This window comes from Pithys albifrons, chromosome 12 (assembly GCF_047495875.1).
Source record: "Pithys albifrons albifrons isolate INPA30051 chromosome 12, PitAlb_v1, whole genome shotgun sequence".
In the NCBI taxonomy this organism is placed as follows: domain Eukaryota; kingdom Metazoa; phylum Chordata; class Aves; order Passeriformes; family Thamnophilidae; genus Pithys; species Pithys albifrons.
Window position 1 is genome coordinate 12,531,932 of NC_092469.1, and position 138,533 is coordinate 12,670,464.

At 39.8% G+C, this 138,533-nt stretch overlaps 2 protein-coding genes across 8 annotated transcripts; one reads left to right on the forward strand and one right to left on the reverse strand.

Annotated features, from left to right (window-relative positions):
• Nucleotides 1-613: 613 nt before the first annotated feature.
• Nucleotides 614-65,013, forward strand: NFATC3 (nuclear factor of activated T cells 3). Of its 2 annotated transcripts, XM_071567249.1 has the most exons (11): nucleotides 614-989; nucleotides 16,251-17,382; nucleotides 27,013-27,175; nucleotides 40,277-40,476; nucleotides 41,142-41,314; nucleotides 42,062-42,202; nucleotides 43,232-43,287; nucleotides 43,902-44,028; nucleotides 45,107-46,159; nucleotides 54,169-54,270; nucleotides 61,609-65,013. In XM_071567249.1, exons 1-11 carry the CDS (start codon nucleotides 890-892, stop codon nucleotides 61,731-61,733), a joined length of 3,372 nt encoding a protein of 1,123 aa, XP_071423350.1. In that variant the 5' UTR covers nucleotides 614-889; the 3' UTR covers nucleotides 61,734-65,013. The 2 variants fall into 2 exon arrangements, with proteins under 2 accessions (XP_071423350.1, XP_071423351.1); XM_071567250.1 differs by lacking the exon at nucleotides 54,169-54,270.
• A 19,519-nt stretch (nucleotides 65,014-84,532) lies between these two features.
• Nucleotides 84,533-124,183, reverse strand: ESRP2 (epithelial splicing regulatory protein 2). 6 transcript variants are annotated; one of them, XM_071567862.1, is made up of 17 exons: nucleotides 124,030-124,183; nucleotides 123,653-123,805; nucleotides 122,621-122,749; nucleotides 105,459-105,572; nucleotides 103,614-103,728; nucleotides 102,788-102,886; nucleotides 102,621-102,675; nucleotides 101,702-101,812; nucleotides 100,747-100,879; nucleotides 100,486-100,528; nucleotides 99,712-100,013; nucleotides 98,745-98,966; nucleotides 97,323-97,509; nucleotides 95,886-96,081; nucleotides 94,693-94,870; nucleotides 87,490-87,601; nucleotides 84,533-84,621 (listed from the first exon to the last, which is right to left on the reverse strand). In XM_071567862.1, the coding sequence occupies exons 2-16, from the start codon at nucleotides 123,785-123,787 to the stop codon at nucleotides 87,512-87,514; spliced, it is 2,109 nt and encodes a 702-aa protein (XP_071423963.1). In that variant the 5' UTR covers nucleotides 123,788-123,805; nucleotides 124,030-124,183; the 3' UTR covers nucleotides 84,533-84,621; nucleotides 87,490-87,511. The 6 variants fall into 6 exon arrangements, 4 of the variants coding, with proteins under 4 accessions (XP_071423963.1, XP_071423962.1, XP_071423961.1 ...); XM_071567861.1 differs by having other exon boundaries at nucleotides 97,311-97,509; nucleotides 102,794-102,886; nucleotides 124,030-124,182; XM_071567860.1 differs by having other exon boundaries at nucleotides 97,311-97,509; nucleotides 124,030-124,182.
• Between the last annotated feature and the right edge of the window lie 14,350 nt (nucleotides 124,184-138,533).

The window sequence follows — 138,533 nt, forward strand, 5'->3', positions numbered from 1 at the left end:
GCCACTGTTCCCACTGAGCCGGAAGGTGAGTAGCTGTCAGAGTCCTGCACTCAGCGCTTGTTACCCGAGCGACATTCCTCTGCTTACGCCAACCTGCCTAATTACTCGAGCCATTAATTGGTGTCGAGAGCACCAGCAATTCACATGCGAGGTTTTAGAGTATAACGTGAAAGCCGCACTCAGGGAGGGATTCTGCTCCTCTGCCCTTACAGGAGGCCGTTTGAGCTTTGCAGGACAGTTCACACAGGGACTCCTCAGCGCCCGGCTCCCCGGGACCGGGACCAGGACCAGGATCGGGAATAGGACCGGGACCGGGACCGGAAACAGGACCAGGACCGGGCACAGGACCAGGATACGGAACAGGACCGGAATCAGGATCAGCACCGGGCCCGGCGGGACCGACACGTGGCACCGCGCCCCGCGCTCGGCCCCGCCCCCTGCGCGCCGTTGGCCGCTCGGGATTGGGCGGTGGCAGCGACTACAACTCCCGGCAGCCTTCGCGCGCCACCCGCGCCACGTGACCGGCGGCGGGGCCCCTCGCTCCGCGGCCCCGGCGGTCACGGGGCGCTGTCGGTGCCGCGACGTCACGGCGGGCGGGGCGGGCCCGGCGGGGCGGGCCGGGTCGGGGGCGCTGCCCGGGGCGCGGCGCGGGGGCGGGACCAGCGGCGGGCCGGAGTCGGCGCCCGCCCCCCCGAGTGACAGAAGCGCCCGGGCACCGGAGCTCGCGCCGGGGCCGGAGCTGCCGCTCGCGCCGCCGCCCCCGCCCCGCCCGCCGGCCCCTCCGCCGCCCGTTGTTATGCGGCGGCCCTGAGGGGCGAGCGCAGCCCGGCAAGACCCGGCGCGGCCCTGAGGGGCGACAGGGGCTCGCTGCGCCTCGTCGGCCAAACCCATGACTACGGCAAACTGCGGCGCCACCGACGAGTTCGACTTCAGGCTGATCTTCGGCGAGGACGGGCAGCCCGGCCCCGGGCCGCCGCTGGGGCCCGCAGGTGCGCCCCGGGGCCGGGGGGGCTCGGTCGGGTTCCTGTTTTGCTCCGAGCGAGGCGGGGAGGGCAGCGGGGGCTGCGCGGGGCGGGAGCCCCGGACCCTCCGGCCGCCGGCCCTGCTTCCCTCCCTCCCTGCCTCCTTCAGGCCGCGGCCGCTCGGGGGGCGATGGGCCGGGCCGGTCGGGCCTCTCGCCGCCGTCACAACTTTCTTTAGGAAAAGGAACCCAAGAACTCAAGTCGTGCGGGAGGAGCCGCCCCGGGAGAAAAAGGGGAAAGGCCCCGGCTGAGTCGGGTGGCCCCGCACGCCCCGAGCGCGGGGGGTCCCCGGACCAGCAAAGTGTTAACGGGGCCGCACCAGAGGCGTTTTCGGGCTCCTACGACGGAAAGTTTCAGCCGAAGTCTGTAGAACATCACAGTTACTCCAGTGTGTTCCTGCAGACTTTGTATACGTGTGGATGGGCAAAGCCCCGCGTGTCGGGATGCGGTGGCTCCTTTAGGTCTCTGGGTACAGAGACGCGCACGCCTAGGAGTGATTCCATTTTAGTCGGTTTTGTAGTGTTTGAGCCAGAAAATCCTGTTTCAAATCCCCTCGTATTTCTTTAAACGGCAGAAAGTAAAGTACTCCCTGTGAATTATGGTGTGAAGAATCAGTAAGGGCCAGCTGTGCAGTGTGTGGCTGTACCAGAGTTGGTGGCTGCGTGCTTTATTTTCTAACCTACCTGAAATAAGTATTATTTGGTAAAGGCCTGTCTTATGTCTAAGTGGTGTTAGATGATCAGATAGCTCTGAAACATGACTGTGTCTGGGCTAAATGATGCAGCCATGTTGTTCAGTTCTCTGACTCGGTCCTCCGTCTAAGTTAATTAGAAAAAAAATTGTGTGATACAGTCTGTGTGTGAACACTCAGCATTAACTTCTTGCAAAATCCCAAACTTTCTGGATGCTCAGATTTAGTTGGCAGGTTCGTTCAGGTAAGGGAAGCTTTGCCTATTTTCCATCTTAGTGGAATAGCAGATGTCTTTTTGGGAAGGGGGCCTGAATTCTACTAGCCAGATAAACGCGTTACAGTACCATGTGAAAACAATGTTAACAACACGTTAATGAATTACAATAAAAATAATGATGACATCCCCATTTCTATTTCTTTGTCAGAAATGGTAGTTCCTTTGTCAGTGATAGATGAGAATGAGAGAAAATGTTGCTCAGAAAACTGGAAAAACTGGTGTAGTATCAATTCGGTCTTACGGTATTTGTATTTTGGTAGCATTTCTTAACAAGCAGTTCAAATATTACTTTGAATACAGAGAGTTTTTCATTCTTAACAAGTTACAACTCTTTTTACATCAAATTTGAAAATGCCATATATGGACCATGAATTAATTTGTTTGCTGTAGCTTTCAGTAAGAAATTCTGCCTCTAAATCTGAAATTCAAGTAATTTTACTGTTTTGTAGAATCCTGGAGATGATCTCGCTTGCTGTGCACAGATATGGCCTTTGGGGGAAAGGCTTAGAGTAACTCTCTGCCTTCATGTGTCCTATTAAAAGTATTGCCAGAGTTCCTCTGTTAATTCTGCACATGTATTTTACTTTTTTTCAGATGAATGCTGGTAATAAAAACATGTACATGACAGGGAAAGTTGCTTGATTTGAAATAAATACTGTTGAACTTACTAAGTCTTCCATGATCACGGAGAACACCTGAAAACACCTTCTGATGCTCCGTGCTGTATCTCTAGAAGTTTGAGACTGGCATTTTGATGAAAGAGGTGTCTGGTACCAAGTTCTTTCATACATAATGTGGAAATCTCTATTAATGCTTTCTTTTATGCTGAGACTACTATAGTGTTGTGAGGACTTTGGTCCTTTATATATGGACATGTTTAAGTATTTATAGTTACATGTTTTATATTTAACTGTATTTTTAGTCAAAAGCAAGAACTGGTGAGCTCTTCTTTCATTTCCTTTAAATACTTTTGATTTCTGAACTACTAAGAAAGTGCTAGTCCCAGGTGGTAGATTATCCTCTTTAAGACATTAAAAGAAAAGTAAGAGAAATCAACTGGGATTGAGTTATTACACAATAATTTCAGAGGGTTGCAGTAGTAGGACTAACATATGTAGTTTTGTGCGAAGTGTCAGGAATTGAGCCTTCTGTTCTGCAGTTTGCTTGCTCTGAAAGTTGTAGTTCTTGCTGCAGAGCAGAATGTCTGAAAGATGTACTGCAATTTTTGCAGCATACTTGGCTTGAAATCAAAGGGGTAGCCCATTTCATATGGCTTGGGAGCAGAGGTGAAAATTTGCTCAGGTGATGGCAAACTAAGAGATTCTCAAAAGCTCTTCAGCTGCTTTTAAGTGGATGTCAGGTACTGAGCACCTCCTGAAAAATCTTGCTCTCTGTTTCTCTGATAGTTTAGTGTCCTTGTCCCAAAGAATAAAGAAATTGACCCTTTGGTTTCGTAGTGGTTTGGCACTCAAAACAGGTGGTACAGTTTTAGGTACTAACGAGCTTCATCTTTTTCTGACCAAAAAATTGAAGCCTTCAGTGCCCCAGGGTCCTGCTGTGGAGCACTCTGGGGTGAACCCCATCTCTTTGGTGCTCTCTGGTGCAGAACTGTTGGTGCAGCTGCAGCAGCGTCTGATCACATCGTGCTCCTTGGATCGGTTGCGTTTGAAATGTCCGTGTCACATGTGAGTTACAGGATGGTTCGGGGGCTGCCAGCCCAGATTGTCCTGCAGCACTCTCTGTTACAGGGTTTGAGGTGCCACTTGGTTTGCTCTTCTTGGTGAAGAGATTTTTGAGATGTGTAGTCTGTGATACTTGAATAGTTGAATTGACTTGAATGCTTTTCTAATGATGCCCCCCCATCCCCTTCAACACCACTCCCTCCTCTCACCCCCCAACAATTTTGCAATACTATTCAGTATTATTTTGGGAAGTTTGCCTTGAATTTGTTAAGCAACTAAGCTGCATTGAGGTTTTCACACTACTGAGGATGTGTTATACTGTTTAAGTGCCAAACTCTGCAAAAGGGAAGCCAATATGGCTTGCTATGATAGTTTCTTTAGGTGAAGTTTTGTTTTAAGGGTTCATCTTCTCTTGTAAAGAATGAGTTTTTACAAGGTAAGAGCAGCACTTGGGGTAGGTAGTGCTAAGCTGGGAATTCTGGATCTTACAAGGTTCTAAATAATACAAAATCTTTTCATGTTGGTACATGAAATCAGGTCTAACTTAAAATAAGAAGCTGCAAACTGTTCAATATTCAGAAAATGACTAATTATATAGGAAATTCTGACAGATGAGTTATTGATGCAGCTGTTTAGAATCCTGTCTCAGATGTTCCTGTTATTTCTGATGAAGTATTGTAAGAGCAAAAGAGAGGCTAATGTTTTGTTACTCAGTGAAACAGAGTAATGCATGAATTTCACACAAACTTCCACCTTTTGTTCTTGGTTATGAAGTAGAGGAGGAGAAATTAATATTTCAGTGTAAGTAATCAGCATTGGTTAATTTTGTTTATTTGCTTTCCTATAATATAAGTCCTTTAAAAGAACTGATAAGAGTACTGTCCTTGGACTTCATGTTCACAGTATTTATTTTCATGAAAACCATGACACAGACTGAAAAGAGGTTCTCTATATTTCCTGTGACTTAACATTTGGTTAAGTAATACTCTTTAGTAATATTGTTACAAGTGAATCTCACAATCTATTTTACTTTTCTTCTGAAAAATAGGAAAAATATCCCACTTCTGTGATGCATTTAGTGACATTTCAAAACATCTTTGCAATCTGGAGTCTCACTCTGCCTATGGACAATATTTAGATCTTCCTTTGATTTGAAAACTTCTGTGCTTATTGTCCTTTGAGATTTTTTTCCTCTAGCTTAGATCTCTAAGGCTATTGCTTTGTTATTTTATGTCATGATTGAAATACACATTTTGCTGTAGTGACTGTCAGAGAAATACCTGATCTTTTCTTCTGAAGGTTTTTGTGTCAGACCTTCCTCTGTGAGCTGCTTGGGCTGTTCACAGTTGCCTCCTGCCTGTGTTTAGTGCTCTCAAGCGTTGATGGGTGCTGAGTTTTGCCCCAGCCAGCCAGAGTTCTCTGTAGCAAAAACTGGTACTAAATATGTGTTTTTAAATTTAGATATGTAGTAAAAGTCTTAAACCCACAGATTGGTAGTGAACACCACCACAATGCTAGTCATTATAGCTTTGCCTTGATCTTTAATATTATTTTTCTTTGCTTCTTAAATGTGTATTTGTGACTGGTGTTGCTGTCAGAGGTTGTTGGTAAAGAGTAGAAAACAGCCAAAGCTGTTTCCAGAAGTTTGCAGCCTGCTTCTACTTTTTGTTCTTTTCCCCAAGATGGTGATTAAGGTAAACAGTACTAAGAAAGCCAAGTTGTGGTAGAAAAGAGAGTAGATTTGTAATTAGACTAGGTGGCAAATTAAGGTCTGGATGGAGGCAACAGATGTGAACTTGAGGTGTGAGCTGACTGAGGATTGCTCTTGGTGAAAATAATTTTTGTGTTCATGTACTTCTGATCCAGAACTGCTGCAAAGTTTGCTTTCCTTAGCTGAGTAAGAGGAACTTGTGAGATATCTCTTGACATCTTTTTACTTGGCTGTCTTGCACACCTGTAGAGTTCACTTTAAGTGAACTTTTTAAGAAATATTTTAATTCTGCTTGGATTTGGTCACCTATATAAGTGGATGGGAGAGAAAGTCTTTGCATGAGATGGTAACTGTGGTTAATATGTATAATTTGATCCATCCGTGTAAATTACAGCTGTCTCTACTGCTCTGCTCACATTTGCTGTACAAAAGAGTGTTGGTGTGGGTTAAGAGCGGGATCAACTGGTGCAGCTTTAGGAAGGAATTAATGGATAAATTGCTTGAATCTCTTCCTTTATTTCTTCCTTAAGCATAAGTGACATCTTTTAATAGAAATATTTGTTTATTTAGATACTGTCTAATAAATCTATTGTGATAGAAACCACCACTTAAGGGAAAATTAGTTACTGTCATTTTATTTTACAAGCTAATGGGTGCTGGTATCTGCATGTAAAAGATTGACATGTAGGAACACAATGCAAATCAGTCATAGGCTGTGGTTATATAATCTGCTGATAGGGGGGAGGAGGGAAAACCAAACAGCTGCATCTGACCAAAAATAGAGGGTCTGTGGCAGGAACCTTGTGACTTCAAGATAACTTAGAGAAACACTGAGGAAGAACCAAAGGAAAATATGTATTGAAGGGGTATCCAGGGAGTCAAGATTTGCCTGGCAGTTAATAGGACGAGATTAGGATGGTTATCCTCAGAAGCTGCCATGTTTGAATATGTTGTGTTTTTTCATGGTATTCTGGCTAAATGAAGCCTTACCTGTTTGGATGAAGCTTGACCAGGGTGAGACCACTCAGGGAAAATACCAAACACTTTTGTGTGGTATTGCAAAGCGGTTGTAGTTGCAGCTAAAAAAATGTCATAGCTTTTCTTTTTTGGCAATGTGAGTCTTCAATCACTACACAGTGCATTGAGAATCACTTTGTTATGAGTCACTGTGTAGTGCAGGGATTTGAAAAAGATCCCCAGTTTGACAAAATGTCGTGTGTTTTATATGTGAATTCATAGTCACACCTCACTCCCTGTCCTCTTCCCTCCCATCTGCAGAGTGGGCACAGTGCAAATGAAAACAAATCCTGAGAGCTGGGATGTGGGAGATGGGCAGGGTGCAAAAGCATTTGGGCTACTGCTATTGTCTTATATATTCCTGAAAATTAGAAATGTCTTTCTTCAAAGTCAAAAGTAACCCTCTGCTTAAAACATGACAATCCCTTTCCTTTAGTTTGTGTTGCACAATTGCAAGCAGTTTGTCATATCCCACCTGAAGTGCAGCCAAATCAGTGATGTTGGTGTGAATGAGTGAAATAAATGAGAGTAGATGGGCCTGGGTCAATAGTAAGCAGCAGTTTGGCTGTTCACAGCAATAACGTAAATACGGGAGTTGTTGCCTCAAGCTGCCCTAGTGGGCCAGGGAAGTACGTGGAGCAGACTTGGCAGGAAGCCCAGCCAGTAGAACAACATCCAAGTCCTTGCATTTGTCCAGGCATGCCATGTGGGGTTCGAATGACACTGGAATTTAAGATGAGTGAAATGATCAGGAAGGCCAAGTAAAACTGCAAGGCAGGAGCAAGCTCACTGGCAAACCCACCTTCTCTTCTACCTTTAGTACACTCATCTGAGAGTATTCTTGTGAAATAGAACAGATAGAACAAAAAATTGTATAACTGGTCATTCAAGGAAGATTAGTTTAAATCTGAAGCACTGCAGGTCTGGTTGAGGAGCAGTTTTGGGACTGTGGTGTGGCCTGCACATCTCCTGAGTTAATGCAACAGCTGAACTTCATCTCTGTGGCTCTTCTGCTGGAATGTCAGTGGCACTGAGAGTTGATGGTCACTCTTGAGACAAAGAGTGATAGGTGTGATAAAATAGAAGATACTTCTGTCAGTTTTCTTTGGGAGACCCAGTTTTCATTTTCATGTTCGTGGGCTAAGGAGAGAAGAACCAGCTTTTTTTGGAATCTAGCCACAAACCCATGGTCTTCCAACAGTAAATTCATGAACAGAGAACTCTGCGTGTGGTTTGAGTTAGTGCCGTGTGGTGATCTTGGTGGGGTGTTAGAGCAAAACCAAAAACTGCATTTGAGGCTGCACAAAAGATGTTTGTAGGTAAAAACATGAGCTGGTACTTACAGCTAATTAATTAATACCAGAAATGCAGGATCGTGTTATTAGTATTTAAATTAATAGGACTTGCTTGCCTTATAAATGGTTTCTCAAGGCCGCACTTTGGAGACGAGTCATCACTTTTAAAAACGAGAAATATTTTTTATATACCTAAAATTTCATGTATGTAGTTGGATATTTCTGGTGGGTTTTGTTTGATTGATTGTTTTGGGTTTTGTTTTTCCATCAGCTTGGTGGAGAGGGTTAATGAGAGACCTCATGTTTTATTGGCTGCTAACTTTGCTATTTTGGAAACAAATGCTGTGAAAAATGTTTTGTTTTGTTTTAATCCCAGATTTTATTTTTTAATGATTTTGGAAAAAATGAAAAGACCATTTAAACGTAATTCAGTGTGTAGCAGCATTTGTACTATGCTGGGGATGGAACAGAATTGTGACTGTGCTTGAGCCAGAGCATAAACTGCTACCTTCTAACTGAAGTTGTTTTACAGAGTAACCCTTTGAATCTTCATACCCAATACGAGAGCGTGACAGAATGACGAACTGCTAACACAGTTGTGTTGCGTTTGTGAACTGTTGGTGACAATGATTCACTGGGTTTGATGGCTGCATGATGGGCTGTAATAATATCTACTGTGATTTGCGTGTATCCCTAGATGCTCGCTGGAAGTTGTTCCCCAATCAAGGACACAAAGGAGATGAGGAGAGAGAGTAACTATGATTACAAACGGCTTTAATGGCGTCTTTTGGGATAACTGTACTTAAATGACAAGACCCATGAGGGAATATATAGTTTAATACAAAGAACCACTAAGAAAATCTGTAAAAAAAATTTGTATTTTGTGTAGCTTCTTTAAATTAGGTCAAAGTCTGTATTTCATCAGTGTAGTTTGTCAGTTTTAGGCTTTTGAGAGCTAATGGTGCTGTCTTCCAAACTGCTGAGGTTTCTGGGGTGGGGGCAGCAGTTTAGGCTGGTGAGGTAGAGTACGTGGTAAAACCTCCACTCCTGCAGGAATAATTTCACAAGCTATTTAGGGCTCCGCAAAGAGATGCAAAGTTTCAGGTCAGAGTTACATGTGACACGGTCATGAGCCGTGCTAATACGATCATCCGTGTATTCGTGGGGATCATTCTGAAACTTGCTGAAAAAAATCGTATGCATGCTCAGCGTCAGCCTCTGCTTTCTCATTTGACTGATTCCTGTACCCTCCTGTTACTGTATCAATGCAGCAAAGTGAGTTCAAGGTGTTTCTGATTCCGTGTTCATGGGAGCAGTTGGGAAAACAAGACAGTTCCAGACTGTCATTCTGGCTCATTACAGCCTGATGGACAGAGCCTTTGAATTTCATGCACCTGAAGTCTACATTTTAGCAGTATTATAAAATATCAGTGAAAAGCTGTAATAATTAATGTTCTGAAATACCAAGTTAACGATATGGTAGGAGTGCCTGCTGTGGAGTGGTTTGCCCTCTGTCATGTAGGACAGCTGCAGAAGTGCAGTGTAATTTGGCTGAGGTGTGAAGAGGTCCCACAGTAGTTTATTCAGATACACTCAGTACCTGTTCTCTATCTCTGTGTCATGCTCTGTTTGATAATCACAAAGGGACATGCCCCCATTTCAGTCTCCCCTCCTCTTAATGTGTAATTGCTCCCCACTCGACCATCTTGTCCTGACATACTGCTTTTCTTTTCTACCAGTTTCCATAAAGATCCTGGTCTGGGTCTCCATACTTTCCTATATGCTAAAATCTACATTTTCTTGCACACTCCTGTCCAATTTGATATGGCCCAAGTTACACATTCTGATCTTGGAATCCTGGGTTCCCCAGTGCTTGGTTCAGTTCTGGAGCAGGCTGTAAACCCGGCAGTGTCTGTACCGAGCAGCAGGTGCCGTCAGCAGCTCATTGGTGGCAGAAGTCGGTTGGTGGTAAAGGTACCCGTGTAGGTGATTTGGGGAGGATTTCAGTTCTTTCCATTGGAATAACTGAAGAGCCTTTTTATGGAGTGCATTACTTTTGCCCTGCAAAGGAGGAGTTGTGCATGATAAGTTGGCCTGCAATACCAGGAAACTGGGCAATCCTTCGACTGGCAGCTACAGCTCATAATTCCCTTATTCCTTTCAGGCAATATTGGCCTGATCTTCTCACCTTTACGTTAGTCTTCTTCCAGGGGGTCAGGCACAATGCACCAGTTTTGGAGTGATCAGCCTTGTCTCAGCTCCCATGTCTAAGCATATGAGATGCTCTGGGATTGCAGGGCTGCAGACCTTTACAGACTCTGGCTGATCATATAGAATAATATACTTCATCTCCAAAACAGCAGTGACCAAAAGGCTGTTAATGCTGTGTGTTACTAACTGCTGTGCTGATGTGTTGTTTTAAGAATCTTCCAAAAGTGTACTTTGTAATATCTCTGAACTGCAGGGTCATGTTAAGCTGACTTTTGATCTGACATTGAATCACAAATGAGGCTTCATCAAACTGGAGGGCAGCAGCTTCCACTTTGTCTGCAAGGGTATTTTGCAGTGAAATACTCTGTTTTATTGAATGATGTAGCCACAGAGGTAAAAAGGAAGCAAAGAGGAGCCCAGAGAACTTAGATATTTAAAGCAAAAAGTAGATTGTTTTTAACCTGTTATGAGTATTAATGAATAACCCATAAATACTGAGCTACAAGCTTTATAAAATTATCATTAAAAGACATGCTTCATAATCATCCAGTAATAGCAGGAGCCCTGGAGAAGTCACAGGTATAAACACTGCCTTGCACTTCCGGGTGCTATTTTCTGGTTTGTAACTGAGCTTAGAATGACTAATTCTTGTTGAACCTTCCAGTTACAAGTTGAATTCTTCATCTGCTTTATACTTCACTTTTTAGCAATGTATCTCAAAGCTGTTCTTTCCCCATTTGAAAGAGAATTCCATTACTCCTGGATGGAGCTGGATGTGCACTAAGACAGCCATTCTAGTTTAACCCCGGGCTGTGGCCTAAGGGTTTAGTTGCCTGTTAAGGTTTTGTTTGATAGTGAACACCTGCAGTTCCTGCCCTGGTTGCTGATTTCTCCCCGTGTCCCAAAGTCACTCTGTCAGTTGTGTATACACAGGTGTTTGTTAGTGCCCTGTAAATCTGATTGGCAACATCATACGTGCTCAAAGTACCTCACTTCTCATTTCCCTCCCCCGGTGTGTGTCAGGGTGTGTGGGAGGGCAGTTGCTGCTGAAAAAAACTTCATGTGTAGTTACACCCTGAGAGCCAGTGTGTTCTTATTTTAGTCAGTGTCAGTTGTAAACATTTGATATGCTGTATTATTCTCTTGCTAAGCTGCTTAACTAGTGCAGCTTCTTTATTCTTCTGTGTTTCTACCAAGGGTAATGAATTCTTATGCAGACTGGAATTTGGAAAAGACTCATTGATAAGCTCCCATGGTTGAGAAGATGTTTTTTCTTTCTACTTTTCCAGTATTCTTGCCCAACACCATAAAGCGAGTGAAATTGTGACTGGCATGACAGAGCTGCTTTGTCGTATGTGATTGACAGGAGTGGCATTTATTTTTATCCTTTTTTGAGTAATCTGGTATGACCATGGAACAGAACACAAAATCATTGAAGAGGAAGAACTGCTTCATAAAATGACAGTTGTTGTAGATCATCCCTTTCTGAAAGCTTAAACTTTCACTACTGTTTCATGTGTTGCTAAATTTGGTTAGAAGGATGTGTTTCCCCCTGCTCCACCTTGCTCCCTTAACTGTTTTCACAATTTTTCTTTTTCAGTACCATATTTGGCTTACTAGTCAGTTATACTTCATATAAACTAATACATTGCTATAGTTTTTAGTGGATTTTTTGGATTGTGGTTTTTTCAAGTTGACATTTAAGCTTGTAGGAAGTGTCTCTGGAGAACTTATAGCTTGTAATGGAAAACTGGAGTTAAATATCCAGTTATAGAGCTTTAGTGCAGTAGTGTACCAACAAAAACTCTGATCAATTGCCTTTTTAAATGCACACAAGGAAAACTATGATTATTGGGTATTTTGTGTTCTTTGTGAAGATTAAGATTCTTCTTTCATCCCAAGAAATATATAAACTGCTGCATATCTACAGATTAATGAAATAAAAAAATGAAGCTGCATATGCTGTTTGTACTTATTTACAGATATTTTTGTAACATTTTTTATAATACCGTTGTGTTCAGAAAGATATAATAGTAACTGTCATGACAGAACTGGAAAACAGAAGAGGTGGTTATTCTTTTTTAAGTTTGGAAGTCAGACAGATTATATGACTTGCCTGAGAATACACATGATGTTTGTGGCAATGCCCGGGTCTTTCCTCGTGCTATTTAAAGGACTTGATTACTGAACCTGTTTTCACAGTAGTATTTTTGTAGGCCCTAAGTCTTGTTGCCCTTTCTTAGTACCTTATTGTAACTCTTATTGTCTGAACCTGTTTGTTTATGGGCTTGCAAACTTCGAATAATGAAGTAGTTTGGATAATTTTGGCACAGGCCTTGTATTCAGACATTTGATAGTCATTGACTTTCCTTCTCTGGAGAAATCTGGTGCCTGCACAGCTGCACTTGTGGAGTGAACAGCTGCTGGGCAGGCATTGCTAGTCCTGAATGTGCACTCTGATACAGCAAGTAGTGAGCAAAAGGTACTTCAGAAGCAGTTGTTGTGGACATTATTTAATTGTAGTCCCCAGTTAGACAGCTTATGTTGAAGTGCAGTTTGCAGCTCAGTAAGGGATGAGCCAGTGCTGGTTTAATACTGAACAGGAGCTCCTGTACACTGGGCTGTTTCCAGACAGTAGCAAATGTACATTCAGAAAGAGAGACCTGGTTCTCATTGGTACTGGATGGCCCTGACACCCAATGTAGGACAACAATGGACGTGCACAGCTTTATGTGGCTTACACACTGTGAATATAAAGCATCTGCTCCCTTCTGGGGTCCCTCAGTACTGAAGGAGTGGGGAAGAAGAAACCTTCCCTACATTTCTGAAGACTCCGTGGCCTCTCTGTGCATGGTAGTGTTAAAAGTCTTGGTAAGTAAAAACCAAGCTGAGTTTCTTTCTATGCCATCTGTCCAGAAGTTCTCCTTTGATCATTGCACAAGATTTATTTGACATGGTTTGTTCTTAGCAAGCAGAGACCTGTTTTGTTTCTCTGTATCCTTTAAAATTCTTACTGGAACAAGTGAACTATTAATACTACTTCTAAAACTGGAATTATTGGGTCATAATTCTTCAGTATTTTTTAACCTTTGATTTAGTCCAGTTCTCTTTAGTCTTATTGCTGTTGTCTTTGTTAGCAATTTACTCAGTTGACTTGAGTAAAGAAAAAGCATTTAACACACCTGCCTTTTCAGGGTCATGAGCTCTTGATGTGAGTGGCACTGCTTCTCTTTTATTTTGCTGTGTCTATCCTATGCAGCATCTTGCCTCCATGTGCTTGTGATAGTTTTTATGCTCTACCTTGGTAATCTCTCCTAGTTTCTGTGTCTTGGATGCTTTCTTATGTTCTATGGTCAGTGAAGGCCTCGTGACTTGGCCAACTTTACTTCTTTGCTGTCTTTTCTCCTCCAGTAGGATTGTTTGGATATAATAGCTCTCCTATTAAGTAACCAGATTTCCATAACTCCATTTTTTCCCCTTGGGTTTCTCCATAACTCATTTTTGTCCTGTACTTGCCTATTTTGAGTCTTCCCTTTGTTTACCCTCTGCTTCTTGAAGCCCTGGGTTGGATTCGCTTTGAGCTGTTCTCACTCCTTTCCTTCTTAAGGGTTATCACCTGAAGTTTTTTCATTTCCTTTTTTGCCCCATTTCTTTCCCCCAAGTTGTGTTTGTGTTTGTGTTTGTATGTTTACTGGTCCCTGACGATAGTTTAGAAGGCTCTTCCAGATTGGAATCTCTGCACAGTCTTAAATAGGACAAAAATAATTATTGGTACACAATTTAGTGGAATTAATGACATGATTTGTAAAGGTCTTAGTGTTGTCCTTTTGTATAAGCAGCTAACAGGTTATTTTAACACATGAACTACAAGGGAGAAGATCTGTGCTTGCAGACTGAAATAAATTACCTGTTTATTGTTTGTGTCTCAAAATTATTTGAGTGATTTAGACTTCAAACTCTATTGTGTTCACAGTCTCAAGCGTGCTGTTGGGATTTGGTGTTCATTGGGTTTCTGGCTTCCTGTTTTTGAGTGTGCTGAGTGGGGAGGGGCAGTGGGAGAGCCCAGAGACAAACCCCTTGGGGCTGTTTGGCAGGAGGGACCCAAGGGGTGCTCTTCTGGCAGCTCCGTCTCCTCCCCAGCTCTTCCCAGCTGGCGTTGGGAATTCTGTGCTAGTCACATCTCTCCACCTCAGCTTCATGAAACTTACCTTTTGAATGTGCATGTGCTTTTTGTAAATCCCAGTGACACTGAAATACAGAAACTGTCTTAAATATTTTAATATTTCTTGAGTATTGGTGCAGGAGAGGTAAGGCTCTTTGCAATAGAGAGTTTTAGTGCAAACAATGTGCTGCCACTGTCCATAAAACTGTCAATTACAGTAAAAGGTTGCACAGAGGGCTTGAAGTTTTCCAAAAACATTTTTATTATTATTTCAAAAATTCTGTAGCTGTAACTTTTATTTCTAAGTTTTGAGAAGCTGGAAAATAGCTTTTATTAGGATTGCCTTTTTCCTCTCTGCTTTTAATGTTAATAGTGAGTTAGGAAACAACATCTATGATCTTTCACATTAATATACCAATAGATGTGGAAAACCTGTAACTAATTACTGTCTGTATTTCATGTGTGGTGATGAGAAACACCAAAAACAAAAATAAAAGACCCCCAATTAATGTTTTAAAAAATGTTGCCCTAGTGAAAGGATAGGGAAATGCACTTCTGGTAGTGCTCAGTGTAGTGAGTTTGTGTTGTTTGTGTGGTACATAAAATAGACCTTCCTGAGGATCCTGACCCTTTGTGTGTGCATATTTAGAAATTAATCTATACTTATTTTTGTGCTCTTATAATAGTGGTTAATGATACAATTATATAATATGGCTAATTGTCATACATGGCTATTATATATATAAATCACACTGTGCTTATGAAATTGCCAGGTGCTCCTCTTAAATGGAGTTTGTGCCTCCTTTAATACATTTCTTACAAAGCTGTTCCCTGCCCATGAACATTCTGAGGGACGTGGTCTGTTCATTGGTAACAATAGACTTTCTCTCCATTTGAAGATGCTGCCTTGTCTCTGAGGAGCTGTAGTTCTGTTTTGTTTCTGTTTTAGTTAATTTTAAGATGATTGCTATTAGTGAAATTGATAATAGAAGGACTTCATTAACAAACTCATTTTTTCATCATGGAAAGGCCAAAAATACATATCTTCCTGTCTGGATATTTTATCTGATTGTGAGAGAGATGAGATTTTTTTTTCAGACAAATATTAATATTTTGCTGATACTCAGGATAAAAATAATTTTAAAAAAGAGCAAATACCCAGAGATGCAATTAATATCATCCAGCCTGGATTTATGGAAAATTGTAGAGTGAAGCCTCTATTTTACAAGAGGAAACAAACAAGAGTGGAATCATAATGGTTATAAAATAAGAAAGAGTTGTGTTTTCTACTTTTGTTTCAGACAAATGTCTCATATTGGCAGTTAATGCAATATTGAGAAGTGGAGCAAGAAAATCTGCTTCAGTTCTGTGAGACAAAGCTTCTGGTTTTGTTAATGAAACTTGCACTCCCTCTCAATTGCTTGTTTTTCTTTGGAATATTTCCTGTGTTTTGGATAAGTTAGTGAGATCTGAGAGTATTTTGTTTTGCCTTATTTTGCTGAACAACTTGTGCTCAAACTTCATGAGATTGCACTTTAAAAATGCTATTTTATGAGATGGGCACTTAAGAGTTTTCTAAGCAACAAAAAAGATCTTTGTAATGCAATTCTTCATAAGGTCTTTAATAATATTCTTTGTTAGGCCTCTTGTGATTGAATGTTTTTAGTGGTTCATAATCTTTATTCAAGTTGGAGTCACCGATGAGATGCTTTCTAGTGTTAAAGTTGATAGATATTATGTATGTGATATTCCAGTGCTTGTAAGTATTGACTGGGCTTGCAGAAAGTACCATAGTCCTATTTGTGTCAAAAAGATAAATTTTTAATGATTTATGATTAAAAATGTTATGAAAGTTTGAATTGATACTTTAAGCTTAGATCTTTTCAGGATTTAAACCCATTTTTCTGCTTGTATTCTGTTTTCAACCCCTGACGATGTGTACAAACTGTGGAATCTTGTTGAAAACAGGATTTCTGATAGTAAACCATGCTGTAGTCATATTTAGCTGTAAATATGACTGGGCAAAATTCAAGAATTAGCTTTATTTTGTGTAGTTAGTGTAATGGGGAGTGTCAGGGATGTTGATAACAGTCCATATCTGGGAAACAAAGGATTTTCTTTATGGCATTTTCCCAAGTATAGCATTCTGACTCTTCCCTTTTTTTTTTAATTTTGTTTCCAGATCTTGAGTCTGATGACTGTGCATCCATATACATCTTTAATGTAGACCAACCATCCTCCTCTGTGAATCAGCCCATTTGTATTCCTCGCCACGGGCTGCAGTCTCACTCCTCTCCTCTGACCCCTCCTACAAGACTTCAGAGTCATAAGAACTATGAAGGCACTTGTGAGGTACCAGAATCCAAATACAGTCCACTAGGTGGACCCAAACCCTTTGAGTGCCCCAGTATTCAAATTACATCGATTTCACCCAACTGTCATCAGGGGATCGAAGCCAGTGAAGATGAATTACACACAAATGGCACAGAAAATGACTATATGGAAAGGCCTTCACGGGACCATCTCTATCTTCCTCTTGAGCCATCATATAGGGAGTCATCCCTTAGTCCAAGCCCTGCCAGCAGCATTTCATCCAGAAGTTGGTTTTCAGATGCTTCCTCTTGTGAATCCATTTCTCATGTCTATGACGATGTAGACTCGGAGCTAAATGAAGCAGCTGCTCGATTTACCCTTGGCTCTCCCTTGGCATCACCTGGTGGTTCTCCGAGGGGTCCCAGTGATGAATCATGGCAGCAGCCCTATGGATTTGGGCATGCCTTGTCACCTAGACAGTCTCCCTGTCATTCTCCTAGAACTAGTATTACAGATGAAAATTGGCTAAGCCCTAGGCCAACATCAAGGCCCTCATCGAGACCTACATCCCCCTGTGGGAAACGGCGACACTCCAGTGCTGAGGTTTGCTATGCTGGGTCTCTCTCTCCCCACCATTCTCCAACTCCATCACCTGGCCATTCTCCCAGAGGAAGCATAACAGAAGACACATGGCTAAACACTTCCATCCATAACGTACAAGGCCTTAATTCTGGCCTTTCACCATTTCAGTGTTGTACAGAGACTGATATTCCTCTGAAAACAAGAAAGACCTCAGAGGATCAGACTGCCACTTTATCTGGAAAAATAGATGTCTGTCCTGAAGAGCAGAGTAACTTGTCATCGTCCCTCGAAACTGCAGTAGATGATTGCTCTGGATCTCAGCACACCTTGAAAAAAGACTTGACTGGAGACCAATTTCTTTCTGTTCCTTCGCACTTTACTTGGAACAAACCAAAGCCCGGTCATACTCCTATATTTCGGTAAGTGATTAGGAAGTCTTTCCCTCCTGTTTTTTCCCCTCCTATGCATCTTTAATTAGACATTGTTCTTGTATTTCAGGGATTCATTAAGACTTAAGTAAAACTTCTTGTAGCAGGTAGTTGTTATAACTAGGAACTAGAAGTTGATGTACCAAATATGTGTCTTTTTCTTCTTTCAGAAGGACAGTAGATGCATTGTAATATAGGATTAGTTTGTTTGCATACTTGCACAGAGCCCAGCTGAATTAAATATCTGCAGATTTTGTGCACACTTTGTAGTTCCATCTGTTCTGAGTAGTTGATATTTTAATATAGCCAGAGAAACCTGACTTACCTGATTTCATGGAACTGTGAGACCACAAAAGACGTGGGGAGAGGTTATTTGCTTTTGTTTCTACTTGCCTCTTCAGGCTCACAGAATCCTAGAAATAGAATGAAGAAAAAAATTTGTATGCCATGATGAAAATCATACAGGAAGAATAGATGTCTGGGCTGTCATTCCAAGATATTTCCACCATGCACCATAGAGTTAAATAGCTCTTTTCCTTTTGTTGCCCTGTCATGCTGGCAGGATGATTCAAGGAGGGTGAGAAGAGGGAACTGATTTGATTGGGGAAATCAAACCTTCCTATTCTGTTACTTTTTAGATGGATCAGTTCTATGATCTTTCCAGTCAGGCAGCTGTTGGAGTCACTTTGCGAGTGCAGTGGGTAGAATAGAAACAAGAGCTCCTTAAGCAGCATTGCTGCTGGATGGACAGATACTGTAATTACTCTGCTGAAATTATCCATGTGGTTCCTGAGCCTTTTCCTTGCTCTACTAGATTTTAAAAATAAGGAGTAGGGAGGTACTGAGAAGCAGAACCATTAGATAAATACCTGTAAAACACCATTATCCATATAAAAGCCATATTGTAGATTTAAATGTCAGCGCTTCCATTCTACTCTGTATTGATTTTACAATAACTTTGGTTAAAATAGTATCATGCTGTCCACAGGCAATGCTTAATATTTGCTCCTCAAGGATTTAGTGGATGGAGCAATTCCTGGGTTTGGGGTGAGGAGGGGAGATGGACAGGGTAGGATTCTCCACGTGTATGCTGTATTTCAAAAAAAAGCAAAGCTTAAATCCTAACAGTTAATGATAAAACCGTGTTCACAGAATCACAGACTATTCTGAGTTGGAAGGGACCCACAAGGATCGTCGAGTCCAACTCCTAAGTCAATGGCCCACACAGGGGATTGAACCCATGACCTTGGCATTATTACAACGAAGTTTTAACCAACTGAGCGAATCTCGGGGTGATTGTTGCAAAAATTTGTATAAATTCTTTAGGAGTTGTCAACTAGCTTGGCTTTTAATAGCTAAATATATTTAAACAATGCTTATGTAGCTGTTTTGGATTTTTTTGCCTAACTGTATAACTGCAGATTTTAATTTCTTTTCTCAGAATTGTATTGATTTTAGTACATAGAAGGGATTTTTTTTTAATTCTTTTAATGTCCTTCCATGTAACTGTTTATGGATGTGAAATTTAACAGTAAAGATGCAAAGCTGCTGGCTGGAAAAATCTGTTTTACCAGATCTGAAACTGCTGTGTTGACAGATACATTAACTGTCTGGAAGTTTAGGGGTTTTTAAAATTCTGTTATGTCTGTTAATAATAGGTGTTCTAATCTGTTACCAGAGTCTTTCCACTCAAGTTAAAACAATAACAACTGTTTTTCCTTAATTGCGTATTTTGGAATTGTATTACATTTATGTAGAATACTTAGCAGTCCTAACTTGACATTTTGGTTAGCTCGCAGGCTGACATAGCTCCTAAAAGGTGAGCATTGCTGAGGAGTTAAAGGTCATGAACACAGAGGTGTGTGGAAAGATGGGGTGTGGATCTGTGGTTCTTTTGTGGGATGACCAAAGTAGTCTGAAAAATGGATAACTCAGTTAAACCTCTTTCTTCTTGTGGTGGGAAGAACTGAGAACTGAATAAAAAGCAATTTTAATGTTTTCATTAAAAAGTAAAAATATTTTTTTGAATGTCAGAATTTATTTAGAAGCTGGTACTGAAGAATTTCAGTAAATATAAGATGGGCAAACAGGCAGAAGACAACGAAGACTACACCTGTGCACAACTAAATAAATCTATTCAGCTGTATACATTTGGTGCCCAAATGTCGCCTGACTATTGAATTAGTGGAAGTGGCTGCACTGGCAGCTCTATCCTCAGGGAAATGTTGAAGTGCTTAACAACTGTAGCCTGTTCCACAGATGATGTGACAGTGTGCATCTTCAGCATGTAAAACTTCCATTCTGTCATATAACATTTTATAATTTCGGTTCTTATAAAGCAGGGTAGCTACATTGACCCTTATGTTTTATGAATAAAAATGAGGATCCACTGTTTCTTAAATAGTTTGTGTTAGTGACCAAAAGTGAGTATCTTAGTTGTCATAAAGAATTATGTAATTACTATTTATACATTTATTTTGTATTATATGTACAGTTGTATTGATTGCAGTATAAATTACAAGATGTATTAAAAATAATAATGCTTTTTTAATGTCTTGATTGTATTGTCAAGTACAAAGTAGTGCATGAAGTGAACTGAGTACAGATTCCAAGCAGATGAAGTGGCTGAGCAGTGTTTGCAGCACCCAGTGGCAATTGCTGACCCTGGTACAAGGGGGGATAATTTCTCACACGTGATCTGGTGTGAAATGTGCAGGTATCCTCTTCTCTGAGTGCTGCCTAAAGTTTTGTTTATCCGTTATCTGGTTTATCTGTCAATTCTGATCATGTTTTCATTCTTTTGTCTGTGTTCACAAAGCGAACAATACTTAACAAAATATAAAAGTGTGTAACATGCTTTTGAGCTTTTTATCATACTTTGGATGCCGTCCAAACTGTTCTATTATTGACAGCTGGTTACCTGGTCACAGAAACCCATAATCTGCCATATGTGGCATATGAGAAATGTCTGTGTATTGTCTGCCCTGAGTGACAGTTCTGCCTCCTTGTCAAAGATAAGTGTGGGCAGGAGACAGTGGGGACAGATCCAGTGCAACAATTACCGCCTAACAGATGAAAGAACCAGGCAGTGGCTGCTGCACCTGGGGACAGTGGAGGTGTCTGTTCATTATGTCACTCCCCTAGTACAATGGCAGATTAAATTGGTTATTTTACAGAATATTCAGTAATGAAGTTATTTGCTAATTTTATTTATTACATTATTTATTACATTGTTACTTTTTAAGATGCTTCTTTCTTGCACCCCCCAGTCTCCCCACATGGTGATGGACAAGAAATGGCTTTGTCTGTTGAACAAGGGGAATAAAAAAGAGCTTAGGGATGAGCTAGAAATCTCTACTGTGCGAGTAATACAATATCTTTGGTCAGGAGTTGTCACTAAAAGTACAGTTCACAAGAGATCAGCTGCATGGATGGTGCTAAAGGTGGTTCTGGTGTTCTGAACTTAAGGACCATCACAGACAAGGCCAACACTGGTGTGAGTTAACACAGGGCTTTTTTTTATAAGAGTGGTCACTTATGACACAATTGAAAATTGTGGAAGTTCTGTTATTTTTGCTTTAGTTTTGATTTTTTGTTATCTTTTGTATTAAACTTACAATTTTAATATGAATGGCTAGTGTGACAGTAAGTTTTAGGTTATGTAAAGTGGATCTTGAGTATCCGATTTGTGTCTCAAGAAAATAGGCACTTTACAGGGTAGCAAACTTAATTAGTAATTCATTTTTCTTTTCTTTCTTTAACCCCACAGTATTTGATGGCAATAAATGGTGTGTCTGGAAGATAACCAGGCAATATTCATTAATGGTAAAAAACATCTTAAAATGAAACCTAGTTTCTTTTACTTCCCATATGGAATTCTTAGAGACTTATACATTGGTTTAAAAACTACTGGATAAATTGTGTTTGTCTTCAGACTGCTGTGTCATGAATTTAACCTGAACCTCTGAGAAGTGCTGGAACATCAAGTAATTTCTTTGTTCCAGTGGTGATGAACAAACAGGCTTTCCCAGGTGTATTTACAGCTTAGGAATCTTTTTAGTGATGAGCATGTAATGGCAACTTGAGAGTATTTTACTGCTAGAAACTGGGATTGCTGGCAATGTCACTTACTCTTTCAGAAAAAAAAATATTTTAAATATTGGGGTGGAATACTTGGAAAAGTTGCTTCTCTTGTCTGAATCCTTCTCTTGAAAGTCTAGAGAGTAGAGAGTAGCAGAATTATGTCCTATTTTTACCATAACTATTGGTACTTTGGTCTTAATTTTAAGAAGGAGAAATCTTTCTAGGTGAGTGGACTATAGACAAAGTTAGACTGCTAAGTATTTATCACCTTATTTTGATAAACAGAAATAACACCAGCTATGCTATGTTAGCAAAACTTGGAAGTGAAAATATTTGCAAATCGCTGACTTTGAAGATAAGGACCCACTTAAGTGAGGCAAGCAAGAGAACTTTGAACCTCTTAGATTTTTAATAAGCAAGGCTATTGCTGTAATGTTTACACACCATTAATGAATCCAGAGAAATCGAGGTAGTGTTTAATACGGGACCTTTGTGCTGTACATGTTATCTGGCTCTCCATTTGTTCTGAGATGACAGAGTATAGATTTTTAGTTGGTGATACACTGTATCAATGCTCTGAAAGCATCATTAACTGGGGGTCTGCAAGTAATAGGACAGTGGTATTTTGAATATAAACAGTATTAATAAAGTATTGATAAGCCACTGTGGCATCTGGGATGGCTTCAAAAATCTTGACTCTAGAATTCCTCCACCAGGGAGAATATTGCTTTGTTTTAGACAGTGAAGAGCAACCACAGCAGTATTTTGGCTCTACAGGCATTCTTGAAAACCACAGTATTGGATCATAGTTACAATTTGAGATTCTCAGGGGGTTGCTGTGTTGCAACATTGACTTGTCACAGGATACTCTGTGGGTTCATCTCTGCGAAAACTTGGGATGAGGAAAAGATGTGGAGTATCCACTGTACAGTCAGTGAGCTTTTTCCTTCTTTATGTGTTGGGAGGACTTGTAAGTGGAAAATATTATTTTTGCTGCAACTAAGAATTAATAAAAGAATCACTCTGGGAGATCTGGGAATCTCAACTGGCGAAGGAAATAAGAACTTTTCACAAGTATCTGGAAATACTAGTGGGAATCTTTCAAAGGTTAGTACCAGAATTGGTGACTGGAAAGAGGGAGGAACATTTTCATACAGAGTAGCTAAAATGAGTTCTTATATCAGGTCCACCTGTGTTCAGAAGCTTCCTAAGCAAGGAGTCCAGGAGGGCATTAGACTAAAACTGAGCTAATGGCACTCGTGCTTCAGCTCAGGTACCAGCACTGGCAGTTTGTCTGCAGGGAGCTCAGCTGTTTGTCCTATGAGTTACCAGGACCAGAGCTGCAAGGGGAAGGTAACTCTTCAGAGTTTTTAACTGGCTTATTTTTGATGGCTCTCATAGGCTTTGCTCTTCCTTCTGTCCCACATTTACTGCTGTGGGGCCACAGCCAAATGCAAACAGGCAGACTTGGTTCTGGCCTCAGGTTTTTTCCTATGTGAGAAGGGCATGGCCAACCCAAGAGCTGGGCCCTGACTTCTACAGCCCTGAATGCTGAAGTCCTTATGGACACACCTGGCTGTTCTTATACTGAACATCAGTTGTTTCCTCATCAATTTGTGATGAATCGGTTCTGTTTTGGAGATAGTGGTTGCAGAGGAAGAAGGTATCTGTTAAATTAATATTGATGAAATTGTCACTGAAGTGATAACTTTAAGTGCTGTTGCTTCTGCTGAGAAGGCAATTGAAGGGTTCCTTCTTTACTACTTGGTTCCCTTTAACAGCTGCTGTTCTCTGGAGCCTTTAGTCTTGATGTGATAAGAGTATGAGCTTTTGGAGTCTTGCATTAATCAGATTATAGAACTCCCTTGGTATTACCAGAAGAACATTTGTAGGTTTACAGATTGGTGCTGTTTCAACAGCATGCTAAGATTTGATTTAATGAAAGTATTAGAATGACTGTCACTCATTATTTCCTGACATGTGATTTGGTGCTTTACTAGTAGATTACTGCATTGTTAATAAGGGTTTTACTCACTTACAGGTAAAAAATTTAGAGAAAGTTCTGTAAAAGACTCGCAAGTTGTTGTAACAGTAATTTGAAACTGAACCAGGTAGAACTTAGTAATGAAATGTGGGAATATCTACAAATGTGTTCCTCCTCATCAAGACTGAAAAGTGAAGGGTTTAAAAAACACCGGTTCTTAGTTTTTTTAATCTTTTCTTCTAAAATAATTTGGAAAAAACCTCATGGTGAGCAGCTAATCTGGGTTCTGAATGTGAACTTGGATGGGTTTATCAATAACACGAACACTGCCATGCTGTGTCAGCTGAGGGGACACAGGAATCTCATTGTAACACTAAATGCTTTTTTATTTCTGAAGCAGCTGAGCTGTTTATTCTTAAACATGGTCCAGGTATTTTAAGAGTAATGCACCACTTAGGCAAGCTCTGTGTTCTCAGAGATCACTGAAGTCCAATGCACAGTTTGCAACTGATAACTGTGATGAGTTAAATAGGTTTTGCTGCTCATCCTCAGCTAACAGTGTAGACTGGGTAATATTTTCTTGTGAACAGATCGTTAAACGCAGTAAAGCTACAGCTTCAGACTTTCCCATATTCAGCACCTGGTACAAAACCAGCATTGCTTCATATCCAAAGTTGTTCAGAACACATGTAGACGTGTGGCACCTTGCCTGCCAAAGGCTAACATGGTTTGGCTCATTTGATATGGAGTTCGTAGAATAAGAAAAACCACCAAGGGTTTGTAGACTGTATTCTGTTGGGTTTTTAAAATGTATTTTGTTTCCAAGCTTGTTGGTTCATACCACTTTCAGAAGGTGATAGTGCTGCCTAGGAAGTTCCCACTCTCCCTCCCCATAGTTCTGTTTGAAGGTGTACAGACAACTAGGACTCCAGTAAATTAATAGGATTAAAAAATTTACCTTTCAAAATGCACTAAAGTTACATCACTGTTTCAGTTCAATGTGTATCTCTCTGGTATTTGTCTCAAAAATTTGTAAGAGTGTAAACTGATATAAAACTGATATCCCTACAGGGCAGAAAGGTGCTTGATGGAGTACTCTAAAACTTTTAAGAATCTGCTGCTGCTGAGAAGTTGGGGGTGACAGAGACAGCAAGAAAAATATTCAGAAAGAAACAAGAGTTTGTATATTCAACATCAAACTCAAAAGGGAAGCAACTGTAACTCTCTAGCCAGCTGCATGTAGAAAACATCTGTTTGATGCAGTACAGCCTCGAAGGCTGTGTCATTTATTGGGAGATGTGTGTTTTGAAAGTTCTGTAATTTTTTGATGTTTTAGGCATCTGCACATGCATAGTGTGCTTGCTTGCTCTCCCATGCTGTTATTTTCTATTTGTTTTCAAAGAATGACAAAATCTTGAGACTTGGTTATTTTCCTGTCTCCATGTTTGTTCTAGTATGCTAAATATTTTTTCAGGAGATAACGTTAGTCTGATACAGGTTGTGCCATACTTTTATTAGGTAATTGCAGGAGGAGTAACTCTCCCCAAGAGACTGTATGGAAAGTGTTCACAAGCAACAGATACTTTATTCTTGACTGAGTTTATCATTCAACTTTCAGTAAAAGCTCCCAGTAATTGGTAGATAGCCTGTGTGGCATAAACAGAGTTCTTTCAGGTACCACATCTGCTCACAGTGTATACCAACCATTTTGACATAGAATATTTGGCTATATGGGGGATAGAAAGGTTTCTAGAAATACTATATAAAAATAACATACTACATTGCTTTTTGTACACTTCTTAGTATCTTCTTCCTGATGTTTTCTTCCGTTTTCAGACTGAAGACTCAAGTCTTTCTCCTTCAGTAGCTATAAAAGTGAACACAAAGGTCTAGTTGGTAGCCAGTAGTAGCATTTAGGCAGTACATCTTGGCCAGGGTAAGTATCTGGAAGGATTGGGCTTATACTGCATTGCTGACAGTTTCGTCTTTTATTGCTGACATCACCAGTCCTCTCCTACCCAGTAAATACAATTGCTGTGGGAGGACCAATCACCAGATCTCCTTATGGGGAGGAAGAAGCCTTTTTGCTGTACACTGGATGCTTGTGGAGATTATGTATTTCTTGCATTTCTGCCTTTCAGTAAAAAGAAAGGGAAATACTCATATTCTTCTTCCCATTACTCTCAAAAAGGTGCTTCAGGAGCAAACATTGTTATAACACCAACTCTCCTGAAGTGGACAGTGCAGGTATCCATGAAAAAGCAGCTCAACAAGCATGGGGGTTGTTCTGCAGGAGGAGGCCAGCAAGCGGTGCTGGTTCTTCTCCCTCTTTTCCATTCTTAGTGACAAGCTTTCTGTGGTAAAAGGTAGGTGTGTGGTGCTGCAGGCTGAGCCCAAGTCCCTCCAGATACTTGCTAAAGACAGAGATTTATTTTTTTGTTTTGTCCAGTCCAAACAAGTATCTTCTTTCTCAGCTGTGGATATACTTTTATATGTCTTAGCTAAATTCTCCGTAAGGTATCATTTATCTTTTATGGACCTGTGGCTATTCATGTTTGTGGAAATTTGCATGGATTGGTGATGGGGTTTTACCTGACTTCCTGTAAAGTGGAAAGAAATGGAATTGAGCTTTCCCAGATGACAGTACAAACCAGTATTTGTCCATTGCTTTAAAACCTAATTTGCTTTCCCTGTTGGTCAGAGTAAGGTAGTACAAAACTGTGTTAATAGAAGCTTATTTTTATTGTAAATGTTCTTGTTTTATAAACAATGCTATAAATGCTCACTTTTAAATGTTCATAATTTAACTTACTTCACCAGGTAATTGCTGACTTGAATCTGACTATTCATCTTATTAGAATCTTAAGTCTATAAATCTGCACAGGTAAAAGTGTAGATATGAAAACTTTGGTTTGAGGTTCTTCCATGTTACTTCTATTACTGTAATTTGTTCTTCGGTGGAGTGACTTTGCTACTGTGTCTAAGGGACATGGATGAGCTGAACATGTACTTTAGGTGTCTGTGTTGCATGTTGCAGTGAGTCTTTATGCTTAGAACAACCAGCTTTGAATGATCATACAGTGTTCATTTTAGTGATAGATAACAAAGTGCAGTCCTTGCCAAATGTAGAAAAGCCAAAACAAGTTGAAAGGTAATAATGCAGAGAGTTTAAACTTAATGACTGGCAGACTGAATTTATAGTGTTCTCTCTAAACCATGTTTGAACTTGCTTACTGATTTGCTTGAGGACAAATTTAATATAAAGGCATTATAGAGCAACACTGGTAATGTGGGGCTGAGGGTCATACAGTACCTTCCTTTTAATCAGGTGTTGGAAAGAAGAAATTCCATTCTAACAATGCCAAAATAAATGAGGGTTAATTGAAGATTTTAATGTACTAGCAAAATGTTGGAATTTCCACATAACAGTTTTAGACTAGTAGCTATTCTTTGGTTATCATTTGTTAGGACTGTGTGTTACAGTGAAGGTTTTGTGTGTGCTGTGGCCGGATGGCACCGTTCTTGTAGTCATCGTGTGCTCCTCTTGATTGCAGCACATCTTCATTGCCACCTCTTGACTGGCCTCTACCAAATCATTACGGGCAGTGTGAACTGAAAATAGAAGTTCAGCCTAAAACTCATCACAGAGCTCACTATGAAACAGAAGGAAGCAGAGGAGCAGTGAAAGCATCTACTGGAGGACACCCTGTAGTGAAGGTAGGAAGTCTGACTTTCTAGAATAAAAGGTAATTTTTTAACTACACTTACTGGTATTTACAATGCTGTGAATTGTTCCCTTGTGTGAAGATTACAGTCTTTCCTGGGCAAGATTTTTCTCCCTTAAATGAAACTAGTTCAGTACACAAGTTAGTTTTGGATGTCAGTATGATTTTATACTGTGTGCATTTTTATGCCTGTGAATGGGTTCACAGTGCAATAGTGTAGTAGTATTTAATGTGAACTTTAAGGAGGAAGAGGTGTGTATGGGGACAGGTAAGAGAAGTCACAGTAGTAGACTAGTTGGAGCTATACTGAAATGTAGTAAAGCTTTATTTGAATCAAATCTTTCTTTTGGTGTTGAAACAGCTTCTGAATACTATAAATACCTCCTGTTTTTACTAGGTTATTTTTGTGAAGTGGTACCAATAAATTCCTTTTACTTTCATTTAAATGTTTGTAGTAAATTAAACTTGACCTTGGTATTTCTTCAGCATGAACCAAAGGTTCTTACTCACATTGTATTGTTGGTTATCTCCTTGAAAAGTAAGGCATCACCTCGTTTCATTAGATTGGGACTGCCTATCCGCAGGGGCAAGTAAAACTTCCTTGCCTTTCTTTTTTTGACATGGTTTCTGTTGTCTTAACAGAATCATTCAAGATTTATTGTCTTTTAGAACAGTTTTGATCAGCTTCAAGGAAGTGCAGTAGTGCAGGCAGCAGTCCTTATCTCCTCACAGAGCACAGTGATGCACAGACTGTTTCCATAACTGGAGCTTGCCATTAACAGTTGCTTTAGCTGGGTTTTTATAGCTCATGCCATATATTCCAAATGCTAATGGCATCTACAGTCTATTATTTAAATAGTTTGCAAGCACTGTCTTGTTATTGCTGAGCTCAGAATTAGATGTAAGATCCTGGTAAATTAGCCTTGGCTTTCAAGAGAAAGCTTTGACATCATATTCTCCTTGAAGAGAAAGATGTGTGGGAATAAGCTGGGATGTGCTTCTCTCTGAGCATTCAGGTCTGTGCACAAACATCTTGCTCTATGCTGGGGAGACTTCTGGATTGGTTAGGGATAGTTCCTGATTTTTCCTTTAATATCCATGGTGTCAACTGGCTCATGCAGCTTGGAAGGAAACCCATCCTGATCCACTGAACATGGGGAAGATGGTGCTGAGGAATTGTGGGACTGCTTAAGATGCCTTGGTTTTGTTTGCCACATCCTTGGGTGAAAGCAACATCTCTGCTTATTCACCTCAATATTGCTTAAGAGTCATTCTCTTAGTGCCAAGCCAGGGTAAGACAGAATTTATCTATTTGTTTATTAGGCGAATCAGACAACAGTTACAAAATCTTTATAAAACAAAGAGGGGGAAAAATCTGATTACAGCAGGATTTGTCTTTTCCTCCAAGTCAAGGATATTTCCTTTTGCAGTAAAATTACAGTCAGGCTTCAGTCCTAAATCTTCTGCTGTAGCAGTCTATACATTAAAAATGTATTTGGTATATTTAATGTCTTCCAGTGACTCATCACTGTTGGACGCCAGATGCAAAGTGCTAATAAGATTGGCATAACCAGTCCCTGTCCTTTCTCCTACTCATACTACAGAACTGTAGTCTGTGACTCACACCAATGATTTTAAATGCTATTTATTTGCATTGGAGTAGTGAAATAGCTGCTACACAGGAATGCCATCTCAAAAATGACTATAGAGTGTAAGTATCTGACAGTCATGTGCCTAAAGACAGGCATTGTGCTACGCCTCTCTAAATTAAAATGAGAGCAAATGCAAATCAATATTATACTTTGCAATTTGGTCTCTTCCAGCTGGATTGGGAATTATTGTTGTGTTTGATAGGAGAGAGGAAGTTGTTATGAAACAAAGCATTGATTTGTATTACCTGTTTACTCACTGCTGGGAAAAACAGTATGCAAAGGGTCAAGTTTGGTAAAGGTAAATACAAAATATCTGTAAGCAGACAAATATTACTTTACTTAAATACAAACTGAAATATTTTCCAGTACTTCTGGATGCTTAGTACACAAACCCAATTCATTACCAGTGCATTACAACTTATTTCTGACTTTCCTTCTTAGCTTTAAACTAGTCGCTTTCATGAGTGTGATCATTTCAATAAAGGACTCAGCATTTTCCTGTGTAAAATAACTGTGTGTTAACCAGTGTCAGAGGTGAGAAAGGATATGGGTAAATAGAATAGAATATTTCAATTGGAACAGACCTACAGTGGTTGTCAAGTCCAACTGCCACATCTTTGGGTACCTGAAGGCCTATGTGCTTTTGCTTCTTAGACAATTCATTTTGCTTTTGAAAAAAAACCAGTTTTTATGGAAAGCTAGTCTGTTTAATTTCCCAACTGTGAAACCTCTGTTGTTCTGCATGTGCAGTTGATGTATTATTTAAAATACAGATTTTTAAGATAGTACGTAGCTTCAAGCCATTAATCTATTAGTGCATGTCATTAATCTATTACTAATACTGTACCATACCTGTTGCTAGGACACTAAGCTTCTGACAAATTTGGCATCATCTGTTGTGAGTACATTTAATCAGCTTATTTCCAAATGGGAGGAAATGAAATAAGTGGAGCATCTTGCTTTGCTTTGTGTATCTCTTAACTTTAAGAAAGCAAATTCTGTAATGATGTTCTTGTTTTCTAATGCAAAATGTTCTAAGTAGCAGATACCTTTCATTTTAGTCTCTTCTTTCTTGGGAGTGTGTTCCAGCTAATTAATATCATCATGTCATCTACCTTGGTAGAGACTCCACATGATAATGCTGTCAGTTTTCACAGGGAAGGAATAAATAATTTAGCAGAATGATTTGCAAGGAGAAGGGTGGCATGTTGAACTTTTTTCATCCAAATTATGTGGAAATTTTGTATTCCATTGCCAAGAGACATAGAAAGGCTCTGAGCACTATCTACATTTACCATTCTAATTCATAGGTTAGAGTAGGAACTTCACCCATCTAAAGAAGTAGCTGTCACATTTCATCTGGCTCTAAATGAACAATCATCATTGCTTGAATTTCCCACCTTTCCCACAGGTCAAATTGTACATAAAATAATGTTTACACTTAAATTTGCTAGAATGAGCTTTTACTTATACCTAAACTGGTTATGGTTCTTCATGAGACTTCTTTTGGAAAATGCCTATGATTAAAAACAGAAAAGCCTTTTAGAGCAGGTGGCACATGATAAAGATCTCTCAGGGATAGTTTGGGGTTTTTTACTTTTTTATCTTAGCTTTCTGAACTGAAATGAATTTTTCTTCTGAAAACAGGCAAGCCTGTTTTATATATTGTTCCTGCTACTCATGTGAATTTCTGCAGTTTTTTGAGCTAAAGTATTTTGAATTTAATGTTATATTTTGGTAGTAAATTCTATAAGTTGTGCTGTTCACAAAAAGAAGTGTTTTGTCCTGTTGCCAGGGAAAGAAGGTGATCTACATGATAAGTCATCTTGCTGACCACACAATGTGATGTACTCAGGGGCTGTGAGCTCACAGCTACTTGTTAGCACCATTTTGTGTGCAAGGAGTGTCTGTCCTGTGGCCATTCAACTCTGTGGGAATCAGTTATGGGTGTGAACTGTGGTAGGGATAATTTGTTCTGAATTCCATGATGTGTCTGCAACAGACACTGTATAGAATCCACTTACACCCCATGTGTGCAAAATGAAATTGGAGCAGTGTTAGCTATTAAGAATTTGCCTGTACCAGAAGTGTCTTTGTGCTCTGCTATGAAGGGTCAGAATCATTCATCAGTTCCTCTGCATAAGCAAGATGATTTCTGTAGTTGATTCACAGTAACAGAGGAGGGGGGAAGCATTGTGTAATCCATATGGACGACCCAGCAGTGTTACAGCTGAGGAAAGGTGGAAGATCAAAAATTAAAGAAATACTAAATAAAAGCTCCTTTGTTTAGATGGCTGTGCACTGCTAGTCACTGACAAGGAAACAGTCAGCCCTTGTGTGAGGTTTAATGGAGACCCGACTCAATGTCAGCTCTGTTTAAAGTGATTGCAAAGCTTGAAGTCATGACTGAAGAGCCACAGTGGAAGAAAAAGTAAACTAACTGAGATAAAGTAAATTAAATTTTGAATGACTTTGAAAATTCTGAAACAGGAATGTGCTCTCAAAAAGCCTGTCAAACTCTGCCTGAGTTCTGGTGGAAGAAACTATAAGCAACAAAAGAGGATCCAACTGAGCAATGTCAGAGATCATCTGATAACAATAAATTATCAAAAGGGCTGTCTAAAATGACTGTATGTTTTCTGGCATGTAATTAATTCTATGACTGTCACCTTTTCCCAGGTGTTCTGTGTGTCCAGTGCATGTAACTACTAAAGAATCGGGTGTAATATCAAAATTCTCCCTTAAATAGAGAACAAACAGTACACTTCTCAGTGTTTTCTGACCCTTCCCATTCTTGCTGCCGTTTTAATTTGTATTCTTGTCTTGAATTTTTCCTATTTTGTGCATAATCAGGAGGCAGACTCTATCCCAGCTGTAATTGCCTGCTATTGTTTGGTGAAGTAACCTGCCAATAAATCTCCAAGGCAGAAGATAAGTCTCAGTCCTGTGTGAACTATGTAATGGGCTGTATTGGGAAAAACACTGACCTTTGGATGAGATTCTAAAAATACAAATTATTCAAGAACAATTTGATGTCTATTTAGGCATCTTCTGCTTTCAGAGTCCCCAAAATAGATGGCAAAAGCCATATTGATGTGTCTACTCTATGTTTAAATACTCAGTCTGGAAAGTGCAGTAATTGGTACGAAAAACAGTAAAAATGGGACACTGGATGACAGACACCTTTTTGTATCATACGTTTACTAAATTTCTTTTTTTTCTAAAGTAAAATCAATTTATGAGGTTTTCTTCTACAGGTTTTGTGGGAATAATCTATTTCTATTCCAGAAATGCTTGTCCAAAAATTGTTCTTAGAATAATTAATCTGAAGTTGGTATTTCAGGAATATCACTCTTTTTTGGTTGATTGGTTGAATAGGTTTTTTTGGTTTGTTTTTGGGTTTTTTCAAGAGTGTAGTAGAGCAAAGTGCAGAGGGACAGTGTGATGGCTGGTTACATGTGACTGGCAATTCTGCACTGTGTGAAGTTGAACAATTAATCTAACACTATTTTAGCTATTAAATTATATCCCTTTTTGTATATCATAGAAAGGGACTGAGCTAAAATACTCTTTAAAAATACCTGAAGTCAGTATTTAAAACACTTTCAATCCTGTCTGCAAGCAGTGAGTGTATAAAAGGGCGAGATTTCAGAAATAGAAATTCAAGTTTTTTATACCTTGAAGAATGCTCTGTGCATTGTGTAAGCACATGGTGGTACCATGACCAATAATGCACTGATATTTGCAATTATGTGTTTGCTTTAGTCCTTTGCAGGACCTGTTTGTTTTTGTGATGACCTTTAAAATGTTTGTAGTTGGACTTGTGCCCCTACCTAAGAGTTTATTAAAGTCTGTTCCTTTTATCTCTCACTATTTTTTGCACAGTCATGAAGGTCTGTACTATTTTAAAGTCTTCAAGTCAGTCTACTTGATAAGTTTATTTAGCAAAAGACTAAGATACATTTTTTGATGTGCTTGCTTTTCCTTCTCAGTTGATGGAAAGGTACATCAAGTAATCATGTGTTTCGGGAAGGGGAAGTAGATGTTTTGACTTAACACATTTGACATTAAAATCAGACACTTAACTTTTTGTAACATTATAACCTTTGCAGAATCAGAATGAAAAAAATAAATTCCCATGGGCTCTTAAGACTTTTCTGAGCCAGTGTTTGAGATATTGCCTATTAGATCTGAATGGTGTTTTCTTCCATGACTTTCTGCAGTCTCTCTGAGACAGTCCATTCAAGATTATGGTCTGCACTCATTGCCCCCTGCAAGGCTACAGAGGTGACTGTAGTCAGTCTGACTTTCAATAGCTGCCCTGAACTCTGGTTTCTTTGTTCTGTGTGTAGGGTTTGCATCAAGTTTTTCAAAACGCATTTGTTGATAAATTCATGATAAATGATACCACTGGTGTTAGTCATTGTGTCTTTTGTTTCAAACTATGTTCGTCTTCATGCCCTTGGATCTTTGTCATCCCTTGCTTTTATTCCCGAGTCATTGTTGATGGATGTGCTGTCAGCTTGGCAGGCAGCCCTTCAGCTTTTAAACACAACAATCTTCACAGTTCTTTAGGGAAGTCACTGCACGCCACGCAAAAGTGAAATTCCTGTGGAGAAATGTCTGTGGAAAAAGGTTTGGTTCTTCAAAGCTCTGCGGCCTGTCTGGTATCACTGTCCAGAACACTCCAGGCTTGTGGGTCACATCTCCCTTGTCTCAGGAGGCAAAACATTTAGAAAGCAGGGTTTGCTTTTTTCCTTGAAATTGTAAAAAGAAATAAAATAGTGTTTGACTTTCAAAGTGGACTGAAATTCAAACAGTGAAGTTTCTTTTCCATCAGGATTATTTAGGTTTCATGGTGAATTATGCCTTCTCTTTGCTCAGTCTTTTAAGCAAAAGGAAAAAGCACCTAATTCAAGAGAACAGCTTTATCTTTCTTTTCACCCTCTAGAACGGGCCCCTGTTCTTCTCTTTTGCCCTCCTTACCTTGTTACTTTGAGGGTTGTTCTGAGGAACACAGAAGTCTCTGAAATGCACCCAGCTGCTGTGAGACTATCGAGGAGGAAATAATTAGTTACAACATGCTTTTCACATCAAAGTGAAATCTCCATCTGAAGTAAATGTTTAGTAAGTGCTTGTAGTTCTTTACACAGCTCAGTGTTCCTTCCCCATTCCTCATGTCTAAACTGAGGATTTTTATATAGATCCTGGTGCATTTGGTGAAGATAGATTTGTAACTTCAGTGAACCAAAGACTTGATTATCCCAAACTTTGCCCCTGACATGTCTTGTATTTCAAGACTGTGCCCTATTTTTAGGGAGGCCTATTTGTATGTAAAAGCTTTCTTTCTAATCAGCCTACTTTAGCAATCCAGTAATGCCATAAGCACTGAATTAATTGGGCAAAGGCAAAGGAGCACTAAAGTGTTGATCGAATCTTCAATTAGCAAGCAAGAAAAGGCACATAAAAGATGAAACTTGAGTATTAAGTCCCAGTGAAAGTTTGATTAAGCATGGCAATTTTTTAATAAATGCTGGAAAGTTGCAGGAAAATTGCTTTAAAATACAATCAAATAGGTTTTGACACCATCTGAATGTTATTGGTATCACAGTATTGCTTGATTGTTGAGCATCAAACCTAGCTAAGGAAATTATTTTTCCCCTACCACCACCCCTCCATCCCAAGTTCCACATTTTTCCTAAAACTCTAAGACTGAAAGTGTAGGCATATCAAATGCTGACATGAATTCTGGATTCAGTGACACTATTAAGTGTTTGGCTTTTTGTAAATAAACTGAGGATGCTTTGGGTCAGAAAAAGAGACTATTTCCAAATATACAAGTGCTGTCTGATAATTACCTGATTACTGTGAAATGTGTATTTTCTGTGGGATATTTTACTCAGGTCTTAAGAAATAACATCTTGTGGATAAATAACTTTTACACTTGAACAGAGGTTGGTGGTACTTGACCTGAAACAGTAAATGGAAAACATGGACAGAATCTTCTTAATTTAAAAAAAAAGGTGGCATGAGGAGGGAAAATTTTTAAGTATTGGAGCCCAAAAAAGTCTTCTCGTAGGTTTTTCAAGTGTTGCAAGGTTTCCTTTGGATCAGAGCGTGGAACCAATGACATGTGAGCCAGATATGGCCCCACTATAATCTGTATGTAATCTGGAAAAAGGCTAATTTATTTTTCCCAGATTGATGCCTCGTAATTAATGTGATCTCTTTGCATCCCTCAGCAAGGAAAAGGTTCTCATGTCTGCCCTAAAATTCCAAGTTTAAATACTGCTGTCTTCAGTGCTTGAATCAATGTATGCACTATCTAGTGTTACACATACTTAAAGGATTTTCCAGGTGTGCATTAAGAACACAGAAATGTTTTTGATATAAAATGCAACTTTGGGATGATCCAAAAATTCTCTCATGAACTGGCTGTCTTTGTAGTTCCTTGGTAAGAGCTGTAAGCTCAGTGCAGCCACGCAGGAGCTTCCTGTGGGCAGTGTAGTAATGCGGCTGGAAGTGCTTTGGCGCAGAGCCCTTCTGGCTTATCCTGTGGTGACCTTCAGTCTTTAGCCTTCCAGCTTTAGTTTAACTTACGCAGGCACTGACCTTTGCTATGGAAACGATATAGAAACACAAAAACAACTTGGCTGAGTTTCCTCAGCAGAAGCAGTGGGTGGTGTATCAGGATTCTGTTACAGAGGAGGGTTTCTAGAGGTCAGTAGTGACACTGTGCAGTAACTTACTAGTTGTCTACAGCACCCTGTTTGCTGCTCCTGGGCAAGGGGTGTATCTTTTTTTAAAGTAAAATTAGTATCTTTTGTTCGTAGTGAGCACCTCTAGGACTGCACATTAATGGAGTAAGTGCTGGAAGGTGTACCTGAAAGTCTGCTGAGCGCTCAAGCAGCAGTTCAGGTTACTCTCTGTCTGTAAGTGACCCATGACTGAGTCCTGGGCATGCTGATATTGTAGTGACTTACTGTAACACATCTTCATGGTGGTGATTCTGCAGCACTTGCCAGTAGGTTGTAAAATGTTGTTTAGTTAAATACCTATGGTCTGTACAAAGACACTGTGTTCTTATCTGTGTGCATTGTGTGTTCTTTACTAAGGTGAAATAAAGGTTCAGATAGCACATCTTCATTATGTATTTGAACAAAATGTAGAGTATGTTCTTTCAAGTAAGTTATGTAGGTGTTTTCATTGAAAACCAATTAGCTTTTTTTTTTTAACTGACTTAAATGTTTGGGTTGTTCAACATGCAGAATTGTGCATAAAACAAACAAGGTAATAACCCTGTTGTCAATGAAACTAAGAAAAATCAACATCTTTTTGAATGAGAACAAAATTGTATTTAAAAGGAATTAATTTTAAATTCCAAAATACATCATTTTTCCTAATTTAAAGTTGATTTGGGGTAATTAAGTATCCTTCATCATTCACAAGACAGGTATTGCATCAGTAATGTCAATTCAGGCTCCAAACACCATCTTTGTTTTGGGGAGAGATGACACCATTCCTGAGAGACAGAAGGTAGTTCAGATCCTATGATAATTAAATCTCCAGCTGAGACCAATGTAGTGGGCTTACTCTATACAGGTTTTGCACAGGGAGAGGCATCCAAGGCAGGATTAGCCATGGGACGGATTTCAGAACACTGATACCCTTCAGCTGAATGCACCTCAGTTAAAGAGGTGGAACTTCCAGGTGCATTAACAGAGTAATCCAGCGTTGTCCTCTGTTGTAAGGAATGGTGTGACATGGGCTGTCTTTAATTCTATGGTGCTTTGCAAGTGTGTTGGTTTCACTGTGACCTGAGAGTGATTATGTAATAGAAACTACATGGAATGTGCAGGGCATCCTCTTCACAAGCTGTTGGATCATTTTCTCCTGAAACTTTGTCTCACTGGCCCCCACAGACTCTTATCTTTGATTACAGACACTGTAAATTTTTTATTTACTTTTGCAGAATCTGTGTCATGCCTGGAGTTGTCAGCTTGCTTATTACACAAGATTTAAGGGGGAAATGTTAATTCTAAAGCACTAATTTGTATAATAAAGGTTGATGTGATTGTCACATGTTTCTGACAATCTCTGCAGCTCCCTGAGTTTCAGTGGCACATCAGACTGGCTGTCTCAGTAGCATCCACAGCCTATTGACTTACTGGCTTTTTGCTGTAAATAGGGCTGTGGGAACATGAGGACACTGTGCAGTCTGTTCATTGCTTGCTTAAGGCTGGGATATGTTTCCTTTTAATGCAGCCCCGTTACTGTGATCAAGCCCTGAATTACACTGTGGGAGGTTGGGGTTATTCTCTTCTTCCCCACCCTGGAGCTTATTTAGTTGCCACATGTATTGCATACAGTGGTAATATTTATGGCTTTATATTGTTTTTTCTCTTTTTATTTTAAACCTTGAATAAATCCAATAAACTATCTGCAGTGCAAAATATGCATTTTTGAAGTCTCTGCTACATTGCCAATTGCTAACCATATTTAGGTAAATTCCAGTACCTTTAAGAGGACATCATTGTAGATCCTTTACAACAATTTTTTTGAGACAAAGCTATAATGGAAGCATTTGTTTGACAAACAAATGTTCAGGGGAGGCCTTGTTGTCTTTCTGTTTGTTTTGGGACTGGTTTGCACTGTTGTGGCTTTTAAGTATATTTGAAATTGTCAGGGATTTGTCCTGATGTTATTACAGATAATTTTGGGGGTGACTTATTCATATGTTTCTGAATTACAACATGCGTTGATTTCTTCTAAATTTCTATAGAGGTGTGTTCTGTTGCGTTGTGGTATTTTCCTTGTAGTTTTCTTAGGGCATCTCATTCGTTTTTGTTTAATTTAATATGTAAAGCTGAAGAAAATTAACTGAAGGTGATACCACTCTGTGGGTCTTGTGGGGTTTTTACTTATTCTGGAGCTGTAGGAACATAGTTTCAAATCTTCCTTGGATCCACTGGAGTTCTGCAGGGATGTGGGGCTCAAGCTGGTGTCACAAGCACATCCTACAGCAAATGCACTTGGTAACCTGTTGATACATAACTAATCTGCAGTGGGGTGGGCATTTTGTGTCAGCCTTGCCCTTCCCACAACATGCTTTGCATAAACCAAGCCCTCTAGTCCGTAATGGAATTTTAGGGTGAGCACAGAGGGTGAGCTTTGCTCAAGAATCACTCAGGCAGAGCTGGTGTTAGACCTGGCTTTGAGCAGTTCAAAGTCCATAGCCATGGAGTCTGTGGGCAGTGCAGGTGCAACTGCTGACATGGGAAATGCTTTACATCCCTAAATTAAACTGCTGCTCGGTGTTGGCCTCTCTAGATGATGGTTTCTCCTTGAACTGTAGACAGACCAGCTTGGTTTTACAAGTATCCCCAGCACCCCTCCTTATCTCTCATCACCAGCATCTCTGGAGCTGCTGTGTGCAGTCCATTGTTTGGGAAGGGGAAGATAGCCTTAATTGGGAATTAGCCTTGTCACAGTGACCGCATTTGGAACTCAGTCAAATTTGTGAATAGGTCTGGCTTGTAATTTTTATAATTCCCAGTATTAGAGTGAACACATTTAACTAACGTCACATCTAGGCTGGATTCCATTGTGTTCGGATTTAATTTTAACTCTGAGAAAATGGATGGTGGAGTTGCAGTGTTGAGAACTTGTGACAAGATGGCTGCTATAAATGGTACACTAATACATGTCCTTTAAACTCCTAAAGTAATTCAACTAATAGAAAATATTAATTTGGTATTTAACAAAAGAAATATCTTTTGGAAAGACATTGGAGTCCTGCATCAACTATAAACAGGAACTTGTGTATGTATTTAATTGATGTAACAGTCCCTGTGTTCCACTGTCATCACAACACTGAGCAAAGTTGCTTGTGGTTCAGTTGTGCTCCTGTAGTTTACAGCTGACTTATGCCAGACGGACAGACAGAAACCTGTCAGCACCCTGATGGTCACAGGAGGGTCTTTATATCTACTCTAACATTTCAAGTGCTTGTTTTTTCACATTTATTAACATGGGATACAACTCTAATAATCTAGACTGTCTCCACTCAGTGTCTGAAGGGTTATTTTAGTTTGGTTTGTTGGGTGTTTTTCAGCCGGATTTAGCTCTGTTTGAACTGAGAACTCCAGGAAGAACCAAAAGATGTTACATATTTGACAAAACAAAGACTTTCTAGACCTCGGTTAGAAACCAGATTTCTATTCTCAATTGAGAAAGCTCTAATAAAAGTGATAGGTGTGACAGGTGCTGTTGTAGCCATAACCTGAATATAGAAACCAGTTCATTTAGTACTTAAAACTTCCTGCCACAAGTAGTGCACCAACAGTGGGGCTTCTGATGCTGCTGTGGGCGTGCTCTGGGCTCTTGTGCTGCTGACCACTGGCATTAAATTACTCTTCTAAGTAGGTTAAATTGACATGTTTTGTTTGGTTTTTAAGTGTTAGTTCTGTAAAGACCTTGGATAATATTGTTGTGTGACCAAATAACTCTCCCTAGAGACAAAAATATTGACGTGACAAAACCACGTTTGAAGAATGACTGTCTGGCCCTCCCTCCAGTTTGAACATAAGTTGATGTCAAAGTCAATGAAATGTAAATTTGCTCCAGTGCAGTTTAGAAATTATATAACTTGAGCGTGCATCAATCTGCCAATTGCAGGAAGGTGAAGTAAAATGGATTTATAAGAAATAGTTTATAGGCTTCAGAGTTAAAATTGCAGTGTCTGAAGGAAATTTTGGTGTTACTGTTGGCTACATTTGTTTCCTTAAATTTTCTGGATAATATTACTAATATACTGTCGTAAAAGAAGCTTTTTCTTTTAGAGTCAATTTTTTATTTTTTTTGATGTTTCAATGTGTTGTGCCTTGAATTACTGCTGTTAGATGGTTTTATGACAACTGAATGCATTGGTGGTTAGATGTGCATTTAAAAAGAGGAAAGATTTATGAATTAACATCTGGAAAATTTTGTTTTTTAAAATATTTCCTTTGCCAATAATAAACCACACATGATTTTCTAGCTATAAATTAATTTTTTTCTGTCCTAACATGATACATTTGCATTCACAAAACCTCTTTATGTTTAATAAAAGTCACTATATTCCATTTAATAGTAGAAAAACTGTAGAACCTAGGTGCATCTTATAAAATTGGTAATTATGCTTTGATTAAAAACTGTATCAGAAACCAACCTGCAACATAGCATAGCTTTGTTACAGAAATTCTGTAGATAGAACAATTCTCTTTGAAAGATTAAAAATAGTAACAACAGTATTTTGATATCCATTTGTTCTGGTAATTGTTGCCAGTACTTGTTTTTGGGGACAGATACCTGTACTCAGTTTTCTGATTGCTGAGGAATTGCACACACCAATGCAGTAAAAGTCAACTCATGTGTTGCCATTCCACCTCCTTCTCCATCAGCTCCTGGGCTACAGCGAAAAGCCGGTGAACCTGCAGATGTTCATCGGCACAGCAGACGATCGGTACCTGCGGCCTCACGCCTTCTACCAGGTGCACCGAATCACCGGGAAAACAGTGGCCACAGCCAGTCAGGAGATAATCATTGCCAGCACAAAAGTCTTGGAAATTCCACTTCTTCCTGAAAACAATATGTCAGCCAGGTACATCACTCCATAAATCAGCTGTTTAGTTGCTATGTGTGGTTTGGGTTTTTTCTTCATTTGTGCAAAGGTGAAAGTCTTGCAGAATAGCGTATTTTCCACACATAAGGGTCATGATTAAGATAGACACATCTCTCAAAACATGCCAGTGTTTAGTGAAAACATGCCAGTGTTTAGGTAGTGAGAAGTAAAGGAGTGGAGAGGCAGGGAAGCTTATGCGAATATGTTACTTGATTGAGATGTTTGTGTCTCTTGAATAACTGACCGCTGTACAGAATGGGAGCTGGGATTTGATGGATACATTTTGTCATTCTTTAGTCCTTCCTAGGGCAGAACTAAATATAGGTTGCTTGCTCTTTGTAAATGATGTTTACTATGTTAAATAACTTACTTGAAAGGTTAGCCAATGTGCAATAACAAATAATCTTTTAAAGATTCCAAAAACCACCAGGTAGATGTTTACCAGACAAAATGTTTCGAGTACTTGCTGCTGTTTTCACATTAACAGTTCTTTTAATCTCAGACATTTAAATAACACTTAAAATAGTGTAACATGGGGAAAAATAGAACATGCTTCATTCTTTAACAAAAGAAAGGCTCACAGAGTATACTTTGGCAATAGTTTGATTCCTTTTCTGCCATTTCTTTCCTGGTCCATTCCCCAGTATCGACTGTGCGGGTATTTTGAAACTTCGCAACTCAGATATAGAGCTCCGTAAAGGAGAGACAGACATTGGGAGGAAGAACACCCGAGTGCGCCTCGTGTTCCGTGTGCACATCCCACAGCCCAGTGGGAAGGTCCTGTCTCTGCAGACTGCTTCCATACCTGTTGAATGCTGTAAGATTGCTTTAACTGTACATCATTTATACTCGTGTTTTCTGCATGTGTCAGTAGTATTGTCATTCTGACAATGTTTATTGCCAGAATTATATACAAGTGTGTAAAAAGCATTGTGTGTAAAGAGCTCAACCACCAAACATTAATGTATCTTTAAAAAAAAGATGGTACTTGCCGAGTGGTAACCTGAAGGTCTAGAGGAAAAACACCTCATAGTGCAGTCACACAGCAGGTTCAGTAGTTCCTGTGTGTTAACAGGGGCAGCAGATACATCTCAGTGAAAATATTAATTCCAGGTAGAACTAATACCATTTAATACACAAGAGTCTGTTCCATCACTTGTCTTCACGCAGCATTACCTGGTGAACAGCTGAACTGCTGGAGAGTTCATTTGTTAAATGCTGGCACTGAGGAATCAAGACATGATTTAAACAATCTCAATTTCTCCTAGAATTAATTTTGCCTAGAAAATACTAAAATAATTTTTAACCAGTATTCCTAAACTAAAAGTTTCATTTGCTGTAACAGAGACTATTGGGATTCATGACTTCTTGGGGTTTCTTTTCTGTAATTATGTAATTTCAACATAATTGTAAAAACAAAGATAAATCATACACAGATATTAATTGTGCATGTAAATAGATGGTCATTTTAGTTTCAGCCCTGATTCTTGGAGTTAGAATCATAAAATAAGTGTTACTGTGAAAAAATTGTGAATAATAATTTTTTCCTTAATATTTTTTAAAGCTCAGCGATCTGCTCAAGAGCTTCCCCAGATTGAGAAGTACAGCATCAATAGTTGCTCAGTAAATGGAGGCCATGAAATGGTGGTGACGGGATCCAATTTTCTTCCAGAATCCAAAATTATATTTTTTGAAAAAGGACAAGGTAAAAACTGTCTTGATGTTTTTTCTTGAAACCAAAACCACTATCTGATCTTGATTTTTAAGAAGTAAGGATGTTTTAAAAAGAACATGTATGATTGTCTTGGTACATAAGAGTTCCTCTTCTTCCCTATTTGTCCCTTGAATATAGAGAACATAAGATCTAAATAGTTTAAATTATCATTGCTGTGATTGAAGTGTCTAATTTGAACTTTTGTGAAAAGAGTAGCAAAAGAAGTGATTAAATGTTTGCAAACTAAGTGCAGTTCTTCTACATCTTATTATTTCCTGACATATTTAAATGAGAGTTTATATTGCTTTTATTAGCAAACACAGCCTAAGTGGGAGGGTTATGTAATGATGTGTTTTGACACACAACTTGAACACCTTTGATAGAAGCTCTGCTGCTGCTGGACCTGATAACCTGTACAAAACCCAGGGACAGGGAGAGCCAAGTGCTCAGTTAAGGATATGGGTTATGCCAGGTCAGAGCAGAAAGCGGCTCAGCAGGTGATTTACTTCCTCACAACACAGACAGTTTGTCAATAGTTGAACTACTGGGTCTGTGGATTCAGGGGAGGGTGTTTGGGGTATGTGTGTATAACCTGTGGGCTGGTGCACAAAGGTGTGGATTGTGTTATCTCACATGGTGACTTCACCCCTAAGTCATCAGCATGTTTAACAAGTGTTAGTAGAAATTTAACTACCTTTCAACAATGGTTTCAGAAAAATGGGGAAAAATCCCTCTTAACAGTCCCCACCGCCTCCTTTGGAATTCAACCTATGTTTGAACTCAGCACACTGGGTTAAAATTCAGATTCCTCCACAACAGTCAGCTTACAGTGTCTGTCGTGTTGAAACTCCTGAAGCACCTCTCTACGCTTTGTTTGCAGTATATGTCTGTAGCTTAAATGGCCTCTTTATGACTGAAAATAAATCCAGTTTTATAATAAGTATCTTAGTATTTTTAAGATTATTTAAGTGTATTAGAAAATTGTTTTTCCTTGATTTATATGTACATTTCTCTCAACAGATGGACGACCTCAGTGGGAGGTAGAAGGGAAAATAATTAGGGAAAAGTGTCAAGGGGTGAGAACAACTTTTCTTACTTTAGAAAGCTTATTTTTTAAAAATTACAAAATAGACATTTTCATTGTTCTGAAATTTAGGCTTCATTTAGTAAAGTAGATCACTGGCTAATTCAGACAGACAATTGGAGACTTCTGAATTGGCTTAACACTGTAAAGTAACCATTAAGATGATGCTTTGAAGGAGCTGGAAGTTGCATGCTTCTTATGGAAGCAATGGAAAAGGAATTTGAAAATCGTAAAAAGGAAACTTAACATAATTTTGCAAAGATGACAAATTATTTCTAGTGCATTAAAACTTTTCTTAAAAGCTTAATGATCCAGAATGCAATTCTTTAACTGCTAAAGTTTTTGATGCTCTAGCAGATAAACAAAACATCCTTTAGATGCTTAATTAAAGTATTATCTTTAGAGCACTTGTGTTTCAAAGAAAAAAGTCTCCAAAAGTTTGCTTATAGTATTGTTTTACTATGTAATGTGCATAACTTGAAGTTTGACAATTTCAAAATACTAGGGTGCTTTACTTCTGCAGTAAGTGTTTTAGTTTTTCTGTAATTAGCAGCAGTTTCATTTACATTTGAGATGTCATACTTTTTTGTTTCAACTTTCCTGTAGGCAAACATCATACTTGAAGTTCCTCCTTACCATAACAAAACCATTACAGCTGCAGTTCAGGTGCAGTTTTATCTCTGCAATGGCAAGAGGAAAAAAAGCCAGTCTCAACGTTTTACTTACACACCAGGTATTAACAAAAAATACAAAAGTTGTATTGTATTTTGCTTTTAAAGTAGACATTTGAAAGTAACTCAGACAGTCTTGGCCCTTTGACAGATACACATAAGATTAACTTTGAATTGGTTATAAAACAGCTTCTAAAGCTTGTCTAATTAAAAAACTGAAATACAGAGTAATAAACTTCAGCACTAAGATTACAGCCAGGTACTCCTTTGTTACACTTTCTAGAGAATAATTTTTGCATTCTACTTTTCTTTGAGAATGATGATGAATCTCAGAAGCTCCTCTTAAAGGCTGGTGATGACACGGAGAATAGTGAGATCATAGAAAAACAGTTTTATGCTTTTTTTCCCTCTCATATTTCAAAAACAAACCCCAGCTTTAGATCAAAATATTTTTTGCTCCACCCTGCACACATTGCAGCTTACTGAGAGAAAATAGTTTGTAACTTTGCCAGAAGTAAAAATGGGACACGTTAACTGTAAGTATAGTTAAAACATCCTAATTCCTCCTATTTGGATGAGGAAGCAGTTACTGAGACATGAAATGTCAGCTCCTTTCCCTGCCATTTACTTTCTTTTCCTGGGAGAACTGCACACCCATTTTAGAGCAGTCAGAACTCCCAGAGTACCAGCAATGGTGGGGAACCCTTTGGCACTGCTTGGAGTCTAAGGAAAGCTTGAAGCTTGCTAAAAATTTCCTTCATGTTTCCCCAGTGCTTGATACTGAACTCACATCTGCCTATTTGCAGTGGCCCCTTGCCCTCTGGTGATGAATACATCCTTTAGATATACTGGACTTTCTCTGGCTGGGTTGCAGATGTCTTTAAAAACATACAGTGCATAGGAAGGAGGGTGTGTTAGAAGAGAAGATAACTGCCTTTGAATGCATGCTAGGAGAGTTGTTCTGGTTTTTCTGAGTTAATATAGCAGGCATAAAGTCAAAGAAGATGAAAGCAGAGCAAAAGAAGGGAAATTATAGCAACAACACTAACTGTGCTGTTGTGGGTGTTAAACAGCAATTGGTGTGTATTTGTCACAGGATACAAATGGGTTGGAATTGTAAAACTGTTTTACTTTTTCTAGTTATAATGAAGCAAGAGCACAGAGATGAGGTGGATTTGTCTGCTGTTCCGTCCTTGGCCCTGCCACACACAAGCAATGTCCAGGGTCTGCATTCCATCCACACTCAGCTGCCTTCACCAGAGCAAGGGCACCCACATGACAATTTACTGTCTTCGTCACCCAGGAGCCTTGTGTGTCCCGTTCAGCCTCCATACACAGCAATGGTGACCTCGGCGGTGTCCCACCTGCCACACATGCAAGGTAGAAACCTCAGTCCAAGTGAAGAGTGTCATGTTTTGCCTCCTGCTGTGGTTCAGTCTTTTCAGGTAACATCAGCACCTCCTGTGAGGCCTTCTTACCAGCCTATGCAGTCTAATGATGTGTACAATGGACAGTCTGGTCTTCCTATGAACTCTGCCTCCAGCCAAGGATTTGATGCTATTTCGTTTCCACAAGACACAGCTGTACCTCATTTGATAAATCTTACCTGCCAAGCTCTACCACCAATGCAGTTTCACTCTTCAAATCCAGGTTCTGTGTCAGCATCAAGTACAGCAGGGCACCCATTGGCACATCCAGCTCATTCAGGACAGTCGTCTGCTCACTTGCCATCGATGGGGTACCACTGCCCGAGTGCTGGGCAGGGCTCCCTCCCTTCTGCCCTGGGACGCTCCCTCGGCCAGGCTTCTCCGCAGCTGCAGCAAGTCCCGTACCATTCGACAAACCCAGCGGCCGCTTCGTCCCCCTCCCCGACAGCTTCCCACCCGCTGGTCCACTCGCCACTGTCTGGCCCTTCCTCCCCCCAGCTCCAGCCTCTGCCTTACCAATCTCCAAGCTCAGGACCCGCCTCGTCCCCCCCTCCCGCAGCTGCCACTCACTCGGGCCAGCACTCCCCACAGGCGCCCAGCCCTGCCCTGGGTGCTCTGGGCACCGTGTCACCCCTCGGGCACCACTCCGTGTGCGACTCCTCTCCCTTTGCACCCGATGGGGCAGCTGTTAACATTAAACCAGAACCTGAAGATCGAGAGCTGAACTTTCAAACCATAGGACTACAAGACATCACACTAGATGATGGTAAGTGCCTATAGTATTTTAATACTGTGATATAATCCATCTTAAACTGCAAAGTGTATGTGTGGGAGGGTTGTTTGGTTTAGAACACGCTCCTCTTCATGAAAGGAAATTTGTATCATCAAAATGGAGTCATATTTTTGTGTCCAAAGCAACAACTTATTTAAAACTAATTCTATCAGCTGTAAATTTGTAGTTACACAAGTCAAGTATTTTAGTCTAATTTGCCCATAGATTTTATTTTAAAACAAGGGTTGAGGATTAACTCCTGCACATTGACATCTTATATTCAAGGAATTAATTTGAAGTCTCTTCTGATTGTCTCATTAGTATGTTTCAGTGAAAGTCATAATAAGATACATACATTGCAAAGATGTAGTTTGGAGTCTTGTTTCTTGGAGTTGTCCCTGTTTGGAAGGGCAAGGTAGTGTTTTGAAAATCTATCACATGCATTTTGGCGCTGTCCTAATCTCCTCACAGACATTCTGTAGATACCTTGTCATCATCATTCAGCACCTCTGCTCACAGTGGCTGTTTTGCTTTCTCCACTCTGGCTACCTTTTTGAGAAATTCACTTGTTTAATACAAATGGAAAAGGACATTCCAGTGCAAAGGCCCGGCTATAAAGGTCTGTACTTTAAATACTTGGACAGTATAATTTACAAAACTTGTCCAACCAAGTGAAAGAAGAAGAAATATCACACCCTAAATATCAGACTATTTGAGGCAAAGATGCAAAGCAATTTTAAAAACAGATCACACTAATAAGTCTGGAAGAACAGAAGGCCTGGCCTTAAAAGGCATGTTAAATGTGTTTGGTATTGATGAAGGGAGTCTCGCTGGTGCCTCTCTTCTCCAATAGCCTCAACTGTTGTGGTTTGGGGTTTTTTTTAACCATCCCTAGTAATTACTTAATTGCATGAGCAGTAGTATAAAGACTTAAGTGTAGGCCATCTGTTAAATATCCATGTCAGCCCTTGCTCCTTGTCTAAATGGAGCTTTGCTATTGTTACCTCCAGAAAGCAGTAATAAAATTTAGTAAGAAATGCCTTTAAAGACACGGCATAGTAGGAAGAAAATGAGAAAAAACCAATATAGTTGGGCTTTCAGTTCAATGGCCACCTTAATTAAACAAAGCTCTCTTTTTAGAAACACTGTTTATCAATCAACTTAACTTTATTTAGAAAGGAAGGAAGGGACTGCTTCTGTCAAGGGCTTGCTGAGGGGAGAAGAGCAGGGCTTTATAAAACATGTAGCAAAAAAAAATAGCATTTTCTACTGTCTAGAGAACTGAGAAAGAAATCTAATGTTTCAAGACTTGTCAGGTTAGAACCTACTTTTTTCTCATCCTTCTTCCCTCCACACCGACAAACAAAAGATGTAAAAATAACTAAAATACAAGTAAAGGTGGTAGTTGGACTGTTGACAGTGTAAGCAGAAGCGTTCAGCATTTGTGAGCTCTTTGCAGTTTGTTTATGCTTGTTCAGGTATTAAAATGGATGTACAGTGAAAAGAAACCCTGTTTTTTCCATACATCACAAAAATTAGTTGATTTCAGAAACTGTTTCTTTTGCTTAACACCCTGAAATTACTGAATTGTTTCTGTGCTGACAAAAGACGTCGAATCACAGGAAAAGCTGTAATAGCTGAGAGCATGGCCACTTGCTAATAGTTTAGAGAAGTGTGATCAATATATGTGTGAGTCAAATGGCCACAGCTTTATTGATTAGTTTTTTAAAATAATGATTGCTATAGAAATTTAAAGTTCTGATAACTGGTGATTAAACAAGCCTCTTCCTATATGGAAGACTGAACATGGATTTAAATACTAAACCAACGCTTGGCATCAGCAATAGGTTTGCAAGCAGAGAGATTCCCTGCCTTTTCCTTCCAAGTTCCTGCCATGTGATGTTTGCCTGGGGGTTGGGTTTGGGGCTTTTTTTCATTTCCAATCAGCAAATACAAATCAGATGTCAAGTCTGAAACCTGCTGTTCCAAAAGTCTTAAAGAGCTGCTCAGCTCTCAACATGAGTGAATACTTCCTCTGCTTAATCAGCTTTAAGTAAAAAAAAAGAGCATATTTAGACAAGAACACTTTTTTATTAATATATCCAACATATTACTCTGGTTTAAAAAATAATTTCAAAATTTTTCTTTTGTGTATAATTGAATTTTAGTTTCCATACAAATAGAGCCAGACACAAATAGCAAAGACGTTATTCTACAATAATGTTATAACAATTAAGGAAAGACATACAAACATAATTACATACATAAATGAATGTTGATACAGTATTTTCTCCCAGCTAATACATCAAACATGATGAAAGCTGTCCTTAGCCAGAAAATAGGTTTATAAGGCTTACCAATTAAAACAAATAAACCTTTCAAAATGAAACACTAAGGCAAAGCCAATTGAAAATTCTTTAAATCACAACTGGCTTACTGACTTAAATATTTTAATCTGTAGTCTTAAAGTAAACAAAAAACACAAAAAAACCCTCTGAGGGCATAAACTACCTTATTTCTTTTAAGGAACATGCAGTATTTCAAAATTAAAATAATAATTTTCTTTGCCAAGAAAATAATTCAAGAAGTATTTAACAAAATTTCAGTGTAGTATGGAAGTTCTACCTCATGACAACGTCCTGGAATTCCTGTGTAGCTTGATATCATGATAACATGATACCATTTAAAATTCTTGAAAAACAAGAACATGAGCAAAAAACCCACCACAAAACTGGAAAAAACAAACAAACAAAGCCACCACCACTCCACCTCCAGAAGTGTCAGTCTGGGGAGTAGTTACATAAACTCCTTTAAGCAAGACTCCTAAAAGTGAATCTTGCTGCCTCTTCAGCCAACATTTTGGTGTTTTCTTCAAAACACACCAAAACCCCTCCCAATCCACTAATACAGAACTACAAAGCTGCTTCACCCATCAGTGCTCAAGCCAAGAGCATCAGGATTAGTCTTGATCTAGCAGCTCCTGGAAGGTGTAACACATCTGGAGTCATTTACAGCTTCTCTGCAAAGTCCAAATGTTTGCGAGTGACCAAATGGAGTATCTTTCTATATTTTATTGTTTCCATTGCCCTTTACCAGGCAGAGCAACCTGGGCTCTGTTCAGAGTACAAGTGAACATTTCAAGGCAGGTCCTACACCTGTGTCTGCATAAAGAACACTTTTTTCCTTTATTTTTCCTGTCCTGAAGTTTGTGTGATTCTTCACTATCTTGTTTTTCAACAGGATCTTGTTGATGCCTTTAGACTTCCCTAAACTCCACCTTGAATTTGCTGTCTTGTTTTGTTTCCCATCTTCCCATCCTGCTTCCTACAGGAAACATTTTCTAATTCAGTTGACAAAACAAGGGATCAAAATGCATGAGGATACCTAGATATGAAACTCAAATTAAATTACAGAAAACATTTGAAACAACACAATTTCAAAGTAATATTTATTGTATATTACTACTTTGAATGTGTTCTGGAAAACTACTCTTTTCTATTTAGGTTTTTGCAATAGTCAGGCTGCACAGGCTGGTAAACTTTGAGACTGGAACTGTATAAAAGCAGCTTCTTGCACTTTATTTGTCCCCTCCACTTCTTCTCTCCCCTGTTGTGTTGTTGGACCTTTTTCCCTCTATGTCTTCCAGCAGGTCAGCCCTCTGTCCAACAGCCCAGGTTACATTTGCCCGGACAGACAGTGGAGTGTTTAGGGCTGCAGTTGGGTGTAAACAGGGAGCTGAAGTGACAGGAGACAGACAGTTGGTGATTCCTGTCCTTTCCCAGACCAGCTATTCGCACTGTGCTCTGCTCTGCTGCGGGTTCATCTAATAGAGGTCCCATTTCTTCCCCACTATTATATGATGAGGCCTTATTAATTTCCCCCCCTCTGTTTTCAAACAGTGCTCCTGGTGTGGTAGTTTACCTATCCCACTGTCAAGTTTTAGATTTAGATCTATTCTGATACTGTTGATCCAAAATGTAATCTCTTGTGGTTTGCAGTTTAGGAGAGAGTTTACCTTGAATTTCATTACTTTCTACAGTGATGAGATTTCTCACATGTACAATTGTATTTAACCATTTCTAAAGTATTATGGTAGGCTGTGTTCAGCAAATCAGGATGACCTTCTACTAATCCTCTTATATTTTGTTGCTCATTGCATCTCCATTACATAAAGCTGGAGATTAGAAAATCCAGTATGTGGATTTATTATAAATCATAACTAGAAATCCCCTAATGGTTTTGTGTATATAAAGCAATAAGTCTGCTTTGTCAGCCACATTCCATGTGGAATTCTAAGCCATTAGCATTCATTCATTTTAGTAGTTCTGTGATAATTCCCTAGCTGATAAATTCTCTTGCTGAGAAGCTCACATTATTCTGATCTTGGCTAGAAAATTTGTACACCTTGAGAGGTAGCTTATTACTGTAGCTTAAGCTTTATTTCTGGAGAATCAAAGTAGTAGCTAATGAGTATTGGAGAATGTCTGAATTTTGTATTTCTGTGTATATTTAAAACTTGGGCAATAACAGGTCATTCTTAATTAAGGCAGTGTCCTGCCAAACAGAGCATTGAAGGACGACAGAAACACAATAAATACTGAATGTAAGAGTCTAGCTTAGTATGGAGGAGAGTGGCTCAAAACCTGTTGTCTTGCTGGTGCAGCTCAAACTTGAGATGTACATCTCAAATCCAAGTGTTTTTGCTGTCTCATAGGCGCAGACCAAAATGTTGCACCTTGCAGCATGCCCAGCATGGGTGAGAACTCTGGCCTGCATTGTCCATGGAACTCTCAGAACAATCTCATTGATAAAAGGCATTCCAAAAATTACCCTGGTGTAAATGGCTGAGTAAAGTTGTGTTCAAACTCCTGCTTTCTTAATAATCTGATTGTTAAATTTTTATTGTCAAGCAGGATGGAGACAGCAATGAAAAGCTGTTCTGTAGTGAGATGTTTCCTATGGTGCTAAGGGGTAAACATGACTTAGATGAGTTGGCTTTGCCAGGGTAGAGAAATGCAGAGTGTGACCAAGATCACGACCAAGATGTAAAGGGAACATTTGTTCCTGCACCACAGAAGTGCAGGGCTTGTGCTGTGGCCCTGCAGCCTCTACGCAGCTGTGAACAGTGTGCACAGGAAAGCTGTACTCATCCAACTTCTCACACTGATTATTTTATCAGTTAGTTAAAAAAAACCCCCACAGTACGTCTTACTAAAGTTGGCATTAAACCTGACATTACTAAAAGCCAGCCTGTGGCTGGGAATGGTGACCTGTAAGGCAGCCCACCATGTCCTTGGTGGTTTGATAGCAGACACAGCCTGGCATATGACTGGTTTGGTGTCAAACCAGCAGAATCAGCTGTGGCTGCCCCACAACAGAGGACTGAGGGTTAATTATAGCCTGGCAGCTTCTTTTTTGTTGTTAGAGAAAGTTGACACTGTATTACTTGCTGGTCATGTGGAGTCAAAACCAGGCTAAATATACTGCACTAAGCAATGTGACGTAGGTGCAGGGATTCTTCACATAAACACAGCTGATAGAGTTCTGTCTGGAGATGACAACAGAAGGCCTGTGCCTGAGGAAATGTGGGTGCAGTGTGTCCATAGTGCTGTCTCAGGTTTACTGAGCCTCTGTCAGTAAAGCGAGTCACTTACCCCTCCTCTAAACACACAAATACAATTATATCAGTTACTTTTTGTGGAGCACATTAAAAAACTCTACTCTGTTACTGACTGTAGCAACACTGCAAAAAATCATGTGTTCTAAAACATTTCTGGAGAGCTACTTTTCTAAAACCAGTACATCTGGGTTAAGTCCCATTGCCCACATATCCTGCTCTAGTTCAGTAGCAATAAGAGATGCATACAAGCTAAACTTTTAATTAGATAGTGCCACAAAAATGGAAGCTACTTGACTGGTGTAGGAAGAGGTCCTGAAAATTATATGGTATAACTCCAGTAGCTTTTTGGTCTGTTTGTATCCATAACAGAACTCTTAATTTTAAGTTGACTTCCTGCTTTGACCCAAATCTGGTCCAGATAAAGGATTTAAAGCTTTTCTTAACCTTTTTTTACTTAAGTGGTCATTCATAAAAGGATGAATTTTTGATCAGTTAAACAGAGCTACGGGGTGTCAGCTTTCTTGATTTTTTTGTTTCAATTTAATAGTTTTAACTTTGGTTTTATAGTTTTGGGGTTCAGAACACATTTTAATAGTGCTTAAGAAAGTAAAAAACTTTCTCAAATGTTTATGAAATTTTGAGGTAGAAACATATCTTTATGTGGTACCTCAAGCTGTATGTAACTTTTATGTGTTGAACCAAACCCTTCTGCCATGTAACACACTTGAAAAGGCCACTGCTTTATTTCCCCCTTCCCACGTTTCACAGACAAGTAGTGTGTGCCCAGGGCAAGTGCATGCTTTGTTCAGAAGGTGCTGGCTGGAGACACGTTGTGTGTGCTGTGCATGACAGTTTCTCAGGGATTGATAAAAGCAAACACTCCACACTTGGCAGCTTTGTTGGGGTACATGAGAACCTCAGAATCCCTCTCAGTATGAAATTAAGTAGAAAAACTGCTCGGGATCACATTTCTCTGCTGGAGTGACAGATAACCCTGACTGTATAAGCTGTGCTGTCTTTACGGTGCAGAGCCTGTTGTTTGTTGAGCTAATGAGCTGCACTGTTCTCTCTGGAGGTTTTTTGTCAGTGTTTGTTGTCTGCTCTGTGAAGGCTTTGCCTTTAAAGAGGGCTGCTGGCAAAGTTAATTTGTTTCATCTCGAAGCAGTTTCCTGCCCATCTCCCTGTATTCATTAGATCTTTATTTAAATGTCACTTTCTTGCTCTTTCTACCATAATTGGTGGGGGGAAATGTTCTTTTCTTAATTTCCTATTATTTGACAAGAATTTATCCATAATCCCACTTGGTTTTTCACAATGGCAGTGGACATTTCCATCAAAGCTTTCCACTTCCCATTTAAATACATGCATGTAACTTTACACTTTGAACCATTAAGCATAAGAAGTCACCTAAAGAAGTCATTTGAGCTGCTTGAATTTCAGAAGGAAATAAGAGTAGACTCTTCATTTTCCCAGGAGTCACTCGTAAGCAGGGCTGGCAAAACAAGTATGTGCCTCTATCCAGAAGGCACAAATTAGCCAGGGTCCAGAGTAATTTTGTTAATTGTGTTAAAGCCTAATTTACTAAACTTGCTGCTCTGTCTTGCACAGGAAAAAAAAAAACAAATCCAACCCTGTACAGTGTTGTAAGTTCTTCATAGCCACCAATCACAACTGAACAAACACACACTTGTTGGTTAAAGCCAGGAATACACTATTTGACATTGATTTTTCCTCCAGGAAAAGCAGTTCAGTGAATCAAAGCTCTCCACTTCCTCTGGGGTTTCTCACATGGTGCTGGTCTGAGAGAGCCACCTGTGCCAAGAAAATAACTTGGTTTTCTGGCCCTTGGATCTGTGTGTGGCCTGACTGCAGAGCAGGACCTTAAGCGCAGTGTGACAAGTAAGGAGGAAGCCAACAGCTGTGTACAGGGACAGGGAAAATAGCAATAAAGGTTTTATTTACTAGTACTCTTTTGCCTGCCTTGTTCAGTGGAGTTGCTGTCAAGGGGTACGAGCACTTTTTCATTTGACCACTGTAAGTAAAGCAGATGAATGTTCTAAACTAACACAAATACTAAAATTTAAGTAGTATAAAATTCATGATGATACAACTAGGCAAACATCCAGAAATATTAACCTTTACCTTTATAGCTGCAAACTGAAAAGTAACTAAGTATACAAGATAAGTTATCCTGTTTTTAATAAGCACTCTGATAACTTATACATAGTGATTTATGTGGACATGTGCAGTAGCTGTGAATGAAGCTGGGTATTTAAATTTAGTGCTATTAAAAGAAAAATGACAATCACTTCCTGGTTGAGTGAACTGTAACTTCTTGGTTTAGTCCAGTCAGTAGTTATGTCTGTCTTCTTCTCTGACACAGACAGTTTTATCTCTGACCTGGAATACCAGCCATCAGGTTCAACAGAGAAATGGACTCAACATTCAGCACTCATGTCCAACTCCTATGTGGAAAATCTAGAGGGTGAGTCTGCTTACTGAAATGCTTCAATGTTTGAAATTGGAGCACAAAGGCAAGGGGAGAGTGTTTTAATAGTCTTAAGGGCTACAAGTGAAAACTGCTGTGTAATACTGCAATATTGCTATAATTGGACACCTGTGTATTCTGAAATAATTGGAAATTCAGCAGTTGTGAACCAGGTGTACACTCAGTCAGTAAAAACCTCCACTCACAGTATATGTAGCTGCCACAGAACTTCCTGAGTGCTGTAGGATCCAGTAAAACAACAGAGGAAGATATGAAAATCCTAAGCCAAATATGGGCAAGACTGAAGAGTGTCCAGATGAGTTACCTGAGAAATTTGCAATGTTTCTCTTTTTTAAAAAGATGAAGCGATGTCAGTTTAAATAGATGGAATAGAGTTGTGTGCACCACCAATCTAAGTATTAGGAATACAGATTTATAACTAGATGTCAAGTTGAATGTGCACTATAATTGGGAAAGAACAGCTGGCTTTATTATTGCAGCTTCTTTATTTCACATATAAACAAGATAATTATGCACTATGACTCTTCTAAATACTAATGATAGAAATTGATGCATGGTATATTGGTCTTGTTTGTGTTTATATTTAAGTGTTTTTCACTTTATTACAAACATGCCTGAAATGCCAAATAACTATAGTGTCCCTTTTTTTCAATATATATACATACATTTTATAAACACATATAATAGGTTTTACTTTCCCCATAGTTTTTTAAAAGGTAATACCTGTAAGTGTACACTAGATTTGGGATTATTAACAGTAAAGTAATCAATGTCTTAATAAAACCATCACACAATTAGCATGTAGACTGATCTTAAGTTTGCCTGTGAAACTGAAATAAATCACACTGGTCTTTCACTGTCTTTCAAGAAACTTAGTTCTGCTTTCCTTACATATCAAAATGTTATTAGTAAGGTAAGTAGCTCCTATTCAGAATGGCAGAGCTAGGACAAGGACTCTGTACACTAAGTTGACATTCCTATATCTTGAAACAGCAAATCAATTAGTAAATTACAAATTATAGCTTAGATTATTTCAGTGTTCTAGAGTATATCCTGTGCAACTCAGACTCTGGTAGGCTCAGAGTAATTATTGAAGAGCAAGAGTTCTTGAAAAATGAAAGTTCAGTTTAATAATAATATAACCTTCAAAATACCAGTCTCATCAATTAAAGAGTAACACACAGGTTGGCAAACCCCAAACTTGGTCTTATGAAATGTACATCAACAGGTCCCTTTTAAAAAAGACACACCAAGGGCAATCCAGACCTAGAGAGAAACATGCTTACACACAGATGCTGGCATGTGAGAAATACAATGGAGAAACATGGCATTTTTTAACACTAAAATAATGGGTATTTTATGTATTTGGCATAACATAGTGTGGTACTAATACAGGAGATCATTTTCACAGGAAAGTAGAAGGGTTTGGACCTTGAAGAATGCTCAGTGTCAGGTGAGACAAGCTCACTGTATGCATTGCTAGTACAGAATTCCTGCAGAGCCAGCTTTCAGGGTTCAGTCAGGGAGAGCATAGCTTCTAAATTATTTGCTGAAGAGGAGAGCAACTGTAACTGTGGTGTGCTCGGAGATCAGAGCATCTGCAAAGGCAGGAAATAACTAATGGAATACTTGAGTCATCCTTTGTAGAATGGGTAAGTGTGATGACTGCTGTGTGGAGGACTCAGTCATGAGGAGAACCCACAAGGGGAAATATCTTTATTTGGTCCAAAGCAGCATACAGAAAGTGCTTGGAAAAAAAATCTTTGTTTTGTAGCAGTTTCAGTATTACAGGCTGTGACAAACTTGAAAAGGTGATGAACGAGAGCAACACAAACTTACTAGGATATAATAAGTGGTCAAAAGGTCGAATAGTTGCAAGCAGTCTGCAAACTATTTATGAAGGTTTATATTAACTGTATGTCTTGGATTGAGCTGGCAAAATGCCAACTGCCCAATACAAAGTGTCAACCTCCCTCCCACTGAGAAAAGGGTTATATTATAGATTGCCAACTTCCTACAAGGAATAGGAGGTTACTTGAGTTATTCCTTGAAAGGCCTTTATTTTCAGGAATTATTTATATTTTCCTTTTTGCTGCAGTACAAAATATTTGTCCCTTAGTGATTGGGGGAATTAAGTACAGAGCAATTCAGAAGCATGCTGGCATTTGGTTGGCATTTGATTAAAAAATATGATGCCTTTACTTCTGATGTTAGAACTACAAATACCTAAAAAACACCTTAAGAGAACTAGTTATTCTAATTTTTTAAAAATTTATCCAAAACAAAACATTTTGCAATTTATTATTAAGAGCACCAGCATTCATGAGGGTGTCATGCTTCATAACACAAGAGTTTTGTTCTGTTCAAATCGGGGAATATGGATCACTTTCTGGAGGTGGGAATTTCTCCTGAGGGATTAGTCAGTACTGGAACAGCTGATAAGATCAGCAGCCATAGCTCTGCACAAATGGCTGAGCTGTTCAACCTAATTTTAATTTATCTTAAAACTCTGGATTGCAAATTGCCAAGTTTTAAGAGGTCTCCAGTAGCGGTCTGGGTGTCCTGCACAAACAGCTGGAGCTGTGGCTTTGTCAGCTGTCCCAGGAAAACCTTCAGCACCTCAAAGTCCTGGGCCAGGGGCACAAGAACAGGGAAGGCCTCAGTGCTTCAGCTGCTGCCATGTGTGCAGAGAGCAGGGACTGCAAACAGAGCACGGTGGGAAAAGAGAACAGTGGGAAGAACCCAGTCAACCAGAACAAGGGGTTGCTCTTATTTTACAGCTTGACAGCAGATCCCAAAGTCAGCCCCACTTCTGCTCTGTTCCACCAATATTAAAGTTACTGTGCTGCTTAATCTTTTTGTGAGGTTACAGGGGCTCGAGCCCCAGCTGATGCTCAGTGCTCTCTCAAGGCAGTATGTTCATGCTTTTTCAATGCAGCACAGAGTGGGAAGAAGAAAGGAAAAAAAAATCACAAACCCTTTTGCAATACAACACTACAGTATCACTGGTATTGACCAGGCCAGTCTAATCTGTCTGCAACAGATTTTCTTCCCACCAAGTTCTGTTCTGCATAATCTGTTTTTAACTGTTAGTATAAATTTGCCAGCCAGCTTACATTCTAGGTAAATACTAGAGGAGGAAAAGGTGACAGCTGAAATTCTGAAATGTGGGATAACTGCCAGATATCTGGTCCAGTCATTAGTTCAGGATTAGTGGAGTATAAGCGTGGGAAACATTTGATGCTTTTGCTGTTACCCACTCAGTTGACACTGATCATCCGAAATGATTTTAGGTGATCAGTAGGTACTAAATGACTACTAAATATTAGCTAGGCCTCTGCAATTATTTAGTATGTAAGAGATTTCTGGTCCCTTGTGTCTTGACAGTAGAGGCTCAAGGTGTGGGATTAGCAGTGAGAACACCTGGTACCACAGGTACCAAACAGGCAGGGATTTCATTAGAGGGAGGCAGGGGAGGAGGCAGTGGACTGAAAGAGTTGAGGTCCTGGTCCCACAGCTGTTCACCTCCATCTGAAGTCTAATGGGACTGGCTCTCTCCAAACAGACAACAGAAGTATAAGCTACACAACACACATGAAGTTGCCAGACAGTCCACAGAGAACCTGAAAAACATTGTCAAGATCCCTATTACTGAATCCCAAACAAGCTCTGCAGCCTTCTCCTAGAAACTTATGCTGAAGAAAGCAAATGTTATGAAAACAAGGCCATGTTTAAGAAAGCCATGCCCACTGCTTTCCAGTGTCTGTTGCTAACTGGATGACTTTTAAGGTTAAGTAAAAGGGTATATGAAATGTTTCTAACTGTATTTCTAGGACAGTGTAGCCATGCAGCCCATGGTCAAAACCAGGAAAGTTGGGATAAAGTGATCTTTGGAAAGTATAGTTTTCTTTCATTGAAAAGCATCAGCAATATAGACTGAGCACTGTCCTTTCCTACAATGGCTGAAATTTACTTCCTTCCAATAGTGTTTTGCTAAACACTATTATAGAAAACCTGTTTATACTCATGAATTAAGTTTTCAGTTTTAATTACAGACAAATGGTCTGTGATTGACCCTTGGTGGAAGAAGGTGACATGTCATGCATTCAAATAGTAACCTTTGGATTTCTGTTTTAGTCTTCAATACAATGTTCTCTATCACAAATTAATGCAAGAAAAATGCTGTATGATTTCACCTTCAGCCTTGTATATTTCTGTGCAGGATTTTATCTCTTTTTACTGACTATATGGTTTACATTTTAAGCTACTTTAATTTATACCATTCCTCATCAGAAAAACAAGTTAATTACAATAATGCTGGTATTATATGAATATTATATGCACCATGGAAGGTTCGAGACTGGTCTGAGCTGCTGCCTCCTGCAGGTGCTGCTTTCTTTGAAGCATTTTTACCATCATCTGTACCTCATCTACTCACTGTTCAGTCTTCTGGAGTCTGCAGGCTCCCCCTATCCATTTGTTGCTTACAGAGTTCCAGACAGCTGAACTGGACACTCCTGGAAATGATAAAATAGGAAGGTGTGGGAGGCCGTGGGCTGTGAGAAAACACTTTGGCCAGGCACAGCAGTAAAAGCATTCTGGCTTTCTCCTGAGGCCTTCATGGTGATCTTGCAGAACACTGAGTTAGATACTTACTTTTGAAAAAAGCACACTTTAATACTCACTGGGTTTATAAATTAACAATCCCCAACAAAGCCATTGGGGCAAGTAAGACTTCTCCACTAGAGTTCTCTGCTGAAATGAAGACAAGATCCTACATTTCCTAAGAAGAGGTAGATGTTTCTAATGTAAATCCATGTAAACCAGATAAATCTGTATTCACCACATGCTAAAAGCATTGCCAGAAAAAGCACTGAGCTACAAAACAGCCTCTTAGAAACAAACCAATAGTTATTTAGAACAAAACAACAGAACTAAGCTGTAACTTTAATACTTGATATAATGGCTTATGCAGAAGTTTGGCAAATAAAACACCATATGACCAGCTATTGTATTCAGAGTAACATGTTTTAAGGAAAATGTAGTGCCACAAGGCTACTGCTGTTCAGCTGAACACCTTGGCCTGTGGGAACTGCAAAACATTGCAGCAGTACAGACCAGGCTCTGCTGATGGTGCCAGTACAGATAATACATATCAGCCATCAAAACTTAAGGAAAGTAACTGTCTAAAAATTTCAAAATACTGAACCTCAAAAAGCTGTTTTTAATGGTTTTGATTGTCTCAGTCATCAAATTTTAGCAGTACCGAACAGCTGCAATACTGGATTTGCATAAAGCAGCTGCTCAGTGGCATTCAGTGCACAAGAGCTATTAGAGGTCCTGCAGAGTGAGCTAATGAGCACCCTGACAGAAGCTGATGGAACATAGTTCTTAAAAATTAACATCTAAATTTTGTTTAAAAATAAAAGTCTTGGATTTTAGAAGATGTTTACTTATGCATTGTGTTGGCCTAATAAAAATACTTGGAAAAGTGCCCTACCTGCAGTCACACAATTTTCAGTGTCACAGTGCCAGTTAAGTTCATTGAATTAAAAGGGTTTTTTGAAGCCAAATAAATTGCAAATCTTGTAATGCTTAAGGGAATTGGCTTTTGCATAGCTCTGTGAACTGTTTGAACTTCAGGGCTGCAATAATGTGTGTGTTTAATAAGCTGTCCTTGCATTCATGCGGGAGAAAACCATTGCCAGTGATCGACTTGTAGATAACAAATGTCTCCTCCCTGGTTACATGCAGGTCTGTGGTTTTAAAGCTTTCCTGAGAAAATTAAAAGAATATGACAAAACCTTTTTTCATCGTTGGATTTTATATAAATTACACAGACTTGAGTGTATCCACAATATTACTACATTTTCTTTCAGACCCACTTAGGCTCCTGCTGCTGCCAAAGGCAATGCCCTAACCGGGGAATGCTGTAAACAGCAAGAACAATTTATACTACATGTATATTGATTTTGTTATGCTTCTACCAGACAGTAGTGGTTAGTAGGAAGCTAAATCCTGCTCTGGAAAATTAAGGAAGCACCAGGAGGGGTGGTGAAGTATATCAACACTATTCTGTACAGTTATCCAAAGGAGAACAAATAGCAGAGGTCTGGGTTCCAAATCTGTTAAGATTTTCAATAGAAGCAGCTTACTTCTAAGATTTACAATAGAAGCAGAACAGAACGTTCTTTTAATTACTAAGAGTGCTTCATACTCAACAAAAGGATCCCATTTAAATGCTTGTTTAGGGAAGGTCCAAGCAAACTCATGCCAGCAATAAAGGAAAAGCCTGTATAATTCAGCATATTCAAAGTCTTGCTGAGTAAGAGATGCTGTAACCTACTCAGGATTGGCTGCCTCTACCAATTAAATTATAATTTGGACTTTGGTTATAATCTAATAGTTATCAAAAATTTGTCATTATTATTTAATGCAGTATTTTTCAACTCAGAATATTATTGTTTTCTTTGGTAAAATTACCAATGTCCATTTTATAAAATGGACTTTTATATCACTGCTTTTACACCTACCCATTAAAATAATTATTCTTGTCATCTTCCAGACTGAAGTGTCCTGCAATCAGTTATCAGGGCTCTAGAGTAGGACTCCAAAATTTTCATTTTTTGATAACTTAGGTGCTAGTTTATCACATGCAGAGAGGTGTCCCTTACTTTTGAACAGTACTAGTAGATTAAACTTTGCTGAATTTGACACATACACAGACGCACAAACTTACTGACCTGCATATTAGTTCCTCTTAATTATTTATTACAGAAAAACTGACTGATAACAAAAGACTTAGTTACTGCAATTTCAGAAAGTACTCAGAGAACTGGCCCATCAGACAGGTATATAGTATTTAAAAAGAATATCCTGTTAAGCTAAATCCAAGTTCTGAGGAAGTTCTGTAAGTAGCTTGAAGGGCCAGGAGTTGTTAGAGTTATTTGTTGTGCCTGTGACACTCTTGGCCAGAAAGAGCTCTGTGGGGAAACCTGCACCAACCTGACTGTGCTGTGCCTTTCAGTACCTGCTTGTCATGAATACTCATGTGCCTATTTTCTACAAGGGTATTAGGGATTTTCCAGCATGGATTAGGGCAAGTACATGTGTAATAATAAGAGAAACTAGAACCTTTCCGCCCATCCTTGCTTGACTGTTCCTAAAACCAGGCTCCTCATTCACCTTCTGTTACTTAACAGCATCAAGGCTTAGCACTGAAATATTTCTTTTTAAAAGGGATATACCGATGAGTTCTGCCTTTTGGAAAGCATAAAACCAGTAACATTTTAATATTTCTTACTTTCTTTCTAGTGAATGAGATCATAGGAAGAGATATGTCCCAGATCTCAGTGTCACATGGAGCAGCAGTGGCCAGCCAGCCTGCACGTCCATGTCCTGGATCTCTGGAGACAGGAATATCCGATGGAATCCAGTAGCAGATAAGCTCACAACTGAACATCCATGAAACTTCACAGCTTCTCTGAATATTTCTTCTTCCTCTTTAGACTTACTGTGCTTCCAACTCTGTGGCCTTTATGAACTGGAACAGTGGATCCTTGCAAAGCCCTTTTAGTGGGTTACATTTTTGATGTAGAGACAGAGCATTTTAATTATAGTTCCTCAGATGCTGTAAAGAGACTTCTTAAAATGGACACACAGAATCTACACCAGATATTTTAACTGTTTTAAAGTTACAAACAAGCTTTGCTTTTTGCATTTAAATAGAATACTTTTATATTGTAAGTGCTTCAGATGTGTGGAGATGTTAGTTTGCTCTTATACTATTCACAGTACTGAATGTGGAAAAGAATTTCATGCACATCTACAGTGTGCTGCTTTCCCTTAGAGATAGTAGAGTTTGTAACTGATGATTTGTAACACCTCTTGGTCATTTTGGAAAGCCTTTAAAGCTTCTATTGTTAATGTTTTTTTAATAAGATCTTCCAGTGGCAAATCATACCTGTCATCTGAAGCCAATGCCATGGAAGCCATTGTGTATATGAATACTGTAGTGTTTTCTTTCTTAGATTCATAGGAAGCAAAGCCAAATGTAGATCTGCACTTGTTTATAAACTGAAAATGTTACTTGATAGGCTGCAAAAAGACCATTCCATCATGAAAGTGTTGGGATAGAACTTACATTCCAAAATTTAACTTTTATAACTTTGTGGATAATCTTCCTGATCTTTATTAGCAGAGGCTCCTTCTTGAAATAGCTTTTTTTCTTAGCAAGTTAAATTTGTAATCAAATTTGAGCAGTAGGATTTTAGATTAAAGAACAGCAACATCAAAGCCATGTTAGATACAGGAGAAAATTTGATATTTGCTGAGGATCTAAATGTTCCCTGCAGAGTATGGTTTTGAAATCACCAGTGCAGTGGCATTCAAGTTTTTGATGCAATAAATCATTAGATCACATCTGTATGTTTTATATGCTGAATGCCTGACCATGCCACTTGGAAGTCCTAAGGAGATGACAGTTACAGTTCCTTAAATTTAGACTGTTATAAATGTCAGTTTGCTAAAAAGTAATTTACTGTGAATTAGTGGTCAGGTCATGTAATGTGTCTGTGCAGAACTGTAAAGGTGTGAAGCAGAAGCTACCAAAGACATACAAGGATTCCCCAGGGCAGCAGCAAACTCTGCTGTGCTCCCAGGATGCATCGCCCTGACCCACATGATCTGATAAATTGGAAACAGTCTGTTAACAGAGTTGTTTAAAGATCTCAAGCCTTTACAATTAGACACTGTGGAGAGGATTCAAAACTGCCTGTGTCACACCCAGTTCCCTGCCCCAGAACACACTCCGACACTCCATGGAACATACGGGTACAGCAGTCACGGCAAAGTGAGATGGGAAGTACACAGAACTCAAAACATCCGAAGTGTTTGGTTGAATTCCTCACTGGGGTGAGCCCGATGCTCTTACAAAAGATGTGTGAGTTAACTCAGAGAATTAGAAAATTAGAAAGTGTATCTGCATTGGATCCAGTTCAGACAACTGAGGCCATTTTAGCAGTTGAACACATGGGGAGCACCTGCCTCTTTCTGCAGACTTAAAGTGACAGTCTGACAGTGGAAAGCAGTGCTGAGTTACAACACCTGCAGAAGCAAACACTGGCTCTACTGATGTTGCATTTTGGCAGTCATGGGGAAGACTTTCCCTTGAGCCTTTTGCTGGCAAAACATTACGCCCGAATTGAAGTCAGTGCCCAAGCAATACCATTACAGTAGCTATAACCACATCTCTGTATTTGCTGAATCATGAACTTTTAAAAAGAACATTTATTAAGAGATTAATTATAATTTTATCATGTACTTCCTTTTCAGAGTGCAGCCTGAGGCTACTATCTTGATGTTTCATAATTATTTCAAAATACTTAATGCAAGGCCACTATGTACCTGCTGGGAACCGTAAGCATCCTTTTTGTGAATGTACTGTTCAGTGGTGCAAGTCTGGAAATCTGCAGAAAAAGATTGGCAGGGCTAGAATGTGAAAAATGTAATAATGTAATTGTCCTCAGCAATGGTGCTTTACTCTGTCCTCTACTCACATGCTCAGAAATACATCTGCTTATGTTTTTAACACCTTAAAAACAAAACAAACCACACAACACTGTAAACTGTGTAATTGTCTTCAGAGTGTGTGCTGGTGGCAAGGTGTGTTCCAGTTTTCATTCATGTATTGGGTCTTTTGCATTAACCATTGTTTGTATGAGAATTCTGACTTAAAAGCTTTTCATACCGTATGGGATTTATGCTCCTTTATCCTGCTGGTACAGACTCTCCTTGCAAGTTCTCCAAGTAGCTGGAATTCACACTGTACCTAAAATGTAGGAGCCCAAACAATCCAGAGTTGCTATGCACTAAATTTTCTGATGCCTTTAAATACCTTGATGCCTGTAGACATAGAGATGCTTTCCTATTTAAAAATGAAATTTAAAGAAATATAGCTTTGGATACTAAAGCAGTTTTGTATTTGCCTTGTAAAAGCTTCAATACAAGGGTCTTAATTTTATTTTAGCTTGTGTGATAACGTAGGTAAAGACTGTTAATCTTGTATAATTTTAGTGATATAAAAAGCACACGATCTCTATTGGACTATGCAAATTTAATTAAACGACAGAACCCGACAACTGTTGATATTTTGTTGGCATCCACTTCCTTGCCCTTAAGTCCTGTCATCTCCCTGAGTATTTTTCCAAAAATTTTAAATAGATTATCCTGAAGGAAAGCCTTAATGATGAGGTAGCTCTTCTGTAAGGAGGGTCAAAGAGCAAAGTTTAAAAGAAAAAAAATTAAGGGGTAGCATATTAATGCAGGGGGGAGGGGACCGTAAACTACCAATCCGAATTTCTGTAGTAACACTTTCCTGTTATCAGGGGAACTGCCACCCTTTTTAAACCAAAGAATGAAAATAACTTAATAGTTTTGTTCTGATACAAAGCTTTGAAACTCTATTTTTGATACTCATAATGGATGTCATTCCTTGAGGTCCGGAAATCGTTCAAATTGAAGTTTTATATTTAAAAATGTGGGACAATAAAGATTAAGTTCTAGATGTTTACAGAGCCTTGTATTGTAATTTCATGTACATTTTGTATTTTAAACATTTTTGTAAGTTATGATTGCAGTGCTACTTGCAGAAATAAAGGGAAAAACTTGCATTTAGGTTCTTAAATCGTAGTGTTGAAATAAATAAAAATAATGCAAATGCATTGTCATTTATTTAAGATGCAGACCCAGATGCAGAGTGGGAAGAAACTCCCTGTTTGCCATGCAGTGGTTCACAGCTGTGCTCAGCTGTGACACAAAACGCAAGACGTGGGATACTCCCCCTGAAAGAGTGGTGATTTTCAACAATCTGGGAAGAGTTTGGGGCTCAGCTTAGATTAGAGCCAGCACCACATGAGAAGTGATCGGCAGTGCTGGCTAATGCTTTCCTATTGGCAAGTATGATTTCAATTAGACAATCACAAGATTATTGTGAGAAATTATTCCAGAAGTTATTATTCAGGGAGCACATCATAAACAGTAATTTCCTTTCCTGAAGTGATATTATCATAGACACGATGCAGTTAAACTGCGTATCTCAGTGATATCAGTGCTGCTGAAAAGGGTTTTATCTCCCTTGCAATTTTGTTTCAGGGCCTTTTGCTTGCCTGTGGAATCCCTAAGGCACAGTGACGTGTGCCAGTGCTCCAACCCAACAGGGAAGCAAAAGCTCTGCCCTTTGGTTCCCAATTCCCTCCTGCCTGGGAGCGAAAAGGAGCTGCAATGGCCCCGCGATGCCCTGGCACTGCCCGGGGAGAGCATGACCAGCGCAGGATTAACCTCCTGCGAGTGCCTCTCCCGGCCCATTCCCCTCCTGCGAGTGCCTGTCCCGGCCCATTCCCCTCACCGGCGCTTGCATCTCTAAATACAGCAGAAAGGGGTGCCTGAAGTGCCAGTGACCGAATGCACTGTAATTATAGCTGAGGTTTGGTAAAAATAGCACAGGCAGTTTAAAAAGCTGTTCACGTGTTTTCTAGGGTGATTACCCGGTATATAATTAGCACACACCGACACCAGCAATAAGCCATTGACTGACTGGGTCTGTTCTACTGTCAATTCAAGTTCTCTTTCGGATGCAAATGGACTGAAGGCTCATTCGCTTGGGCTGGTGGGATGGCAGATGAGAGGATCTGCAGTCACGACAGGGCGCCTAAAGCTGGGCACTGACACCCTGAACTGTTGTGTTGAGACAGCAGAGCAGACTTTATTCCAGGCATTGTGAAAGCATCACTTCTACCTTGCAAAACACTGGTTGTTATCTCAGGTAATTGGATGGAAAGTCAGTTGCTTTAGAAGAGTAAACAGAAGTTTGTTCATTTAGGACCCAAACCCAAAGGAAATGGTGGCAGAAATCAAAGCCTTTTAATTCTCATATTGTTGCCAGTATTTCTGTACAATATTCCACAGCATTACTTGTGCTGTTTTTCTTCCTTCAGCTTGTTTCTGTACTTCAATCACTCTTCCTGCCTAACTCAAAATACCACTGTATGATCTGAAGCCAACACTTACTCCACTGGAGTGAATTAGATGAGCATTGATCTGTTTTGCAAATGGTCCCCCCATCTTTTATTTTTCCTTGGATTCAATTAATTTACAATAATATTCAGGAACTAGCCACTGCTGTGGTGAGTAAAGTACCAGGGTATGTGAAAGGCCATGGAAAAGAAAAAGGATTTCCTGTGTATTTAAATTCTTGCACAGTTTTACATATAGTCTTCTGTAGTAATAGAAGTTAACACTGAACTTTATTCTGTTGGTAAAAAGACAACGTTTATCAATCATTGTTAACCTACAAAAAGCATTGTCATTTGCTGAGATTGTCTAAGAAAGAAATTATTTTACAATAACTGATTGTTATCTTTGTTAACATCTGCTACATGCAAAAGAAAGTGGAAAGAAAACAACCAGACTAAGAAACCGAAGCAGTAAAAATAGAATATTTACTTTGCAAAGGCTTGTATGTATCATGAATCCTGCTTTGGAAGAGATTGATCCACTAGAAAAGTCAGGCTATACAAGTTCCCCAACTGTTTCTGCAAATTTAGAGTAAAGTCTTTATTGTCTTTTTATTATTAGAAACTGAAAAAAATACTTTTCCTTGCTGTCATTGCTGTGACACCTGCTGGTAAGTGCTAGAAAAATGTTTGCAGTCTGTAAAAGGGCTTGTTAAAAGGGCTCTCCTCCAAAACCAAAAAAAAGGTCATAAGCAAAGAATCAATCAAACAAACAAACAAAGGGTTAGAGAGTCACTTTTTTTCAGCAAGGCCTTGTTTTGGTGTAAGACCATTAATTGGCCAATCAAAACTTGTTAAAAGTAGATTTAGTTTACATTTAGAATGGGCTAAAGTGCCTGAAAATTACATAGGCAAGACAGTCTGAAATAATTAAGACCAGTTCTAGTCAGAAAGGTCCTGCCCTTTACATCAAGAAGTTCAGTGTCAGCAAATAACTCTGATAGTTCATAGTGCAAATAGTTGACAGTATTTGAACTCCAGATGTTGTTTGTTGGGTGTTTACTTTTGGAGGTTTCTTCCATCAGTCTTAATCAGACTCTCCACTTTGTTTCTAGTGCCGGTGCAGTTCCATCCTCCCACCACTCATGCTCTCCTATTCACCTCACCTCTAGTATAGGAGAACAGCTACTGTTCTTTTCTGTAACTTTTCATCAAAGAAAACTAATGCACCTAAAGAGGACTCAGCCATGAAAATACTGCTTGGGAATACACTGTCAGATGATCAGTGATACCACGTGAAATAAATTGGAGGGAAAAGGGAACAACTACTCCTACAAGTTCTTGTGGCAATGGAGTGATATGTGACTGATGACTTAATGTTTTGAACAAACTGGTAATTTTAAAAATGAATAGACACCTCTACACATTAACAACTGCAGAATCTGCTACCAAAGATACAAGTTCCTAAGCCAAACTTACTAGAGCTTCTGCAGTTAGCTGGCATGGCTGTAACATCAATGTCAGCTTTCAAGGTTTACTCTGGTATTGAGCATTTTTTTTTAAGATAAGACACGAAAGGCAGGGTTGCCTTCCTAAATTTACCACAGCTTGGGTACAAAAGGTGCAATGGATTCTCTCTGCCAAGGTGGCAACACCACTACAACAAACACACAGAATAGCTGAGCATTCTCTTGCACGCATCATAAATTTCTGCTCACTGCAATAAAAAGTTTTATTTGTAAATATCCCATGAACTCCCTGGTGTATCCCCAGCCAAGTTGTTCTTACAATGTGTTGGAAAACGACAAGACAAACTTTTAGAAGTCAGTATGGCACTGTTTTCAACTAGGAAATTCTGAAAGTGTGATGCAAGAACAGATTTTTCCAGTGTTCTGTCATTTCAACAAGTGCCTCCAGAGCTGCTGCACAGCCTGTCCAAAGCACTGGTTTTCCATGATTTAATAAATTATGGTTTAGGTTTGAGGTCTGCCATTGTAAAAGTCTCATGATAATAAAGGTGCAACCATTTATGAGTCAGAAACAGTTTCAGTTCACAGCAGATTTCCAGTTTAACTGTGCCAGTTCAGCATCACCCTGTGTGCTTTAACATCGCCCTGTGTGCTTTCTAGGCAGTGTCTCCATGGGGAGAGGTTGCTCATGAGACATTAATCCTTCCACCTGCCTGTCACTGCCAGCAGTTCATGTTCAGGTCTGTGCTGTGTGATCTGCTCCTGCTCTTTCTCTCTCCAGCTGCACTAATCAGCACACACTGTTTGGCCAGTACATGCATTTGTGCAATTCCATGTTCCCACCACTTCTTCCCTTACCAGGAATAAAAATTTGCTTATAAAATATTCAACAGAAAGCAAATATGCAAGGTCAAGGATAACTTTATTCAAGTAACAGCAAACAGCACCCTGTGACATTTGCCTGGCTGTGGGCACAGTAGCTGGAGGAGCAGTACAGGCCATCCAGCCAATAGGACAAATAAGGCAATACTGAAACTGAATTAAGTGCTACTATGGGATTATTTTTTTCTAAGGATATGAAAAAAGAAGCTATGCCAAGAATGTCATCATTGCCATCTGACCTCACCACTGACAGAAGTTATAATGGGAAAGTTGCACAAACAATGAAGGAGACAAGCAATGCAGCACTGGCCAAGTGCTGGGCTCAGTGACATCGTGGTTTGGAGAGGCACAGCCATACATTTTGTGGCTGTCAGCAGAGTTTTGCTGAGAGACTCAAATGCTGGTTGCCTGAGCCTAAACCCTTTGGACCTAATTCAGCTGCTAAAATGACACTGGAGACCAAGGAGGATTCCTTAGCTAGGAAAAGGAATACAAGACATACAAAAGAAAGAGAAAAAGGAGGCGGGGGGGCAGGAGTATTTTTAGATATACTTTTTAGAAAGCAGTTAAGCTACAAAAAGCACGCTTGAGGAAGCAACAGTTAAACATATCACTAGCTAAGCAGGGCATGTTCTAGTTTTAATTGATCTGTTTTTCTGCGCCATTTGTGCCCTCCATTCCAGATCCCTCCTACAGGGACTGCGCCTTCATGGCTTTGTATCTTTGAACATACATTACATGATGCTCAAGATTTTTTTTTCAACAGTACATGAACTCTTAGCAGGTCAAACACCATTTAGACCAGCTGAGTAAAATAGAATTCTAACACTTATGATAAAAAAAATCTTGTTTGGTTTGGATGGACACAGCCTAAATACATTACAATACTGAGTGACATTGAATATTATATTTAAACAGTGATTAAACCTTTTATAATCAAAGTTGAAAAAATTAAAACCAGTTAACTTGTCTTTATACTCAGCTTTTAAGATGGTTTTGAAGCTACCTGGTACTTCTTTCATCCTAAATACACTCATGTAGCTTATGCATCACTGAAGGCCGCATTGCAGACAATAGAGATGTGCTGGGGATGGGCCCAGCAAACAGAACCAGAATGGCCTCTATGCAACAGAAAAAGTTAACAAAAAAAGAAATCACAGTATTGAGATTCATGGAGCTCATTTGTTCAGCTCTTCTGAAAGGGTTCCTCAAGCTCTGAAATTTGTTTAAAACAAGGAAGCACTTCAAACCTTCATTCAGTATCTCTGGCACTCTGCAAGTCACACAGATACCATTGAGGTCCTGCTCTCAATAGAAAACTGCACTTTTTAAGGATTCCATTTTTTTGTTTGTTTTTCTTTAGGAAGGCAAATTGCACGGCTTCTGGTTGGGGGCAGGATTGTTACAACATTTAATCAAGGTAGAGATCCTACTGTTGTAATTCCCCCCAAGAAGAGTCAGGGGTAAGAAAAAACCTGACAATGGGCAGTTCTCTGGAGTCCTTTGCTGTCAAATGAGGTGCAAGTGCTCACAAAACATAGACCTAAGCCAGGTTATAGTCTATGAGCTTCCCAAAGGCACAGGCCATTGGGCATAAAGCAAAAAGTGAATGACAGACCAGCTTTAGCTTTCTATTTGCAACTGAGAGAGAGATTTACCATCACATGCAGTTTGAATTATTTCTCCCTGTTTGTGTATTTTGAGTCACTTTATTCTCAGTAGGACTCCCACAAAACAAACACGAGCAAGCAGGAATAGGAGATGCAATCTCACATGCAGAAAGGTCACTGAGGTTTTGCTTTGGCCCTCCTGCACTGAGCCAAACAGGGCTAATCTGGAGGGTCACAGCCTTACAGTGCCCTTCTGGACCAAACCCCAGTGAAGTCCATGCTTCTTCTATTTCTAATTAATGACTGGACTACCTTATACCTTTTTCTGACCATAAACTATGGCAGAAAATGTCACCTCTCCCAGAAGAGGCTAAAGGGATGACAGCTCATCGAGGTCCAATGAACCCAGCTGAAAGCAAAGCCTGAATTTCTGGTAGCACTGGGAATACAGTCACAGGGCTAAGAACAAGCACAAGAGCTCAGGGAGACTTGCTTATAGAACAAGAAAATGCTTAGAAAGCCTAAAAATGGGGAAGGGTTGGAAATCTGCTACCTCCAAGTGGTGCAGGGCAGTGCCTGGTCTCTCCCAAGAGCCAGTAATAAGCTTCATGGAACCACAGCCCTGCTGCTTTCAGGGCACAGACTGACAGAAAACTGCTCTGCAGAGAGGGGCAGCATCTATGGAAGGGAGGGCACAGAATTCAACACCTCATTGAGGCAAAAAAATAAGGAATTCAATAAAAGGATCGATGCTTCATTTGCGAAACACTTATATACATACAAAAGGGAAACTGCCTCTATTCTAAGAGGGTGGTCCAAGCCTCTCCTATTCAAGAAAAGAATAGGATCCAGAATAAAAGGGGGAGCAGAAGAAATTAAAATGGTATAAATCCTCTAGAAGACTTGAAAGGAAATAATGACTGTAAAAGACCAAGATCCCCCACCAAAAAGGTGGAAGACAAAGTCTAAACCCATAAGTAGGGTTATCAGAAGGGGAAAGAGAAAAGCTGTTTGCTGCACAAAAAGAGGTATTTCTCACTTAGTATAAATGCTCCTAGACTAAACATGGGGTTGTTTGTTTATTTATTTTTACTCCTGTGTCTTTCATTAAAAACCAAACAACAACAATAAACCTGCTTGCTCTGAGCATTATGGTTAAACACAGGTTCACCACTTATGCTGGTTAAAGTAATGCAGGTAACAGCAAGACATTCCTTATCCTAACAGAGGGTGAACCTACAAACTGATATTTCAGGACACTTTAGCAAGTGTACAGCTACCCTGTACTTCATCCACTCAGCTGAAGGACTAACAGAGCAGGTTTCCAATTCAAAAGGCACTGCCAAGGGGAGAACTGAGGCACCTGTGCCACAGAGGCACAAATAATTCCTGGGGGCTGTTGGCCGAGGCTCCTCTTGGCATTCAGTTGATGGGCACATACTGAAACCCCAAGACTCATAGGGGACAGAATATCACAGCACTGAATAAGCCTTGGTAAAATACACAAAGATGTCTTAGGATGCATTGATATTTCAACATTACTGTATCATACACAATTTGTGTTATAATTGTTTTAATCTGGTTTCCATCATGAGATACTTCAAATAAATGCAAAAAAACCTCCGTGTTAGTCGCAAAGAAGACATCCTCCACTCAGCTGGAATGCAGCAAGTGTTTCATATTATTCATAAAAAGTGAAGAATTTAAGAAATATCACAGCTAGCTGAAATACAGGTGAGTTCCAAGTAGGCACCATGTAATTATCTGAGTTTGTGCAGGCCACTAAGGTAAATGTTTTCTTAAGCAATCAGGATTTGAATTACATCAAGTTATTTTCCACTATGTCCCACAGAGATAACATAAAATCTCTGTTAAGTACTGTGATCTCCAGTTCTCACAACTCAATATATGTTTTGGTTGACATTTCAGGTCATATATACAAAGCATTTCAGAGTCTTCTTGGTTCTGAAGTGCACCTTTTAGTCCCAGTCTCTGCAAATGCACCACTTACTGATCATGAGCTGTTCCATCACTGATATTTCCCGTAACTCAAACTTTCAACCATTCACAGCTTCATCAGTGATTTCCCTCCTATTGCCAGAAAAATTCACCATTTCAAGTCAGTCCCAAACCTGAGGGAATTTAAGGTGCTGCTTCTTTCTCCCTCCATGCCACTTAGTGAATCCATTCCATATTCCACTTGGGAGGAGAAGGGCCAGTTTCCAGTTAGGAGCCCTGAGTTGGGATCCAAGATCAGGTGGGTTCAGGTGCTGCCCCCAGCTCTGACTGTGCTCATGGAGAAGCAGATGTGTGGGGAGGGGGCAGGACAGTGATACCCAAGGGCTTGTATTATCTGCAACTCCACCTGCAATGGCAGCAAAGCCTCCTGCCAGCTCTTGCTTAGACGGCCTTACCTCACTTCATCCTGTTGCTATTATTTCACATTTACAGCCCTCCTTTTCAGCTCTAAAATTCTGCTGTTATGAAAAGATACTCAGGCTCACCTAATGGCTTATTTATGCCCCATCATTGAATTCAATTAAATAACAGATGGTGGTTGAGGAACCCTAGAAATTTTTAATATATGCTTCTCTTCTCAGTTTTATTAATTTAAAAGTAATCAATAATTTAGATATAAACAATACATTTGATGTCCCTCTCTTGTTCCTACAACAGTACAAAAGCATTCAAACCACGTGAAACAATTGCTTCCAACACCAGCCATGTTAACAACTGCCCAGAAAGTCTCCAGTCTCCCCCTGCCACAAGAGATAGTAGCTGAAAGATAGTATTGCACAGCTGGTGGTGTCCACAAAACAAATGCACAGCTAAAGAAAATACAATTAAATGTGTATTTAAGAAAGGCAGCACTAAATCTTACTGAACAGATTTCTGGTATCCTAAAATTTTCCACTCTGCATCTCTCAAAATATTAAGTGATAAAAAACAAACAAGCAAAACAACTCTCTACAGTCTTATTTCTAAAAAGCAGTTCAGAATTTTGCGTGGAAAAATCTTGTTTGCAAGAAAGAAGGCATTTGGCAAAATAGGCTGGATTCAGAGGCACAGAAAGGTGGGACTGAGGATTCAGTGAGGGCTTTCAGGAAAAAGAGCCATTCCGAAAGGAAAAAAATGTGTCCTTCACAAGAAAGAGGTTCCTGTTATGGTAGGTTAAGAGGAAATCTTTGTTGTTTTCTCAATTTTGGGAACATTTAAATTATTTTCTCTGTTTTGTCTGCATAATTAAGGCTGGCCTTGCAGCATCTCCCACAGCCCCGCCGGTGCTCGCACAGCCGGAGGAGCCGCGTTCGCAGCTGCGGAGCGAGGCCCGTCTCGGAACGCGCTGGGTGGGCTGGAACAGGAGCGGGTGGCGCGGGCGGAGCTCCCCCCACCCAGCAGAGCCCTCCGTGCTCCGGCACTGATACTGTATGGCCAGACTTCGGGAATGCACAGAACTGGCCCCACCGTTTAGGTCCTCAGGTCCATCTCCCACGGCCGAGCGAGCTTGGACAGTGACAGTGAAGTCCTCGGGTCTGTCACAGCACCCGGTACTGACCGGGGCTGACCCTGCTGAGCATCCGAGACCTGAGGCAGGGAGGCATTGAACTGCCGGGGGACGCTCCCCACTGAGACTCGAACTCAGGTCCTTGGGATTCAGAGTCCAGAGTGCTCTCCATTACACCAGTGACACTGAGCCCCCAGTTAAAAGCCCAATCATCCACCTCAGTGTGTCAGGCACCCCTTGATACCTCCCATAAATACCTTCCCATCAGCCTTTCCTCCCAGAAACGTCCATTAAATTACTCTTCCAGCAGCACAGAAAGGATTATTTATGAAGCTCCACATTAGCAATCTTTTAGGGAACGTTGCAGAAGACAAATGCAAAGACCTTTTTTGAAAGGGAGGAATGTTTTCCCATAATGAATCATTATCAAGAGAACATTATCTTCAATACTTTGATACATTTGAGACAAAAGGCCATATGTGTGGTTTGCTTATTGGTCTGAAATGAACTGCATTTACTATGTTCATAGAAAATCACTTTAAAAAACCCAACTTCTTTGTGCCTCGAAATGAAAGTCTGAACAATTTATGGCAGTGGGGCAGTTAAAAAAAAAAAACAACAAAAAAAACATAAATGGCTGATCTTGTTCAGTGTTGAGATACTGTGTGGAAAACAAAGATAATTTTAGACCAAATATTAACATTGTGCTTCAAATGTACTCAAATGTAGCCAAAACCAGATGAGCTCATTCCACAAACGAGATTTCGACTGGGGCACATCAGAACAAACCTGGGCAGCGCTGGCTGTTGCTCTGGGCACAGAGCTGGCCCAGCTGCTGGTGTTGGGTCTATTCTGAAGAGGGGATGAATTACAAAAACGAGACCTGTGCAGGGCCCTCAGCTGTGACACACAGTCCAGGCTATGCCACAAAGGTGCTCTGGGAGCACAGCCTGAGCAGCCACTCGTGACCAGCAAAATGCAGCCCAAGAGCTTTCCTTTCAACTCATTATGTCACCCTTGCTGTAAATTGCCACTTTCATTTTCATATTTTAAAAAACTCAAACAAACCTGCCATACTTTACTCCTTTTGGCACTAAAAAGCCACCACAGTGACAGGGAGTATTTTGGATTATTTTCCATGTTACTCACAGTTATTTATTTGCAGATCTCACCATTGGTGAAGAAGTGAGGTTGAGTTTTATATCTTAAATTTCATTTGCCATTCAAGAAAAACATCTTGTTGTAAATCTACCAAATTTGGAGTGAATGAAGGGCAGCAAGAATGAAATTTTATTATATAATTCCTAAAGCTCATAAGCAGAACTCAGTTAAGAGAGAAGGTGACTGGTATTCTCTTCAACATAATATCTCCCATTGTAGGGCATTGCCATATGAGTTACCTTCTACACAGCACAGCTGCTCTCACGCTGCATATTAGAAAGGGACTGAGAAAGAAAGGGACTGAAAAAATAGTCTCTCAGGTTTCAGTGTTCCACTATAGATTTGGGGGACTAACAATGGACTGTTTTTAATAAGAAAATTCAAAAAACACTCTATGGTTTATGTGGGTAAAAAATAAAAATGAATTATAAACCACAGAATCTTATTTTTCCTGGGTACACTGAACAATAGAGAAAACCATACAAGTGGGGGTGGGGAGGGCAGTGGTTTTGAGCATTCAGGAAAAAATGCAAGTCCTCTTACACAAAAGAGTTTGCAGAGTTCAGTTTTCAGTGGCATAGTCTGTATCAACAGCGACCATTTTTCCCTGTATATTTCATAAATTTTATATCTAGAGCTAACATGAAACTGAATATTTCTGAAATCAATACCAATTCACAGGAATGAGAAGAATTTTTGAAAAGACGTGCTGTGCTTGCTTAAAAGAATTCAAAAGTTACTCTAAATCAGTAAGACGCTTTCTGAAGAATTTCTCACTCAAATGCCAGAATCACAAATTCAAGGGTTCCAAGAGCCAAAGGTGTCTGCCTCATTACCAACTCCATAATTACTCCTTAAAGTTATGTGCTTTTTACAGTGACATCAACACAAATATTACATGCTCCCCCTTGCTAAATAAGCCTTGTTTTAAGAGAATGAAAACTGAGGTGCTGGTGTAAGAAAAACTGTTCCTTGGCTGTTCCTCCTGGTTTCAAATCCAATTTCCTGTTCTATATCTAGAGACTAAGCCTTCACTTATGCTCAGTGACAGACATGCAATGAATGCACAGCAATTGCATCCAGCAATTCCCCTTTCCCTCACTTTGGTTTATCCTAACTGCCTCCAAAAATTCTAGCTCGGGTCTATAACTTACACTCGGCTGTGGGTGCAGCTGCTGGGAGCAGGAGCAGGAGCAGAGCTGGCTGGTCTCTTTGCATCCCTCCCTCTTCAGCTTCCCAGCAGGGCTGCACCCAGGGCTGAGCTCCAGACAGCCCAGCTCAGAGCTGCTTCAGTGGAGTCTACAACGTGCTTTGACTGATTTTCCTCCTCACACTCTGTATTTCCATGTCTGGCTTGCCCAGAACCACCCCAAGCAGTCTGTCAGCAGAACTGTCCTCTGCCTGCAGCTCCTCCCAGCCTGCCCCAAGCCTTGGCCAACACTGTGGGCTGCCTCCTCAGCACATTTGCAACCTGCTTTTCCTGTTCCACACACAGGTCAGAAAATCACATCACCTTCTCAATCCTCACAGAAGACATTAGCCTAGTTATTACAAACCCTCTGAAACCTACAATGTCTAAAATTGACTTTCTCAGTAGCTGGAAGATCTTCAGGTGTGAGTTACTGCATTACAGCAGCACCGTGTTATTTCCCCAGAGTAGCTGTATCCAGAAAAGAACAACTGGATGATCTCCTGGTGCCAGTGAACAGAATAGAAACATAATAAAAGAACCCAAAACGTTGCATTCACAGTTGCCCCTGATGTAAGCACCAGTGACGCATTATCAGTGTCCAGGCTCATGGCATTACAATTTACTTTCTTTCTCAAATCATCTCCAAACTGTCCCCATAACATGAAAATTCAGAATCTCTTCTTTTCTGCTGGCTTACTTCTTACCAGGTAACATTGACATGTTATCAATCACCAACAGATTTAAGCTGAGCAAAAAGATTAATTTGAGGGACAAGCAGAAGTCACATTTCATTGGAAATATGCAAGCTGTCATCCTTTCAAGCCTTCTCCTTCTCACAAGCAATGAGATGAAGCACAAGCAATGAAATGGTCTATTATTGCCATGAGCACTAACAGGTATAATTCCAACTCTAACTCCTTATTTAGGATATATCCACTTAGGGCCTGCAAATCACCATCTAACCTGCTCTCCAGATCCCATCAGGAATACAATGGGCCTGACTTTGGATATGTAATTTTAGAAGGATTTAAGAGGTTGAACACTACACAGAAGATACATAGCATTATAAATAATCTTATAGTTTATATTCCCAAGCATAAATTACTTCATTTTCAATAAAAAAACTAAGCAAAATGATTGTATTTCTAAATGTTTTCATTGTTAAAAAAAAAGAAAGTCCTGACCTTTTCAAGGCCATTTTAAATTAATGGTTTTACTACAATTAATATTCAGTGTAGCTCATGTGGATTTTCACAGTAAGGTCCATGATTGCACAAGGACAGCATTGCATCAAACAAAAGCAAGACACACCTAATCCAATGGGAACGAGCTCCACATTTTCAGAGCATGTTTAAATAAGAATTCACTGGACTAAGCTGCAGTGACAATTGTTACACACCCCAGATAAAGCTCAAGACTGTCCTTTCCTCGCCTCCTCCTTGGCAGCCTTTCCACTGTCCAGTTCCACCACCTTCACAATTCTCCCACAGCAGATCCCTGTTCCTGCCATCCCAAATGAAGGCAGTCCCAGAGAGACCCTCAGCAGCGAATTAGCTCAGAAAACAGCAGGGAAAGATCTGACTCTTCCTGACAAACCCCCAAGCTTTTGATGTGGCAAAGAAAGCTGAATTCTACTGCTCCTCCATTACACACACCAGAGATTTTTCCAACAAACTCACAACGTTTTTTTGGAACTTCTGGCACAAAATTTCTATAAGTCTCCCCCTCCCCAAAATACCATCATACATTTCACTCTTCCTCTTCTCAGTTATTCTGATATTTCCTTCTGCCTCAGTCTTGTTCTTGTGGATAGTGGTAAGAAGAAATATAACAGTGTTTCCTTCATTTTGCTCTTGCATACTTTTTAATATTATTATTTTAAAGCTCCAAGAGTAAAGATCTTGAAGATTTTTGCACACAAATACATATTTTAAAAGCTACATTTGCAGAAAATTCAAACATCTTGAATTATTCTAAAAGGGAATATACACATACAAGTGATCCATAGCACATTAACTTTTCCCCTACCCCCAGCAAGGAGAAGATTAAGTGCTGATAACAGGGATGATTAAAAACAAATAGCTACAACAAAAAAAACTTTCAAAAGTTATAATGCTGTAACAGCCAAGCCAGAAGTGAGGGACCAGTACAGGAGATTGGTATAAACCAGAACAATTGCACATTCATCAGGTCTATTGTAAAAGCTGCTCTCTCAAACAAAAAGCAACACGACAGGTTGTTGTTCATATTTTCACTTATTGCTCAACAAGAGAAGAATGTCCTACAAGGTCTGGGAGCAGTAGATGGCCCTGTCCAGTGTTCTGAGGCTTCAAAGCAATAGAAATTTACACACAACTCTCGTGTTAGGTTAAGGTAAAGGGTTAGGGAAAGTTAAGGGTTGTGGGAGAGACTGTTTGTTTAAGTTTTTTAATTAATTGTTTTAATTTTTAAATATTTTACTAAAAAATTGTCCCACTATTTAAAAAATATCTATTGATATGCAACCTTCCACATGCCCCCAAGTCACTGCTTATTTAACAGATTCTCTCTTGAACAAATCAGAAATTCCCAAACAGTGGCAAGTGCTAGAGCAACTCAAGATCTAATACTACACATTAAAACCCTCTCCCCATTTTCATACTTCTTTCTATACTATGTACCCACTGTAGTCTAAGTGATTACCATGCACAGGAGCCTCTACCAGGAGAATTCTCAAAGACTGTCAGTTTATGGGCCAAAGGAAATGACTTGAGAGAGAGGGAAAAGCTGACAGTGAAAACAAGTTTGTTCTTTCTTTACAAGGGGAATTTAACACACAGGGGGTGGATCAGAACATCAGACATGGGCTGTAGGTGAAGGGGCAAAGAAATGGTCAAATCTGGTTCTTCTGCTGAGCTCCAGCCCCCGTGAGCACACACAGGGCAGCTCTGCAGAGGAGTGGCAGGAGAGGGCAGGCACCAGCGTGTCCCCATATCCGGCCACACTGCCGGGATATCCAGCAGCTGTGGATCTGGGGAAGGCTGCAAACAGCATTAAAACCAACAAGAACAGCAAACTTGCTCTCTGCCAACAGTAGTCTACAACCCCCAGCAGTGAGGAGCTGAACAAAGAGCTTGAGAAAGTCCCACCTCTGTGGGAGAAGCCCTGCCAGTACCGAGGCCGCCTGACCACACAGGGAAACCAGGAGCCAACCACAAGGCCAAAAGCAAGGACATCAATCAGCAAAGCACAGCCACCAACTCAGCTCTGCCAGCTGGGAGCACAGAGCCTTCCCAAACAGATGCTCCTCCAACTTAGGCTGCAATCTTGCTTTTTGCTACCAAATTGAATTGGTTATGTACCCCTAACATTATGCTTCTGGTGTATGTTTTTCTTTCTTAAAACCAGAGGGCTAAAGAATCATTTTGCTTTAATTTTTAGCCCCTTAGTTTCTTATGTTCTTACACAGTCTGTTCACATCTGGGTGACACTTAAAGCCATCCCTTTGTCCAATAATTTCCACTGGATTTCTACTAGATATTTTTGTAGAGCACTTGGGAAAAGTTTTTTTTTCCAACTAAACAGAGGCAGCTACAACTGTGATTTTCACAATTTGAAATCAGTTTGTACATTTTAAAGCAGCTGTATCAAATGTCAATGAACACAGAAAACATTTAAAATAGAGAAAAAATAATAAAAGAACACCACAGCAAACAGTTTCATGGGCAGCATAATGACCTCAGATATTGAGATTAACAGGCACCACAGTATTCACTATTCACAGAAGGTTCTCCTGCAGTTGGTCCCAGGGAGCTCCCGGCCCCAAAGCAGTTTTGTTCCAGGCCCACTCCTTGCGAAGGCCGATGGAAAGGGGACATCTACCGGCAGCAAAGATTAGTGTGGGCAGGAAAGCCTGAACCACCGGTTTAACCAAATTACATCCACTGATACTCCTGACAAATCTAAACAGTCCTACTCTTGTCATTAAATAAAGATTGCTAAAAAAGGAGAAACCAACAGCAAAATATATTCTCTCAAAGACACAGCTAACATTAAATAGACTGAATTGTATCAGTACTTAACACAACGGGTTAAACTGCCAGCCTTGCAGTTCATTTTAATTGACTGAAATAAAACAAATATTATTTCAAAGAGCTTTTTTCCTTTTAAAAAATGAGGAATTTAATTTCACTAATAAGCTTGCTGAAAATATCTTATTTACATAAACAAGCAAAACTTATAAGCCTGTCTCTAGAGTGAGTCAGCTCTGCAGATGAACAAATTGCAAACACCTGATCCAGAAGCACAGCTGCAACTACTGAGATAGAGAATAGCCATTTCTGCCTCCTCAGTCTCAGCTCATCTCAAACAAAAGCAATAAGAACAGGTAATTTTCTCTCTAGGCTGGGCAGGAGCACCCCATGGGATGGGCCAACAGAGAAATCATTTCTAGGTAAAATGATCAGTATCAAACAAACAGGAGCAGAAATCAGTACAGGAATAATATTCACACTCAGAAATGTATCAGCACCCTCAGAAGTATGAAACCAGGAGAATAAATACAAACAGTGCTAATTCTGCTCCTCAGTTATACAACATGGCAACACCAATGCAGGTAAGGCATTTCGCTGATTTTGTGAGCACAAAAGCTGCTTCTTTTTGAGAATCAATTCATGACTGAGTGTGAGGACCCTTTGTTTAACAACAGTAAAAGTCAAATCACAGTTCTTTACCAAACTTCACTTCTTTGGTGAGTTAGAACATAATGCTTTCTATGTTTTTTCTATTCTGTTAAACCACATGCATGTAAAGACAGTAACCCCTCTGACAGGGCTTTGCAACGCAGTGTAGTCTAACAATTCAGTCCCAAGGAGTAAATGCATGCACCCAAGAATACAAAACACTTTGGCCTTACCCCGAATTCCCTGCCTTCCCACGGAGCCACCACGTGTGATGCGAGTGCTTATCTTCCATTTGTGAAGGAGAACTCTTGCACTTGAAGTCACCTCATCAGCTATAAAGCCTCTACAGCAAAATTACAGGTTACCAGCCCCAGGTGCTACTGTGGCTCCTGCTGCTCACAGTAATGCAGCTGAGGTGTAAAGGCAAGCACAGCTTAACTTCCAGCAGCCACCTGCGTTACCTGAGGGCTCGGCACAGCCGAGGCACAAACCCCGCGGGCCGCCTGGCACAGCCCCAGGGGAGGGGCGAGGTGTGGGGAAACTTCAAACGCCAACTGCGGACACGTGTGGGTGGGACGGCTGGGGAAAGCTGCTCCCATCCCAGTGTGCGGGTGGGACGGCTGGGGAAAGCTGCTCCCATCCCAGTGTGCGGGTGGGACGGCTGGGGAAAGCTGCTCCCATCCCAGTGTGCGGGTGGGACGGCTGGGGAAAGCTGCTCCCATCCCAGTGTGCGGGTGGGACGGCTGGGGAAAGCTGCTCCCATCCCAGTGTGCGGGTGGGACGGCTGGGGAAAGCTGCTCCCATCCCAGTGTGCGGGTGGGACGGCTGGGGAAAGCTGCTCCCGCCCAGGTGCCAGCGCCGGCACACGGCCCAGCGCCCCGACAGAGCTCCGGGAGCCTCCCCCGCGGCCCTCTGCCCCTGGAGCCGAACCCCGGGAATGCGCTCCAGCCCGGGCCGTCCCGGTTTTACCGCGGAAAGGGATAAAACAGGAGGCAGCTGGTACGGGTTTAATTCCAGGTTGGCCTGGGGTGCCTGGCTGGCCCTGCCTCCCCTCACACCCACCCCAGCAGCCCTTGGGTTTGTTACTGTTGCTTTGTTTTCCATTCCTTCTGTTTTTCAGGCAAGACCGCAGGGGTTTCAATACAAGCAAGAAAGTGAAAAGTTCAGAGTAAGAGCATCCCCAGGTTAGGGAGGTTGTCAAGACCCCACCTGTGCTGTCCCTGCCCTTGCAGTCATTTCACAGAGATAATTGCTAAAAATCGTACAGTGCTCAAAGTCCCATGTGGGATGTTTTGTACACACACAAACATGCAGCCTGAAACATCCAAGTTCACTTTCCATCACCAGTTTCCACCATCTCATGTTAAACAAGGATGGAAGCAGCAGCTGCTGGTGGCTTAGCCTCTTCCTAAAAGGGGGAGATACAGATTTTACCCAGGGCAGAGACTATTTGCAATTTTCATTCATGTTATCAGGGGACTGCACTTAAAAGCAGAATTATGATCACTGTCAACCAACCCAGAAAGGTGTTAGAGGATGAGGGGGAACAGGTACATCTAAATCATGGCTGATGTTACTTGTGATGTTCCATTGCAGCCCTGGCTCAGCTTGCCACAGAAACAGAAAAAACACAAATTCTGTATGGTTTGTTCAATTGAAAAATAAGGTGTTTCAACAGATTGCAAAGCCATAACCAAGACAGGACCAGCTGGACCATGGCAGATTGTAACAGTGTAAAAAATGGACTACTAGCTACCAAATTTTTTAAAAAAGGAAAGGCATTCTCCTCCAAGACACAATGGGAACATTAATTACAATCGTGCAATCCTTTCTACTATTCAGTTACTTTTAAATTAAGTGCTTGGTAGACTTCACCAAGATACATGTTGGAAACAGATTAAATCCACTTTAAAATAATGAAAAGGCTTTTCCTCCAGTCCCACCCAACTGAGACAAAACTTCCTTTGGGAGGTTTTAATGATGAAATGGCATCTGGCATGATGATACTTCAGACTATGGACATTCCCTCTCCTTTCTCCACTTTTACTATTAAAAGCTGACTGGCTCCAATATGACTTAAATGTAGCATTTTGGGTTGCACAGAAAAGCAAGTGACCCACTAGGTCAATTAAATCCAAACATGAACACGATTTCAAGTTCAATACTTTGTTTCCTCTGGCAACAGCATGAGAACAGTAAGCATGTAACCAGTTACATCACATTGCCTAAAAAGTAATTTCACATGCATTATACACAGTTCTGGCTTACCAGAACATGCAAGAAGGGGGGGGGGAGAACAAAAACACACCAACAGAAAAATCACACCAGTCACTCAAAGTACAAATGCTTATCCCAAACCTAGGAGAGAAAAATGTGTAAGAGGTTATTTATCACAGAATGATGCTCTGTGAAAATACATTAAACCAAAGCATAAATCACTTTCAAAAGCCAATGCACATCGTAAGCATCTCTTTTATTTGTTGTAATATAAAGAAGCATACATCATTCAGTTCTTTAAAGTACAACTCAAATTGTACACTAACAACAGATCAATCCAGACATCCATGAACATGTCAGCAACAGAATTCGTTACATTTTGCTCTGCTGGTATTGCACTTGGAATGGTTTTGAAGTAAGGCACAGTAAAAACAAGTAATTTAGTGCTTCTACAGCAGATGTCTTTTTTTAAACACATGCTACATGACGTAAAAGTACTTCTAGCTTATGTACATACACAGGGAAAAAGAAAACAGCATGCACTACAGAATTGAGATTCCAACGTATCTTGTTGTTTCATAATATACAAATAAAGTAGTTTAAAGATGTAAACAAATTGCATGCACATAAACTAGAGCAAAATCTTTAATACAGTATCTGAAAGCTATTATGCTTAAATAAAAAAATATAACTTACTAGTTACTCAGGTTTATGTGCCATTTTTTGTCCTGTAGAGATTTAAAGTTTGGGTCTGGGACCAGGAGTTATGGGTGGGCAGGGAGGATTTTTCTGATTTTAATGTTGTTTTTATTTCTTTTGCTTTACATGTTGGCAGCAGTACACTGGTAAGAAAGACAAATATGGCTTTTGCAAAATAATGTCTAATGAAAACAAGAAAAAGCACAATTGCATTTGAGATCCAGCATCCTGATATCTTCCAGTCAAGAACAAAACAAAACAAAAATCAATATGATCTACACTTTGAACTGGGTAAGCCATGCATTCCAAAAGACCATCCTAAAGACATTTAAACTCTACAAAAACAAGACACTTTGTCAAGTGTAAACTCTTAAAAACTAAACACAGAAAAATCTGAATGACTCAAGCTTTGCTTTCCACTTCAGATGCTACCAAGTTCCTCCCATGGCTGCGACAGCTGAAGTGCTATTAGACTGTCTTCACAATTAACTAGATGCCAGGAGTGGGTTTGCTTATTTTTACACAAGTACATTAGAAATTAAGTAAATTAACTGCATGATTTTTGGTTTCACTGTATCTTTGGCATCACAGGATACGCCGTTTTTCAAATTAAGTACAGGACATGTACCACTCTGCATTCCAACTTGTTAGGCTGAAAAGGCACATTTGCTGCTGCCTGTTGGCAAGGGAAGACTCCTTATTTTGCAAAAGGCACGGTGGCGGGTGCGACATTCTTTCCTCATGCCCCAAAGAGTGTTTAGTTAGACCAGGTACAATTCCACAGAGCAGCTGCCCAGGAGCTGTCCGCTCTTCTCAGCCACTGCTTTCTTAGCTAGATCCAGACTTGGAAAAGTCACCAATGCCTCACCACTGGGATGGCCACTAAAGTTGTAAAGCATGAGGATGGAATCTGCTTGGAGCTGCAATGGTACAAAAAGACAAGAGACAAAAGCTAGTAAGACCAGAGACCACACCTGGAAATGCAGTTTTTAGTGCTGTGCATCTGGTTCATTCCACTCCTCTGTTTGTGGTGAAAATACTCTGAGTGTTAGAATGGGAAGGAGGAGAAAGGATCAAAGATTGAAATAATTCAGCTTTTAGCTCAGCAAACAGCAGCAGCTCTTATTCTGCTGGTGTACTGAGTAGAATGATGAAGACATAATTCCATGAGAAAATGAAGCAATTGAGATTAAAGGTTGATAAGAAAATAAAGACTCGGATGTTAATAAAAGGTAAACGGAGTAAGAAAGTCTGAGCATTCAATGAATAATTCTTGTGCTATGTGGACTTCCGGCCAAGTGACAAAGGATACATACAAGGCTGTATACTTTGTATCACATGCAAAGTTTAAAAAACAAAACAAAACAGAAGCACACACACACACAAAATAAAGGCTGTATTGGGAGGATGAGCTCAACACAGGCATACAGTGCAAAAACAATATTTTAAGAAAAATGAAGTAAAATTTGGAGCAGTCCAAGTGAAATAAGTACTTACTGTGATTTTAACAAAAGAAAAATCTTTAAGAAAATCTTTAAGAAAAATTTTTAAGAAAAATCAGGGTAGCAGATGAGATTATTTAGTCATTGGTGTTGATTTACTTTGAAGGGCATTTGCCCTTGTAAAGTCTTTTCCAAATTGCTGAGTTCAAAGCAGACACCTGTCTGCCATGCTGTATCCCATCCATTTCCCAAAACACACAGGAAATACTTCCAAACTAAGTTTGGAACCCCTGTTTGCTGGATAGAACTGAATTTCAGTGAAGTTTCAAACCCAAAGGCTGAAGGATCAAAAGCTCATCATACAAGGTTAATTTGTTGGAGAAAACAGTGTCAGACAAAACCATGCTGGAAAACAAACCAGTTTTAGGAGCATTAACCTAAATCAAGTTAAGTTCACGTGACATATGTCCTCTTGACTTTATAAAAGGTTAAAATATTTAAGGGTTTCATTTTTGTAGAATGTGTGTGCCTGGTATACTGTAAGAAAGAGTTCGCAGGTATTGCCAAGAGCAGTTTCTGATCAGCTTTACATTCAAACAAATGAAAATAAAGCAAGTACATGTCAGAGCTTCACTCGCCCAAACACTGAGCAGGTAGATCAAATATTCTTAAGATGTAAGCAACAGTCCCCTTTAGAAACCAAAAGCATGCATGAGACAGTTAGCACAGGCTCTGCATTATTCCTTCTCAGATAACTAAAGTTAGACAAGAAAGAGCATGCAGACAGAAATTCAAATACAAATAAAAACCCTCATGTCTAAAGCCCACTTCAAGTTTGGTTTATTTCAAAATAACACTGTGCTCAAAGAGAAAGCTGAACACAGCTTGGCTTGAGCCACAAATCTGAGCTAAAAGACACTCTGCTCTAAACCAGCTCTTTGCTGTTAATCCATATGGGATCAAGTCATTTACCATCAGTCCAGAATAGAAATTTAATATTGCAATTCAGTCAGCTAAAAGCCCACATGGAACACAGTTAGACCTCTGAGCACAAAGGAGAGCTTTAAAAACATAGTTTATTGGAGCAATACCAGTGTAGGGATCTGGAAATTCATGTTATAAGAGTTGCATAGAAAGCTAGCAGAGAAGTTTGCACATTCCGCAAGCAACATAATTTAAAAAGTTAAATAAACCCCTTTAGTTTCATTTTAATACACACTAGTTTAAAGTTTTTACTCATATTGATTTAGAGATAGAAATAGATTTTCTTTATGTACATATGTGTTTTAAAATTAGATTCAGATTCATAGAAATCTTTTTTTGGAATTTTTTTATTTGTTGCTCTAGACGGAGTGGTGTATAAAACTACTTTGAACCACTTAGAACTCAGGATGAGCTATTCCATTAATTAGTCAAAGACTTTTTCCATGTCATACATAGTAGAAACCTACTGCTGCTCTGGTTTCCCAGTTAATCACCAGACCATCAGCCTCTACTCTATCTGCCTTCCAGCAGATCCATGGGAATCCAGGCAATTTGAAAACAATTGAGTTGATGGTGGGTATGTGACAGTACCTTTGTCTATGAAGGTAATTGTCTCAAGGCACAGTATTTAGTTGCTGTATTTGTACTGAAAGTTTGTTATGGGTTTTCTCCTTAAGGAGAAAAAAATGTACTGATTAATCAGTAGCATTTTGTGTGGAATACAAAATACCAGTACTGGGACATGATGTACTCCACAGAGACCACAACAAAACTTCTATAAGAATTATGTGATAGTGCCAAAAATGCAGGCAAGTTTACTGTTAGCAACTCTAGTTAATTGCATCAGAAAGTCACTATACCCAAAAAAATCTCTCCTAAAAAAATAATGTAATAGTTCACATTGTATTAGGGAGATCAAGAAACAGAGCTATTAATCTCTGGCCTGTTATATGATACAGAAAAGTCAAAGTCAGAGGTCTGGGTTTTTTTGCCCACACCTTTGTGTGCGCTTTGTGGCAATAGCAAGAAAAAAAATCATCTTCTATCACTCTACTAAAAGTAAAATATTGGACTGAAAGCTTTACATGAGGAACAAGCACTAATAAACCCTTCTGGAAGTTTAACACACCATCTGAGCAGAATCAGGCAATCACACACTACCTCTACCACTGCTGTCCCAACTACAGATCACAATGGGCCCATTTCCTCGGGTTAGTTGATTTTTTAAGCAGAAAGACTAATGTAAGAATCCCAATGCAAGCTAAAGAGGGGGAAAGCCACACAGCAAAAGTCTCTGCCACCAAGCCCTTTCTTCCCTTCCCGTTCACCTCCGGAGACACAGGTTCTGCCATCATATCTTACCTTCTTCAGAAGTTACCAAGAGTTACAAACAGACCCACTCTTTCGGTGCTTGTAACACACTCCTGGCTTGCTCGCTCAGCTGAATGAGGCCATTGTAGTCATCGGGCGCGTACTACAGTACAATGTGACATGGGACAGTCAGCACAGAAGGAACAGGCTGGCACAGCAAGCCACGCACAGAGCATTTGCAACCACAATTAAGAGCATCAGCTATAATAACTGGCAGGAGACAGTGAATTTGACAGATGAGATCTTTATGCAAGATTAAAAAAAATCAACTGTATTACTGGTTGTAGGAATAGATATGAAGTAAATGCTTGTGGGGAACATTCTACTGTGTACTTGAACTGGTTCTTATCTAAGAAGGGAAATAGCTCAGACCATGAAGTGCTTCTTTTTTTCCTTCTACTCATGAGAGGGCAGCATCAGGTAACCAAACTCTTAAGTTTGCATGAGCATTATCATGCCTGCAGTAAAGGCTCTCCCTGGGGCAGATGGGCATCTCCCAGCCTGTGGACTGAAGTGGGGTTAATATAAGCTCTAATTCAGCTCTTTTATACACTCCTGGAATTAAACTGCAGCTTCTCTAGGGTAGAGTGATCAGCACTTTAGCTGCATGTAATACTTGCACTACACAGACTCCACCAATGCAATTAAAGAAAATCAATGTCCTGGCATGAATGCACTTACAAGATAGAATTGATACTAGTATAGAATATTTCTACATAGGGAAAAGAAATAAACTATACAGTGTAAATGCATCATGATAGATCTGTAGAAGTAGTATGTTAAAATAAAAAGTGACTGTACAGTACAGTCACACCAACAAAATTAAAACAAACAACTCACAAGTGAATCAGATCTAAGAATTACTTGAGGTCCTGAATATGAACAGTGGTCACTCATACTACTGGCCTGATACAAATATGAAATATTTAGTCAGATAATACATCTTGGGGAATATGATACATTGTTTTTATCTCATAATCTTTCCTAATTATATATCCTGGAAAGGGACTGACTACTCTTGCATGTGCTGCAAAGACTGCGGGAGTGGCTCCAGAAGACAAAGTGTGTAGCATAACCCAAGTTAGAGAATATCCTTTTGGTGGCAAGAAGAATTTCCTGCCCCACAGTTTTGCACTAACAGTTTAGATGATTGCCAAATGTACACAATGTGGAGGTACTGTGCTGCCCACCTGGGATATTTGCACAACACAAAGTCTCCTGCCAGCTTAGGGAGAAAAAGGTATTATATTTGGGCATACAGGACACATTGTATCCATCCAAAGGGAAGTTGAACAGAAAAAAACCAACCAACACATTACACACCTTCCACAGAGAACAATAACCAAGAGCCCAGAGAGCATAAAAGAAAAGAACCTCCCAGAATTTTTACTACTGAATTCTAGCCACCTTCACATCTAGACCCATGCCATTAAGTAAAAGACAAATATAAGAAGTATTTTCTAGATAGTCTCTGCCAGGGCAACCAGACCGTGCAAATATTAAGATTATCAGTTCCCAGACCTGCCCTTGAAACAAATCTACAAAATGTAAGTTTACTCTTTGGAAGGAATGTCTCAAGATAGTACATACTTTAGATTATCAGTAGATGTACAGTAGTCAAAGATCTACAGTCTCTTGTGAGGGACAGTATTTCAAAGGTCACACCTGAAAGGCAATATACAATGTGGAAAACATGAAAGTGGGAGAACTATCCTGGACAGAAAGTCAAAGTTGTCAGAGCTTAGGCTCAGACCTAAAGAAAGAAGGAAAATAAAATCATCAAAAGACCAGCAACAGAAGGAGCTTCTAATCACAAGGACAGGTAAGAGACTGCAGTCAATTAAAACACAAGCTGTGGAACTGTAAATTCTTCAAATGGAATGAAAACTACCCTGAGTACATGATGGTAAATACTTCTGATTCTGTCTGCATTTCAGAACCCATAAGAACAAAACAAAAACATCCAACCACATGGGACAAAGCCAATGGTAAAGTGGTTAAATAAAGAGGTAGCACACTACACTTTTCCCTTGTACATTTTTTTAATTCTTCAGTGATGGAAATATGGGACTGTTCTTATCCTCTCACAGACTGCACAGATTTATCCAGGTCACTAACCAGTAAATCATTGATTTCCATTTCATTTTTGCAGTTCCTACAGCAAACATTCAAAGCTCAGTCTAAAAACAGCACATACAAAGCAATGGGGGGGGGGGAACCCTGCTCAAAAAAAAAACAAACCCAAACCCAAAAAAACTGGGAAGTATATTTAGATATACTTCAACTGGGAACAAACAGGACCAAATAAAAGGAAGATATCACAGGCAAAACGGCCACTTCCTGGATAGCAGCTGCAATTCCAGCCTAAACTACTTTATCACAGAACAGTTCCCAAAGGGAACTCTCAGATTTCAGAAAAAAAGCCCAGATAGACTGTCTGGAACCCAGAATCAGACCTGATGGCTAGGTAACTGCAACCTTTAGCAGAAGAACCAGCAGAAATACCCTAGGCTGGCTTTGCCCCTGGAGTACATCCACTGGACTGTGAGTGCTGATGTTCACCAGCAACCACCCCAGTGCTCTGTGGAAGAGACACCACCTGAAGGTTTTGTGTATCAGAGACTGAAGAGGTACAGCCAGTCCCCAAAAATACAGCTTCAAGATGGTGCTACTTTAGTCTCTGGCTTTAAGTGTGGGAGGCAACAACGGAAACCGGAATCACTAATTTAGGAGTCCCAGTCTCACAGATGGTTTCCCCACATAGGCAACACTTCCAGGTGGAAGATAAATTTAAGAATAAATCAAAACAAAGAGTGTGTTCTATTCTGAGTGCATGGGGTGAGCATATAACAGTGACTGTATAGCCAGGTGAAAATCCCAGTAAGTGGGAATTCCTCTCTCACATCCCCATTCCCTTCCCCAGTCAGAAGGTGCTGGGACTGGGACTGGCACACAGATGACAGGGTGTCCCTCTCAGACTGCAGAGAGTCAGATTTCAGAAGGAACCCACAGGAAACAGAATACTTCTTTGTTTAAGCATGCATTTCAGAGAAAAAATGTAATCCCTAAAAAGTCAGTAACAATGCAGTCTGCTGTCCTGGTCCAAGAGAGAAATGCTGTTAATGCCTCTGGAATCTGGCCATGCCTCCACTTCCCTCTGCTGCCTTATTGCTGCTTTAAGTACAAGTCATCCTTGTCCCCTCCACTGACAAGCCCAGAATTCTGTGTCTCTAAAGACTTGGAGGATTAATATACTGCAAAAGCTCTGCTGAGCAGCAGACAAAAGGCACCTAAGCCCTGTACAGGTTTAAACAGCAGTATTTCTTTTAAGCTTCTCTTATATGAAAACATGTACACCAAAGTCCCTGCATTTCCATCCTAGTCTTTTTCAGCAACTTCAGGAGGCTTTAAATAAAGTTCATTGTGTTCATGGGCCCTAAATCTCAGTCAGATCTAGTTTATTTTTGTTACTACCATACTTAAAACTTACCTAAATAACAAGTCTGCTTTCTAAGAACTAATCCGCGGGGTCCTTTTCAGGCAGGCATGAGTTCACATTCATGCCAACCTCCAAGAAACTGGGCAAGTGCTCCTACATGCCCACTGAATCCCAGCCAGGAGCACAGCTGGGAACTCACTTTTGGTCAGCTAAGACCAGGGGCACAGTTAAACTGCATCTGCTTATACATTAACCTAACAGTTCTTGTCACGATACCAACTCTGCCAGTATTTGCATTCTCATAGAAAAACAAACAAAAGAGTCAGTATTTGGAGACTGAAAATACTTCTCATTGATTCATTTACTAGATAAATAGTAAAATCCATAGAGGATTTAGCCACTAAATAAAGCAAAATAAAAATACTTCAGGGAAAAATTTTGTTCTGATATGCACCAACTTCACATAAATCCATGGCAACTTCTACCCCTGTTTCTCCCTTATTTACTTGAGTTCTCTCACTGCTTCTACAACTAATGGCCCAAAGTAACACCGAGGAGAATTGTTGCATTTAATTACTATTTTTGTGCCACTTCTTCTAGCAGATGTTTTAGCACTCATCAAAAGGAAATACTCTCACCCCATTTTCATATAAATTCCACGGTGAGGTTTTTGTTGTTGTTTTGGTTATTTGGGGTTTTGTTGTTTTTTCAGTCTGGTTTTGGTTGGTTTGGGTTTTGTTGTTGTTTTCTTAGATATCCTTTAGCTTTGTATCCAGTATACAACTGGACTCAAAGCAATGGCCCTGTTGCATTACAGTACAACTAAAAAGCAGTTTAACAGGAATTACTGAATCAGAGAGTACTAATATTAGCTCTTTTGAAGATTACAGTACACTACAATATTATACAGAAAGGTAATGAGGGAAATTACCATCTCCAAGATCTACTATGAAAATTCTTCATAAGTTTTTCCATTGTTTACTAACAGTTACAATAAACACATGCAAGCTGGAAGGAATTTTCAACAATAAAAACAAGAAAGCAGAACTGCAAGAAGAAATAAAGCTGCTGAAATGCTAAACAAGATGCTAATACTGATAAAATTAAATCAAAATTAAAATGCTGATCTGCAGACTTTTACAGTATTTGTTATTAGAAGCATGTACTGATGTTGAGACCAGCTTGTTGAAGGCCATGATAAGCAAAGTCTGTCTCTGAAGAGGCAGGTCTGGTATGAAAGGTGCTCTCACTGAAGTAGCAACATGTGCATACATGCAAAGTTCAGAGCCCACAAAGACTGAAGGAAGAAAATCAGAAGAGAATAAAGCAAGAACTAAAACTGAAACCCTGTTCCTTTCACACAAGGACATACAAAGACAAAAATCACCCTTCAATCTCAGCATCTCCGATCTGGTTCCCAGAATACCAACACTGAAGCCCACTGAATACCAACATCAATTAGTTATACAGAGATTAAAACCATGCCCAAACCACTGATGATTATTAGGGGCTCACTTTATGAACGAGCAGAAGCATCATGTAATAAATCCTTGGGCAGCAGCAGAAAATGAAAAAATAATGTGAGGAAAGGGAAGGAAAAAAGAAAAAAAATATTAGTTATGGCTCCAGAGACATAGTTTTGTCCCATTACAGTAAGTCACCACCTCTTTTTCCCCTAAAGGAATGAGCAAGTATAAAACTAGCATTACCACATGCGGGATTCCAAGAACAATTCAAAAGAATTCCTTGGCTCCTTTATAAGATTTTGAACCCGATCTCATTTGGGCAACATCTTCAAAAGAAATCAAAGAGGTGACCAATTTAATAACAGTAACTGGTGATGGCAGGAGATTGCAGCAGCAGAATATAGTTTTGACCTCGTGGCAAAATTTCTATTCATTGAATCATTTAATTGTGCAATACAAACACCATGAACTGCTCTCCAAATGCAGAAAGAAGTAAAAGGGTAAACTGAGCAGCAGACACAAAGTCCAGATTCACTAAACTAATGATTTAGTGGGAAATAGAGCACTAAAGATTGTCACTGACCAGTTCCATGCACAGACAGGTTCAGGCCACATTTTCCAAAGGTGCACTTACACTTCTAGATGAATTTCAATTTAGAAAAGAGGCTTCCCCATATAAGGTTATAATACACCCACCATCTATCCACCAAAACCCCCAGACAGGAGAAAAAAACTGAAAGGCAAAATATCAGTGGCTACACAGCAAGATAAATGATTATTACCGTTTGTCTGGAAATCACGAAAGCCACAAAATAATTGAACATGGTTTGAACTCTAGAAATATCTGTTGAAGAAAAAGCCTCCAAATTTAGTTTCTTTTAATGTTTGTCAAAATTCATCATACTTTTTATGTGGTTATCTTCAAATTTTTCCACCAAAAAACTGAGTATGCCAAACTGCTTTCAAACATAAATGGAACATTTGATAAAAAGATACAACAGGTTGAGCACTGCATCTTCCAAATACTCAAAACTTGGAACATACACATTTAAGGATCTCTTATCAGTCTACATTCACATAATCAGCAGACATCTGGCTCTACAAATTAAAGCTCATTGCTCTTTAAGAATTTCTAGGTTAAAAGAAAAGAAAAAAAAAAGAATAGTAAAATACCACACCTGAGTGTTTCATAATAACTGCTGCTATGCATTAAAAGCAGTTCCCCTGCATCCTGTGCTTCAGCACTGTCACTGTTACCCAACTTACAGAATGTTGAAGGACAAACATGTAAAAACTGTCACCTTTTCACACAAATCACTTGCAGTGGTTTGAGACCCACACAGAGAATTTTATGTCAGGGCTGTTGAGTAGCACCTGAAAGGGCAGAGTTGGCAGTTGTGCAAGTGCTGTTATGACCCACAGAAGTTAAAGTCTGACTGGAATATACCATTTCCAATTATCTCTCCTTTTAACAAACTTATGATGGCAAAACATGGATATAGATACAATATCCTCTGAGATGAAAGGCAGAAGACATGGCCCATTCCATGAATTCATGTAAGTGCTGTTGGAAAAAAAATGGTTGTACTTGGTGCTTTTTTTTTAACTTATCAAGAAGATAAGGTTCTATATGTTTGCTCACTGAGAGCAGTCAATCAGTCCATACTGACTGAAATTACCTACAGCATGTAGAATATTTGCTATCAGTACTAATAATGTGGAGAATATAACTTTCCTTTAATTTGCAATGTAATGCAATTTTAATGGAAAATGTTTCTGTCTGTGACCAAAATAATCAGTACTTGAAAGAGTTTCTGACAGAGGTATCTGTATTTCTCTCTTTGCAGGTGAGTCACCACACCCAGCTCACAGCCCTCTGTACTAAGGTTTGCTCTCAGCAGACTTTAGCCCTTCAGTCTGAAGGACAAACACTGACCCTGCTATAGCTCCCACCAAGAAAGTGGCCAGGACAGAAACCTTTCGGCGGCCCCACCGTCCTCTGGAAGCCCCTTCACAGCCCCACTCACACGGGGGCTCTGAGCTTTCTTCTCTTCAAACTCAAACCCTCAACGTAGACACTAAATCACTGCTTTCTAATCAGGATATGTTTATTATATAAGAAATAAGGCAAATAGTCTGCTACACTTCAGTCTGTCAGGTAAATACAAAACATGGAGCTTGCACACACTTTTGGCAGTTTCCAAAAGCACTCACTTGCTCAGTTTGATCTCCACTGATCAATACTCAGAGGTCCAAATAGCATCGTAAGCACAGGCACTGCATACTAACCTGGTAACCCTGGAAGAAACTGAGTATCTCCTTCATTCCTGTGTTATATGGCAAGCCCTGCATCCGGACTAACGCTCCAGGTTGGGGCAGAATCGGAGTGTGGGTGGCAGTGGCAGCAGCAGCTACAGCTCCTGGAGGAGCTGCAAGGTACCCCACTGTGGTGGGAGATACTGGAGGACTGAAAGAGAAAGAGGGAGCAAAATTGTTATGAAAAAAATTGATAACTGTTTCTAGTACTTGGAATAGGCAAAGATGAAACTGAAAATTTAAGTTTCAAACTACACCCAACTACCACAGAAAAACAAACAGTGATGGGGATTGTTTTGGGGACTTTCTTCATTTCTCTTCAGCATCTGATAATCTATTTTTGGAGAAGGGACAGAAAGGAAAATAGCTAACATTTGTAGTTAAAGATATAAGGAGTGCAATCTGTTATTTCAATGGGGAGGAGAAAAAAAGCAGCTGCAAATGATTTTTAAGGTAGTTAAAAGCTAAGGAAAAAAGGGATGGGTGTGCCACAGTATGAAAAGCAGGCAAATGCCCAATCTGGCATTTCTGAGCCACAAAACAGTCATTAATTAGCACCTTCATCTCTGGTCAGGGCCCATCTAGGTACTCAAGATAGTAAGTGTCACAAGCCTAGGAACTATCAATGGACAAGCTATCTCCATGGACCCAAGTACCAGCCTTCAGTGACTTATGCTGATACCATCTGTGGGAAGAGAAAAAGGCGGAGATCTGCTTTCCTTTCACTTGTAAAAGTGTTCTTTGGTCTCAGTGATATACTGAAATCAAACCTAGTACACATGTATGATGAGCCTTTCAGTATGGAAACAGTACTGTAAGTAAAAGAACAAACTCAGAGATGAGTGTGCAGAGGCATTTATTGATATGGCTTTCTCCTGGTCAGGAGACAGAACTGCCTTGATGACATTGCCCCAGTGCCAAAAAACCCTGTTAAACATTAGACCAACCTTATCCTGAGATTCCAACAGAAGCTACAGAAAAGCCAAACTTCATTAGAAGGCCACAGACAATCAGTTGTCTGTGCTGCTGTCTCTGTTGCTGAACATCAAGTTCCCAGGATAGCCGGCCCCAGAAACACAAATTTAAGAGCTGTTCACAGGTGACCACACAGTTGCCTGCTCCACTGAGATGAAAGGTCAAGAGAAGCAGTTAAATCTTGGGGTTACCTGGGATAGTAAGCTGTGTAATTCATATAAAGCTGGGCAGCCTGAGCTGGGTAGTAGGTGACAGCTGGAGGAGCAGCTGCGGAGGCCTGGGGAGTCCTGGTGGTTGGCAAGAGAGCTTGTGGCTGGTACAGCGCTGCTGCCTCTGCTGGGATCACTGCTGCTGCCTGGAAAGCAGCATAGGCTGGTGGAGAGAGACCTGAAACCAAACCAGGACACAGCAACAAAAACTTAGAATGGAGGTCTCTAGGATGAATAAGTCCCTTCCTACAGCAATGGGATTAAAATTGATTAAAACCATCTAGGCACAATTGATGAACACTGGAGCAAAGACTGATCTCTGCCTTCTCCCCTGGAGACCCTTGCTACATCACCATGAATGGTAACTGGAGCATTTGGAATGAGTAACTCCTAAAAGTTCACAACTCCTAGAGCTGAGCAGCCCTGTCCATGTGTGAATGGAAAGTAGGGAACTTGAGAGTTATTCAAAGAAAGCATAAAGCCATATGCATAGAGAAAGCAGGCGTGCACACCAACACACCCTCATTCTTTTCTAACAGAAGTTGTACTCTGTGGGACAAAAGCATCATAACAGTAGCTACACATGGGCCTCCATAACTGCTGACCATGAGTCTTCATGTATAAGCTTCCTGTAACTTCAAAAAGTATTTTTAGGTTATAGAAACTGGTAAAGAGAATAACACACTTGATCACTAGTCTGATGCATTTTGATGAACAACCACCTGATTTGTACAGGAATATTAAGCTTGACTTGGTGTGCAGTCAAATTATTTTTATATACTATATTTGGCAGCTTTTTACTATTTTGCAAATACACATTGGTATCTGCTTTGTGATTTGGTAGTGAGACTAATTAGAATAGTATGGTGAAGTTCCATTATAGTTCCTCAAAAAAGTTCACTGTAATCTTAAAATAAAAAAATTAAAATCCATCCAACGTCACTATTCTGTGGTCTGTTAGTGGATCACCCCAGTGGGTATTTTTGTTCAAAAATAAGCCCAAAGAGTACCTTCTAAATGCTCTAAGGCAAGATAGCAAGAGCATTCACTGGCAGCTAGAACACAGAACTTGTGCCCATTTTAAAAATCCCTCTAATTCCAAGTAGGTTCCACTACAGGCAAGTCTACGCAGAGCTCAGCAGAACAGGACACCCACACAGAGCAAAGTGTGCAACAATTTCACTGGCAAGACCTCGCTGCCCTCTACTCACCACCGAAAACACAACAAAAATGCTGCTGATCAGTCCCATTATTGCCCAAGGGGAACAATTCCAATCTCAGCATGTACACAGATGGGTGATTATTGATCATGGCAAAACCCGAGTCAAAAGGTGAAAGGCCACAAAGCTTCAGCACCTACCACATGTCAGCCTTTAGCAGCAGAGAGCAGAAGAATTGGAGACTTACATGGTAACTTACATGGCGGTGGGGACAAGCCACTACGATTTAAAGTGCCACCCATTAAAACAAAGTTCATCTCCTCTCCTGAACACTGGAATACTTCCACGTAACGGTCCTTCATCATTTTTTTGTGACATTTCTGAGCCACCATAAAGGCCTTGTCAGCAGATTTCATTTGGATAAAAGCATCACCTGATGGTCGTCCCTAGGGGGAGGCAGGGAAATAATTGTAAGGCCATCTGTTATAAAAACATCATAAGAAATGCAGAAAAGTACCAATATCAAACATCTACCAAAAGTAGTTCTGGCACTAATGACTAATAACTCAACTATTATTTATGGGAGCAGAAAAATCAAGACTCATGCAAGAAGTTCACAGGTAACAATTCAGTCTTCTGCAGAAAGAAACAGAAACTCATGTAGCATGGAAAAAAAAGTTTGGAAGTCTCTAATCCAAAGGCCATTCAAAGCACAACAAACTTTCAAAAGTTATAATCAGGCTACGCATAGCCTTCTCCACTTGAAATCTGAGCATCTCCAGGGGTGGAGATTCCACATCAACTCTGGGAACCTGTTCATGTGTTTAGCTAATTTCTCATTGTGATTTTTTTTATCTCTTCACCCACATTGAATTTTTCTTGATGCAGTTTATTAACACTGTCCCTTTCTCTTTTGCTGTGAAGCTCTAGGAAGAGTCTGGCTTTGCCTTCCCTGCAACTACTTTTTAGGTACAACAGTATAAAACCCCAGAGTCTTTAGTGAAGTCCATTGCTACATGAGAAATTGATTTCCAGGTCTTTCTTCTATCTGTCAGACACAGCTGTATATATAAAATACTTCCTTAACAAAACAAAACAAAAAAAAAAACAACAAGAAAACTATAGCCTCTTTCATTTGTTTTCTTAGTACCTCAGTATTTCTGTGCCTGAGAGTTTATTTTTAATACAAGATGACAGGGAAAATATATCAGTATGATGTCATTAAAATATAACCAAAACACAATTTTTAACTATCAACTTCCTTTAAAGCCTCAGAAACCTCTAGTCAAATTGTAATTTTGACACAAATTCCACTCAAACAACACAGCAGCAGCCCTGCAGCTGACAAAGCAGCTATGCCATCTAGTAAGAGGCATTTCTGCTTTGGGTATCTCCAGCATCTGCCTGAAACACAAGAGCCATTTAAACAGCCTCCAGGATAAGGTTATCATTAAAAGAACAGGCTTCATCTTCCCCAGACTGATGCACAGACACACGCACAGAAAGAAAAGCAAGTCTGTATGTAAAAGGGGAAGAGAAATGAGGAAAAGAGACAAAGACAACATTGTATTTTCCCAAAGTTACAGAAGACTAAAGCACAGCCAAGATCAGGTAAGCTGCCCTGACTTCTAACCCTCTTCAAGCACTGGAAAGTCAATCCTCCCATGCAAAATGCTGTTACCTGTTGATTAAGGACCATGTGAACTCCATGGGGCTTGATATCCCCTGTGGCGTCCCCCATAAACTCGAGGATGTCGTCGATGCCGGCGGTGTAGGGCAGCCCCCGGAGCCGCACACAGTCCCGCGCGCTGCCCGCGGCGATGGCGTACGGCGGCGGGATCACCGGGATCAGCGGAGTCGGCAGCGTGGGGATCAGAGGCGTCGACATGTAGCGATTTAGGACCTGTTGGGGCACAGGCACAGCAAGAGAGATTTACACATTGTCTGCCTGAGCACAGATCGATTCTTACAGTACTATTTCCAACATCAGAGAAAAAAACCTCCTGCTTAAACCAAATTATTGTGATTAGTTTCCTGTTGGACATCCAAGAATTTCAAACTTGGAAAGGGGAAGGCTAACAAATTCAGTTTGCTAGACCCTAACAACAGATCTTTCTAATTGCAATCCAAAAAAACTTAAAAGCCAATTACAGTTCATTTTATAATACCTGAAACCACATTTGTGCTAATAAACCAGTATTGTCACATACAGTTTTTACATAAGTTAGGGTTAATTCAAACCAGTCATTTTAAAAGAACTGAGACCTGAAATAACTAATAAGTAAAAATACTAGCTCTAATTTACTCATAAAATGTGATTGGTTAAGTGAGAGTGTTTCTTTTTTTTACCTGAGTGCTCATCTCCAAGTATGGAGATTCTGAGGGCAATAAATAAATATATAAATAAATTAAAAAGATAAGAAATACAGGAAACTTAGATCTCAAGTGTGTTCTGTTGATGCATTCCCAAATGACAAAGGGAACATATGACATGTTAGGGCTTAATGCTGAAAAACATCTTTAGTGATTATTATCACAAATATGTTTAACACACTGCTGAAAGAGATATCAACAAGGCGGTTACAAAACTTTAGTTTTGTCAAAAGTGATTCTTCTTAGTTTTGAGTTTCACAGCCAATAGTTACAACCTGTTGGACTTCTGCTGCTGTGCTCCTGAAGAGTTCAATGTAACGTTTTCCAAGTATTTCTTTGTGCTTTTTAAGTGCATTTTGTGCATATTCTTCACAGGAAAATAACACAAATGCATCTCCTGTGGGCCTGCCATCTGGGTACTTGACAAAGAGAAGTCCCTCCTTCCCTCCTGTGACTGGGCACTCTGGCCCCAGGAATCCCAAGACATCCTCCTGAGTAGCAGTGAATGGAAGGCCTCTCATCCGGATGATAACTTGGTTCTCCTTGGATAAGAACTGGGCCACTTCATTGGAGGTGCCTGGTAGAAGATAACACATGTGGCCATGCTGGAGTCAGTTCCATAGGACAGAGCAGTCAGGATGAACACAGGAGGTCAGCAGACAGCAACAAACCCACAGAACACCCCAGACACTACTACTCTCAGCAATCTATTTTGAAGTGAAAATCTACTGTGCAAGTGTTTCATATTTTAATAAAATTGGAACAAACATGAGATTAGGGTGAACTTATACAAAATCACACCGATGCCTCCACTGTAGGAGCTCCATTTTCCTCCCAAACTGCCAAACTGTGAACACGACAGCCCAAATGCTCACAGCTCAATTTCAGCCACATGAAAACAGAACTTGACAGGGTCAAATATTCTTGGAAGGCAAAACAGGAAAAGCTACTTCATTATCCATTTGCATCCTCAGTCAAGAAAAAAAATTAGAACTAGAACAACATTCCTATGAACTTAAGTAATCACATTGAACTCCAGCATCACTTACCTCCTGCAATTTTTAAGAATTCTTCCCCAGTTGCTTTGTAAACCTTGAAGAGAAAAAGAACAACAACAAAAAAATAAAACACATGAAAATCACAGTGTTCAACTCTAAACCACACACACACACACACACACTTTCACAAGCCGGAGAATTGCATCTTGGTGCTTTGAGCAAAACAGAAGTGCAGTTTGTTCTCACTTAAAACCATGGACTAAAACATTCCCATTGCCCTCCAAAGATTTTTTTCCAAGTGACAACATTTACCTCGATGTATCTGCTGCCCATGTGATGTTTATGTCTTTCCAAGGCGAGGTCTCTCTGTTCAGAATTGACAAACCGAACTAATGCCTCCCCATTCCTTCTTCCTTGAGAATTCAGACAAAGAGCCACACCACCTCTAGAAGGTAAAGCCAACAAAAATAAACTTAGTTTGACTCTTTAATACAGATAATACAATAATATAAATAATTGTAAGAATAGTAAAGAAATCAGATTTTAACATGAAGGTTACAGATTGAAAAAGAAATTGCAACTATCCACAGTTTCATTTCATTTTTGATGTAACACAATTATACTTTAAAATCCACTTCATTGAGATTACAGATCTCATGTTGCACCACCTTCTCAGCTTCCATGAAGATGCTGATTTGCAAGCCCTTCCTATCACCTCAGAGATGCACATTTGAATTTCCTCAGAGCTCTAAATAAAAACCTGTATCTTCTCAGTGTTGAGAATTCAGAATATACATTAAATGACTAAAGTAGTAAGTGCTCAAGTAAACTCACTTGTTCTTTCTCTGTCTTCCTACATATGTATACACGTACAGCTATGCAAGTGTACACACAAGGCATAAGAAAACTTCTTCCAGACAAGAAGGTTCCTGAATGTAGCAGAACACTGAGGAGCTGGCACAAAATTAAAGCTTCTATTGTACCTTGGACTCTGCTTTACTTAATGCAATAGGAGTTTCTCCCTTTAGGTCCTAGCAATAGGAACATATATTGGGTTGCAATTGATAAGTCTCTTTCAAAACTCTTCTTACACACATAAAGCTGGTAAACTCACTGTTATTGTGAGCACAGCATGGCAAGGGGGCAAGTGGGGAAAGACTGTAGAAGTGAGGACTCCAGTGGGAAGTGCAGGGGATGTGTTAAATAAATATTAAAGCAACTGACTATTAAAGAAGTGTCAAAGCAAAGCAAATTCTTATTATCTTACTTGGCAATGTTTAGTCCTTTGAAAAATCGAGCAATATCCTGGTCTGAAGACTGCCATGGCAAACCTCTGGCACGTATTACTGTCTCACTGTCCACAGTTTCAGATTTACTACTACACAGGGAAAAAAAAAGGCAAAGTAAGCTTTAAGCTAGGTTTTCCATTATCTTACCAAATTTCAGATTGCAACTATTTTAACTGTAAATTGGGAGTATATTTCCTGTTGAGAGTACAAAAAGAATAATGGGACCAGAACAAAGAACGATAACTGAGATAATTCTTCTATATATACACAACACTGAAGATGCACTATCTTGTCACCACATTGCAGTTCCTTAAATAAAAAAAAATATGAAAATTTTTTTTAAGTAAAATAACAAGGAACAGGATTAATTTTATTTGAAAAATCTAACAATCTAAAGATAGATGGCAGATACAAGACAGTCCTAAATACGAATACAAATTACTTATGGCCAAGATGTTTCATTCTACAGTCACTGGAAGGTACTTGAGAACAAAGAACATCCCAGTTTTATTCTCCCTAAACCCAACACACAATACAGCCTATGAGCCCTTTCAGGAGCACCACACAGCTTGGCTGCCTATGGGGTGCTCTGGCCATTACCCTGTTGACTCAGAGAAAGTTCACAAATATTTCTTCACTGCTGGTAAGATAAGCCAGCCCCACTGCCACACAAAACAGAAGCAAGAGAACAAAGAGCATTTTTAACCTGCAGTGACTTTAAGACTAAAGTACCGCATCCAGTGTGCCAGTTCTAGTCTGCCCACACCACACTGACTGCTGAGTGCACTGTTAGTGTGCTGAGGAGCCAATGTGCTTTCACAGCGACCACAGGGAAACATTCACAAGCTTTCCTTACTGCAAGACTCATCTTTGCTTGTAAAGAACTGTGACACTCACCAAGGACCTGTTTCATACTTGTACTTCACAGTTTCAGGCTCAGTAAACACGTGATCTGCAACAGAACAGGAAGTATAACCAGGGTCAGAGATTACTTAAGAATGACCATACCACTGCCAATTCTCTCAGAAAAGAAAGATTTCTTTCCATACAAATAATTGACTTACTACAACCTTCAGAGAGCATGCTGAAAATGATGGCCACCATGGTTTTTACTTGCCACACGCCAAAGTCCTCCTCTGCTTCATCTGTCCCTAAGCCCAGATCTACAACAGGTGATTATAGAAAATAACAGACTTGCACAATCATCTGTAAACAAGTCATAAAGCTTTCCTGATATTCACACAGAACTGGCAATCAAATTTACTTGTCTTAGCAGGGACACAGGATCATTAGACATACTACTCTGTTCATAAACTGGTTAATATTCACTTGAATGGTCAACAGTCTGAAAACTATTGAGAGCTTACATAATTTCAGTGTTTGCAGTTTAAAGACAAAAAAAAAGCTGAATAAGTTCCTTTCACTTCAAACATAACTTTAATCACATTCATGTTGGCCACAAGAATCCTCCTAATTGGAATTTAGATGTATTTGTTTGGTTTTAAACTCAGTTCAGTCAGGACCATGCAAAAGAACTACTATTATGTGTTATATGCAAACAGTAGAAACTTGCAGGTCATCTAGTGCTGAAAAGGCCCACTGACAGCTCAGTTCTGCCTTTCAGATCAAGCATCAATGCACGGGATGCAAGGGATGCTTTTCTTTGGTGAATTTACTAAATATGGTTTAGAAATCAGTGTTAGACCCAAAATGGGAGAAAAAAAGTGAAAGCAGAACTCTCCCAACACACATCAGCAGACACTTTCATTTTACCTGTCAGTTTTTAAAACCCACATCTTATTTAAGAAGAATAAACCCTTCAATGATCAGGGGCATAGAATTTAAGGAAGTGTAATTGATTCTGGTGTAAAAGCTGCAGCAAAAGGATACATTCTGCCATGGTCTTGATAGTGTGATCTTTCACGGAGGCTGAACCAGGGTAGCAGGTGTGAAACTCTTTGCGCAGATCATAGAAGGAATAGAAGCAGTCTGAGAGCAGGAAGTTCTGCAATGAAGGAAAAGGTTTGTTTTGTACACACTATTCCTTTAAATTTCAATTACTATTTCTGGACTGAATGAGGCAGTCCCAAAAATCACGTAGTTGCACATCACCAGCTTGTCTGTGATGGAGAATTTTGGCTCCTTTGTAACACAGTTCAAATTCCACAGCTGTTCAAAATTGGAACTCTACATGAGCAAATACAAATAGCTTCAGGGAGGCAGATCTGTGCAAAACAGCTGGAGAAGATGGCTGGAAAAAATATTTAAAGATATCTATGTTTTGCTGTTTAATATTCCCATTTAGGACAATATTTTCTCTTCTGTGGCCACAGTGAAAAGCAGAATTGTACCGAAACATGATGACAAAGTTTAAATAACTATTGTTACATCACACAAAATATTTTCCAGCAACTTAAAAATATTTATTCATTACTGTTGTGTGTTGATAAGAAATTTAATTATATAACACTATTAAACACACTCTTGAACTGTGTTATTAAATAAAGGTTTAACTTTGGCCTAAGTCAAACAGCACGCACCTTTGCAAATAAAGAATTAAGAAAAGTCACAAGGTAAAGCTTCTTAAAATAGCAAAAGTTATGGTCTGAGTCTTACTAAGAGTGTGCAGAGACAAAAACTTTTGCAAATGAAAAGGCATTGAAGGAGGGGAAAAAAAAAAGGGAAGAACAAAGAGAAGAAATGCAGTATTAAGAGACTCAATATGTGAACCCGATTGACACCATATGACCACACCAGACCCATTTCTTGATCTGGTATGGACAATTATTTCTTCCATAACATCATAGTTTGTTTTAGTTTAGTCCCTTTGTTTCAAGGGGGAAGTACAAAGAATTATCCCCACAAAAAGAATGTCTTACAGTTTGAATGATAAATATAATTTCATTTCCTTACTTACCTCATCCCTACACAAACACAAGCTTTTCATAAAAGGTCAGTGTTAAGTTTTAATGCAATACAAATGCCAAACAAATATTTCTAGAAACTCAGCATAAGCCAATTGTCTTCTCCAGAGAGAAAACAATCTACAACTGGTCAACTCCTTTCTTGTCAGCAGCTCTCACTCCTGTGGGGTTCCTGCAGAGCTGCCAGGCAGGCAGAGCCACCACCCTGCACCAAGGCAAGATTCTTCTCCCTGTGCAGGACAAGCTGCTCTAAGCCCTCACAGGAACTAGGAGAGCAAACTGCCGTTCCATGTGGGAGTAGCAAATCAGCTGTAGCTCTGCCTCCTGCTGAATAAATGCAGGTGGGGAAGCACTGCCATCCTCCAGGGCAAGGCACTGCTGTGTGCTTACCCTGCACAGGACACAGGTGGCTCCTACCAATTCCAGACCTCGGAATCTGTGGTTTAACACAAGCCTAAGCAAAGCAATAACTCTTCATCACTTCTGATGAGGTTAGATCAGCACTTTTGTTTCCACTCCTTGAGACACAGAGTTCAAAGTACTTGTGTTGTTGCTGTCTCTGCTCTGATTTTCCTAATTTTCCTCTTCATAGGGCTCATCTGGGAGTCCAAGTATTGACTTTCAAGAGAATGCCAAGAATAACTACTCTGCTACTCATGGCTGAGACAGGGAGGGGATCATCTTAAATAGTCTTGGAACACTCCAGTTCCCAAGGCTGGATGGAGTTGTTCCCCTCAAACTCACACAAGCTGTTTTCTTCCATGTCCTAAAAGCACAGCACTGCCTTTCTGCACCAGTTCTGATCTCGTACCTTCTTAGATGTCTCTGGGTGGAGGACTTGTCGGATGAGTAATTGGCCATCACTGCACAGTGTGTAAGAGCTCCTTCCAAGTACTTTCAAATCACTGGATACCAGTTGACTGAACTGAAAAATAAAGTGATAAATTTCATGGTACTGACTGATAAATTCATGAAACAAGTACTATTATTCCAGCACTTTTTTTTTTTTAAGATAAAAGCATTCAGCACTTCGTAAAAGTTTTTCAAAAAACGTGATGAAGAACAGACATGGGCTCCTGATATAGGGAAGCAAATAAACTGTATGCATTTGTGGAATAGAAAATAAGAACACCCAGAGTATAGTAAAAAGACCAAATATTATACTGGTAATGTATAAAACCTGAACTAACTACAGTTTAAGTTATTAACTATTTGAAAAAACTCACTAGATTAATACCAATACTGCTTTTGCAATACCCCTTCTTCTTTCATGGTACCTTGACTTTGGTTATTTCCTTAATTTATTTTTTAACTTCAAAGAGAATAAAGCTTCCCATCAGGATTTACTTCTGTTTCAAAAGTAATATGCCAAGAACAGCCAATAAGTCACATCTAATACCTTCAAAAGTGAAATTATAATCAAGTCAGATTCAAGCCAATTAAGGTTCCTGGTAGACATACAGTATTATGAACACTAAATAAAATGGAATTATTCCCCACCTGTAGAATGGATAACCCCCAGCAGGCTAATTCTCAAGAGGAATTATCTTGTTCAATGTTACTTTCCATCCTTACACAACTCCATTTATTACTCCATACCAGTGTTAAAATTCCTCGCTCATAACAGTCAACTACTGTATTACAGTCCCTACACCATATCAGTAAACAGTAGCTTGTTAACTAACTTTCAAGGGGACAGATATAATTATTCTAAGCTTCCCTCTTGATGCTACTCCCTCCCAGGAAAGCATCACCTCACAAACAAAGCAATAATTAACACCATGATGCAGCAGCCACCCAATGGTCTCAGCAACCACTGACAACTCCAAAACAACCACTCTCAAAAGCAAAGTACAAGTTGACTTGAAACTCAGACAATATCTTTATGTTGTCTTTTAACCTGTGTATGGGGAGAGAAGAGAGTAGGTTTGTTCTACCATCAGCATGGAGGACACTTCACATCACTGCAAATCTGCATCTGCAGCCCAGGGTAGGGGCTCCACAGGGGACAGATCGTGTACTGAACACGAGGCAGCACAGACATGATTACCCAGGCTTTATTTCAGAATAACTGCTCAAACCCAGCCCAGGCCCTTGTCTAGGCTTGGGTAGCTCACCAGGATTCCATGAGCATCTGAGTTCAGAAATCCTGTAGTAGTGGGTACATTACAGAACAGATATCAGGGGCAGAGCTGGGTAAGGAGAGGCACTTCTATCAGCAGTTGTGTTAAGTTGCCTTATTTGCAGATACATTTACAGGTATAGATATAAGTATAATGATAAAATGAAGTTATTTAGCAGCAGAGAACATATCTGGAACTATAAGAAGGGTGAAAAGTATCCCACTCCAAAAAATCCTTTACAGTGCAATTCTTTGCACACTACCAAACCACACAAAAAGAACACATCTCACACACTCAGAAAAAAAAAAAATCAACCAACTCAAACTTGCAGCTTCAGAAAACCACTTTTATCCCAATTGCTGCTACAGGTTGCATTCCTACCACAAGTTGAAGTCTTGAAGAACCTGAGGCTATAAAGCAAGTCATTGTTCAAGGATGATTTAAAGTCAGAAAACTGAGATGAGAGTGCTCAAAATACCTCAGCTGAAGTGTAAACACCAGAAAAAGAAGAAAATTCCAGTGGACTCAAAAGGAACCACTTCAGAAACGCAGTTGTGTGGACTGCCACAGTCACAGACCAACAACACACACTCACCACAATAACATGAAGGAGAATTGCCTTCTTATAGAATGCAACTTACTACTTTCTGTTTTAACTTCTGGGCACAGTAAAGAGCAAATATTTGTAAAAAGGGATTGGAAATGGTTATAGGAATCAGCCTCCAGAAGGTGTACATGGATTCTTGCCGTAAGGAAGCAGAGTCTTACTGATGAACAGTCACAAAACACTCCCCAAACCTTCAACTTTGTACCCTGTGCTTCCAAAGATGCTCCAGAGCCAACATAAAGAGTGCACTTAGGGAGCTGTTTTGATCAGATACAAGAAGAAATCCAACCCACAATCTGAAGGAAGCAACAAATGTATGAAGTCTTCTGTTGTACAAATAAAACATAAGAACAGTAATTCAAAGACTTCATTAAGTCAGAAAACAAAAGAAGAAAAATGCTTGGACAAGGAAGGAAATGCTTAGGTCAAATGGAGTAGTCAAGTTGGTAAAAATCAGGACTGTTGCATTGAAACAGTTCCTCTTTTTTTTTCCAGGTTGTGTTTCCCACAAAGTCTACTGCTGCAAAGACAGATACACAACACAGCTACTTTCAGAAGCCCATAGTGAGAAGACACCAGAGCATACAATATTGCATAAGGACACCATAAGCCCAGTATTGCAATCATGCTAAAGCTTAAAGAACTCCCAAGAGGGAGCATTTGGTTTTATTTTTTACTGGGCCTAAATATTTGCAATGTGTATTTATTAAATATCAGTGATAACATTCAACATTGCAAACTTCTTTCCAGTGGGACAACCAGCATGTCCAAAGAATTCTCTGCTGTTCTTACTAGATGTCTGCAGCTTAAAGTGCTTTAGATAAACCTTCCCAAGGCTGGCAGGCCTTCTTGAGACCTTAGTTAGAAACCTCTATTTTAAAAACAGCCCTTTTCAAACTTTGGGGTGTATTGCACCAGAAGAGGGCAAAGAGAGTGGGGGAATAGTCAGGAGACAAACCACCCTTCCTACCCGAAACAGCTTAACTAAGGCATGGGTTAACTCAGGAGAGGAATAGGGTAACAGTGTGAACGGGAAGATTCACCTGTGAGAAGAGCATGAGGCAAAATAGGAAGCACAGCACTGCCCCAGAGGAATGACAGATATTTGCAGCCTGAACCAGCTTCTTTCATCCGCATGAGATGTTGCCAAATTCTGCAAAGGTTGACTATAAAAAGCGTAACTGTGGACCAGCTCCTGTCACTGCAGGTTAGGCTGGACCCTCAAGTCTTCCAGGCAGTAGATACACTGTATCACATGTGTCAAAGGTGTTAAAGCAATCAGGGCAGATGTGTTTATAAAGCCACATTGTTAAGCATAACATAAACCACATCAGTTAAGCAATTCAGTGTTCCCGACGAAAAGCCACTTTCAGGCTCCTTTCTTGCACCACAAATTTCAGGCAACATTTCTAAAAACAGCCTTCAACCAACACACACCCACATGCAGCAAGCTAAGGACAAGTTCAGACCAGTGCTAGATTTACATTACGTTTCTCTGTCTTAAATGTTGAACAATCTGTCCACAACTCTGTCATTTTGTAAATTCCATGCATATCTCCTTCACTGTACTAATAAAAACCAGTTCAGCTATTTACCTTCTGTCACTCATCTTCATCCTGCCCTCCACAGCACTTCCCCACTCAGCAGGCAAAGCCGCCCCACCTTAAGGCTTCCTCCACCAAGCCTACACACCCTGTCTGTCCTGGTAATCTCCTCCTTTCACAGCAGATTTATACAGTGTTAATTAGCATTGGTTAAATCTTGAAACCAGGCTCATTTCGACTGCAAGAACCAGTCTATGAGCATCACCCTCCACAGTCTCTCCAGTGGAGAGCTCTGATGAGTCATTACATAGTTAAAGGAATATGTTCCATAATTCCATACCAAGATTAAAAACTGAACAGAGAGAAGAGGAAGAATCAAATCAGCTGCTCTGTACATTTGCCTCCACGAAACCTAAAACAGTTCTTAGAGAAAAGGTGGTGAGAGGGAAGGACAGACTGTGAGCACCAGTTTGAAAAACTGGCTAAACAGGATTTTGGTCCTGTAGCTGAGAGTACAAAGACAGTGAAGAGACATGTTTTGCCAGCAGCAAAGCTGGATGAAAGCCAGCACACGCTGCTGTGTTTTTTGCAAACCATTCCTAAGGGACTGAAATGACAGACCCCTTCGTGTTGCCTTAACTATAGATGAACAAAGCTGTGGGTCTGAGAGAAACAAGAAGATTCTTCATTAAGCTCTTTCTAAAGTTATGATGCACAAAACACTAAAATAAACCTCTGGCTAATTGGATATTCCCATTTCCCTAACTAAAAATAGCTTTTATCCTTGAGAAAGGCCACTGCATCTGTGCTGTATCTGTGCCTGGCATGCTAATGAAATACTGAGATAATTCAGACACAGAAAGCATCCATGATATCAATGGGACCATTTCTAAAACACCAAGGTACTCTAGGGGATTCTCTCTTTAAATCACCTCTGAGAAATGAAGAAAATTTGGCTGCCTCATTCATCAGGCCTCCAGCCACATCTAGTTAAGACTTCAAAATGTGATCCTTTCCTTTAACCATGTATGAAGTTTCTCTGTTTTGCTTCTTTTAGCCCCACTGACTCCCCACAGCTAACAGCACCAGTCAAGACACAGAATTGTTCAGAGCTTCAGAATGAAACCCATACTTGCAATTTAACCAGGCCTGGAATACCATGCTAAAGCATAACAAAAATCCAGAAAACAGCTTACCTTGTAGACCACACTTAAGCTAGATGTGAATCTATTCCCAAGTAGAACAATGGGTTATTACATTCATCAATAGTCGTTGCACAAAGAATGGTCCTCACAGTGTGGGGGTCTGATTTCAAATCAGTACTATCAGACAGGCATGTTATTAAACTGCCCAGAGTTTACAATTTGGTGATTGCACAAGAACATATGGTCTGGTTTCTGCCAAAAAAGTCTCTGAAGATTTTCTACTTCAAATTCTGCTTCAACAGGCAAAGACACTGTAGTTCTTGCCTCAAAAACCTGGTTTTATGCTAAATCCTCTACGGTTTATTGCCAGAGAACACACAAACCCATTTATATGGTTGTAGGTTCCTGAAAGGAGATGTCCAGCAGGTGAACATTGAAACAGGCTACTGAGAGAAGTTCCTTGCAGATATTCAAGACCCAGAGGGACACGGTGTACCCAGCAGGGTGGGGCACTATTTGGGGAAGGACATGTTTTCTGGGATGGGGAGAAAGTGGAGGAGATCGAGAGCTGAGATGCAGCCAAATCTCATTAATAGAACTTGCCTGACAAACATCTTCCAGCAACCCTGAAATCTTTCTGACGACCTGACGGGTCTAATGCAGCACGAGAAAACTCAAGAGTAGCAAGGCATGGCTCAGATGTACACAGCTTGCACACACACACACCATACAACATGTCAACCTAGGAAAATATTTCCACTTGTACTTTGATACACACATGAGGGTTTCACATTTATTTACAATACACTCTATGGGCAGCTTTCTGCTCCTTCACTCTTCAAACCCTGGTGATAGTGTCAGCCTTATCCATGCAATGGAGGAATTTAAAGCATGTCAATACCACTGAGAGGTGCACAGACTGCATTTCAGTAGTATTTACAAGTATGATAACCCTTTATTGTGCTGGGTAACTTTTTAAACAGAGAATCCTATAGTAAACCCTTGCTTTTGTTCATCTGTTAACTGCTTTCCACAAGGCTGATAATGGATACGTGGTGACCTTGTACTGAAATTGCTGTATGGAAAAAAAAATATAAAAGCATAAATGCCAGTGCAGCCACAAACTGCAGTTAACTTCTTTTCCCCTTGCAGCTAAATAGGAAAAATGACTGTATTTAGATGCTATTCAGACACAAACATGAAAAAGAAATTGCCCCATGGTTTTATTTCTTTGCAGGGCAAACATGCAGCAGCAGATGACAGAGAACGTCCAGGTTCACTCACTAGAAATGTTCAAAAACAGTATTGCCAATTTGATTTCTCCTACTAAGAGGAAGGCAATTATTTGCTCTACTGAACACTAATGCCTGAGATTATTTAGTGACTGCAGACCAGCCTGATGAAAGTATGGGTTTCATTTCCAGCTTGCCACAGACAATATAACTTTGCTCAATACGACCAGCCAAGTTACAGCTCATCTTATGCCTCTTGGTGTCCTATAAACTGCATTAAATAATAGAATGAGTAATCAGTCACAAAGGCCACCATAAATGTACTCAAGAGAGGGAGAGATGTACACACTACCCAAAACCAGGCAGAGCTTCCATCCCACTTTGGAACTTGCCAATGTAAGAGCAGGTTTGCTCAGTCTCCTCAGTCTGAAGGAGCAACAGATGTGGCACAGAGCCTCAAGCACTGCAGACTGTCTTCTCAAGTACATTATGCTGCTTCTAACTACTTGTTAATACTTGGTGCCATTTCATATTCTTTCCTGAACAGAGGTCCAACCACAGCAAACCAAGTACCACACATCCTGCTGCCTCTACAGCTGTTGCACAGCACTTTCATCTACACGAGCTGCTTATATAGACAAACTCATATGGTCACTTCTCACAGGAAGAAACGAATTCTTTTCCACCCACAGCACAAGCCACCAAAGGTAACATCAGGGGTAAGGTCTCAACCCTCCTATGCTTTAGGTTCTGCCATGGAATTCCAGTCAAAAATCTTCAAAAGAAATAGTAGTTGAAAAACACAGAATTATATTTTTAAAGCTGTGTATGATATTCACTTTTATTTTTACTTTGTTTGGAAACTGAAGTTACAGGAAGTAATACTACCTTGTCCTCCTTATTATAATCACACAGGTCACCACACGTTTCTCAAGCCAGGAAGGCACAGCCTACAGACACCTCTTATAATCACTGCAAGAGTTCAAGGGAGAAAAATGGAAGGTACCCTTCAAGTTTGTTGCATCCTTCCATTCAACGAAACACAGCAAAGTACTTTAAAATTCATTCAATTGCATGGAGGGGCTGGAAACATTCAGCTTAGGTGAAGGCAGCCTGCAGCTGATTCCCTGCATGAAAATAGGTTTGTTTGCATTGTTCAGCAACAGGTAGAGCATGGTGAAACACAGAAACAGGGCAACAATTGCCATGGTTTGTCTGTCCAGTGACAGTTTGTGGACCACAGGAAACAGACCATCGTGACTCCGGACTGGAACAAACTGTCTTCAAGATGTAACTTCCATATTATTTCTTCCTGTGGCTCAATTGAATTGGGACCAGGTCTTCGTGTGACAAAGCCAACAATAGCTAACTAAAAGTTTTAATTCTCCCTGGGAAAGAATGTAAACATCCAACCTTCTGCCAAGACAGAGATCTGTCCAAGCCATGCCTCTTGAGCATTTTATGACCATTTTTGATTAATTATTTCTTAGATGGAAGTTTGCAACCCCAGATTATTTGCATGCTTTCCAGCTATGGTATCTACAGCATCTAATTCAGGTAATGCATTAAGCATAAAAGGCAAGACCATGGCTCAGGCCATCTAAATGTCACAGCAATCAGATCACAGCTTTTATCTTCAAAAGCACAAAGCACAACCTGTTTTAATAAGAGAGTGTTGAAATATGCAAAGAACTCCACAAATAAGCTACTTGAAGTCACAACCTTGTGTAAGACAAAGCACCCCAGTCCAGCAACATAAGAATTTCAGAGTTTCTGGACTTTACTACTACTTTATGTGTCAGGAAACTGCTATATAAAGAAACATTGGAATGAAATAAGTTTTCATCTTTAAATTAATCTGCATGAAAGAGGCCATTAGTTATTAAAACCAACAAAATCATGCAAAAAGATGCATATCTTACAAAACATTTTAGCATTTGTTGGCATAGATTATTCATGAGTCCAGCTTTAAGCAAAAAGAAAACCCTGAATATTAGTAATGCAAAAAATCCCTACTCTTGTCAACCTTTTACCTACATTTCAAGCAGGATTACAGTGGTGCCTCACACACCTCACAGGCCACTTGCTATCAGCTCAACTCACAGAGCAACTCATTACAGCCTGAAAGACAAGGCTGAACATACTCTCCAAATTCTGGGGTTTAATTAATGCCATGACTGCAAAATTTCCAAAGTCTTGATTTAAGCACAAGCTCAGTGTTCTATACCTCCCCCACTCCCACTTGCCTCTGTTTCAGGGACAAACTTTCATTAGCAATGTGATCTTTAGCACTGGCTCTATTGACTGAAATGCATGGTACTGCTCTGTTTACTCAACACTACCTCATTGTTTGTAGTGCAAGCTTAACCAGTTGTAGGATAATAGCTAATGCCTGCAAAATTAAAGCATTTTTTGTATTAGGTTGTTTTCAAATTGCTTTTGTAGTAACACCCAGGGAAAGTAAAAAGAAGAGGATACATCAAAAGAAGGAAGAGACACCTTTTATCCACAATTCAGCTTCCTGCATGATTTTCTCACACTCCTGCCTCTGCATTAAACTTGGACTGTAAGAATATCATAGGCATGGACATTCCTGAATAACAGCCTTGAGATCCATGAAGTATTTTTGCTTATGTAAGAATCCTCAGTGATTCTTGATCAAACTCTTACAAATATCAGCAAAAGAAAAGTCTAAATTTCATAATCTGGCTCTGCTCCACTTCTTAAATGGGAAGTGTCCCATTTCTTGTACAAACATGCTTTCACAAAAATGTAAAGAAGTGGAATTAGATCCCTAAATCAGCTTGCCTTCAATCTCTCAAATTCTCAAGTCACAGATTAGGGCAGCAACCCCATGCATCAAAAACTGATTTTTACTGATACAAGGAAAAATGAGAATAAGAAATTCTGAGAGATAAGACTTCAGCATTTTGCAGCTGAGTAAGATCAAAATTTACACTTGGCCTTCCAAGGGATTCAGACCTGCCCAACACAAGACCAGGATATTAATTATTTAGATGTTGCTTCCTCTTATAGAACTATATCCTCTTTCAGGTAGCTTCTTGTTTCCAACGTGATTTACTGTGACTGCAAAGACTTGTTACAAGTTGATCTGAACGTGAAGCAAGTCACACACCTTCTTGTGACCAATTCTTCAGCATCTAAGACTTACAGAAAGAGGAAGCTGATTTATATTTTCTTTAGTTTCTTTGAGCACACCACAAGAACAGCAGTCTCCTGCTCCTGCACTTCATATTTACCAGGTGACATTCCACATGATTTACAATAAGCTAAAGTCCATCCTGTGTAAATTTGGTTCTGTTGTAGGAAATAACACTGGCTGAGACACCCAGGTAATCAAGCAAACCCCCAAATTCTATCACAGTCATTCTTGTGCATTTTCCAGTTCTAAATCTCATGCATTCCCCTCCACTCCAATAGGATTTGATTTGAGGTTTGATGTGTTAGACACAAAACAGTGTGTTTCTTAAGCTGAAAATGAAACTTATATTAACATTTCACTACAATAAGATCTACTTACAAAGCAAAAGCTCCACAATGGTTTTTGAACTTTAATTTTTAAAGCTGCATACTGTAGGTCTGCTTTACTCCTAGTGCAATTCACTGCAACAGAATTACCTACCAGCAAAGTAAATGTATTTACAGAAATCACAGCAGAATTAATTTCACACACTGCCAATGCCTACATAAGTCATTATAATATTAAAGCTCATACTTAAATTTCTCTAGAAAGAGAGCCAGAGAGTGGAAACCTCACTAATTAAGTTTGGATTTGAATTCAGTAAGAATCACAACACAATTCAAAGACTGTCCTACAGCTCTACTGATAAAACCTTTTATTTAACAGGTGTCCAAAATCATGACAGGAGCCAAGTCTTTGTTAAAAAAACCCCAGAACATGACTGTTTCTTAACCTTAAGTTTCTATCCAATATTTCAGTGCTAACACAATATCAATTTATGAACACCCTTTGCCCCTCTCTGCCCATTGCTGCTCTACAAAAACACGCAGCAGGAGGAAAGAGAAACTACAACCTTTTGAAATGGAAGATTAGGAGAAGTAGTAACATTGATTTTGGTTCTTGTTTTATTGTCACTCATCAAAAGAGATGAACATTTGAATTTCAGTTCCCAATATCTTTTGCATAATATTTTTCTTATAACTCATATCTACCTTCACAGGATGTGTAATTAATGAACGAGGGACAAATTAGTAAAGCAGTTGTCTGCAAACAAAGCAAAACCAGAGGCTACTGTATAGAAGTATGCTGGAGTAAGTTGAGAACTGTTTAAAGACTATCAATACTGTCAGAGCAAAACACTGAAAAATGGTTTGTAGAGCAAACGTGACTTGTGATTCCGTGTTCTCTGAGGACACACATGAAACTGCCTTTCAGAGCATTAATGTTGGCCTCCTTCTACTGAAATACTGTCACAGCTAATAGCAACTGACCACGCAGGAAAACAACATGATATCTCTGCACATTTATGCAAAGCAGCAACTATTATGAAGAAAAAAAAAGCTTTTTCAGAGCAGGTAGGAGATGGCAAAGAAATGAATGTGAAGAGGACAGAAAATTACTGTTTCTAACTAAGAGATATAAAAGTTTCTATTTTAACAAGAGAAAACAGAAAACAAAACAGAGCTGACCATTTTGTTGCTTAAAACACCCAAAATCTTCAATCAGCATTTTTAGCTTTGGCCACAACACTGCTTTGCCAGCAAGACCCATTCCAGCACCTGTGCACAGGCCTCACACGTAACTGTTCAGCAAAGAAATGCTGCAACAGGTTAATGTGCTGACAGAGAGGTTGCTCTCCTTTGGCAGCACTCAGGGACCCAGGAACTTCTGCATGTAATTCAAAGGTGCTGGTCTTTAAAAACGGAAAAAAGAATCAAGTAACATACAGATTGAAGAATGTACAACCCTTTCAAAATAGTACCAGAGGAGGAGGGAAACAGCACAGGTTTGCAGACAATCCAGAGTATCCACACAAAGTTTTCTAAGCAGTTTACAGTAACAACAGCCACTCCATGGCTACTTACTGTCAAAATAGTAGAATGCAAATCATAGAACCATTTGGGTTGGAAGAGATATTCAAGATCATTGAGTCCAACCATTAACTCAACACTGCCAAGTTGACCACTAAACCATGTCCCTTAGTGTCACATATACACACTGAAGTCCTTTATGCTTCATTTATTCCTCAGCCACTTTTGAAAACCTTGACAATAATTCATTAACACATTTACAGTGGATTTTTTCAGTAGCTGCTTACAGCAAGTTAGAGAAAAGAAGTTCAAAGGCTTTGAGGATCATGTAATCCAGTAATCTTTGTATCAAAATGCTTCTACTCTCTGTTTTGCTTTCAGTGACTTAAAGAAAAAGGTGCAAGTAACAGTTTTGAGGTGAATTCAAGTATTCACAATCACAGCTGTGAAAACATCCAAATGTGCTACTGACACAGTTCTCAAACACTGCATAAAATGACTTCATGAGCAGACAGACACTTTAAGCTATTCAGGACAGGTCACAGTAAAGTTTATGTGCCTATATATGCTAATCCAGACTTGATAATTTAATGTTACTGTTCAACTTTACCAGAAAAAGTAGCAACATCTGCTATCATAAAGTCTACTCATTCATCCTCAAACCTCTGGGCCAAACTATTAATTTCTAATAAATACTGGTACTTCAAATTTAAAGAGAAAATAGTCCAGCTAGGCAAGACTACTACAGTTTTTATGCCTGCAAAGAGAACAATATGCAGACAAATTTGTTTATTTAATTCCCTGCTCATTCTGAAGTGGAATGAACCTAAATACAGCAAAAAAGCAAGGGAACCTTCCTGTTCCCCAGAGGGAATACTTGAGAAATTCAGATAAAAGTACTGCAGCTTTCAGAAATGGTAAGGTTACTGCTTTTCCATGAAAGCTCACAGAACACAAATACTGCCAATAACCAATGCACTTACATGATTTACATATATATATTCATGTATACATATGTATAATATACATAATAGAGAAATTGTTTCTGCTATTAACTTTGGTTTCGAGGGAACAGAGTAAGTGTTTCAATAATAATGTAGCAGGAGCTCAGTAGCACTGAGGATTTGTAAACAGAAACATGGTTCATCTATACCACCAATAACAGAATTACAACTAAGGTTCTGAAAGGAGAGTTGGCCATCCACTTCCAGTGCTAAAACAAGGAATCCATGCTGTCCCTGCCTGCAGCTACAGGCAGCATCAGCATGTCCTTAATTCCCCACAGAAAATACTAATGATATTCCAATATTGGGTATCAAACATAATTTATCATCCAAATTTATCAACCAAAATAGGGGGCTATTAGATGTTGGTATTTGGGCAGAACTCCACATAAGGCCACATGCACACAGTGCCCTCAGCTCTCGCACAGCAGCAGTTCAGCACTTCCCTGCCCTGACAACCTGAAGGCCACCTTGTGTCCATCAGGAAATCCTCATCACTCACTGCTGATCCCAAACCAAGGCCACAGTGTCACAACACAGGCTGCTTGGTGGCCTCCCTGTCTCAAATTGTTCCTCTCCTTTCGCCCACACCCTAGTGTTTATGGCTGCGCTCAGGAAAACTGCCTGACCTGCCACACCGTGCATCAGACAGAAGCACCAGAACTGCTTTAACTCAGCACAGTGCCCTGCTCAGTTCAATCTGCAGCCCCAAAGCTCCTGTGTGGGCAGAATGCAGAGAGGGGGCCGTGCAGCAGCACCCACCAACTGAAAGGTGCTGCTGAAGGTTTCACACAACTGCAGCTTGAGAACATGTGCGGGGGCAGAAATACCTGGAGCCGGTATCGACATCAAACGTGTTGGGTCATGAAAACACAACCAAAGGGTGGAGTCTCATGGGATGTGAGCTTGGACAGCAAAGCAGCTTAGAAGATCCCACTCCACCTGCTCATTTCAGTGATCCTGTTTACAGAACAGCTTCTCAAGGAGTTTCACTGACACAACAAAAAGATGGCAAAGTGCAGTGTAGGGGCAGGAAAGAGGCTGGTTTCACTGCTGAAGCCAAATCTTGTGAAACTATACCCCAACTATTTGTTGTGGAAAGAACAGCCTGTTAGTAACACTTGCCAAAGCTTTGCCAAACACCTGCTTCAAAATGTCAGAACTCAGACCCAGCAAATATCCCAAAATACAGACTCTGGAGTTTTATTGAGGTGATGCAGTCACCAAACAATCTGAAGTTGGAGGATAAACCACAAGACTCTAAAAAAGAAAAAAAAATACCCAAAACAACAAAACACCACTCATAAAAGCAGAAGAAAACAAACCCGTCCTGCATTTTCCGTTTTTCTGCAGTTTGAAGATTAAGATGTGTATTAAAACTATATTCCAAAAATCATCTCTCCAAAATGAAGGTGTGACAGCTGGCAGGGGAGCCAAGAAAGCTTCCTGCTAGCACTTTATGAAGAAGAGGCTGTAGAACAAGTTTCTCAAAAAAAAAGTTGTAACCGGTTTATCAGGTTAGAGGAATTCACTGGTTCTTCCGTCTCTGCCCCCATTCCATTTGTTCCCAAATGCTCATTTAACCAGCTTGTTTCTTGCTGAATTTGTTGAAAATAAGTTGCACCTGCAGCTCAGCTGGATGATCAATAGGCATCCAAACGTGCTTTAGGGAACTGGCAATTTGCTACCACCTGATGAAATAGCAACCAGTTTTCAATTTGGACACTGTTTCAAGGATTGAGAAAAAAGGCCTAGCTTTGTCTTTCTCTATTTAAGAATATGAATGGAAATAATCATTCATGTATTGGATTTGATACATAAATGTCAACGCACAGATGAAATTTGGATGCTTTCAACTAGTCCAAAAGCAAACCCAGCTCTCACATGAGAACCTCTCCCTTTTTATGTATATTGTTCAAAGTAAGATGGTAATTACAGCTAAATACTGCAGACAGCTTTGTAAAATTATTAGCTCTTTTTAGACTTATCCTTTGTCAGGAAGACATGCAAATATTGCCTTGCAAAAGGAAAGTAACATGTCTTAAGGCAAGTCATGCTGATTCAGCCAGGTTTTCTGTATGAGAAGGATTAAGAAATCCACAACACTTTCAACTTCATATGCAATCTTTAACTTAGAACCCCCATGGCTAAAATCAGAGAAGCACATGAGGATGGCAGCTTTTTGATGACAGAGTAATGGGGCTGAGAGAAAGGCAAAGTTCATTTTGGTTTTGCTCTTTAAAAGCAAGCTTCCAATTCTGCAGGATTTCAGAAAGCAAACTGAAAATAACTGATCCCCCTTAAAAGCTTGAAAATTGGGAAACTATAAAGCTACAGCAGTTAATTAGAAAAATATAAACAACATGCTAAACAAGCCAGTCCTGTGATTTGAGCAATGAAAAATCTGAGAATTTTGAACAATGGAACCTAGCAGCAATGACCCAGTAATGCAGGAAGAACACTGGTAGGTGGTGCAGCTAATGCATGTTTAGTGGCTTACATCACTGGCTCAAGACAGTTGCAAATACACACTTAAAGAAGAGATCTCCCACTTACTTTGTTCAATAAAAATCCTCCATTTTTCTACTCAGTAGCATTCTGCAACTACAGTGCATCTCAGACAGCAGCTTTAAATTCACCATTACTGGTCCAACATCAGAAGTTATTAATGCCATTTTGAACTAAATACATCAAACAGGCTCGTTCCAAAAGGGCACACATTCTATGACTTCAGAAGATTATTTCCCTAATATTGTACATACTCTCCTCCCCACCCAAAGCACAGCTACCACAACATTGCACATCACCTATGAGAAAACACACATGGATCCCATAAATGCAGCAGCACCTATGGAATGAAATGCTTGTTACCCTGGACAAGCACAGTATTTAAAAACTTGCAGCCAAACATACAGAACACACACTGCAGCAAACAGCTTGGTTATGGGGGGGCACTGTGTTTCAGAACCTCACTTCATAAAATTGCACAGCAAAAACATACTGATGAGGAACTCTATTTTAGAATATTTCTTAATACCAACTCGAATAATAAGCTGTATGAGACGTAACACTTGAAGAATATGAAGTAAAATTGAAAGGGTACATCATTTGTTGAAGTGCCCAGTTAAAAGCAGAGTGAAGACTCAACCACAGATACAGGCCTTTGGCAGACTCCATCACTCTGGAAGGTGATCTAACTTGCAACAGGAGGAGGCTTTCTGTGGTCAGTGAAGAACTCCAGACCCACAGTAGCTGATCTACTGCTTACCAGCTACAAATCACAGAACCAGAAACACAGAATGCTCGAGTTTGAAAGAGACACCTGAAGCATGGATTGAAGTTACAAAGGATTTGTGCTTAGTGATTCTCACTCCACTCACAAGCAGAGACTGAGAAACCAAGGCAAAAGCCAGAGGAGCCACTTCATTTACACAACTGAGATACGTGCTAAAGTGAGAGATTTTCAGCTGCATCATCAGTTTTCTACTATAATCCAAGCAGGGTGTGGAAAGCTAATTTCACATATTCTACAATATTATCTTAAATCAAGGTAGAAGTCTACTTCCTTTTCCTCCTCCTTTTCAAACAACCACTTCACCCACCTGTGCTTTTGCTAAACAAAATGCCTGAGAAAGAAAAAACCATTCCACATGTGTTGATGAATACCTGACTCATCCCTAAAATACATGATGCAATTGAAATATTTAATGGACTCATCTTCAAAAATGCAGAAAAGGGTCTACTATTAAAGGATATGGAGGCTTTCTTTTTGCCATCATTGCAAGCAGGAGGTTGAATTAATACTCTCCTACCTCCCACAGGAGTCAGGACACATGAAGGGGAAGGGAGTTTAGGTAAAAAGTTGTGTTCCAGAAGACCTATGATGAAACTGGCCAGATCACAACTGGCATCGAACAATTAACAGCAAAATCATTATTTAGTTGCATAGATATGCAAACAAAAAGGAAAAAAATTGTTGTTTTTCAAGAGTCTCTACCCACCTACACACAAAGGTAGCATTTCCTTTTATTTGCTAAAGCAGACCCACCTACAGTGCAATTTACAGCAATAAGATACAATCTCTCATAAGTATTGAGTATAATTAAAGTGTGTCTGTTATAAAAGTAAATAGAGTGTACCAGGCTAAGCTGCTCCAGATGTCTTTAGTGCAAGATCTGGGACAAGATCAAACTTGCAGCTGCACATTTTCTCAGGGGTTATTATGGAGATTGGAAAAAAAAATAATCACCGCTTGGACTTCAGTAAAACCAGTGCAAGTAGAACAAATGGCTTCTGCAGCTAATGGTGGCAGATTTTAAGATACATAAAAGTTACATGTTCAAAGACTCTCACTACAGACTATGGCGTTAACCATTGCAGTATCAAAGAGGGTTAGGACCAAGTCTGCCAAGTATCTGTGTCACCAGAAGTTACAGCAACATGAACCTGTTCTACTGCCTAAGCAAGTTTCTTGCTGAAACACACCTACGATGATTCAGACAAGGTGTGGAAAGCCAGGTTTGTATGTTACACAAAAATGCACTATTGTATTTTTCCATTCAAGCACATTTCGTGTACAAAACACAGTCAAAGCAAGCAAACTTTCAGGAATAGTGTATGTATACACTATTGGCATTAAATTATTACAAGTAACTTCAGCCTTCTTGAGCTGTAAGTATCATACAAGCTTACAGATTTATTGTCTTAGTGGGACATTGAGTCAAAGAGTAAAATTACAGAAATCACAGGGGAAAAAACCCAATCACTTTATAGTCCACTAATTAAGCCCACCTGAAAAAAAGTGATACACGGCAAGCACAGCTGATGTAATATGAAAGTATACTTTTGAAGACTTCAACTAACTTAAAGAATAACAAATGAGAAAAAGTCAAGTTTTTTAATACCTATTATAGCAGTAAACTTATAGATTAAACCATACCACATGAATTGTGAAAGTTTCATCAGCACGGCTATATTAAGCAGTATCCTTACAGGCCTACTCTTGTAAGGCTTAAGAGAAGTTTGGAATGAAAGTAGATCCATCAGAATAACCAGAAGTCAGATCTTCCAAGACCTTGCATCAGCTCAAATACTCCAGTATTGTACATAAATGTTTCAGAATTATGGGATTCCCATTTTCAGTGGTTCAGATCTCTTTTGACTTGGCTTTGAAACAAGCCTGAAATCTTGCTAGTGATTTCAAAGTGAAAGGCAAAACTAAAGCCTCTTTCTGTTTTTAAATCCATAAAATCCTGTTGGCAGGTTTCACCCTGAAGAGCCCCTGCTCCCGAGAGCAGCTCCTCACCTGCTGAAGGACCCGGTCCAGCGGTTCGGCTTTGCTCAGTCCCTCTGGTGTTAAGCCGCTGACTTCGCGACACTGGTCACTTAAGTCCAAGTTGTCTGCTTTCACCAGGGATTTGTGTAGTGTCCCTACCTAAAAACATTTAAGAAATTACGGACGAAAGTGAGAAGCAATGGAAACAGCTCTTTAAAACAGTATGCTCAGACTGCGGAGAAACCAGAAAGGTGCAGTATCCCGTCCCAACATCCGCCAGGAGAAAAGCATTTGTCTATTTCACAAATCGAAACCTTTGGCCTCGGTTTCTCTCCCTCCCACCCAGGAGAGCCACGCGCTCGCTTTGGGGTGTCCGGGCCCACTCTCATGCCGTGCTTTTTGCAGTTAGCACCGGGTTTGCGGCACTTGTTCACTGCAAAAGGAAGATCACTTAAGGCAGCTTCATGAATCTATTAATGAAATTAATAGTCATGTTTGTTTTATCAAAGCCCTTCATCTCTAGGGGGTTCCTGTTTATGATGGGGCTTTGAGGGGACGAGAGGGGGCGGAATTCGGGATGACTTTTAAATTGGCCTAAAAATTAAAAGAAATCAGTATTTTTTAAGAGTTAACCAAACGTTGGTTTAAAAAAAAAAAAAGAAAAAGGAAAAAAATGTGTCCCGCAGCAGGCCGCAAAGGGTCCAATGGTTACTGTGAGCCCGCTCCCAGGGCAGCGTGCACGCCCGGAGCCACCCGGGCAGCTTTTTGTTTTAAAGCTTCAAAAGTCCGGAGACATCCTCGAAGCTACACATGTTTTAAGGCGGACGGGGCAGTGAGGGGTGGAGGCGACCAAACTTTAAAAGTTACTTCTTCCCTTAAGATGGAACAAAAAGGACCTTGCCGACTGGGCTTCCCTGTGCGATGGGTGACTCCCCCCCCCTCCCTCGGTGCATTTGTGAAATGACCAGACCAGGCGGCCCCGGGCAGGCGGCGAGTGGCCGGGCGAGTCCGCTCGCCCCGCGCCCGCGGAACGCGCCCTCGGCCCGGATATCGAAGCCATACCTTCTTGCTCTGTAGATCCACAACTTGCCACACCAAGAGAATTAGTTCCCTCTCATCCGAACCCAGTTTAGCCCCATATGCACCAGCTGTTGCCCCAAACAACACCACCAAAGAGTCACTGTGCGAAGCCGTCATGACCACAGGGGGAAACAACTACAATCAAAAGCAAAGGTCAAAAAAAAAAAAGAGACAAAAAAAGAAAAAGAAAGATACACTAACAAACTACCCCAAAAAATACCACAAGGCTCACCCCCAACCTCCAAGTAATCAAAGGGCAAAGAAGCGAACGAGGAGTCACAATATCAAGAGGAGAGAAAGAGCTATTTAAGGAGGTAGGGTGTTTGAGAAAAAAACATGGAGAAAGCTCCCATCTCTACCTGTTCCCGGTGCTCTCCTTCCCGGGGCTGATTGGGAGGTGAAATTAGCAAGCTGTGGGTTTCTTTCCCTCTGACATCATGGCAGAAGCTCAGCCTAGGCTTTGGCTTTTTTTTCCTCTCTCCTTTTTTTTTTTTTCTTCCCTTTCCCCTCCCCTGAGTTACCTGCCCTTGGTGCAGCTCATGTGACTCTAGTCAATCTCCCAAAGGGACAAGGCCATTGGGCCTCTGGAAAAGGTGTAGGAGGGACGGAGGGAGAATCAACGCCTGGCTGATCTGGCCTGATTGGTTTTTGAGGGAGATCAGAGGAAAACTCCCTTTCTCTCTCTTTAATTGTGCCTGCAGGAAGTGCCCGTACCTGCTTTCAGTTCTGCGGGATCGCGCCCGGCGCTGGGCGCTGTGGGGGGATACAGAGCTCGGAGCGTCCCATTGCTTTGGGATACCTGAGGAATAGCCGCGTACAGTTGCTAAAACACAGCATTGAATTCCAGGAAACAAAAGTCTTTACCTGCTCCTGATTAATCACCTTTTGTGCACGTTGCTGCGTGTGTATCCAGCTTCCCACGCCAACGTTAATGTATAATACAAGTGTAGTATTTCTGCAGGGGTTTAAAGGGATGTTACAAACAGAAAGGACTTTGCATTTTAAGGCCCTGTTCTTCCTCTGGTTTGTAAAGGTGCGTCCTATAATTTTTTTTCCACTATGAGAAAGGGTGTATGTTGGAAGTTTCGCAAAACAGCAATATAAAATCCTATATTTTTTACAAGGAACTTGCTCACGGGCTTTCATCACGGTCCCAGAGGGACAGCTTTGCTCTGTATCTGCTGTGTCACAGGTGAGACTCTGCATTGGGAACTCACCACCTCGTTTAGCTGCTACAAAACCAGCAGCAGAAGGAATATTTGTAATGTTGGGGACTGAGACAATTTCCAGAAATATAAAAATTAAATTTATTTTAAAGCAGAAAAGAAAGTTTAAAAGCCTCTAAACTGTTTGGACAGTTATTATTTTTCCTATTGCCACCACTGATGAGCTACTAATGATTTTAAGGCCAAATGCTGCTACTCAGACTAGTTGCAATTTTTCTTTTGCTTAATTAAATCTTCAGTTTGTACTCCAATATTAGTGTTGTGTTGAAATACAGTTTTCTCTGAATGAAAAATGGTGCTGTTATTTAGCAACTGATGTCTGTCATGGGAGAATGCAGAACTGGACATTTAACTGAATATCTGATAGCTTTAATTATTAAATCACATTTTCTCATCTTTTAACGTGCTAATTTTATAATTGGTTAATTGCAGTAGTTACGGTGGACCTCCTTCAGCAAACACTGATTCACACCATCAACAAGACTAATTCCATTTATTTCAGTGAAAATAAACTACATTTCAAGGATGCTGTCTCATGTGAATTACCTTAGAATTCATGTATGAGAAGAATTTACCTGACAGAGGCCATGCAGGAAACTTTGCAGTGCTCAGGTGTATCTCACTGAAGACTACAAGATAGTTCAGTCTCTCAGCTGTTTCTCTGCAGCTCACATGTGCAGCTGCCTGAGAAGGAATTCTGAAGATAGTTCATTGTAACAGAAAGGACAAATTCCCAAACACTCAAAGATGAAAATTTTAATATGTAACATGAATACATATATTCAAAATGTTTTCAGCATTATGTTTTCTGGCATTGCTGAATTTACGCAACAGCTTATTCTTTTCTGTTAATAGATTTCTAGAAGTCATTGGTAGAATAAAAACCCACTTATATTCCTTTTGGTTAGTTATATCCTTTGGATATAGTGGTAACAAAACAGTGTAACAGCCTGATTGTTGAATATGGGATGATTTTTATCCCTAAAGTCTGTAATAAGAGCCATAAAAACACATTGACTGCAAGCATGAGAATTGTTCCTCTTACCCCTGTTTGTCCTCTCCCAAACACACATTATGGGGGTGTCTGAGGGAGGCAGTGTCTGTACACAGCACTGCAAACACAGATTTTACTGTAGCTCTGTACACAGCAAAAAATGTATCTGTTTGTTGCAACTCAGCTGCCTTCATGAGGATGTCATTCCACAGCCCCAATATGTGAGTACTTCATACATAATGCGATTATAATGAGCAGATTTCTACAGAAGATCATGCACATGATGGATTCTTGGCCACGTTGATATACTTGATCACAGGCTGCAATGGATTGGCACACAGAATGCCAATACATATGTACCTGCCTTTTAGGATCTAATGTGAAAAAGTATTGTAATCACATAAAGCAACATGTCAGATTAAAGAAGTCCTCCTCGGATCAGTGTCAAAAACCCTAGAAAACTTATTTGAAATCTGTGTAGTATCAAGGTTAGTGAGCCCAAAAGCTTCTATGCTTTTCACAACTATATTAGCTCATCTCATAAAATGTAGCCCCCCTTCCTAGAAAACTCATCTATTTTCTACTTTCGGACTATCTTGATTCACGTAATTCTACTGTCATTAATTTATCTAAACTATTCTAGCTAAATGAACCTCAAATACATTCTAAAATGTTTAAAAGAAAAGTTTAAATAAATGCTGGTCTTCCTGGGATAGCAAACATTTTAAAGTATCACATTATACAACTGATTTCTCATTCACCTTCTGTCCACAACCCTCCACCTCTCTGCCCTAAATTATACCAGTCTCTGCAGTGATATTGATTTCAAAAATATAAAGGTCTCCACAGAACACCAACAGGATCCACTTCCTGAAAAGTGTGTGGGACAAACCCTTGTACAGTGAGCATAGCAAAGTTAATTTGTAACCAAGACCTTGCTGCAATGAAGTTATGGCTCACCTTTGGTTTTAATCCTGGCAGGCATATTTATAGAGGTACTTGTTTGTAGGCTCCATACAACTTCTCATAAATGTAACTGGTGGAGAATAAAAATTTTAAAGATGGACATTAATTTTTATGCAAGCTCAATACTGTAATTATTTTGTTTATTTCTTATTAATCAAGCAATTAAAACTAGAAAATAGATCACAGAGCACATGAGAACAGTGAACAAACTCATTCAATTCATTGTGCTTGCAATGGATAAATCTATAGTTGTATTTTCATTCTCATTAAATACAGTTTCATTAGAAGAGGAGAGAGCACCACATCTTTTACCTTTGTGACATTATTATTGAAAATTCCTGTGGACTGACTGTCCTGATCACTGAAGCCCTTTTCCTAAAGCTGAGTATGAGACACAGAGACATGAGATCTAATATCCTGGCTGCATTCAGATCTACAGAATTACTTAAATTATCTTTCAGGGAAGCTAAAAGTCAATCTTCTGTTCCAAACTTGTATGATATTGAGAAGTGATTTGTCCTTATGAATATTTTACTCATCAGTTAAAAGGAAAAAAATTATCATAATGTTTAGCCCTGTAAATGGTTTGAAACCACCTGAGAAAAGTGAATTAACTTTGAAGTTGGGTCTAACTTCAAAATTGGCCCCACTGGCAGGACAGGAAGTTTGGACCAAAAGACCTCCAGAGGTCTCTTCTAGCCAATTGTTTTCTGTGATTGTGAGAAACAGAGATACTAAATTGAGTCAGTATGGAGCCTTAGTGTTTATCTGCACAAGAGGGAGAGCAGTGAATTCTCTGCGTGCCTCAGCACCTCCAAACTGAACTAGCACAGGAGGTGAAAGATTTGTGAGTGATCTGTAAGCAAATGTGAGAAGACATTTGGCCTTCATGTGCACTCAGTCCTTGGCTCCTGGGTTGGATTATAAGCAACTGCATTAATATTTTCTGAAGGAGGAGCTTACTGCAACTCCTGAAACATAAACCCATATGTAAAGACTTTTCTGGCATCCCTTATTTAACAGTAAATGAGTGGGAAAAGGCATGGGAATAACTGCTTAACTGTTCTTTGATTGCTGTCCAGATATTTGGAGAGATCTGACTTTTGGGGCTAACAGGTAGGACTGCCATGATTACAATGTAATATAGAGAAGCCTTGAAATAATTTCCATCAAGATATCCACACAAGCTCAGCAATATGCAAAAGAGCTTCAGAAAGGTGGTTCTGGTGGATTGTTACTCTGCAGATACTCACACCATCAAGCTACGCTGAAAACATTCACTTAGTTTCCTGTATCAGTTGGAATTTCATTTCTATTGACTTAAAGGTAAATTAAAACAGCTCCCATTGGAGGTCTTATAGGCATGTGTTGTTTAGCCAAATTTCCCCAGATTACAGGCATCAAGCTTTTGAAAATTTAAGCATTTTCTTTTCTACCAAATTTATGGACAAATCAAACATGCAGGCATAGTAGTGTCTTTCATGAATATTACTAGAGATTTACATTAAAGGTAACGGTTTATAACAAATACACAGGGAATTTCCATTTTTTTTCATTGGAAACAATGCTGTTCTTCAAATAATTTACTAGACAGTTTTCTGGAATTAGAGTAATTGAAATGATTCCTGGCAGGGACTTCTGTAAGTCCTCTTGTCCAGCAATGTGCCCACAGCTGTACCACTGCCAGCACCAGAGTGACCCAGCCAGGATTTTGTCCAGCTGTGCCTGGAAAACCTCCCTGGATGACCTTTCCGGAGCTGCACTACATTGCTGATGGGAAACTTTCTCCTTAGTCGCCAATCTGATCTCACTGCTAATTTTTTAAATAATTCACTGCAACTAGTCGAGACAGGATCTTTAGGCTGCGGTAAATTAGACAAGCCATGTGATACAATTTCTGTTACCTAATGAGATGAATATGCAGGTATTTCCTAACCCTTCCAGTCTACCTTGCCTGTGATTAAAAATTGACTTTATGTGAAGCTTTATTGCCCCAACAATCTATCTAAATAAATTCTCATTACAATTGGTTACTTTTTCTACTTGTCTCAGGTAAAATATGAAAATGGAAATTTAATGGAAAATACTGTTTTTGTGGCAGATTTTTAGGCAAATGGATATTCAGCCTTAGGTGAAAACACTTCTACTACTGATCCGTCCTCTCTTTGTCCATTGAAAGGATATGGCAGTTTACAAGTCTGTCAGTGCAGCAGCATATCCAAGACTAAAAAAATTTGCATTTAATTGGTAAGGTTAATCTAGTGGGGTGTTTGTTGCATAAACTATAAAGGAAAACCTTCCATTGCCACCATCCTTGCTACCATCACTGTCACCGCAGTGAAAAGAGTAAAAACATAAACTGATTAACACAATCTACTGCAATAGCTAAAAGCCAAAATTCTGCCTGTTACTCACTCGTATTTACATACAATTAAGTAGAATCATCTTCTTAATTTATAAACAATAAAATTTAACATCACTTTATATGTTTAAAGTTCAGCAAGATAAACTTATATCCTCTTGTGAAAAGATGAAGGGGTTAACTCCTCATAATGAAAAATGAGAATGACCTGATATTTACATGAAGTGTTTAATTTGGGCTGTTTTATACTTTATATTTAACAGATCATCTCAGAGACTTCCAGTCACAGAAGTAGCAAGATAGGAAACTCAATACTCCTTTAACTTTTTAGAAAAGTACCACTCTTCCAATGAATCTATGATATTCAGTCCATCATATTCCCACACTAAAATGCATTCACACTGTACAGAAGTAAAATCCACCTTAGTTCACTGAAACACAAAATCACTGATGTTTCAAAGTGAGAGAGCTACAGCCACCTGGAAGGTTGGATTTCCAACCCCAGTCACCGTCATGGAAACATAAAAGCAATGAGACAACATAAGAAATGTAAATGCCATTATCTGCATTAAAAGATCTGTGTGCTGTACAGTCACTTACTGAGAGCTGATGCTGCAACAGAGCAATGGGGAAAGAACTGATCTTCAGGTAAATACAAAGAACTGTGTACTGGAAGGCCAAATTACGCCATGGAAAACAATTATACAAATTACACAATTAATGATGAATTTATGCAAGTTACATTTTCTCAAGCTTTACTGACAACTTGCTGATAAGGTCTCATGAGATTATGTTGGCAGAAATTACTAATCTCTGGCTGTTTATTCAAATTGTAGCACAAAATCTCAGCTGACATAAAAACCTTGATAAAAAAAGAAGGGGGTGTTCCTATAATATTTCATTCCCATTTGATTTAGCTGCTCTGATACTTAACCTGTTTCTTCATTAGAGTTTAATTAAACTTATTCCACATACAGATATGCTAATACATGTCTTTTTCTCACAACCATATAAACAGAAGTAAAATATAAATGCAAAATTTAAGCAAAACTTAACCACCTGTTGAAGTACTTACATTTAGAAACATTTAATCAGAGTATTTTGCATAATAAATTGATGAATGTAATGATGTGCATCCAAAAGATATATGATAAGACATATCATTCAATGATTTCCTGATCTTCCATCTTGATTATATTTATTTCACTTCATTTCTACCACTGTTACATCCCTAGGATCTGACCAGGGGATTTCAAACACACTGAATGTCCTATTCTATCCAGTCACAAGGATGGAATAATTTCCTCAAAGAAGTAGACCTTTGTTACAACATTTTTATTTCTGTTTTCACTGTCTTTGTCTTGAAAGTACATGGTCTTTAAAAAGTCTTGTCTGACTCATTACTACCAGACTGTAGTAGAATTTTTAGGGCAGTTTCTAGGAAGATTAGATTAATTTATTTTCTACTCTACGATTTGTAGCTTGATAACTACAGTTTTTGCAAAGATATCTCATTTTTATAGCACCTCTAGATGCAATTGCTTGCATGCAAGACTCTGCACTGAACTGTATTATATAATTGCAGTCATGTCAGTTAGAATCATCAAATTCTCATTCAAATAAATTCCCTTGTTCTATTCAACAAATCCTCTCCTCACTTTAACCTCTGACCATGACTGAACAAATATCCGTCTTCCTCTGGCCTGATGCTGGATCTTACATGCTGTGGAATATATACAGTGGAAGTAAGAGAGAATTAGTGTCCTTACAGATAGATCTGCCTGATACAAGAGAGTGATGTGGATTTCTGAGAAGCATTCTCAGAGAAACTTGTTGCACAGTCAGTAACTGTATTCAGACAGGAAGAAGACAGGTATGCCTAGGTTATTCCCTTTGGCATCCAGTAGAAATTTTAAATTTAAGATGCCATATGATGCAATTCAGTGCATTTATCACTTAATAGCTACAGAATTGCTTTATAAACACAGATAATAGCTAAGCACAGGGCAAGCAGGTGCAATTCCCTTCCCAGCAAGTTGGAGTTGTGATAATATACCATGACAGAGCTGTTTCATAAGTGCTGCTTCTCCTTCTTTCCACAACCCTCTGCTCATGTGGCACACCCTTGTCTGACTGGAAATGTCACTTTGTGTTCAATTAATTATTCCTTGTGTTCCTCAAGTAATTATTTCAACCCTGCTGTGACACAGTTAACACACATTGAGGTTTTGCCTTTTCTATGCTCAAAGATATGGTGGTGAAGAAAAGAAAAAGAGCCCAGGGGCAGACAGAGAAAGTTGCCTGGCACTTTCTGGGAGTGTACACAAGTGAATGTACTGATAAAGCTCTGGGTGAAGTAGATGTTCAGGACATAACTAAATGTTAACTACTCCTTTCCATACTCTAGTGCTTGGCTTTGTGTGGGCAGGGAGTCTGAGGGGTCCGGTCCACTTTATTATTTTTCAGATAAATTAAATCCTAGTATGCACTATAAGCAAACATATCCCTGCTGAAGAAAAGGGAATAGTCAGGAGTTGGTTGAGGCTTCCACATATGACTAACTGTCTTCCTAAGCTGTGGGTTGCATCATGAAATCTGTTTGCCATAAATATAAATTTCAGGCATTCCTTGTTCCTCCAACTTCAGCTATTCATTCTTGTCTCCTCTTTGGCTCACTGGATCCTCTGATTCTTCAGCACTCCTGTTTGTGGGGCTTCACTGTGAATCAGCGTTGAGATACTTGATATTTTTAAGTATTCCTTAAGGTGGACTCATTCTCTCGTTTGGTTCAGTGGTTGGTTCCACAAAAAGTTATCTTGACCAAAACAAGCCAGTGACTCATGCGCAAACAAGAGGGCCCTTCTGCCTGGCAGTGTCACCAATCCGTGCCTTTGGGGCACACGAGGCTGTCCTGGGGCGGTCCCTGCTGTCACTGGGGGCACTCGGGCTGCGCTCACTGGTGAGTCACGATGGGCAGCATTTTACATCTACTTTGTACAGACATAAAATGTGAGGTGAGAAATTAGGTCTTTGTGTCTTTTCAAAAGCTGGATTACTTTCTGTCTATGCAGGAGTGCCTGGCAGTGGGTGTATCTGCAGCAAGAGGAAAACGTGCTTTCCCACGTACTTTGCTGTCTATAAAATAAATTCTTCCTAGTTAAACTATCAACAATCTACTTTGCCGTGTGCATGAATTGAACTTTTCCTGGTCAGCTTCCGGTAAGAAAACATAAACTCCCTTGGGGAAGACAAGGCAAAAGGACTCAATAACAAAGGGTGGAGATTTTTTTTCAATATTATGGGTTCTGCTCTGTACCTCTCGGTGTAAGATGAGCCATTCTGTACAGGGTGATGTGATTTGTAAGAAATTATGCAGAGCTTTTCTTCTTGTTTAATATTATATTTGTGACCGGTTAATGTGTAAATTTACCCTTTTTTCACAACACATCTTACAAGAATTACCTTAAAAACATTTTATATTTTGCATTGTTATCAAAAGCATGAGACTTACAAATCCAAACCTTGAGAACCTGTTTGGTTTAGGGGAACAAGGTGGAGTTCACCACCTTCAAAGATTAGCTGCTTTAATCAAAGAGATGTGAACAGCTTGCATTCTCAGCTTTTGATTTCCACAAAGCCTGTTTGTTTTACTTAAGGCTAGTTTACTACGCCCCTGTTACCAGGGAATTGCCAGGGAGCAAAGACACACCTTTATGAACATACTTAGCACTTCCTGCTCAGTGCAGCCTTAAAAGCAGTCTCTGCACTCCAGAGAGATAATTGGGGGTTAAGAAAACATAAACATCTACATCTAAAGATCTTGGCTGGCTGGCAAAGCCAGTGCATGTCACCTGTCTTTGTGCTCGTTAAACAGTTCACACAAGGTCTTGGGGAAGTGTTTACCAAGAAATGTATTTTTCAAAAGCAGTCGATGCTTGGGATGTTGATGATATGTCTCGTACCCTTTCATCCGTTTGAATCCAGCTCTTCCATTGGTGACTGTTTTGTGAGCAGAGGAAAATGAATTGGTGGGTTCCTCTCAAATCCCTCTGGGCTGATGCATATGCCATAGGCTGACTGGTAGATCCAGCAGACAGGATAAGAGTTCATTATTTGTAAAATATGAAAACAACCCTGTCAGTGCTCTGAGGCAGCATGGTGTAATTGCTAGATCACTTGCATCCTCCTTTTCCTGCTTCATCTGTAATTTAAATTATTATATAGAAAGATTTTTCTGTCCCATTGCTGCTCAGTATTTACATGAATCTCAGGAAGTTGTGGTTGTTGTTTGGGGTTTTAACCACAGTATACTTAAAGAAACAATTTTTAAACACACACACATTCAGTACAATGAAAAAAAATCAAAGCACAGAACTCATTGCTGAAACTTAAGCTGCCTAAAAATGCCTAAAGGACACCGAACGTTCATATCAGAAACCTTCCTACTGATGACTCGTTCCCATAGTTTCACAGATTTTCCCCTTTACCCTTCCCTCTGACTCAGGATGTAGAACTTCTGTCTTTTGTTGTGTTGTCACTGCATACTGCAAATGGGACTTCAGTTTACCACTAAGTATTTCTTACAGGTTTTGTGACATGTTACAAAGGGAGACTTGGGTGGACAGTAAGGATGATTAATAAGATACGGTTACCAGCACAGCAGTGAGGTGGAGTAGGTGTGAGTAATTGTATGCTCTTGGAACTTATTCAGAATCCTCCAGCTCATGGGCATGACAGGATTTTGTAATCACAGCAATTAAAGGAAAGGACAGAAAATTAACAGCATTATAGTGTAAGTTTCCATCAGGATTTTTATAAAAGGGAAAATATTTTCAGGCTATAAAAACTAAAAACCTATAGAAAATTAAAAATTTGGAATCGGTTACTTTATTGTAGTTTTTGCTTTTCTGAGAAGGAAACCTGCAGTTCCCATTAGAAAGATGTGGCCTCAAAGGCAGTGGGTTGGGATGCAAGCTTTGAGAATTACAGCTTGTTGCACAGACCCAAAAGCAGTAGAGGAAACAGAGAATACATGTGAGGATGCATCTTCATTGCTTCAAAGAACAGCAGTCTCCATAAGAGTCACAATAGGTAGGAGGTATAAAATAACAGCCAGTTTGGTTTGTTTGCACTCTTTATCCACAGCAGCAAGCAAAGCCCCAGTATGCAAACAGCCTGGGCACTGGGGTGGAGGAGTGGATTCCACAGCTCTGCAAAGATTTCCTCTGAAGCAATACCCTTTACGGGGATTAGTTGCCTTACTCAAGACTGGGCTCAGACGGATTTACAAAACCACCATATACACTCAGAGTCATACAGTAACTTCTTCATTGTTGTGTGGACAATAAGCTGTGTAAGATGGACATGTTTTTCTCTCTTGTAAAAGAGAAAACTTCCCTTTCTTAAAAAAATCCTAAGGGGCTGATAATATGTGGATTAAGCAGGCAGGATTACAGTCTCAGCTGAAAAAAAAAAGTGTAGAGCAACTGACAAAACGTGTTAAATCTCTTTCCGGGAAAGGAATAATTAAATCAACAGTTCTGCAAGTCAGGCCCATGGTTCCCAGTTCTTGGGCAACAAATACTCATTGTCAAGTACTACTGTTTAATAGAAAAAGAGCTCTTCAGTCTTCATTTTCCTTTCCAATCAAGGCTAGATGATAAAAAAACATTAGTCACTTTTTAGCAGGGAACTTGCCTTGGCACTGGGCATGGTGGTTTCTGCAATGGCTTAGGAATACTGAGGTAAAGATGTGTATTGGAATGCTCCTGAACTCATAAAGCCACAGTTTCTACCTTCCTTTTTAATATGAAACAAGAAAATCTGTGTATCAAGATACTGAAATGTATCAAGAAAGATTAGTATGGGGATGATACATTGAGGAATTTATTGGATCCACTGTCTTTAAGTGAGACAAAACACAGAAATTTCAAGAGCATTGTTAAACATGAAGGAAAATCAGCATTCAGGGATTTATTAGTTTCCCTTCCTCAGCCTTTCAGAGGATAAAGACATATATACTGCTTGAACTGCTTCAATGACTTCAACATCAAATTTCAAAGAATCAAAATATTTGAGGTTCATTTGGCAAGAATAGCTTAGATAAATTATTAACAGTAGAATTATGTGACTCAAGATAGTCTGAAAGTAGAGAGTTCAATTTCCTAATTTATTTCCTAGAAAAAAATACATCTTATTTCAAACAAGGTAACATTAATGTTTGAACAGCAAGCTCATCAAAAGACATGATCCCATTTTACAGACAAATACATATGTGTATCTCCATGTACATATAAATAACTCCTTTGTTATATATTTGTTTTCATTCCTCACTTTTCTGTTTCCTCAGAGTTTTCAAGTCTGGGACAAAGGGAGATACTTGATTTGTTCCCTTTTAGCATCGTTGACTTCCTTAGTCTTCCTTTAGTTTGTATTTTAATCTGCTTTCTCTCAAGTATCTGAAAAGGCAGAATATTGGCTGGGGATATACAACACAGAATGATCAAATGTCTGTAACATCACAAGTTTCCCACACTGGTACTATGAGTATAAATAGAATACATATTTCACACATCATTCATGACACTTATTTCTGTCTCCTCCTGCCCCCCAGTGAAAGGAAAGGACTCTTCAAAGAAACACTGCCTTAATAGTGTGAATTCACATGTGCTGTAAGGCCATGATACACTTAATTTCACATTTGACTGGAATGTGACTCAGGCACTTTTGTACCCGCAGCACATCTGACCTTTTTGGGCAATGACTGCCTGGGAGAGACACGCTCCTCCCACAGAAATGGCTCGCTATTATGCCTTTGCTCCACCCCTCCCAGCAGTGCCTTCATGTTTAAGCAACTTCCCTGTGAAGTTACTGTACCTATGCAACTGTTGCTCACTGTATAGCTCTTAATAATTGCTTTCCATCTGGATAATGCTGTTGTCATGTACTCTGCATAAGGCTACACCTTAAAAACCTAATAAAGTGAGCTTCGTGTCAGAACAGCAAAGGCTACTTCTGAACTGTTTGACTCAAAGCAATTTTTTTATTTTGGTTATGAGTAACAAGTACTACATAGGAGGAGTGTATAGTCTCTTTTTTTCCTCATTATTCCTTCTGTGGAAGAAATTTTTTCCCATTACTCCTTCCTATACATGCCACCATATGGCCACAGCTGCAGTTCATGTGCTACAGTTCCATATCCTTGACATAACAAAAGGCATGGCTGGCAGAATTCTCTGTGAAGATTCAGAAACTCAGGGCATCTGCTCACACTTGAACATAGCATGAAATTCTACTTGAGCCACAATTCAAAAGACATTCTCTCAAGAGGGATGAAGATATGCTACCATTGATTAAGAACATGGAAAACAATTCTGGGTATATCAAATCAATTCCAATGTCAAGTTTAGTCTGAAGATGGATCATAACTGAATTTTTCTTAGGGCATGCAAAGATTCCAGTGTGATATAAATGACATTCCTTCAAAAGATCTTGTATTTCTTAGCATTTGCACAGTTTCTCAAGGAGTTTCATTGGGCCATGACAGATATCAGTTGTGAAGACAACATTCAGCACAGAGCTAACTTTTATTCAAATTTAACCATTGTTTCCTGCTAACCAGACTCAATAGAAGCCAACAAATAAAAGACTGCAGTGGGCCTTGTAAAAATTCATTGACTAATCCTGAATAGAGCATGGGTGAATTCCTGTTGAAAGTTAAAGCAAAAGCTTTACTGCCATTTATTTTTATACAAATCAGCTCTATTATACTTCCTGGACTCTGGATCCATTCTGAATAAAGAATGCATTTCTAGTGTCATATTCAGTTCAACTCCTTTGCACTAGTTAGATGCATTTTATTCCACCATGGTAAGCTATGCAGTTATTTCAGGTTTTAAGGACCCTTGTAATATTTGCTTTCATTTTCATTTTGACCATTCCAAAACTTTGCCCATGGCTAAAAACTAGAAATATATTAATGGAACAGGATTGTCATGTAACTTCTGGAAGGCCACACACTGCCTTAGGTATGCAGTGAAGTATGGCCTAGAAAGCTGCATTTGTGTTTGGCCACATAACTATGAACCCTTCTGTGAGATGCTCTGGAAGGTGACTCAGCACCCATGGAGTGCTCTGCAGTTACTGCCTTACCTTCAAAGCAAAGGGTTTAGTGCTATCAACTGAACCAACAGCTCACAATGAATTTTATCCTGTCTACTCATTTAAAAAATAATTCTGATTGTATGTTGTTCAGGAAATAGTACAAATAACTTTAAGCTGTACCTCAGCTACTTTTATGGTTGGACCACTGCGCTGACCAGATTTGCAAAGTCAGCCTTATATGACTAACTTCAGGTGAAGAGGTTCTTGCTTTTGTTTGTTTTATGAAGCGTTATAGAAGAAATCTCTGTTCACAGTTGCACAACATCTTTTGTCTTCTTTTTCTCTTTGCTGTCTTCAGTCTAATTCCCATAATTCTCCTTAATGTCTTGGGAACATGACAGTCAAATTTTACCCAATGATTAGACTTTTCTCTTTTCTCTCAGATTTGTGTTCTTTGGGTCAATTTGAATTTTTTTACCCTGGAGAAGAATATCAAAACAAGTAGATGTATCTAAAAAGTACAGTGGGCATGTTCAAACAGTAATAAGTCTCACATTTCTTTTGCACTACAAAGAAAACCACAGGATAATAAACACATCCAATTTTAAATATAAAATATGTATGTTTATATATATATAATAATGACATGTGGGAATCTGATACAAGACTTTCATAATATAGAGGTGATAGACAGAAGCCTCAAAGAGCCCATGGATATTCTTTCTCTTTCTCTTTTTAAACAGGTATTTTTGTTTATAGCCCACCCAGAGTTAAGTCATTGTTGAAAATGGTCTTGGGCAGTGACTGCATGATACAGCCAAGGCAAGAGGACAAATACACTCCTGATGCACTTGCACTCCTGTATATTTTGTCTCAATGAGGCAGGAGGAGAAAAAGAAAATTTCAATTTGTTAGAAAAGAAAAATGGTCTAAAACCGGATTGGACAGTTATCAGACAACAGACTCACATGACCATCTGCAAATTCGAATTGAATTCTGAACTTAAACTCTGTTCAGGAAAATCTCAAATTTTTCAGGCACAATTTCCAAACACAATATTTGAAATGCAAAACCAGCTAAGCTGGTTTGACAGCCTCCTGACACAAATGGGAGGTCCTTCTTGCTTCCCCACACCTCTTTTTCCCTTCTCTTTGTACCTGCTGTAGTTGTGGTCAAACTTTGGCTGAGCCAATGCAACTTGTTAATTCAGCA

What these genes read in the sequence shown, in the direction of transcription:
- ESRP2 (XM_071567860.1), bottom strand. Translation starts at nt 123,787, where the DNA reads ATGACGGCTTCGCACAGTGACTCTTTGGTGGTGTTGTTTGGGGCAACA. An exon ending in TGGATCTACAGAGCAAGAAG is followed by an intron (nt 122,750 to 123,652) that starts GTATGGCTTCGA and finishes AAATGTTTTTAG; the next exon opens with GTAGGGACACTACACAAATC. An exon ending in TGGGCAGCAGATACATCGAG is followed by an intron (nt 100,529 to 100,746) that starts GTAAATGTTGTC and finishes TTTCTCTTCAAG; the next exon opens with GTTTACAAAGCAACTGGGGA.
- NFATC3 (XM_071567249.1), top strand. Translation starts at nt 890, where the DNA reads ATGACTACGGCAAACTGCGGCGCCACCGACGAGTTCGACTTCAGGCTG. An exon ending in GGTCATACTCCTATATTTCG is followed by an intron (nt 17,383 to 27,012) that starts GTAAGTGATTAG and finishes TCTTGATTGCAG; the next exon opens with CACATCTTCATTGCCACCTC. An exon ending in TTAGGGAAAAGTGTCAAGGG is followed by an intron (nt 43,288 to 43,901) that starts GTGAGAACAACT and finishes ACTTTCCTGTAG; the next exon opens with GCAAACATCATACTTGAAGT.